The 139,479-nt window shown below is 36.4% G+C and overlaps 1 protein-coding gene across 4 annotated transcripts; it reads right to left on the bottom strand.

Moving 5' to 3' along the window:
* Positions 1–39,438: 39,438 nt before the first annotated feature.
* On the bottom strand, positions 39,439–113,726 carry CHD1 (chromodomain helicase DNA binding protein 1). 4 transcript variants are annotated; one of them, XM_045999454.1, is made up of 37 exons: positions 113,592–113,726; positions 111,332–111,527; positions 86,028–86,229; positions 84,952–85,062; positions 83,350–83,414; positions 81,269–81,418; positions 80,859–81,127; positions 79,094–79,319; positions 78,411–78,511; positions 78,011–78,189; positions 77,019–77,146; positions 76,357–76,573; positions 75,621–75,710; positions 74,414–74,604; positions 73,527–73,715; positions 71,991–72,153; positions 71,001–71,153; positions 68,352–68,423; positions 67,742–67,891; positions 63,869–64,017; positions 63,136–63,232; positions 62,936–63,031; positions 61,382–61,558; positions 58,520–58,680; positions 57,171–57,212; positions 56,249–56,379; positions 55,426–55,564; positions 55,055–55,205; positions 54,003–54,125; positions 52,843–52,971; positions 52,138–52,401; positions 51,644–51,784; positions 46,727–46,905; positions 44,928–45,024; positions 43,938–43,989; positions 42,756–42,966; positions 39,439–40,974 (listed from the first exon to the last, which is right to left on the bottom strand). In XM_045999454.1, the coding sequence occupies exons 2-37, from the start codon at positions 111,382–111,384 to the stop codon at positions 40,629–40,631; spliced, it is 5,394 nt and encodes a 1,797-aa protein (XP_045855410.1). In that variant the 5' UTR covers positions 111,385–111,527; positions 113,592–113,726; the 3' UTR covers positions 39,439–40,628. The 4 variants fall into 4 exon arrangements, 3 of the variants coding, with proteins under 3 accessions (XP_045855410.1, XP_045855411.1, XP_045855412.1); XM_045999455.1 differs by lacking the exon at positions 113,592–113,726 and adding an exon at positions 112,683–113,018; XM_045999456.1 differs by lacking the exon at positions 52,138–52,401.
* Between the last annotated feature and the right edge of the window lie 25,753 nt (positions 113,727–139,479).

The raw sequence follows: 139,479 nt of genomic DNA, 5'->3' as shown, positions 1-139,479 counted from the left end.
GCCTGGCTCTTATGGAGATATTTCAGACACTATCTATTTACTTGCCCCATAATTCCCGTGGACTCACTGGCCCATCTCACCCACGTGGCCCAGACCCCCTCCTAAACAGCTAATCACACTGCCACACCTGACAGGCACCCATAGCCATCACTAGAGCCCTTTTAAAGTGCCTTATCGTCTTACCTTTCCCAGAAGGTGGCCTCAGCCAGCCCCGAACACTTCCTAAACATCCTTGTCACTGGGGTCCAGCCCAGCACATTAAAACACCCACACAAGTTGTAGGCAGAACTCGTAGCAAGCCCCACTGGGGTCCTGTCTTGCTCACCAGTATGCTACAGCAGTCACAGCCAGGCCTGTGGCCCGCTATCCCAAGGGTTAACACCACACCCACCCAAGTGTGTCCACAGCAGTTGCAGCCAGGCCTCTCAGAGGGAGAAGCCAGGGTCCAGCCTCAATTACTAGTGCCAAAACATCACAGACAGCTGCACCAGAGAACAATCCTACACAACAGTGAGTCTGCACCAATCACAGCCCAACCACAACAGGAAGGTGCATTCAGCCCACACAGGGGGTCCTGGGGCAGCTGGCTCAGGCTACAAGAAGGGTTTGTGTTACTGAACCCCAAGTGGGTTAGTGAACCCTTTCATGTTTCTGCACAAGTCCACTCCTTTAAGATAAAGAGACATAACTGATCTACCAAACACATAGAAACAGAAAGTTAGGCAAAGTGAGGGGACAGAGGGATATGTTCCAAATAAAAGAACAAGAAAAAAATTAAAAAAACTAAGAAAAGTTACTGATCACATAAAGAGTTCAAAGTAACGGTCATAAGGATACTCACTGACCTCAACAAAAGAATTAAGGAACACAGTGAGAACAGTGATAGGAACTACAAAAAAGAACCAGTCAGAGTCGAAGAATATGTAAACTACACTAGAGGCGATAAATAGCAGAAGAGATGACACAGAAGGACCAGTCAGTGAACTGAAAGACAGTGTGAGGGAAATCACCCAATCAAAACAGACAAAGAAAAATAGGAGAGAAAAAAAAAGAAGATAGCTTAAGGGAACTCTGGAAGAACATCAAATGTATTAACATTCACAAAACAGGGGTGCCAGAAGAAGAGAGAAAAAGGGTGAGAAAAACTATATGAAGAAATATTGGATGAAAATTTCCATATTCTGGTGAAAGAAACAGACAGCCAGGTGTGCCTGGGTAGGTCAGTCAGTGGAACATGCAACTCTTGATCTTGGGATTCTAAGTTCAAGTCCCACATTGGATGTAGGGATTACTTAATAAAGAAAAAAGAAACAAACATCTGAATCCAGAAAGCAGTAGAACCCCAAATAAGATAAACTCAGGGAGACCCATATTAAAACACATTATAATCAGGGGCGCCTGGGTGGTTCAGTGGATTAAGCCGCTGCCTTCGGCTCAGGTCATGATCTCAGGGTCCTGGGATCGAGCCCCGCATCAGGCTCTCTGCTCCGTGGGGAGCCTGTTTCCTCCTCTCTCTCTGCCTGCCTCTCTGCCTACTTGTGATCTCTCTCTGTCAAATAAATAAATAAAATCTTTAAAAAAAAAACACATTATAATCAAAGAATCAACAGTTAAAGAGAGAATCTTAAAAGCACCAAGAGAAAAACAACTACTTACATACAAAGGAACTTAAAGACTATTGGCTGATTTTTCAGCAGAAAATTCATAGACTAGGAGGAGTGCAATATATAAAAAGTACTGAAAAGAAAAAAATTATCACCAAGAATACTCTACCTGGCAAGATTATGACACAGAATTCAATGAGAGATAAGGAGTTTCCCAGACAAGCAAAAGCTAAAGAAGTTCATCAACACCAGAAATTTTCCTTGCAAGGAACATCTTGTAAGACCTTACAAGAGATGTTCAAGAGACCTCTTAAAATGAACAAAGAAAAGGTTCTAACTAGAAAGAAGAAATTTGTGAAAGAAAAAAATTTCACTGGTAAAGCTAAACATACAGTAAGGGTAATGGATCAACCACCTATATAACTACTATGGAGATTAAAACAATAAAGTAGTAAAATAATCTAGACCTATAATAATTAGCCAAGGGATACACGAAATAGTGAGATGCAAAATAGGACATCAAGGGCGCCTGGGTGGCTCAGTGGGTTAAGCCGCTGCCTTCGGCTCAGGTCATGATCTCGGAGTCCTGGGATCGAGTCCCGCATCGGGCTCTCTGTTCAACAGCGAGCCTGCTTCCCTCTCTCTCTGCCTGCCGCTCTGTCTGCTTGTGAACTCTCTCTGTCAAATAAATAAATAAAAAATCTTAAAAAAATAGTACATCAAAAACTTAAAATGTGGTGAGGGAGAGTAAAAATGTAGTGCTTTTAGAATGCACTTGAACTTAAGCGACCGTCAAAATAGACTGCCCACGTATAGGGCATTATATATGAACCTGATGCTAACCACAAACCAAATACCTATTACAGATAAACAAAAAATAAAGAGAAAAGAATCCAGGATGGCTCAGTCAGTTAAGCCCTCTGCCTTTGGCTCAGGTCATGATCCCAGTGTCCTAGGATTGAGCCCCATGTGGGACTTAGCTCACAGGAGAGTCTGCCTCTCCTTCTCCCTCTGCCTGACACTCTGCCTACTTGTGCACACTCTCTCTCTCAAATAAATAAGGTCTTTAAAAAAGAAAGGGAGAGAGAGAAAGGAATCCAAGCATAACACTAAAGAAACTAACCAAATCACAAGGGAAGGGAAGGACCAAAAAAAACCAAAACAAAACAAAAATAAAAAAACAAGAAAACAATCAACAAAATGGCAATAAGTACATATCTATCAACAATTACTTCAAATTTAAGTGGACCAAATATTCCAATCAAAATACATAGGGTGATTGAATGGATTAAAAACAAATAAACAGACCCACATATGTGTTTCTACAAGAGATTCACTTTAGATCTAAAGACACACACAAACTGAAAGTGAAGGGATAGCAGTTTTCCCATTCAAATATAATAAAAAAACAAAGCTGGGATACTAATACTTACATCAGGTGAAATAAACTTTAAAATAAAGACTAACAAAAGACAGAAAACATATATAATAATCCTACGAGAGGATATACCACTTGTGAATATCCATGCACCCAACACAGGGACAACTAAATGTAAACACTTGATCTTCGCCAAAAGGCTGAGAAGCAATGGGGGGGGGGGCAACTAAATGTATAAAGCAAGTACTGACAGACATAAGAGAAAAACGGACCCCACTTAGTACCCCACTTGTATCAATGGATAGATCATACAGACAGAATGTCAATAAGAAAACATTGATCTTCTATGACATTAGGTCAGACATCTGGCCCAATGTAATATTATATAATATTATATATAGGGGCGCCTGGTTGGCTCAGTGGGTCAAAGCCTCTGTCTTCGGCTCAGGTCACGATCCCAGGGTCCTGGGATCGAGCCCTGCATCAGGCTCTCTGCTCAGCAGGGAGCCTGCTTCCTCCTCTCTCTCTCCCTGCCTCTCTGCCTGCTTGAGATCTCTGTCAAGTAAATAAATAAAATCTTTAAAAAATATATTATATATAAATATTATATGTAATATTTATATAATAAAAATAATACATATTATATACTATAAATAAATAAAATTTATTTATAAATACATTTATTAAGATGAACTTAATAGATATATATAGAACATTCATCCAAAAAACAGAAGAATTTACACTCTTTTAGATGCACAGAGGGCATTCTCTATTACAGAGCAGATGTTAGGCCACAAAACAAGTCTCAATAAATTTAATAAGGATGAAATCTGAGGGGCATCTGGGTGGCTCAGTGGGTTAAAGCCTCTGCCTCAGTTCAAGTCATGATCCCAGGATCTGGGATCAAGCCCTGAATCAGGATCGGGCTCTCTGCTCAGCGGGGAGCCTGCTTGTGATCTCTGTCTGTCAAATAAATAAATAAAATCTTTAAAAAAAAGAAAAAAGAATGAAATCTGATTAAGCATCTTTTCAACCACAATCATATAAAACTAGAAATCTAAGAAAACTAGAAAAACACAAACATGCAGAGGCTAAATAACACGCTATTAACTAAATAACCAATAAGTCAAGAAGAAATCAAAGAGGAAATAAGAAACAACCTTGAGGCAAATGAAAATGGAAACACAACTTTCCAAAATCTATGGAACTTAGCAAAAGTGGTTATAAGAGGCAAGTTTATAGCAATATAAACTCAAGAAATGAGAAAAATCTCAATTTAAAACCTTGCACCTAAAGGAACTAGAAAAAGAACACAGTTTGGTAGAAGGAGTGACAAAATAAAGATCATAGCAAAAATTATGAAATAGAGACTAAAAACAACAGCAGAAAAGATCAATGAGACGAAGATGGTTCTTTGAGCGAATAAACAAAACTGGAAAAACCTACAGCTCGACTCCTCAAAACAAAGAAGAAAGGGCCCAGAAATACAAAAGATCATACAAGAATACTACAAACAAACCTATGCCCAAAATGGGACAGACTGGAAGAAATGGATAAATTACTAAAACACAATATTCCAACACTGAGTCAGAAAAAAATGCAAAATCTAAACAGATTATTAATAATGAATAGAATCAGTAATCAAAACACTCTCAACAAAAGCCAATGACCAGACAGATTCTAAGGTGAAATCTACCAAACATTTAAAGATGAGTTAATACCTCTTCTTCTCCAACTCTTTCAAAAAAAAAAAAAAATAGAAAATGAGGGGCTGCCTGGGTGGCTCAGTTGGTTGAGCGACTGCCTTCGGCTCAGGTCATGATACTGGAGTCTCGGGATCGAGTCCTACATCAGGCTCCCTGCTTGATAAGGAGTCTGCTTCACCCGCTGACCTCTCTCCTCTCATGCACTCTCCCTCTCTCTCTCTCTCTTATTCTTTCTCTCAAATAAACAATAAAATCTTTTTTTAAAAATAGAAAAGGAAGAAAATTTTCCAAACTCATTCTATGAAACCAGCATTACTTTGACACCAAAATCAGAAAAAGATACCAAATAGAAAATTACAACCCAATATCCTTGATGAACACCAGTGTAAATATCCTTAACAAAATATTAGTAAACTGAACTTAATAATACATTACAAGGATCATACACCATGATTAAGTGGTATTTATTCTAGGGATTGCAAGGATGCTTCAATAACCACAAATCAATCAAGTCCCATTAACAAGAAGGATAAAAATTTTGTGGGGGGAGGTATCTGACCCAGGAAGCAAGTCAACAGAACCCCAAAATGAGGTGAAGGAAGATCCCAGGTCCATGCCTGTGCAGCAAGCTAGAGGCACCTCCATCCCAAACCATCTGTAGGCTTGGAAGAGACCCCTTAAAGAAGGTGAAATTGGAACCTAATGTGTTTGTACCTAATGTGTTTGACCATATTAATTGAAGAGTCACACAATTCAGGAGGAGTTTGGGATTAAATAAAGTGAGTATATAAAACCATGTAAATGATAGGGGCGCCTGGGTGGCTCGGTGGGTTAAGCCGCTGCCTTCGGCTCAGGTCATGATCTCGGGGTCCTGGGATCGAGTCCCGCACCGCATCGGGCTCTCTGCTCAGCAGGGAGCCTGCTTCCCTCTCTCTCTCTCTGCCTGCCTCTCTGTCTACTTGTGATCTCTCTCTGTCAAATAAATAAATAAAATCTAAAAAAATAAAATAAAAAATAAAACCATGTAAATGATAAACAAGACCCTTAAAAACTCCAAGGAAGACAAGACGTGTCGACGAGACAGAATAACCATGATGTTCCACATGACAGAACACGGTTCCTATTAAAGGATATCTGTACAGAAAAGACCAGCACAGGAACTCGAGATGGGGCTTAGATGGAGAGGAAATTGAACTAAATCTTCTTCTTTCCAAAGGAAAAGTTCATAATTAATGCCTGAAACTGTAAGATTGAGAAGGAGCCATACACACATTGCAGTGCGGTAAATGTGGCCTACAGCCATAAAATCAGGTCAGAGAATTTAAAAAAAAAAAAAAAAAAGGCCGGTAACCAATGTGAGGGGTGAATGAGTCAGAGAGAGGACTACTCTTTTTCATAATAGATTTGTGGAGGTATTTAGGTCTTTATAGTATGTGTGCTTTTCATTTCAATTGAAATTAAGAAGCATATTTCAAACAGTTGAAATGCAGACTACGAAATCGTATCTATTGTAATATAACAAAAAATTTTAAAAAGGTATGAATTAAAGACATTGATTTGGAGCAAGAAATTTCTTCCTTGAGCCTTAAATAATGAGTTTATCTAGACAGAAATGAAATTTGGGGCTTGCATACTTTTCAGTGTTCATCACATGTTCTTAATTCGATTGATTTCAAAGTCCAGAGGTGAGAAAAGCCGTGTTTTGTTTTAAAGTAGTTAGGACAATGATCTTCCAACTAGCTTACGTTAAGACTTTTCACAGTGCATGTGATTTCCAGATTGTCTTATTTTATATGTAGTATTTTCTCAAATAGTTCTACCTGAACACATCCTCGGGGCTGAAGACGATGCTCGTTTTTCTTGCCCACTCCCTGTACCTGACCACCTTTTGCCCAATTCATAAATGCAATACATGTCCCTCACTCAGCCCTAGTCTTACCATGGGACAATGCCATGATTTGAAAAAACCTCTGGAGCATCAAGCCATGGGACAAGTCAAAATACTGCTTAAGCAACTGAACAACTCTAATGAATGGATAACACTCAACTTTACAAATCAAGTAGCTTTCAATTCTTTCTTACCACCGTATAGGAGTATCTAAACCAGTGGTCAACTACTAGACCATTAAAACTTTTCTGATGATTATCACTCTGACTGTCTGCATATGACAGGGGACGAGTTTAGGGAGTTCTGTTACTGCCTCAACAAAACACCTTCCATTTTTATCTACATATTTATGTGACTGTGTGTCAGAATAGAAAAAATAAAATTGATGCTGAATTCTGTATCATTCTACAATAAATATATCCTCATCTATCTCATCAATATCTACATTTTTAAAATATTTTTTATTAAAGATTTTATTTATCTGACAGACAGAGATCACAAGGAGGCAGAGAGGCAGGCGGGGGGCGGGGAGGAAGCAGGCTCTCTGCTGAGCAGAGAGCCCCATGTGGGGCTGGATCCCAGGACCCTGGGATCATGACCTGAGCCGAAGGCAGAGGCTTTAACCCACTGAGCCACCCAGGTGCCCCCATCAATATCTACATTTTGAGTACAACTTTACTTCTTAGGTTTAATCATAATCAAAACTTATATTTATGTTATCACAATTATGTATTAGTAATAACTAATAATTATGCTTACTTGAAATTTTTCTAGACTCTTCCAATTTATATTTGTTGCAGGAAAAGTTTGAGAAGTCAATCCAGAAAACCCTACAGATATATATGTTGTGATGGGAGTGGAATTTACATAGAAGTAGAAAAAAAATTTCTAATTGCTAAAGAAAGTTTTTCCTTATAATCTTTTTAAGGATTACAAAGGTGCTTTGTTTTTTAATTAGTTAAATACACGGATGAGGGGCCCCTGGGTGGCTCAGTCTATTAAGCATCTGTCTTCGGCTCTGTTCATGATCTCAGGGTGCTGGGATGGAGCCCTGCCTCAGGTTCCCCACTCTGCAGGGCATCTGCTTCTCCATCTCCCTCTCCCCTCACTCGTTCCCCCTCTGTTTCTCTTTCTCTCTCAAGTAAATAAATCTTAAAAATAAATAAATAATTTTTTTTTTTTTTTTGCCTGAGGCCAGGCAGGGCAGGAGTACCATCCATAGAAAGCACAAGTTCCTTGGGTCTGCCCTCCTTTGCTCACTACCACCTAATTTTTAAATGAATGGTGATGGCTAGCAAACTGCCATGTATTTAGATTTCTTTGGCTACATGGAAAATTTTATATACATTTTATTTTAAAAGGTCAGTATATAAAATATACCAGAAATGATCTTTTATTATGTCCATATCTGGAAAATTTTTAGATACCAACTTAAATAAAGATATTTAATTTTAAAGATTTTTTTAAAAAAGATTTTATTTATTTGGTTGTCAGAGACAGCGTGAACACAGGCAGACAGAGTGGCAGGCAGAGGCAGAGGGAGAAGCAGGCTCCCTGCTGAGCAAGGAGCCTCTATGCAGGACTCAATCCCAGGACACTGAGATCATGACCCGAGACGAAGGCAGCCACTTGACCGATTGAGACACCCAGGCATCCCAATTTTAAGGATCTTAAATTTAGTTATCAATTCTCCGAGGGGATTTACAATTTTTGAAATTATTTTTACAGGTCTGAGAGCATAAATTTTGCAGAACACCTGCTAAGGTTCATGGGTAGAGTCACACCGCCCTCTTGTGGTTATGATGATGGAACACATAATTTGGACATAAGGTGTTTTGGAAACACAGGAATTACATTTCCTTCTTGTTGCACTGAAAAAACAGCAGCTTGTAGAGATGGCTACATCTCACATATTCTTACTAGTTTTGTGAAATGTGAGTACACTAAAAGGATTTTGAAAGTTAGGCTATGACAACCCAAATGGATCCCCAAAATCAGCTTACTTGCCTTCACTAATTGTCATTCGGTATCGACTAAGTAACAAGATTTCTCCTTTCCACAGACATCCAGAGCATACATAAGAGTCCAGAGTCACAACACGGACAGTCCATCAGCTGAATGCAACATCAGCCTTTAGTTTCAGGTTGTCGTCAGGGCAAATGTGGAGCTTTACCTTCACTCAAGCCTCTGCTCAGCTCCTTCCCTTCTCGTCCCCTTCCTCCTACCTCTTCCCCAAGAGAACCGATGCCCTGGTGCTGTCAGCAGCTACGATATCCATCATAGAGAAAGTGTGGTATAGCAGGTGGAGCAGGGGATAGTGAAACTTCCAACAACGGTACCTGAGTTTTTATCCCGCCCATCACTACCTGTGATCTTGGTAAAATTCATAGGATTCTCCTGGTCCATTTCTCCAATAGTAAAAGACCAGCCTCACAGATGCCATGCAAAACCGTTTACAACTGTAAAAACACATAGGTAATGTGCTCAATAATAACAATAAACTGTAATTATTGCTCTTTTACACCTGAGGACGATTAGGCGGTCTGCCCATAGGGAGGATCCAGATTATAGTCCCAAGGGGGTCACCGAGGCTGTCTTACTCATTTTTATTTACTCAGTGATAGCAATGTCATCATCACATGTATCTTCCTAAGTGTTTTCTTTCCTACTCTGAGAGAAATATTTCACCCTTGTTTATCTTCATTAAACTTGCTCCCTTCTCCCTTCCTCAGGTGATTGAACCTGGTTTATGATGAGCAAACGGATGCAGCCTCCATGAACACTGACCTGTCAGCGGTCACAGCCTGGCGACAATGCCACACTCACTTCTTTTGCTACGGAGAGGACCAGTTTCTCCCCATGTGCTCTCAGATTCCAGCACTCTCATGTTCATGGAGGCTTGATCAGCGCAATTACCCCTCTCCTCAGCAGCCTGTTGTCTCCCTTTCTAATGAGATATATCCTCAGGTATTTGCTTCTCTTTCCATCAGACAACCTCCACCCCCTAAATAAAAACTGTCTTTGTACTCCACATCACTCTGTAGATAATGATTTCTTTCTCTGTTCCACTTCATCATTAAACATCTTAGAAGAGTTGTTCATAGTCATAGTTTCTATTTCCTTTCCTCACATGATTTCTTCAGTCTACTCCTTATGGAATAATGTCCTTCCCCTTGACTGAAACTTGCCAAGGTCAGAAATTCAATTCTGATACCAATTCCAATACAACTTTCTCTGTTCGTAACAGATTCCTTAGCAGCTTCTGACAGTTGACAATGCAAAATGAGAAGAAAAAAAAAAGTAGGGTATGTGTAAATGGTATCTTAGGGTGACTTGGTAGTAAAGAACAAGAACTCACTCAAAGTAACTCAAATAGACAAAGATTCATTCTTAAAAAAAAAAATCTCTATTATCTCACAAACTTTCAGGACAGGAAATACAGCCAAGCCCTAAAATATAATTTATTAGACCACTCTGGGAATGCAGTCTCTTGTTCCTCCTGCTCTCCCCATGTCTGCTTCATTCTTATGTTCCTTTAAAGATTTCCGATATATAACTTTTTAGGTCAAGAGAACCTAAGTCTCTCACAGTAAATTTCCATGAGAAAAACCTGATTAGTGCAAGTTTGAAGTGTACATCTTTTCTCAATTAGCACCAGCCAGGAAGTGGCAGGGTCACCATGATGGTTAATTTTTACATCAACTGCCGAGGCTATGGTGCCCAGTTGTTTGATCAAATAATACTAAAGATGCTGATGTGAAGGTATTTTTAGATGTGATTAATATTTAAATCAGTAGACTTTGAGTAATGCAGATTAACTCCCTCCTCCAAAATTTGAGTGAGCTTCATTCAGTCAGTTATAAGCCTTGAGAGCAAAGATGGGTTTCTCAAAGAAGAAATTTCTCAAGTCTGCAACCCTAACTTTCCAGCCTTCTGACTTGTCATAAGGATTTTGGACTCACTAGCCCCCATAATCATGTGACTCAAGACCTTAAAATTAATCTCTCCCTCTCTTCCCTCCTTTTCTGTATTCTCCCTTCTCTTTGTATAAATACAGGTAAGGTGACAGGTAGGAAAGGAAGTAGGTATGGATAGAGATAGAGATAGACATTGATTCTGTGGAACACCCTGACTAATACAGTCACATACGGCAAGTTGACCATAGTGGTCTCTGTTATTGGGGATGGCAGAGTGGCCCCAGTTGTATTACACATATGATTACCAGAGAATCTCAAACTTATTTATATTTATAGCCCATTGTGCATGCTCAAGTAGAAATTTGCCTATGTATTAACATCTGTTCATTACTATTTAATATAACATCACCAATTCAAATATTAGTTACCTAATGAATATTTCAATCTCTTTTTAAAGAACTGCCTGTATGTTGACATTTTATAGCTTCAAAGACTAGAATTAAAATAGAGAAGATTCTTTGGAACCCTCTGCATTCTTGGAGGGAGAGAGAGGTGAAGGTTTAAAAAAATACCCTACACATTGGAAGGCAAGATGGCAGAGGAGTGGGAAACTGAAATAACATCAGGTCACAGGAGTTCAGCTAGATAGGTATCAAACCATTCCAAACACCTACAGATTCAACACAAGGTCAAAGAGAAGAAGAGCAGCAATTCCAGGAACAGAAAATCAACCACTTTTGGGAAGGTAGGAGACATGAATCCAAAGCAATGGGAAGATAAACCGTGGTGTGGAGGAGCTGGCTCCCGGCAAGCGGTAGAACAGTGGAGCACAAAGTCAGAACATTTAGAAGTCTGCTCCACTGAGGGATGTCACTCCAGAGGCTAAGCAAGGGTGGAGCCCTCGTGGGGACCATGTGGTCTCAGGACCTGTGAGGTCACAGAAAGACCAGGGGTGGCTGAGCATGACAGAGCTGCCAGGTATCAGAGAGGGGAAGCTGGTTACAGAGACAGAGCTGAGGAGTGAGTTTGCAGCTCAGGGTTACCTTAAACCATGATCCAAGGCATAGTTGGGCCACTGTTCTTTGAGCAGGGACCCTAAAAATGGCAGAACCAGGGAGACTCCCTCCTTTCTCCTCTGGGAGGAGCAGTGAGGGAGTACATGACAGGAATCTGCTGGGTTTGGGGACTCCAAATGGGACCGTGTTCAGTGATGGAAACTCAAGTCACAGGCTGGGTGAGCACAAAGCATGGCCAGAGACCAGGAAGATGGGAGGGATTGAACGCTCTTCTCCGAGGGCGCACTGAAGAGTGGGGCCCTGAGCTCTTGGCTCCTTTGGGTGGGAGATTGGGAGCCGCCATTTTCATTCCTGTCCTCCAGAGCTCTACAGAAAGCACTCAGGGAACAAAAGCTCCCTAGAGAGAACATGAGCAGATTACTTAGGCCGGCCCCTGGCTAGGGCAGTGCAATTCAGCCTCTGGCAAAGACATTTGAGAATCACTACAACAGGCCCCTCCCTCAGAAGATCAGCAAGAACATCCAGCCAAGACCAAGCTCACTGATCAAGAACAACAGAATTCCAGAGGAAGGGAGAGCAAAGCAAAGCATGGAATTCATGGCTTTCTCCCCATGATTCTTTAGTATTGCAAAGTTAAGTTAATTTTTTTTAATTTTATCTTTTATCTTATTCTATTTTTTAACTTTTCCTCTTTCTTCTTTTAATGTTTTAACTCTTTTATCAATATCTTTTCAAAAAATCTTAAATTTTCATTGTTGTAGTCCTATTTTATCCCTTCGTTGCATTTAAGCTTATTTTTTTAAATACATACAGGGTTTTTTTCTTTAAAATTTTTGGATACAATTTCTTCTAATAGATCAAAATATATCCTAAATCTAGACATGGCTTTGTTCTAGTATCCAGTATGATCACTTTCTCTCCTCTTTTTTTCCCCAACAAACTTATCAATGCCTTTTTTAGAATAATTTTTAATTGTCATCTTTATAGCCATATTGCATCCCTTCATATTTACCCTTATTTTTGTATATAATAAGTTTTTCTTTAAAATTTTGGGAAGTAGTTTCTTCTATAAGACCAGAATACACCCAAAATCAAGTGGATGGCTCTGTTTTATTCACCAATCTTATATATATTTTTTATTTTTTTGTTTTTTTCCACCTTTCTTCTCTCCCATGTTGGGTCTCTTCTGATTTGGTTAGCATATATTTTTCTGGTGTCTTTGTCACCCTTTTAGTATTTTGTTCTCTCATTCATCTATTCTTATCTGGATAAAATGACAAGACAGAAAAACTCTCACACACACACACACACACACACACACACACACACACACAAAAGGACAAGCGGCAATACCAATGGCTAGGGACCTAATCAATATGGATATTGGTAGTATGTCAGAAGTAGAATTCAGAATGATGATTATCAAGGTGTTAGTTTGGCTCAAAAAAAGCATGGATGATACTAGAGAATCCCCTTCTGGAGAAATAAAATCTCTTTCTGGAGAAATAAAAGAACTAAAAACTAACCAAGTTGAAATCAAAAAAGCTATTAATTAGGTGTAATAAAAAATGGAGGCTCTTATTGCTAGAATAAATGAGGCAGAAGAGAGAATTGGTGATATAGAAGACCAAATGGTGGAGAATAAAGAAGCTGAGCAAAAGAGAGACAAACAACTACTGGACAATGAGGGGAGAATTTGAGAGATAAGTGATACCATAAGATAAAACAATATTAGAATAATTAAGATCCCAGAAGAAGAGAGGGGCAGACAGTACATGGAGCAAATTATAGTAGAGAATTTCCCTAATATGGCAAAAGGAACAAGCATCAAAATCCAGGAGGCACAGAGAACCCCCCTAAAAATCAATAAAAATAGGTCCACACACCCATCATCTAATAACAAAACTTACAAGTCTCAGTGACAAAGAGAAAATCCTATAGGTAGCTCAGAACTAGAGGTCTGTAACATACAATGGTAGAAACATTATATTGGCAGCAGACCTATCCACAGAGACTGGCAGGCCAGAAAGGACGGCACCATATATTCAGAGCACTAAATGAGAAAAAATATGCAACCAAGAATACTATATCCAGCTAGGCTGTCACTGAAAATAGAAGGAGAAATAAAAAGCTTCCAGGACAAATAAAAATTAAAAGAATTTGCAAGCACTAATGAGCCCTACAAGAAATATTGAAAGGGGTCCTCTAAACAAAGAGAGAGCATAAAAGTAATAGACCAGAAAGGAACAGGGACAATATACAGTAACAGTCACCTTAGAGGCAATACAATGGCACTAAATTCATATCTTTCAATAGTTACCCTGAATGTAAATGGGCTAAAGGCCCCAATCAAAGACACAGGGTATCAGAATGGATAAATAAACAAGATCCATTGATATGCTGTCTACAAGAAACTCACTTTAGACCCAACGACACCTCCAGATTTAAAGTGAAGGGGCAGGAAAAAATTTACCATGCTAATGGACATCAAAAGAAAGTTGGGGGGACAATCCTTATATCAGATAATTAGATTTTAAGCCAAAGACTGTAAGTAAGAGATAAGGAAGGACACTATATCATACTTAAAGGGTCTGTCCAACAAGATCTAATAATTTTAAATATCGATGCCCCTAACCTGGGAGGAGCCAATTATATAAACCAATTAATCAAAAAAATCAAAGAAACACACTAACAATAATACAATAATAGTAGGGGACTTTAACACCCCTCCTCACTGAAATGGACAGATCATCCAAGCAAAAAATCAACAAGGAAATAAAGGATTTAAATGACACACTGGACCAGATGGAAATCACAGATATATTCAGAACATTCCATTCCAAAGGAAGAGAATACACATTCTTCTTTAGTGCACATGGAACACCCTCAAGAATAGATTGCATCCTGGGTCACAAATCAGGTCTCAGCTGGTACCAAAAGACTAGGATCATTTCCTGCATGTATTCAGACCACAATGCTCTGAAGCTAGAACCCAGTCATAAGAGGAAATTTGGTAAGAGCTCAAATACATGGAGGCAAAAGAGGATCCTACTGAATAATGAATGGGTCAACCAGGAAATTCAAGAAGAATTGAAAAAATTCATGGAAACAAATGAAAATGAAAACACAACTGTTTGAAATCTTTGGGACACAGCAAAGGTGGTCCTTAGAGGAAAGTATATAGCAATACAAGTAACAAGAAAGGTCTCAAGTACACAACCCAACTCTATATCTAGAGGATTTAGAGGAAATAATAGCAAAGAAAGCCAAAGCCCAGTAGGAGAAGAGAAATCATAAAGATCAGAGCAGAAATCAATGAAATAGAAACCAAAAGAACAGTAGAACAAATTAAAGAAGCTAGGAGCTGGTTCTTGGAAAGAATTTATAAGATTGATAAACCCCAGGACAGACTTACAAAAAGAAAAGAGAAAGGACCCAAATTAATAAAATCATGAATGAAAGAGGAGAGATCACAACTAACACAAAAGAAATACAAACAATTATAAGAACATATTATGAGCAACACTACACCAACAACTTTGACAATCTGGAAGAAATGGATGCATTCCTAGAGACATATAAACTACCACAACTGAACCAGGAAGAAATAGAAAACCTGAACAGACTCATAACCAGTAAGGAGATTGAAGCAGTCATCAAAAATCTCCCAAGAAACAAGAGCCTAGGACCAGACAGCTTCCCTGCAGAATTCTACCAAACATTTAAAGAAGAATTAATACTTATTCTCCTGAAGTTATCCCAAAAAATAGAAACAGAAGGAAAACTCCCAAACTCATTTTATGTGGCCAGCATTACCTTGATTCCAAAACCAGACAAAGACCCCATCAAAAAGAAGAATTACAACCAATATCCTTGATGAACGCAGATGCAAAAATTCTCACCAAAATACTAGCCAATAGGATCCAACAGTACATTAAAAGGATTATTCACCATGACCAAGTGGGATTTATTCCTGGGCTTCAAGGTTGGTTCAACATCTGCAAATCAATCAATGTGATACATTAATAAAAAAACAAGAACCATATGATACTCTCAACAGATGCTGAAAAAACATTTGACAAAGTACAGCAAACTTTCTTGATCAACACTCTTCACAGTGTAGGCATAGAAGGTACATACCTCAATATCATCAAAGCCATCTATGAAAAACCCACAGTGAATATCATTCTCAATGGGGAAAAACTGAGAGCTTTTCCCCTAAGGTCAGGAACATAGCAGGGATGTCCATTATCACCACTGCTATTCAACATAGTACTAGAAGTCCTAGCTTCGGCAGTCAGATAACAAAAAGAAATAAAAGGCATCCAAATGAGCAAAGAAGAAGTCAAACTATCATTCTTTGCAGATGATATGATACTTTATGTGGAAAATCCAAAAGACTCCACTCCCAAACTGCTAAAACTCATACAGGAATTCAGTAAAGTGCCAGAATATAAAATCAATGCACAGAAATCAGTTGCATTCTTATACACCAACAAGAAGACAGGAGAAATTGAGGAGTTGATCCCATTTACAATTGCACCCAAAACCGTAAGATACCTAGGAATAAACATAACTAAAGAATCAAATAATCTATATTCAGAAAACTATAAAGTACTCATGAAAGAAGTTGAGGAAGACACAAAGAAATGGAAAAACGTTCCATGCTCATGGATTGGAAGAACAAATATTGTGAAAATGTCTGTGCTACCTAAAGCAATCTACACATTTAATGCAATCCCTATCAAAATACCATCCATTTTTTTCAAAGAAATGGAACAAATAATCCTAAAATTTGTATGGAACCAGAAAAGACCTCGAATCACCAGGGGAATATTGAAAAGAAAGCCAAAGTTGGTGGCATCACAATTCCAGACTTCAAGCTCTATGACAAAGCTGTCATCATCAAGACAGTATGGTACTGGCACAACAGACACACAGATCAATGGAACAGAACAGAGAGCCCAGAAATGGCCCTCAACTCTATGGTCAACTAATCTTTGACAAAGCAGGAAAGAATGTCCAATGGAAAAAAGACAATCTTTCCAACAAATGGTGTTGGGAAAATTGGACAGGCACATGCAGAAGAATGAAATTGGACCATTTCCTTATACCACACACGAAAACAGACTCAAGATGGATGAAAGACTCAATGTGAGATAGATATCCATCAAAATCCTTAAGGAGAATGCAGGCAGTAACCTCTTCAACCTTAGCTGCAGCAACATCTTCCTAGGAACATTGCCAAAGGCAAGGGAAGCAAGAGCAAAAATGAACTATTAGGACTGCATCAAGATCAAGCTTTTGGGGTGCCTGGGTGGCTCAGTGGGTTAAAGCCTCTGCCTTCGGCTCAGGTCATGGTCCCAAGGTCCTTGGATCGAGCGCCGCATCAGCCTCTCTGCTCTGCAGGGAACCTGCTTCCTCCTTTCTCTCTGCCTGCCTCTCTGCCTACCTGTGATCTCTGTCTGTCAAATAAGTAAATAAATAAATCTTTAAAAAAAAATCAAAAACTTTTGCACAGCAAAGGAAACAGTCAACAAAACCAAAAGACAACTGACAGAATGGGAGAAGAGATTCACAAATGACGTATCAGGGAAAGGGCTAGTATCCAAAATCTAGAAAGAACTTATCAAACTCAACACCCAAAGAACAAATAATCCAATCAAGAAATGGGCAGAAGACATGAAGAGACATTTCTGCAAAGAAGACATCCATATGGCCAATAGACACATGAAAAATTGCTCAACATCACTCAGCATCAAGAAAATAGAAATCAAAACCACAATGAGATACCATCTCACACGAGTCAGAATGGCTAAAATTAGTAAGTCAAGAAACAACAGATGTTGGTGAGAATGTGGAGAAAGGGGAACCCTCTTACACTGTTGGAAATGCAAGCTGGTGCAACCACTCTTGAAAACAGCATGGAGTTTCCTCAAAATTTGAAAATAGAACTACCCTGACCTGGCCATTGCACTACTGGGTATTTACCCTAAAGATATAAATGTAGTGATCCAATGGGGTACGCGCACACGAATGTTTATAGCAGCAATGTCCACAATAGCCAAACTATGGAAAGAACCTAGATGTCCATCAAGAGATGAAAGGATAGGGTGCCTGGGTGGCTCAACGGGTTAGAGCCTCTGCCTTCGGCTCAGGTCATGATCCCAGGGTCCTGGGATCGAGCCCCACATTGGGCTCTCTGCTTGGCAGGGAGGCTGCTTCCTCCTCTCTCTCTCTGCCCGCCTCTCTGCCTACTTGTGATCTCAGTCTGTCAAATAAATAAATAAAATCTTTTTTAAAAAAAAGAGAGAGATGAATGGATTAAGAAGATGTAATACACACACACACACACACACACACACACACACACACAAGAATACTATGCAGCCACCAAAGAAATGAAATCTTGCCATTTGCAATGACGTGGATAGAACTAGAGGGTATTATACTGAATGAAATAAGTCAATCAGATAAAGACAATTATCATATGATCTTTCTGATATGAAGAATTTGAGAGATGGGGCAGAAGACTGTAAGGGGTAGGGAAGAGGAAAATGAAACAAGATGGGATCGGGAGGAAGACAAACCATAAGAGATTCTTAATCTCACAAAACAAACTGAGGATTGCTCGGGGGAGCGGGGGTCGGTCGGGAGAGGATGGTTGGGTTACAGACATTGGGGAGGGTATGTGCTATGGTGAGTGCTGTGAAATGTGTAAGCCTGATGATTCACAGACCTGTACCCCTGGGGCAAATAATACATTACATGTTTTTAAAAAATAATTTTTTAAAAAAGATTTTAAAAAATCCTATACATAAGAAAAGTTCATTTGAAGGGGGAAAGAGGTGGGAAACTCAAGGACAAAGTGAGAAGGATTCCAACCCCCTTTATGACATCAGGTGGTCACCAGTAAACCTTTACTCTTGCCTCCTCCTTTCTAGAAGAGCAAAAACAACCTTGAATTCCATCCTAAGTATTCATCTAAATGCTAAAATTACTGAAGAAATATAGATGAGGTGTTTTGTTTTGTGCTTTTTTTTCCCAAATCATTTATAATTAGAGTAAAACCATAACTAACTGGAATTCTACTGACCAGAAAATGAATGATGCAGAATCTGAGGTGAGGAGAGAGGATCTGAGGGGTTGATTAAAAAAAAGCAGAGATCAAGGTGCTAGCAGACAACTGGCCTCTGAAAACAACATTTGGGAGAGGTCACCGTTCGGGGACAATGAGGTGAAAACCATCCACAGAAACAATGTACTTCAAGGGGCCAAGGTCTGTGGGATTGCTAAGGGTGAACATGTAAAGAAAACAAGTAGAGCTGGTACATTTTTACATTTACATTTCTAACAGAGAGAGAGATCTGACATGAGGGAGATAAAACATCTGCTACTGTTTACCTGTCCGCGACATTTTTCCTCTCTCATTCTTGCTGTCCAAGTCTTAGCTTAGTTTGCCTCCCTTCACTGGGGAAAGGGGGGGCTACTGCTGGCTCCAGGGTAACTCCCAGTTGAGCCAAACCAATCACTTGTTCTCCTTTCCTTGTGCCACAGACTGGGTTAGGCATATGCACACGCACATACAGGCATACAGTGCTGGCTGATGATTTTTTTTTAAGATTTATTTATTTATTGGACAGACAGAGATCACAAGTAGGCAGAGAGGAAGAGAGGGGGAAGCAGACTCCCCGCTGAGCAGAGCGCCCGATGCGGGGCTCGATCCCAGGACCCTGAGATCATGACCCGAGCCGAAGGCAGAGGCTTAACCCACTGAGCCACCCAGGCGCCCCTTGCTGATGAATTATTAAGGGAAACCCAGTGTGGAGACTTCTGAGAAAGGTACCTGTGCTGATAATAAAAAAAAAAAAACACAGGAAGAGAATCCTTGGTTTTGCTACGTGATGCTTCTCTTAGAACAGCAAAAGCGGCAATGCCGTGATGAAGGACACGGTCTCGAGGAGGCAGAGTAACACAGGAAGTAATCTGGGTTCTTGATTACATCACTCAATTGTTGGTAATTACCCTCGACAAAGTACTTTGGGACTATAGGAGGTCAATTCCCCTCAGTGTTTAGAACAGTTGAGAAAGATTTTCTGTTACTTTACTTGCTGCCTGAAGTGGAAATTAATCCTAAACTACAGTCAGTCTTAAAATCAAGGCAAGTGAGAATCAACAGTGTCAAATGCTCTCAATAATTCAAGAAGAAAAGTCATTGGTCTAGATGCAAACTGAATGGGAAAAAAGAGTAAAAATCTTAAATTTTGTTTAAGGTACATGCGTTAATTTAATGCATGCAGCTGAGAAGGAAATTCTATGCATACTTGTAATACAGTATAATCAGAGAAAAAAAATGCCAGAGTATGGGGATTTGGTACAAGGATTTGAACTTATCGATTGTGGGGGATGCTTAAGGAGTCTCTGAAAGGCAGCTGACCTCGCATGAGATGCTCGAGTTTGACGAGCACATGTCAGACAGAATGGGAAGGGAAGACAGATCTAAAGTGAGGAAGAGAGGAAGAATCCCAAACTCACAAGCAGGAGCTGGAGCCCACAAAACAGACTGAGCAAAATGGGTCCATTTTTATTGGCCCTCACATTAATTGAGGGAGTATCCTGCAGGAAATAGGGCCTTTGATCAACCCACAGGTCAGAAACAGGTGCAGTGCTGGCCAATGCCCATGCTAGGAGCTGAGCCAGCAGATGCATGACAAGCTGCATAATGCACAAATGGTGCCTCTTCATTCTACTCTCCAGATCCCCTCAGAAATCTCCCTTGTGGTCCAGCCTTACTGGCAACATGGAGAAAAGGGAATTCTCAGGAATGTAAGGTAGACTAACCAAGTTGACACATAACAGAATTACCCACATTTGCCAGTCTCATGAAAGAAAGAAAGTCTGTATTACCATGCTATTATTTTTTCCTAATCTCATAGAATGACTTTGGAAAGAACATTTGATATTTACATGTCAGTAGCAGACTATTAGAGTCTTTTCAGACCACCTCTTTTGCAAAGTACTTGTACCTGCACAGGCCCCTTCCTATTTCCGTTAGAAGTTACAAATAAGGGACCATTTATCACCACTGGACTATACCCGCAACTTACTAAGTACACAGACAGTGAGAAGGTAAATTCTGAAAAGAGTTGCTTTTAGAGACACACATTTCTTGCTATGATGTCAAGAGACTTCTACCAAACTGGGATCCTTTACTCCCAATTTTGCTCAGATATATGTCAAAAATACTGTTGTCTCAAACCAGAAAGTTTAACCCCACAATGAGGGTCATCTAGAAACAAAACAAGGTGAAAGAAAATACCTAACACCTGAAAAACTTATTTTGCTAAACATGTTTTCCCATGTTAAGACTAAATGAAAGACTAAGCAGCAAATAAACCATAGGTATGTTCAGAACTATATAATAAAGGGCCAAGTCAAGAAATATGTATTTGCTATTGACTTCACCAGTAATTAACCTGTATCCACTATTTTCTTCTTTATCCTGTATCTATTTTCTTATTATACTAAGTGAAATAAATGAAGTGAATTTTAATTTCTGACTCTTATTCTTTACAAGTCAAAACATCTAAATGTATCCATATATTTAAATCCAAAATATTTAAGAAGTATGGAATAGACCAATTTTAAATAAAAAATATTTTCACTAATTCTGACACTGACATAAATACATACTGTAAACATATCATTATAATGGAGTCATTAAATATTTTATAATGATTTTCATAGACCAAAAAACAAAACCAACCAGAGAAATTTTGCATTAAATGTATCATACTTTTCCCTTGTGACTTTTTAATTCATACAAATTAATTAGAAACCTTAAAGCCCATATAAGTAATATACAAAGAAAAAATACATTTGCCTAAAGACACATACTTTTGAGAATAAAGAGGGTAGCTTTGCCCTCCCATGTAGTAACGCTCTTGTAATGCAGTAATAAAGTGGTCAGACAACTGGATGACTGAAACAAAATAGCACAAAATCCCACTATATATACATAATACCTTGATATAGGTCAAAAGTTACACCAGGAATCAATGGGAATAGGAAAGACTATTATCATACAGTGTAACAGAAACTAGTTCACAATACAGAGAAAAATGAAACTATATCCTTTAAAACCTTGAATGAAGTAGTTTCCAAATTAATTAAAAACTTCAAAGTAGGGGCGCCTGGGTGGCTCAGTGGGTTAAAGCCTCTGCCTTCAGCTCAGGTCATGATCCCAGAGTCCTGGGATCGAGCCCCGCATCGGGCTCTCCGCTCAGCAGGGAGCCTGCTTCCTCCTCTGTCTCTGCCTGCCTCTCTGCCTCCTTGTCTGTCAAATAAGTAAATAAAATCTTAAAAAAAAAAAAACTGTTTAAAAAAAACCTTCAAAGTAAAATCTAAAACCATAAAAAAATGAAAAGATAATTTGAAGAGTATTTTGTGACTAATGTACAGAAAAAGGACATAGCCAAAGTTCAAAAGTACAAACCACAGGCAGGGAAAAGACAGTGGACTTGATTATTGTTAAGAATTTTTGTTCAGGGGTGCCTCAGTGGGTTAAGCATCTTCCATCAGCTCAGGTCATGATCCTGGAGTCCCAGGATCAGATGGAGCCCCATGTCTGGCTCCCTGCTCAGTGGGGAATCTTACTTCCTCCCTCTCCTTTTGGCCCTCCCCGTGGCTCATGTTCTCTTGCTTCCTCACTCACCCTCTAAGTAAAATCTTTAAAACATAATTTGGGTTCAATTAAAGATATCATGTAGAAGTTAATGATAGATAATAAATTGGGAGGAGATATTTACAATATTTTAAACTAGCGAAAGACTTATTTTCCAGCATCCCAAAGGAATGATAATAATCAATAAGAAATCAACAATAAAATGAGAAAGGCAATAGGAAAATGAGCAAACTATATAAACGGGCAATTCACAGAAGAAACTCAAAGGAATATGAAATACAGGAAAAGATGCTCAAACTCGTTAATCCAGATGTGCGAGTAAAAATGAAAAATTTAAAAAGGACATATGAAAAGATGCTCAAGACCCTACATTATTAGGGATATAGTTGTCAATCAAAGTAATAAGAAGATGTCCCTACACACCTATCAGAAAAGCCAAAATCCAAAACACTGACACCACCAAATGCTGGAAAGGACATAAAGTAACGGAGACTCTCATACACTGCTGGTGAGAATGCACAACAGTACAGTCTCTCTGAAAGACAATTTGACAGTTTCTTACAAAACCAAACATACTCTTACCATATGATCTCTCTGATATTTATCCAAATGAATTGAAAACTTAGGTCCATACAAAAACCTGCACATAAACATGCACATGAATATTTATTTGAAAGCTTCACTCGTAATTGCCTAAACTTCGAAGCAATCAAGATGTCCTTCATTCAGTATGTGAAGGATAACTGAACTGTTACATCTAGACAATAGATTATTCTTCAGCACTAGAGCATATCAAGCCATGAAAAGATAGGATTAAACTAAGTTGCACGTTACAGAATGAAAGAAGCCAATCAGAAAATACTACATATTGTATGATTCCAGTCCTATGACAGTCTATAAACAGCAAAACTATGGGGACAGTAAAAGGACCAATGTTGCCAGAATTGAGGGAAAGGAGGAATGAAAAGACAGCATAGAGACTTTTTAGGTCAGTGAAACTGTTGTGTATGACATTATAATGGTGGATACACATCATACATCTGTCATAACCCACAGAATATGAAACTCTAAGATCGGGAACAAGCCAAGGATGTCCACTCTCATCGCTTTCATTCACCACAGTACTGAAAGGCCTAGCAGCAATTAGACAAGAAATAAAAGGCATCTCAATCAGTAGAGAAGTAAAACTCTCACTATTTGCAGATGACATGACACCATATACAGAAAACGCTAAGTAGTCCATCCCAAAGCTATCAGAACCGACAAATGAATTTAGTAAATTTGTAGGATATAAAGCTAATACATAATAATTACTTGCTTTTCTGTACACTAAAAATGAGCTATTGGAAAGAGAAATTAAGAAGCCACAGTCAACTACAGAAAGAATAAATATCTCGGAATAAATTTAATCCAGGAAATGAAAGACCTGTACTCCAAAAACTGTAAGACAGTGATGAAAGAAATTGACAAAGATACAAATAAATGGAAAGATACATCATGTTCATGCATTGAATTAATATTGTTAAAATGTCCACACTACTCAAAGCAATCCACAGAGCCAATGCAATCACTATCAAAATAAGAGTATCTTCCACAGAACTAAAACAATCTTAAAATTTGTATGAAATTTAAAAAGACCATGTATAGTTAAACAATACCGACAAAGATGAAAAAGCTGGAAGTATCACAATCCCAAATTTCAAACTATACAATAAAACTATAGTAATCAGAAGAGTATGGTATGGACATAGACATAGACACACAGATCAATGGAATAGAACAGAGTGTCCAGAAGGAAACCCAGACTTACATGGTCAATTATTCTATGACGAAGGAATTGAGAATACACAGTGAGGGAAAGGCAGTTTCTTCAAAAAATGGTGCTGGGAAAACTGTACAGCTACATACAAAGGAATTTGACTGGATCACTTTCTTGTACATACACAGATATAAACTCAAACTATATTAAAAACCTAAATGTAAGGCCTTAAAACATAGGCAGTAAACTCTTAGACATTGGCCTTAGCAACATTTTTCCAAATCTATCTCCCCAGGCAAAGGAAACAAAGGAAAGAAAAAAAAAAAAAAAAAGGGATTGAGACTATGCCAAACTAAAAAGCTTTTTAACAGTGAGGAAACCATCAACAAAACTAAAGGGCAACCTACTGAATGGGAGAGGGTATTTGCAAGGGGTATATTTTGGTAAGGGATTAATTTCCCAAATATACAATGAATTCATACAACTCAACACCAAGACAACAAATAAGCCATACACATAAAGAAGATAGGTATGTGTATATATCTATACACACACAACAATGGAATATTTCTCAGCCCTGAAAAATGAAATCTTTTTCTTTGTGGCAACATGGATGGACTTAGAGGTTATTATGCTAACTGAAATAACTCAGAGAAAGACCAATATCATATAATTTAACTTATATCTGGAATCTAAAAAATGACACAAATGAAAGAAAGTAATGGACTCATAAATACAGAGAAAAAACCAGTGGTTCCCAGAGGGCAGGGAGGGTGGTAGAGTAATGGGCAAAATAGGTGAAGGGGATTAAAAGGTGCAAACTTCCAGTTATAAAATAAATAAGTCAAAAAAAGTAATAAAAAATAACATATTAAGTCATGGGGATGAAAAATACAGTACAGAGAATAGAGTCAACAAACATAACAACACTGTATGGCGACAGATGGTAACTACACTCAGGGTGGTGAGCCATGAGTGATGCATGTAATTGTCAGATCAATATATTGTGTTCTTGAAGGGAATACAACTATACTTCAATTAAAACAAACATTAAAAAGAGTGTAGTGAGGAAAGAAAAGGAAAGAAGGAAGGGAAGGGAGGGGAGGAAGGAAGGAAAGAAGGCCTGACCCAGGGAAATAAACTGTTGAAAAAAGGGAAAAAGCCATCAGAGGCCTCTTCATTGCCTCCAGCCCAACATGATTGCTCGTCCACTCCGCGCACTGCCCTGGTACCCTTCACATCTTCGTTCCAGCGCTCTTGCTGAACTTCTCTTTTTCTCAGAACCCCTCCCTGTCCTCCTCCTCAGAACTCATTAGAACCTGCCCCTTTAAAATTAGACCCTATGAAGACCCTAATGTTAAATCCTTAATTTCGCATATCCCCTGGACTAAAATTTTCCCAGAGTAAGCAAGGTTCCCTACAAATTTGCTGAGGAGGGGGGCCTGGGGGTGCTCAAATAGTTAAGTGTCAGTGTAGGTCATGATCCCAGGGTCCTGGAATCAAGCCCCAGGGCGTCTCCCTGCTCAGCGGGGAGTCTCTCCCTCCCCCTCTGCCGCTCTGCCTGATTGCGCTTTCTCGCTCTCTCGCTCGCTCTTTCTCTGTCAAATAAATAATTTTTTTTTAATTGCTGAGGAATTTAACATAGTTGTTTGGACTTACCAGCCTGGTTGCTCAGACTTCACCGGCTAGTTCGCATGCTCCTTGGCCAAGGCCAAGCCCAGCCCTGGAGGAAAACAGCGAAGCAGGACGATTCTGAAAAATCTCTAGAGCTGCAAATGTGAGACCAATCCCCGGCCTTCTTACATGGTCAGGTTTGCAATCACTAAGCGACTTCACCTGGCAATTTCTAGGGCTTTCCCGAAACCTACTGACTGGAGTAAGATTCAGGTTTGCACTCAGAAACCCAGTGAGCCTGTGCACAACTCTTACATTTGACTCCAAATTGTTTCTAAGGAAAACTCTAGCCTTCTGCCATTACTGAATCCACTTGGGTCGTCCTCAGCTCTGTGTTCATCAACAGGCTGAACGGAGATCTTTTCTTTCTAGTTAAAACAACCAGGACAAAATGGGAAACCACGTCCACTCTAGCTTAGTACAGTGAGTACATCTGCTCACCCTCAACCTAGGCAGTTCAACTAAAAGGAAATCCACTAAAATCCTTAATTTCAACTCCAACAAATGGAGGCATCTAAACAAAGCCAAACTTCGTCTGGTCTTCGTCTGCAAAACTAGGACACTGGGAGAAAGATTGTTACCCATTTAAGCTCTCCAGAAGCCTTCAGCCCTCCAACCAACCTTTTCCTGATTACAAGACTCTGAGGCACTATAGGAGCATTTCTCCATCTTTTTCCAGGATGGAATTGAATCTCTCTGTTTTCTGATCCTGGGGCTGCACTGTTGGAGTTCAGCCTCACTGTTGTTATCAAATAGTCCCTGCCTCGATGGATTCAAACGGTTCAAATACCAGGGGTTTCTAATAAACTTCAGTGCACTCCTATCCCTAAACCTATTCCCTTTTATTTACACCCTCTGAGAGATGCTGAACCTTTTCTCCTGACTTCTCTCAGTCCTATCCCTTTATTGGGCCAAGATTTCTTAGAGAAGTAACTTGCTAAAATTTCTTTCTCCCAAAAGGGGGAGATACTTCTAGAATTTGATAGCAACCAAACTAAGGCGACCAGATGAATCAAATAACCCTTCAATATCTTTATGTGCTCCATTTGAGACAACACGAGACCCGATAGTAAAGATTTTGACTGTGGTTCCCTACTGAATAGGCTATAGGGCATCAAGCCCATAATAAAAGATTATAAGATTCAGGGCCTCCCTACTTCTGCCCTGGGGATAGGATTTACCATTATCTCCTTACCTTTATTTAAGAAGAAGACATTACAAATAGACGCTAGTGCCCCAAGGATTGACCAAAAGTCCTTCCTACTTCTCCCAATATTTAAAAGCAGTTTTAGACGATAGAGTTACCTGGAGGCTCTGGTTTATGACAATATGCCGAGAACTTGCTCTCTCTGATCCCCTTCTCAGACCTCTTCTCGTGGAAGACAGCAACCACCCGTTAAACTTTTAGCCTTAATGGGACACAAAGTCTTCAAGGAGGAATTGCAGTTTTCTCAAACTAAACTTTGTTATTTCGGGTACCTAATTTCAGAAAAAGGGCTACATTTAGATCCAAATATACACCTTGAACTTACTCAAACCCCAAACCAAGTGCCATTTACAAGGTTTTCTTGGTTAACAGGCTACTGTATTAAAAAACGAAAACGAACAAACAAACAAACAAAAACAAGAACCTGACCCTATCATTTGGGAAGATCAGGATGATTTAGTCTTTAAAACCTTAAAGGAGGGATGCTTAGATGGCTCAGTCGGTTAAGCCTCTGCCTTCAGCTCAGGTCATGATCCCAGGGTCCTGGGAACAAGAACCACATCCCGTTCCCTCCTCAGCAGGAAGTCTGCTTCTCTCTGTCTGCAGCTCCCCCTGCTTGTGCTCTCTCTCCCTCTCTGACAAATAAATAAATCAATAAATCTCTAGAAATAAAACCCTAAAGGAAAGCTTTAAAAATCCCCTGCCTTTGGACATCCTAATGACCGATTTCCTCCTTCCCTCTCTTTCCTGAACTCTCATTCCACGTACCCACTCCTCACATAACTAATCCTAACCTATCACCCTCCTTCCCTCTTCTGTGGATGGTACTCCTCAGGACTGTTTGTCTCGGACAGGTCACCTCCTGCTCCTGCCTGATGACTTAAGAGGAAATTCTTTTGGTTAACACCAACTCTTTTGTACTGACATTTGGACTGTATTTTAAAAGGACCAAAATGGTAAATATGCTGAGTGTGCTGTTCCAACGGCTTTGGAAGTCATCAGATCTTTGGAAGTCACTTCTGCCCTTGGTTACCTCAGCCCAACGGTCTGAACTGTCTTACTCAGGCTTGCATTTCAGCTGACAGCAAAACCGCATATACCTATATGACAATAGTGATGCCTCTAGAACGCCACCAAGTACACTGCTCTCAAAGGAACCAACGACCAAACTTCTGTCATGGTCCACGGAGATGTTCCTTCAAATGATAACCTAGAAAAGTTGACTAGAGATGCCCAGCAATTGGTCCTAGGAAAGGAAAAACAGTATTGGAATTCTAATAATTGTTAGTTTGGTTAAAACAAGAAAACTCTGGCTGAGGCCAAACGGTAATCCAGTCCTGTCAGAGACTCCAAATTTCTCATTACTGATTACTATCCATGCATTGAATCACTGGCATTCTGAAAAAATGATAATCTTTCTGAACAGCAGCAGAGGGGATATACTAATAAGGCTGCAAAGAGTGCCCACTTTGCTTTCGTACCCTTTTTGCTGAAATACAATTCAAGAACACCTGTTCACACTGCTCCCAAGCACTTCAAATTCCCAAATGGAGGTTTGATATTTGGGGCACCTCAGTTCAGAACAAGAAAAGATCTTGGTCTACTAGAAAAGATTATCCCAACCTGAAGAACTCTCTCTGGAACTTCGTTGTGCTGGGGGAACTCCCTTCACTGGGCAGGTTTTTGACAGGTCCGTGCTGTTTGGCTGACCAGTTTTATACTTTCCCTGTGTTTACAGCCCTCAATCCTCCAAGATGAGAACAGAGTAAATAAGACCCAAATAGCAAAATTTGCAGAAACCCTTCAAATATCCTGGCCAAGGCATTGCCATTAATTCCTAATATCTGGTCTATTCCTTTTGATGATATCGTGAACACCTGATTGTTAACGCGTGCTTTAGTAGAACGATCCTTACACAGAGTGCCCGAGGGGATAAAGACCTTAAACATCTCACCTTGCAGCTCAGAGATTTTGTCTGTTGGGAAAGATATCTCCAGAAAGACTTCATAGTGCAACTCTGTTGGAAAGGCCCCTTTCAAGTACTGTTAACCAACCCTTATGCAGCCAAACTCCAAGGAATCGACTCTTGGATACATGTGTTGGATCTAAAACAACAACAACAACAAAAACAAAAACACCAAACCCTGACTGATCCTGCACACCAACTGGTGGCCTGAAAAATCGATTTCCAGGAATTGAAACAACTGAAGGAGAGAACTTTCCCCCAAACGACAGAAGCCTGGTTCTGTTGACCTTCTCCTCACTGTTGCTTCTTACCTTATTTCCTTCATTCCTTTCTTGACCCAGTCTGTTGCAAAAAAGATGAAGCCTCTATTACCTGAGGTTCTGTTACCAGAAACTCCAATCTACTCATAATGTCAGGGATCTCTTGGTTTTATCTGTAAGCAATTTCTGTTTGATCCCAAGACCTATCAGTTTAGGCTGTTAGAGCCAGATGCTCTCCTCCCTGTTTTAACCTTCCTCTAACCATAACCTTGCATGCTCTTTAGCTGGTTGACTTCAAGTCTGGCTCATGGTTTAGGACTGTTATATACATACAAACTGGGTTCATTATTCTGCTATATAATCGTTTTTGAATTTTGCACCTGTTGCCTGTCAAATCTCTACAGAAGTGATAAAACCAGTAGGGTGCTTTTAGCTCAGCACTTAGAGATGTTCTCCAATGCTTCCAACCAACTTTTTAAGGTACAGACTTCAAATGGGAAATGCCTAAGAGTTCTCCCTCATTACCTTCCTTGTTACTCAAATGTGGCCTCACAGGTTTGAAACCTGTGCATTTTTCCCTCTGATGTAGGACAACCAGTAAATGTCCTTCCTGGCACCAAGGGACAAAACCACTAAATATCAAAAATCTAATCTTGAGCAGCAATGCTCTGAGGAAAGATCTTAATCTTTTATTGAAAACAATAAAACAAATAAAAGAAACCTCATGTAAGATGGAATCGGGAAACCCTGAAGCATGAGCTTTCATGTAATGTTAGTCACCATAAAAATCATACCTTGCATTTCCAACAAGAAACTTACTTTACATACCCCAGCCATGGGAAGGAAGAATTTCTCCTTATTTAGCAATAGCCCAGCCAATGGGAACTCTGAAAACAGCCCTCTCAGCTTTCTCCTTCCTTCTGTAAAAGCAAGCACCTCTCCTCTGTTCTCCAGATATGCCTCTGGTCCACCATAATTTGCTTGTCCTGAAATGCAGTTCCTCTGCTATTCCCGAATAAACTCATTTTGCTAGTAAAATAGCTGGCTCTTTTGTTTAAGGTCAACAAATATGAGCGACTTAGAGCAGCTACAACAATTTGGAAAATGCACAAAGTTCAAGCACCTGACTTCAAGAGTTAGAAAGAAATAGTAATCAAGACTATTTTATTTTAGCATAGGTATAGTCAGTAGAATATACAGAAATAGGTGCACACATGTGGTCAACGGATACACACACACACACACACACACACACACATACACATGGAGTCAAATAACTCAGTGAGGAAAATTGCTCTTCTTTGGAAATGATTTCTCTGGCATCATTTTTCCCACACAGTGGGAAAAACGAGCCCCAACTCTTAGCTCTTATCCTAAAGAAAAATTAACTTGAAATGGAACAATGATCTAAATAACTCTTCCCAAAAAAAAGTACAAGAAAATATTTTTGACTGTGGGGTAGACAAAAACTTATATGGATGGGATACAAAAGATATAAAATATTAAGGGAAAAAATTGGAAAATGGAGTTCATTAAAATTTAACTTTTGTTCTTTGAAAATTACTGTTAAGAAAAAAAAGGCAAGTTATAGCTTTGGAAAAAGTAGTTACAATACATATATCTAATAAAAGACTGGTACTTAAAATGTTTACAGAGGATATTGATAATGTGAGAGGCTAACGAGAGCAGCGAACATATGCAAAATCTCTAGCTTCTGCTCCATTTTGTTGTGAACCTAAAACTGCCTTAAAAAAATAACCTATCGGGGCGCCTGGGTGGCTCAGTGGGTTAAGCCGCTGCCTTCAGCTCAGGTCATGATCTCAAGGTCCTGGGATCGAGCCCCGCATCGGGCTCTCTGCTCAGCAGGGGGCCTGCTTCCCTCTCTCTCTCTGCCTGCCTCTCTGCCTACTTGTGATCTCTTTCTGTCAAGTAAATAAATAAAATCTAAAAAAAAAAAAAATAACCTATCAAAAAAAAAAACCAAACCCCATAATCTACTTAAAAATAGCACAGAAAAAATGCTTACAGCTCAGTAAAAAGAAAGCAAATAATCCAACTACAATATGGGCAAAAGATTTGGTAAGTATTTCACTTCAGACATATAAGTACCCAAAGGCACATGAAGAGATCAGTATCAAATTAGTTATCAATAACATGCAAATTAAAACCATGTGACTGCATAACATAACTATTATAATAACTTTAAATAAAACCCACCATAGTTAGTGCTGGCAAAGATGCAAAACAAGCGCGACTTTCATGTATTGTAAAATGATACAGCTATGTTGGACAAGTTTGACAGCTTCTTTAAAAGTTCAATGTTTAGCATATGATTTAGCAATTATTTTCCAAGATGTTTATCCAAGAAATGAAAACATATGCACAAAACAACTTGTAAAGGAATGGTCATAGAAGGTTTATTCATATGAGCTAAAAGCTGGAAATCCATTAAGTGAGCAGTAGATCCATACAATGGAGTATTATACAGCAATAAAAAGGAAATAACTACAGATACATGCAATAACAGGAACTAATCTCAAAAACACTTTGCTGAACAAAAGAAGTCAGACAAAAAGTGTGTGATTTCACTTATTTACTTATTAAACTACATACATACCTAATCTGTAATCATATAAAGACAATCAGAAAGTGGTTTCCTGGGCACAGTTTAAGTATGGAGACTGACTGGGAAGAGTGCAGTAAAAACTTCAGGGGTGTTGGAAATACTCTGTATCATGATATTAATGTATACGTTTCTCAAACCTCACCAAATTGCACACATAGGGTACATGCAATTTACTGAAGGATGTATATTATGCCCAATAAAGTTGACTTAAAAAAAAAATCCATTTTAGAGTGCCTCTTCTTAGGATACAGTTATAAACATTCCTCCTAAATCTAACAAGAAAAAATAGTTAATCTAAAAAATCATAGTTTTACTTGAACCCATTAGAGAGTAAAGACCACCAGACAACAAAGTGAACTGAATTCTAAAAAAAATGACAAGATTCTCCAAGGGAAGCTGATCTAAATGAACCATATATTAGGCAAGACAAGAAGAAAGAGTGCATAAAGCAGTAAGAATAGATCAGTTAGAGGCACCTGGTTGGCTCAGTTTGAACATATGACTCTTGATCTTGGGGTCATGAGTTTGAATCCCATGTTCGGTGTAGAGATTACTGTGCTCGCTTCGGCAGCACATATACTAAAATTGGAACGGTGTAGAGATTACTTAAAAATAAACTTAAGCAAAAAAGAAAGATAAGAGTAAGAAACCAGTTAATATTTAGTGTATTTTTAAAGGATGACTGTGCACGAGGCTGGTTCTGTACTTTGCAAAAGCAGCAGAAAGAGGTGCTGCAGAAATGTTAAATTTTTAAAGAGACACATTGATAATGTCCATCTGTCCAAAATATTAACCAGCAGCTTGAGATAGTTCAATTTCATCACTGAATCCCACTACATTAAAAAAAAATCCCACTACATTACAAGTTGGTTTTTGATGGTTTCTTTGATTAAAAAGTACTATATGAGGAAGTAAAAGTAGAACAGGTAACGAGGGTGGGTCTCCAATCTGATTCCATGATGTAATATGTTGTACAACAGGTTCACATATCCCAAGAATAAGTACTTGTGGTTACTTTAAGAATACAAAAAAAAATCATTTTTTAAAAATACTCAGAAATCTAAGATTAGAAGGGAACTTCCTTGACAAGATAAAGGTCATATACAAAAAAGCTATAACTACTACCATAATCACTGTTGGAAGACCAAATTTATCCCAGATGGAAATAAGGCAATAAGCTGTCCATTCTTACCAACATTATAAAAAAGATCCTAGGAAGTACATTAAGGCAAGGGAAAAAAAGGCATAGAAGATTGCAAAGATACAAATAAAACTTTTTTCACAGAAGATATGATAATCTATGTAGAAAATCTCAAAGAATCTGGAAGAAGCTGTTAGAACGAATTATTGAGTACAGCAAGGTCACAGGAAAAAGGTTAATTCCAAAAATCAATAAATACTTAAAAATTCAAATTAAATAGGCACAAGGGTGGCTCATTCAACTCAGCATTGGACTCCTGGTTTCAGCTCAGGTCATGATCACAGGGTCAGGGGTTGAGTCCCCCCATCAGGCTCTATGCTCGGCTAATAGTCTGCTTGGGATTCCCTTCTTTTTCTTCCCCTCCTTCTGCCCTCTTCATGCTCTCTCTCAAACAAAATCTTTAAAAAAATTATAATTAAAAAAGCATTTATAAAAGGGATAGTTCTAACAATTTATGTAGCAAGATTTGTATAGTGAAAAAATCACAATGAGAGAAATTAAAGGCATAAATAATGGAATACATACTGTGCTCCTAAGTAAAAAAACTGTCAATATTTTCCAAATTGATTATATGCTCAATATAATCTCAATCAAAATCCTAGCAGACTTCAGTAGAACGTTACAATTGGACTCTAAAATGTATGTGGAAAAGCAAAGAAATTTAGAAGACCCTAAAATACTGAGGAAGAACAAAATTTAGAATTCACATCACCTGATTTCATAATTTATTGTTTATTTAAAGATTGTATTTATTACTAAGAGAGAGAACATTGAGAGCACAAGAGGGGGTTGGGGGTGGTTGGCAGAAGGAGAGGAAGAGAGATAATCTCAAGGACACTCTGTGCCTAGCACAGAGCCTGTCATGGGACTCGCTCCCACAACCCCGAAATCATGACCTGAGTGGAAACCAAGAGTGGGTTGCTTAACTGACTGAGCCACCCCGGCGCTCCCATAATTTACTATTTAAAGTGCAGTAATCAAGACAGTGGTAAAAGATAGTCTTTTCAACAAATACTATCCAAAAAACAAAACCAAAAACTGAAAACAACCCCACATACACCTTTTGTTCATACCGCACATTATATACAAAAATAAACTCAAGATGGATCACAGACTTAAATGCAATTCCTAAAAGTATAATCTTTTTAAAAGAAAACATATGAGAAAAATCTTTGTGATCTTGAGTTAGGCAAAGATTTCTAAACACAAAGAAGGAACCACAGAAGAAAAAAGGGAAAAACTGGATTTTATAAAAAAATTTTGAACTCAACATTTCAAAAGATACTGTTAAGAAAATTAAAAGACAAGCCATAGGGGCACCTGGGTGGCTCAGTGGGTTGGGTCTCTGCCTCCGACTCAGGTCATGATCTCGGGTCTTGGGATCGGACCCCACATCAGGCTCTCTGCTCAGCGGGGAGCCTGCTTCCCCCTCTCTCTCTGCCTGCCTCTCTGCCTACTTATGATCTCTCTCTCTGTGTCAAATAAATAAATATAATCTTTAAAAAAAAAAAGACAAGCCATAGACTAGAAAAAAATTTGTAATTTATCTGAAATGTGAATTCTATAAACAATACTATTTATAAAATTGGAAAAAATTTTGAAGACTAGAAATAAGAATGACAAACACATTAAAAGATGTTGAATACCATTAGTCACTAGAGAAATGCAAATTACTTATTACCACTAGATACCTACCAGAATGGCTACATAAAAACAAAAACAACAAAAACAACAAACAAACCTTATAGTACAAAATGCTCACATGGTTAAAGGGTAACAAGAACTTTCATCTATAGCTGGTGGGAACATAAAATGACATATCTGCTTTGGAAAATAGTTTGGTAGTTTTCTTATAAAATAAAACATGTACTTTACCATACAACCTAGAAGTCCTACTCCAAATTACTTCCAAAGTTTAGAATACGTCTACCCAGAGACTTGCACGTGAGTTTATTGCATCTTTAATCATAATGGCCAAACGACTGGAAGTCCAGTTGGTGAATGGATAAACAAACTGTAGGACATTCGATATGAAGAACAGCACTTAATGATAAAAAGTAATGAGCTACTGTCAATGCAAAAACACAGATGAATCTCAAAAACATTATACTAAGTGAAAGCTTGGCTCAAAACCTATATTTTGTATGACTCCTTTAAATAACATTATGGAAAATGTAAAACTGTAGGGACAAATCAGTGGTTGCCAGGGACTAGGTATTGGGAAATTAGTATGGGATAACTTTTTGGAGGTACTGAAAATGTTTTTGTATCTTAAATATGTTGGTGGTTGAACTGTGTAATATGTCAAAGCTTATTATAATGTATACCTAAAGGATGCATTTACCTTATATAAACATGATCTAAATTTTTTTTTTACATGATCTAAATTTTTAATGGGAAAATATCAAAAACCAGCCAGAGAGGGAATTTTTTTGGCTATTTCACCTTAAAGACATTGTAAATGTAGCATTTTTCTCTTGCATTATGGTGTTTTTACAAGTTGTACTCTTTCCTTATGAGTAGAATAGGACAGTCTATCATGCCACCAAAAAATATATTTCCTATCAAAAGACAAAGGAACAGACAAATCAAAATGTTTTATATTTTTCTATTACATACCACATCTCTGAATCAATCTCTTCACAAAGTATCATTATCTTTCTAAGCAGTCATATGTTACAAAAACAAGTTTTTCATTTATATAGAAGCATAGTGTTTTAAGAGGGGAATTAACCTCTGTATTATTCAAGTCAATAAAATAAATATTAAAATCCCTAAATCCTGTTACTTGAGACCTTTAATTTCTAGATGAGACTTGGGTATTTCTCTATGTTTCAGGTGATTTTTATTAGTTGAGTTAAAAAGCAAGAGATAGTAAAAAGACTCTAGTAATAGAAATACTGATAAGGCATATAAATGTTTCTAAATATACCAACAGATGGTAATAATGGAAAGACAAAAGTTTAATAATTCTTGCCACTTATGGGACACAGCATTTCTGGGGAAGAACCAAAATAATGAAAAAAATGCAATCGATACATGAGGCATTGTTTTAGGTACTTGGGTTACCTCAGTGAATATGAAGTCCTTTCCCTAAGGAACATACATGTTCACGAGGAAGCAGCCAGTGACAAATGAAAAAAACAAAGTCATGTAATGATAAGTGCTAGAAGGAAAAGAAAAGGGACTCAAAAATGATTGATAGGGGCAGAGCACCAGTTTAGAGACTTGATGTGACACGTGAGCAGACTTGAATTACTTAAGTGAGGAACAAGTTTTGTACAAATCAGGGAGGAACAAAGGCATTCTTGACTGAGCGACCAATAATGCAAAGTCCCAGAAGTATTCTTTGGGGTTTTCTAAACAATAGGAGTAATGTGAGACAGAAAGAATAGAAATAAATAGCTAGGGGTAAAGTGCCACATATTATAAAGTTATGATTGCCAAACCCATTCATTTATCAAAAATTATGGAAGATTGGCAGTTGTTTTTTTTGTTTTGGTTTGGTTTTTGATGTTACTGGTGGAGAAGGGCTGAGTCTGGTTTTACATATTTTAAGATTAGATATCTATTAGATATCTAAGTGGAGATGTGTTCAGGGGAGTAGTTGAAGCTGAAGATATTCAGCACAGAAATGGAAAGAAAAGGAAAAACAGTAAAGCTGGTGAGACAGAGGATGGAAATAAAAAAACATTATGATAGTAATACCACAGGTTTCCAGAAAGTAGAAAGAACTGGTTGAGGCAAGACCTGATCTAAAAAAAATAAAACCACACCTAAACTCAGCATAGTGAAATAAAAGAACACCAGAGACAAAGCAAGTTTTGAAAGGTAAAAAGAGGACAAAAACAATGTGTCAAGTCAATTTCACAGCTCATCGACAGACTGGAAACCTAACAGTAGTCTAAAATAATAAAACTACAGTTCAGTCCACAGTTCTGGCAGATAATGTAGATCATCAATGCAATCAATATTTTAGCTCATTTAAGAGAAGCATTATGAACTCAGGTTTTATTTGGAAACAATTATACCATTTCAATATTTAGATCAAGACTCAAATGCAGATTGAGACATAGAATTAAAAGCATCTTATTCATTTGGGAGTTTGAACTACCAGTCTTGTTTCAAAATAAAGGTGGGTTAAGTTTGGCGGTTTTTTGTTTTATGTTGATTAAAGGACAAGGTGACTAATGGCCTTTTAGGATAGAAAATATGGCACATGAAGTCCCACTGAAGAATTTGTATAGAGACTTGGAAAAAACCTGGAAATATATTTTAATCTTACTTTACCAAATAATCTTATCTTTGATTCTTTAATGTAGTTAGTATCTCCTATCCTTAGGTCTTTCTTTATAAAGAATCTAAAGATTTCCCATAATAAAATCAATCTATTTGGTTCTTAAAAGAAGAAGAAAAAGTTAGCATAAAGCATCTATCAAATCAATTACTGCCAGGAGAAAATATAATTTCAATTGTTTTGTTTTAAATTTTTAAAACAGAAGTTTTTTTGACATTATTTTGCCTCAGGGTATTTTTGTTGTACTATGCCTAGTTGCCTGTCCTTAAACATGTTCATCACAAAACTTGCATCAAGTGCTACAATATATGTAATAGATTTCTGTATTTTTAAATTGAGTCTTGAACTTTAGTAATGGGGTCTGATAGTTGTTTATATTAATACCCTCAAATATCAATTTAGAAACATTTAAAATATTTTTTGCATTATTTGCTAAGTAATAAACTACTTAAATTTTAACAAGCCACATTTATGAGTTCATACTACAATTTCAAATGAAGCTGGTTAAGTCCAAAAGAATCCCGTATTTAAAAATTAGCTGCTTTTCCCTGCCTACCCCTACTCCCAAATCACTATACTTCTTGCAAAACAATTGCAACTATAAAACTCTTATTATTTAGTCAGAAACAGAGTAATGAAAGATAGGAATTACGCTAATTACGCCAGTGCGTATTCTTTAAACCCCACAGAAATGAAATTGGTGTCAATCAGTGTATCTATACAACCCTTTCATTATTTAACTACAAAAATGGATTACAGAAATTATCAGATACGTAACCTACCATATTTCATGCAACTATAAAGGTTTGTTTTATTAAGCCCCTTACTCTGAAATTAATGAATCATTCACACTTGTTTTCCATAGCTTTCCAATCTAAAATTATTTTCTAACATATCCTGAACAAAGAATATTTTCTTTATAAGCAAAGAGGCCACTGCTTTTAATAAGAATCATTTATTGTATATTATTAAAGTGAAGGTTAACTGGTACAGTACTATGCATAATCTCTCACCCTTGAAAATTTAAACACAAATGAATAAAAATAGCAAAGCAGAATGAGCATGTAAAAGACAAAATTTAAGCATATTTTATAGAGAATGTTCCCTGTTATATCTATGCACTAATGTTCTTCTCCATTGGGTCTTAGTAAATTTATGGCTTATTCCTCTTCTACAGGATTGATGATTTCTTACAAATAATGAACATATTTTCCATCAATTAATGTTACAAACAGTTTTAGATTTTTCATTCAACTCAACTAATTACGTGACTGAAATATTCAACTAGATGTGTCATTAAGAAATTAAAGCCATTCCATTGCCTCAAAATATGTTAATATTGTTCTTCTATGAAATCTGTACAATAGGATATAATGCAAATATCCCAGCTACAAAATGAATTAAAAATGCCAACCCTGATCTGTGTACTGTGTTAATATTACAATTTCATTAAGTATTGTATTTCTTTGTTAAATGATATATTATGGAATAATCATTTATACTAAATATGGAAAAAAGTGGAAAAGCTTAAAAAGTGTACCGGCACTAAACTGTTTTATCACTTTTATATTGAATTATAAATTAATGTTTAAAATTGAGTTATTTTTGCTATGTCATCTGATATGCCAAGAAAAAATAGATTATTATTCTTCAGGGTAACTAAAAGAGGTATCACTACTCCCAAAAAAGGGCGGGGGGGGGGGGGGAGGGAAAGCTTGGAAGCTTTGTTTTGTACACATAAAATCTTAGACCTAAATGGATAAAAGGAAAATGTCTAAAAAATACACCCATCTATGGATAAATTTCTGCAGACTGTTCCCACAGTTAATCAACAGGGACACATTTAAGAATATTATAAGCATATACCAATATACTTATATTTGTCGAAGTTAAGATTCAAATTCGCTACAGCATAGCACACATTCAAGAATGTATGCCAAATTGATTAAAAAATTCCCATTGAATATAACAAAATAAAAATCTGTGAATAAATATAAAGCATTCTAAAATAAAATCTGCAGGAAACCAACAAGAGTCCAACAAAGATTTCTATGATCTCAATTTTACTTCATAGATTGTTCATACAGTCTTCAAAATAGTTTTAGTTGTAGTGCCACACATTGACAATAGTTAACTGCTTACCAAAATACCTTTTTCCTGGTAGCTAAACATTATCACTTAAAAAAAAAAAAAAAAAAAAAAGTTAAGTGCTTGAGGGAGTAAGAATGCAGCAGAAAATTACAGGAGCCCACATATCCTTTTTCTTAAATTTAATTTGTCATATATAAGGTTTTTATATACAATCAGTGTGCATTGTAACAGTTTATATTAAAAGTCAATCAAGTTTATCTAAAATGTTACCTGGCTGCATAGCACATTTGACATTATTGCCCACATGAAAAGGGAAAACAAATGGATTTACAATAACTTTTGGCCATTTTGGATTCTGAAGTGTTCACACACCTACCCTTTTAAACCAAATGCATCTGAAAAAAATGTTTCCAGAGCATGCAGTTTAGATTTTACATATTATCTCACCATTTTGTTACAAACACAATATTTACTAAAAAAGAAAAAAAAAAAGAAATAACATGTATCTAATAAAATAGTCAATATAAAAAGAGGACTAATGGAATTAAGTGGCCCCTTTCCCCATTTTTTACATTCTAAACAATGATTCCATCAGACAAATCATTAAAAAGTGTTATTACACTGATATTTTTAAATGATAAGAAGGCCTGAGTTGGTAGGGAAAGGAACAGTCAAAAAAAGCCTGAGAAGGGAAAAGAAGTAAGGAAAGCTCATTTAATCCATTTACAATAATTTACAGCCATTTGTGTGTATGTGTGTGTGTAAAAAGGCATAATAATAGATCACAAACAGGAAATTCCTGGCTATTTTACAGATATAAGTACAGAATTTAAATATTCAAGCTTGTGATGAAAAGCGGCAAGGTGGTCGCAGTGTACAATGTAAACAAGTAGCTTTGGAAAGTGAACAAAGTCCTTGAGTGTTTTTTCTTTATTAAGAAAAGAACTCTCTTTCATTCCTTCCTGAAACATGATCACAGGTCAGAGTAAAGTTCATATACAAACATAATTTAAATGGAGGTCAGTCTAAAATCACTGACTTAAAAACAGTTTTATCCAGCCTATATGGAAGGGCAGTGTTGAGGTCCCTGTAATAGTAAACATTTTCCATTTCTTTAAAAAAGAAAAAAAAAAAAAGTACTACATTATTTGTAGTACAGTGCAGCATAATCCTTAAATATAAAAATATTTTCTCTTCTGTTGGGATAATAGACCTTGCATCCTGGAAAGAAGTAACAATACTGCTACTGATAGAAGATCTGTTTATATCTTTCAAGTCATGTAAGGCAATTACTGTGTTGGTTTATGATATATGGCTAAAAGAAAAGTCCGGAAAGACAAAGTATCAGTTTTTGTTATGTTTTCCGACTACTCCAGGTATGCTCGGGTGTACTTTTGTGTTCAATTGAGTGTTCGAATGGAGATCTGGAGCCATAAGGAGATCTCTGATCTAATGGTGATCTGGGGCCACTACTGGAAGCTCTGTGGTCCATTTGCCAATCTGAATGATACCTATAATCCCTGGAAGATTTATGGTGTGTATATTCAGAACTTGCCCGATGGTCTGAATGTAACCGATGATCTGAATGAGAACGATGATCAGAATGAGATCTATCCTTTAAACTTCCTTCCAAATTTGACCTGTGATCTCTACTCCTGTGATCATCCAGTTTTCTGTGTTTCTCTCTATCACTGTAATACCTAATAAAAGATACATGAGGGATTAAATTAATAATGTGAATTAAAAATTTCCAAATAAAACAATTAAAAAATAAAACAGAAAAATACTTTAAGGCATCTTCTTAATTGTATATAAGCTCTGTGTTTCATTACAAAAACTTCCTAAATGAGCTTCAGTCATTGGATCTATCTCTGCATGCCTTGCTGGAAAAATGATTCAATTCACAAAACTAAAGTGAATCATACAGAATACCTCAGGCAGCAGCTTATTTTATATGCCCATTTTATTTTTTAGTTTTTTTTAATATTAAATACAATTTTATTTTTAGTTAAAGCATAACTGATACATATTATCACATTAGCTTCACGTGTACAACATAAAGAGATTTGAAATTATACACATTATGGAATGCTCACCATGGTTCAGTGTAGTTACCATCTGTCAGCATACAAAGTTATTACAATACTGACTATTCCCAAGCTGTAGTTTATACCCCGATATAAATTTATATTTACATAAATTCATAAATTTATATAATTATATATTATAATATATAATTATATGAATTTATAAAATTTATGACTGGAAGTTTGTACCTATTAATCCCCTTTACTTAATTCACCTATCCCCCCAATTCCCCCCTCCCTTCTGGCAATCATCGCTTTATTCTCTGTATTTATGAGTCTTGGTTGTTGTTTTTTTTTTTTTTTTAAGATTCCAGACACAAGTGAAATCATATGGTATTTGTCTTTCTCTGTCTGAATTATTTCATTTAGTTCAAATGCCCATTTTTTCAATTGGTTGCTACTATCCTATGCAAAAGTTATACTAATGCATCTTAGTTATCTGGAAGTGGGGATTAAGATAATGATACAGAATACACTTGAAATCAGAGCCTTTTATGAATTTTTAACCAGAAAAAAAAAATAAAGACCTCTAAAATGCAGTCTGTGAACTAATTTGTCAGAAGGGAATTTTCATTAGTTGGGGAAAGGTTGTTGTTATAAACAACATAAATTATGTTCTATAAACCTGTGAAATTATAAAAATTTACTACTACAAATAGATCCTTTTGTTTTGTGTGCCTTTTCTAAGAGCAATTCCAGAATTGATGTATTTATGACAGTGCTTCTGTAACAGAAAAAATTATTGCAGTGAGCCTAACTAAAATGAAAAGAAAATCTAATTTCTCTATTTCTGATCTTTACTTATTCTTCTCAGTTTTTTTCTTTTGCTCTTCATAATTATAATTAAATGATGAAAGTATTCCTTTATCAAATAAAATGTATTTTGTGATATTAGGCTTTTTACTACTTAAAGTCTTCAACAACTTCTGATTTCAAGACTTCCCAGATTGTTGTGATTAAATATAAACTCAGTAAAGTCTTTTCACATCAGTTAATTTTTCCCGTGCTTTTTTTCTTAATGGAATACAAAACGCCCCCCATCAGATTTCAGTCATATTCCACTGAGCTTTTATTTTACTCGACTATTGTATTTTGAAGAATATTTGAGCCAATAATCTCCTAAAATCAACCAATAAAAATGAATCCTATGATTTATTATAGCACTCTGATCTTAAATTTAGAATTTTAGAAAAATTTTATAGAAATTCAGTTCTCAATATTAACAAAAAGTACTACATATCAATTTTTTAATTTGTAAACAAACACCTTTATTTCACTTATGATTTGTAATGATTACCTGAATATTGAACTGACTGATAAAGTTGAGTATTGCAAACTTCAAAAAAAAAAAAGACACGAATAAGCAAAATTTCAAAACTAATTGTCCAGTTTACCTGCTTTCTTGCTTGTAATGATCCCAGTCACGATGATCTTTACCATTACTAAAAGAAGAATAGGGTCTTTTCCTAGAGTCACTCTTTTTATAAGAATCTCCCTGATGTCGGTCTTTATGATGATCATGATACTGAGATAAGTGTCTATCAGATGAATAACTGTCCCTGCTGCTATCATCATGATTTGTATTCTCTTTTAATCTTTCCACATCTGTTAGATAAAAGAGTACAGCTTTGGTTAATGACGTGTAAAAACAAACAAAAAACAGACGAACAAAAAAAAACCATGGTAAACAAAAGTAACTTTGCTGCTAGATTATAAGAACACCTATTCCAACTCCAGGAAAAAAAAAAAAATCAGTTGTTCAACAGACAGTTAAAGACTTTAGAAATGGTTTATAAAGGCAGTATAGTAAGGCCTACAAAAGGGTTACTGATTTTTTTTTTAAGATTTTATTTATATACTTATTTATTTGTTATTTATTTGACAGAGATCACATGTAGGCAGAGAGGCAGGCAGAGAGAGAGAGGAAGAAGCAGGCTTCCTGCTGAGCAGAGAGCCTGATGTGAGGCTCCATCTCAGGACCCTGAGATCATGACCTGAGCGGAAGGCAGAGGCTTTAACCCACTGAGCCACCTAGGCGCCCCGGGTTACTGTATTCTGAAATGAGTAAAAATACAACTGAAAAATTTAAGGCCCATTTTCCTCTCAGACTGTACTTTTGTTGCTCTTGCACCAGTAGACCACATTATTATATTTATTTGTTTTTAGATCTTATTTACTTGAGAGAGAGAGAGAGAGAGAGAGAGAGAAGGAGAGAGCACTCGCAGAGGGAGCAGCAGAGGGAAAAGGAGAAGCAGGCACCTTGCCAAGCAGGGAGCCCAATGTAGGGCTTGATGCCAGGACTCTGGAATCATGACCTGAGCCAAAGGCAGATGCTTAACCAACTGAGCCATCCATGCATGCCGGAAATAACATTTTTAAAAAATACACATTCACTTTAACAATTATTCTATAAGTTCTAGAAAATGACGAGAGGTTGATTTATGGGAAGGTTAATAAGCTAAAAGGATTACTGTTTAAGATAACAAGATTTGATATAAAAATGTGGGTATTACATAAAACCTGAAAGAGGAAAACAATTTTTAAATTTAGTCTCTAAAACAATTAGTAACACTTACCCGGATTTCTAATCACTTGAGCATTCAAGTTGCTGTTCTGGTCATTATTTTGCTAAAATAAATGCAGATATGTAAGAATCTTTAAAGTGGCTTCAAATACCCTTACAAAATTGGAAAAAGAAAAAAAAAATAACCACCCTAAAAAGAAAATCCTGGTGTTGAAAGAAGTCCTCATATATTAGAATGTATAAATGTATCACTTCTAGATACCTTTTTTTAAAACATAGACTATCTGTCCCATGACTTTAAAATCTGACTTTGAAAGAATTTTAGACTTACAGAAAAGCTGCAAAAATAGTACCTAGAGTTCCCATATGCCTTTTACCCAGCTTCTCCTAATGTTAATATCTTATAAAAGAGCACAGCATAATCAAAACTGAGTAATTAACATTGGGACAATACTATGTACTGAACTAGAAACTTAATTCAAATTTTACATTCTTTTTTAAAATCTTTTTTCTGCTCCAAGACCCAATCTGGTAGTCATATGAAAAATGAGTTTTCATGTTATCTTAATTTCCTCCAATCTCAGACAGCTTTTTAGTTGTTTTTTTTTTTTCTTGTCTTCGATGACCTTGACACTTCTGTAGAGTACTAGACAGTTATTCTATAGAACATCTTTCATTTGGGTTTTGATTATTTTTCTCATGATCAAACTAAGGTATGCATATTTGCTAAGACTTCCACAAAAGTGATGTACCTTTCTTAGTGCATGTACTGAGGGTTTATGCTATTAACCCTGATCAAATGTTTAAGGTGGTTTTTAAACACTTTGGAGGAGATACCCTTAGTCTATGCCAGTATCTTGTTTTCATGACCACTTATTTTAGCTTCCTTCAGAAGATCCTACCTGTAACAACTTTTATTGTGCTCTAACACTGATTTTGCATTTCCTTCATTCCTTCTACATTAACTGAATTCCTCTATATGGAAGAATGCCTCAGTTTTAATAACATAAACTAATGGGAAAAATATAATGCATTAATTTACCTGAGATTCCTGCCGTTTTTTAATAGCATGTTTATATAATTTATGTAATTTTCTTGCATCAAACTCCGTAAACTTAGATACAAAAATCCACAGGTTTCTAGAAGAAGAACAGGTAAATCAGTCTGGTGGAAAAAATTAAGCCTTTTCATGGAACCCCTAACCTCTAGACAGAAACACACATACACACATACTTGGCCTTCTATGGAACAAAGCCTAAGAACATTATTTCTAGTATTTTTTAAAAACTTTAGATGGTTAAGACTCCAATCTTTTTAAGTAATCTCTACATACAACACCAAACTCACAACCCTAAGATCAAGAGTTCCATGTTCCGGGGCGCCTGGGTGGCTCAGTGGGTTAAAGCCTCTGCCTTCAGCTCAGGTCATGATCCCAGGATCCTGGGTTCGAGCCCCACATCGGGCTCTCTGCTTGGCAGGGAGCCTGCTTCCTCCTCTCTCTCTGTCTGCCTCTCTGCCTGCTTGTGATCTCTGTCTGTCAAATAAATAAATAAAATCTTAAAAAAAAAAAAAAAAAAAGAGTTCTATGTTCCAAAGACTGAGCCAGGCTGGTGCCACCATATGAATAAGACTCCAAATGAAATTAAACATTAAGTTTTACTTCTCTTCCAAATCCTTTCATTTTATAATCTTTTAGAATGAAAAGCAGTAATCCATCCTCATCTGAAACCAAAAAGTTATAAACTTACAAATCAGGAAGGGACTCATATCATGGTTCCTATTACTATAAAAGAAATAACCTATGTTAGTAGTCTGACTAAAGATACCATCAGATAGTGTGGATTAAGCTTGTTTAAGAAGGGTCCTAAACAATGTGTTAAAGAGGGTGCCTGGGTGGCTCAATGGGTTAAGGCCTCTGCCTTCGGCTCAGGTCATGATCTCAGGGTCCTGGGATTGAGCCCCACATCAGGCTCTTGGCTCAGCGGGGAGCCTGCTGGTATCTTTAGTCAGACTACTAACATAGGTTATTTCATTTTGGAGTATTCCTAACTTGTCTAGTAGCTTGGCTTAACACTGATCTGGATCTGGTAGTCCTTAAGTGATTTGTATAATATTATAGCAGCTCAGATTTACAAATTTTAAGATCAATTGTGTTGCTGCTACTTCTAAAATAAAGGGGAAAGTAAAAGTTTGCATTTTACACTCCTTAAGAAAATTAATTTTTACAAGGCTGTATATTACACCTAGAAGATGAATTGCTAAATTTATATAACAATAAATTTATTTATTTGGTTCTGCAAAATTCTAAAGTCATTACTAAGAAAAATTCGGCGAACTGTAGAAATTTCTAAAAATAAAATGCAGCCTGAATTTTAATAGAAGTTTCCACTACTTTTTTTTTTTTTTTTTTTACGATTTTAATTATTTGAGACAGAGAGAGAACACACATGAACACAGGCAGGTAGAGGGGCACAGGGAAAGGGACAAGCAGACTCCCCACTGAGCACGGAGCCCAATGCAGGGCTCAATCCCAGGATTTTGGGATCATGACCTGAGCTGAAGTCTGATGCTTAACTGACTGTGCCACCCAGCCAACTCTTCACTATTTTGTATTTAAAGGAAGAGGTGCCACCTGTGGTTTATCATGATGTATAATCAAGCAATCATTCACAAATACAAAGCTTTAAATTTAAAGGAAAAATGAAAACAATCATCCTCAGACTACCTCTTTAAACATTATTTTGTTACCTAAACTTCAGAATAAGAAACCGAAATAATAAGACACAAACAGATGGTTACATAATTACAAATTTCATGTTTCCTGAAAAGTACATCACTTACTTTCTCCACTGCTTGATTTGTTCAGGATTTGCATACTCTTTCAGACATTCTGTGATATGGTCTCCAATTTTTATTAAACACTGTCTAGTATGCTCCAATTGTTCTCTTTCTGAAAGGCCTTTTTCAGGCCTATCAAGTTGTTTCAAAGCTGCTTTGACAGGCCTCATCCTTTCTTTACACTTTAAATATGGGAAAATAAGAACATGTGTTAAAAATAAGAATTCAACAAAGATCTATTTCCTTCAATACATTTATATGAGTAAATGTAACACTATTTGGTGCTAAAATAAGCATTAAAGCTTGCATCGCAGCTCTTAAATATCAGGGTTTTTTCTCAGATTTTCTTCAGAAAGTAAGGTTTTCCACTATCATTTAAATTCAATCTTTATGTATGTTAAAAGCTTTGGGTTTACTTACCTTCTATAAAAATGGTTACTTTATACCTTGTAACACATTATTAAGCAGTCTTAAACACAGAATGTTAAAAAATAATGTATCTCAAAACACAACTTAGTATCTTAGATTCACTCTAATATAGAATAAAATGTAAAAAATAAGGATCTTCATAAAATAAAAAATGCTGGCAAAGCTATTAAAATCAATGTAGCTGTAAGTATAAACCGTCTATGCTTCTAAACCTTTGGGACAAAAGAAAGTAGCTAAAGAATTTTGCTCTTATATTTTGCCTGGTCAAGGAACTGGGAATGCTTGATAGGAACCAACCTTTTCCATTGCCTACATATCACTGTCATGCCCATGAAAGGATGATATCTCAAAAACTGTATGATTTAGTTAAAAGTCCAACATGTACAATAAAAGCTATAACCTTAAGCCAAAACTAAAATAAGAGTATTACTAAAAAACCAAACTATACAAATTTTATTTATGCATACAAATGCAAAACAAATGTAAAATGAATAATGATATCCTCAAGTAGCAAAACTGGGTTAGTTCCCAGAATGTTAAGGATGGATCAACTACAGAAAATATATTTAGCTGAACCAACATCATTTAAAGAAGAAATCCTCATATCACTGCTATGGAAGGGCCAGTCTTATTAAGTGTCAATATATGTGTGGAATCATTTCTGAGTATTTTATTCTGTTTTATTGACCTATTTATCCAAATCACTTGGAATTTATCCATCTTCTGTCAGGAATAATTTAAATAATATTAGAATTACATGCTTTTTAGTTAAAACCAGAATTCTGCCAGGCCTGTTGTCTTTTTTTTATTAAGGGAAAATCTTTTCCTTTCTTATTATCAGCATTACTCCTCTCTGTTCTCTACATTTCCTGCTTCTTGCTCGGTTTTGGTAGTTTATATTCTGCTAAAAAATGATTCATTCAACATATGTAATTTGAGCGCATACCATGTTCTAAGCATTATCCCAGACCCAGGAAATAGAGCAATAAATAAAAGAGATCTTGCTTTTGTGGAACCTGTACTCTAGTAGGAGAAAACGGCCAATAAATAAACAAGATGTAGTGTGTTGGATGGTGACAAAGAAAATAAAGCAAGAAAACTAGAGAGATTTCTACTTCAAGTAAGACTTCAGAGAAGAGTGATGTTTGAGCATCTATCTAAAGAAAATGAAAGAGTAAGCCATTTTGAGCAGAGGGAAGAACAAGTACATATGTTCTAAAAATTGAAAGTTCAAAGGAATAGTATAAATGCCAGCATGGCCTGAACCTAGAAGTAGCAAGAGATGAAAGGAATAATAAACCAGATGCAGTATCTTTTAGCCTATTATGAACCTTTCATCCTGAGTGAGGGAAAGCCACTCTTTGAAGGATTTGAAGCAAAAAAATAAGCAGGGGTGACTTTACCCTCTCTGTAACAGTCATTATCACTCTGGCTGCTGTGTATGGAGTATGCGCTGAGGAATGAAAAGGGTATAAGCAAATGATGAGTGGGAGCAGTGAAAAATAGCTAAGAAGCTTTTGAAGTAATTGAAGGCAGAGATGGATATAGCTTGAAGTAGTATGGAAGAGCCAATACGATTTGCTCATTGACTGATAGTGGTAAAGAAAAAAAAGAATTCATTACCAAAATCTATGCTAAGGCCAAGGCCTGAAGTTGGGAATTGGAGCAATGATAACCAATATTTACAAAGCACTTGCTAGGTATCAGAAGCTATGCGTTGTGCAAAGTCACCTCATTTAATTCTGCTAGTAGATCTTTGCAACACTATTTTATTGAAGAAACTGAAGCTTAGCGTGAAATGACATCTGTTAAACCCAGGTCTGACCTCAAAGGTTGTACTCTTTCTTAACTGTTAAATTACACAGGGTATTTAGGAGACAACTCAATAAGACACAAAGAAAATCAAGAGGTGTCAAATTAAGCAAAGATGTGAAGGAAAATGAAGACCAAGGAAAGACTACCGAATTTAATAATCAGAGCTACTTCCAAATAAATTTATATAGCAGTAAAATCCTAATCATGTGAGCTCAGAAAGTCTGGCTGCAGAGTCCATGTTTAAAACTATTCCATTCCGGGGCGCCTGGGTGGCTCAGTGGGTTAAGCCGCTGCCTTCAGCTCGGGTCATGAACTCGGGGTCCTGGGATCGAGTCCCACATCGGGCTCTCTGCTGAGCAGAGAGCCTGCTTCCCTTCCTCTTTCTCTGCCTGCCTCTCTTGTGATTTCTCTCTGTCAAATAAATAAATAAAATCTTAAAAAAAAAAAAACAAAAAAAAAAACTATTCCATTCCTCTCTCCATAATACAAGCGATTTTAAGATCAATCATAGAAGTTGATGGAGAAGAAACTCATGCATTGGGCACGACAGGAAGTTTTCCATTTCAGCAGTTATATGAACCAGCCCAAAGGCTAAGGAGGAAATGTAGGCAAAGAAAGGTGGCAAGAGGTACTATTTCACCTAACTCAGTAATGAATAGGCAGAGTAAGGGCAGCAGTTCAAAATCAGTCTTCACTTCAGGAAAGCAAAAGCACACCACCACCTCCCTATTCCCACCCAATAGAGAGGCTTTTTAAAGAAAATCAACAGAAAATGGAGAGAGGCTAGATTAAGAACCAGGTCACAAACAGAAAGGTTAACCTTAAAAAGATGCTGAGGGATCCCAGCATGTAAGAGATAAAAATCAAAGTCCAGAGATATGTTCAAATAAGTACGATGGAAAACAGGAATAAGAGTAGTTTATTCTGACTGTCTCCAACATTCTCAGGGATTGGAGGGATGTAAACAGCCAAAAGAAAGAAGGAGAAAAGAACTGAGGTAGGAACTACTATCTGAAAGAACATGAAAAATATCTGAAGGTGTATTAGTGCATGCCATGGAATTAGCAGAAACGAATAAAGAAATGGGTTCAATGATCAACATTCTCTAGTTAGGATACAAAGTAGAAGAAAATGGGAAAAGAAGGTAACCTGGGCATCTAAAATGGTGTAGGAGGTAAAACAAGAACATGTTTTTAGAAGTGAAAATTTCCATCTTTCAAGTATAGCTTTTGACAAATACTAGCAATAAAACTGACTTAAGATTATACCAAAACAGCAAAAAGATTCAGATTGTAGGGATCCTAAAGAGGAAATTCTTTTTTTTTTTAAGATTTTATTTATCTTTCTAGAGAGAGAGAGAGAGCACGTGCAAGTGCGTAAGAGGGAGAGGCAGAGGAGGAGGGAGAGGTAGAGAATCTTAAGGAGGCTTCAACACGGGGTTCAATCTCATGACCCTGAGATCATGACCTGAGCCAAATCAAGAGTCAGAAGTTTAATCAATCAAGCCACCCAGGCACCCCAAAGATGAAATATTCCCATATGAATATGGGAATATATTTACATGTATTTGTGTATACTATAACTGTATATAAATAAGATACATTTATATCAGACTATAAATTTCCCCTTTAGGTGCTACCAATAATAATGTATCTCTTATTGAAGGATAATTTGTACCTTTCTCATATCATTCAGTCTTTTTTCTCTAGTAACATTACTACTCCTCCTGATTTTGCTCTGTATCTGGATTTTTTAGTCCTTTAACAATCTGCTGGCATGTCTATATTCAACAACAACATCCACCACAACCACTACCAATTTTTTGAGCAAAGCACTAGCTGAAAACTTTCTATGTATCAACTCTTCTGATCACGATACTTAACTTTCCTAACAGCAGCACTCTGGCTCCAGAGCCAGTACATTCAATTGCTGCACATAACTGCTTTCCCACACTGCAACCTCATTATAAAGTTTTCCTCAAAATTTATATCACAATTGATTTCACAGTTGAGACTATTGTGGGTTCTTGATTATATCCAGTAAAGAACTCATTTGGAAAGAGGCCAAATGACTTTGATGAATATAAAAGCACGCAGCATGTAAACTCAGTATTTCTTAGACAAGTTGTTAAAGTGGCCTATGAAACTGTGCTAGTTCACAAGAGGGAATAGGCAGAAATTTTAGAAAGCTTTCTATCAATTTGACAATGTAATTTTATGTCTACTGAATCTGGTAATACAATGGGGCTTACGTTTTGCATTTTCCCCTTATTTTCACTTTTCTAATGAAATAATTTCACTATTTGTTTTTATTGTACTTTCTAAGAATACTGGTCTGTAAAAGATTGGAAAAAAAGCTAGTCCTATACTATAGATAAGAAGCAGTGTTACAAAGATAAAAGGTACAGGAACAGAGAACTTTACAAATCTAAAGCTGAAGGGAAAAAAGTTTGCTCCAAGCATTCCCTAAATGCCTCTCAAAGTCTTTATTAAAGAGCTTTTCCAAGCTAATTCTAAATTTAAGAAAACTTCCAAAATTTAAATCTCGTCTTTATCAATCTGAACTGTAGTACTACCCAATTCAAATACACTTCTAAATTAAAAGCTCCAGAAGATAAAATTGCCAATGAAAATACTGTATGAATTCTTACTAATAACCAGCAAGTCTACTACTTACAATGCTGAATGTCTTCTGATCTAGCTCTTCAGATTCTTCAGATATGGGAACTGGTTCACCACCTGCGGTGATATGAACTGGAGCATCTGACACTGAAGATTTCTTGGATCTTTCCTTGCTATCAGACTTGGATTCATTCAACTAAAGAAAAAGAGAAAATAAAAACAAAAGTCCAACAAAAACAAAGGTAAAATGATTAACACTTCCGAAAACAATTACTGTCTTACTTTATTCTACAGTGATTTGTTCACATTCCACACTCTACTTTATCTTTCTGGGAAACCAAAAATGGATCCACCTGTAATGTTACCATATAGGTAAAGCTTTAAAAACAAACAAACAAACAAAAAATTTTTCTCCTTTTCTAGATACCCATATGTATTTTTAAAGAACTTGGTTATTCAGGCTAATTTGGGATGATAGGCAATTTATTTTCCTAAAATGTAAATATGCTGATTGTGTCGCTTTCTAAGTTTATATTATGATTTGCATACCTTTTCTTCCTTTATGTCTTTTTCTTTCTGTATAGCTTCTTTTACTTTGTTTTCTCTTTTCTCTTTAAAATCTTTTTCCTTTATATCTTTCTTATCCTCTTTTTCTTTTATCTCCCTTTTAAGTTCTCTTTTATTCTCTTTTTCTTTTGCTTCCCTCTTTTCTTCTGATTCCTTCTTTATAAAAACATCTGGCTCAGGTCTTTCTTCACTGTCTCTTTCTGTTTTAATTTTTTTATTTGGATGTTTCACAGAAGTGATCTCATCCTGAAAAGGGCAAGTATGGCCAATGTATTACTAACCAAATCTTGACAAAGACTAATTTCTTTTCTTTGCATGACTATGGATTGCATGTACGTGGATTCAGAAAGAAAGAACCCAGAATCCCTTTAATAATGATACATGCAATGTTCATCTTCCTATAAAAACTAAAGTACGCCAGTCCCATTCAAAATTCAAAATAAAATGAAAGGAAACAGAACCTCATTTAAACGGCAAATGTTTGAAAAGGAAGGACCTCTGCTCTATACCTCTTAGTGATGGGTAGAATTCTGTTTCATACATGAGACTATGTAATGAACTACAAAAAAGGAACTTTAGTACCTTAAAGTAAAATTTCAGGTCTTAGTTCAAATTTTAAATGTTAAGTATACTAAAGCATGCTATGTGCCTTTCTAATATAAAAATCTTTCTAAAACACATTCTTACCTTTTCATCATCTTCATCGGACTTCTCTGAAGGCAGGGGTGAAGAATCACTCTTTATTTCTTCTTTCACTTTTATAGACTTCATTGCTTTATTCTTCTTAGCTCTTGCTTTTCTTCTCTTTGACCCTCCCTAAAAATAATTATTTTTATTCTAACCAATTCCACAGATTCAGTTAAAAAAAAAATTCTTGAATACTAAATCTAAAAAGCTAAAAGAACGGATATTCCTACCCAATCCTTAGTCTAATCACAATAAGCTCACCAATCTTAGAAAATCAACAAAAGCGATATAACTTAATGAATCCAGTATATATTAGGAATAACAGGAACTAATGACAATTAATTAATCATTTAAAAAAGGATTAGAGAGGGGCGCCTGGGTGGCTCAGTGGGTTAAAGCCTCTGCCTTCGGCTCAGGTCATGATCCCAAGGTCCTAGTGTCGAGCCCCGCATCGGGCTCTCTGCTGAGCAGAGAGCCTGCTTCCCTTCCTCTCTCTCTGGCTGCCTCTCTGCCTACCTGTGATCTCTCTCTGTCAAATAAATAAATAAAATCTTAAAAAAAAAAAAAAAAAGGATTAGAGAAAAGCAGAAGTTGAAAGAAACAGAAGGTTTTTCACCTTCCTAAATTACTATTATCTTAAAACTAAATTTGATCCTACCAGAGATAGCATTACAAATATTTTTATTGGTACATAGGTAGTTACTGACATTCTGGTTTATAATGCAAATGATTAAAGGTTCTTAGTTTCTAATCACCTCTTCTTCAGTGTATTTTTCCTACTATTTTGGACCTCCTGCCCCCAATAAATAAGCTCAGTGTTCTTTATGCTGTACCTTCAGCTCTCCAATACCACCAAATAAAAGAGTAATAGAGGTTTGATCTCTTAAAAAATACACCACTTTAAACAAGTTGCCCCCAGTACCTAACCAAACATTAGGAAAAAAACCTGGATCACACTTCTGAAAAAAGGACATACCAGTTTTAACAGGAATGCAGAGATGACTTAGGGCAAAATGTCATCAGATGCAATTAAAGTTATCAAATTACAGAAAAATACACTTATAAGGTCATATTAGCCTCAGATATCTAGGGCTTTCAGTAAACTAAATTTATCTTAGTGAAAAGTAAACTGCTCTTTAAGCATCTGAATTTTAACTTACTGCACCAGAAAGCCTCTGAGCTTCTTTTTTTGCAAGATCTCTACTAAGTAATTTGATGAGGTAGTCCGCACGTGTCTGCAATTGCTTTGCTTGTGGTTTTTTATCAGGATCATCTGGAAGGATCTGGAAAGAAATTAATTTTTCAGGTTGTTTTTAATAAATAATATGAGAAATTTATTGCCTATATATAAGGCTTACACATTTAAAGAAACACATAATTTACTGCAAGTTATAACTGTTAAAATTTGAATGCATTAAGAATGCAAAATAAATTTTTTTATTTATACCTACACCACAGCAAAGATTTCATTTGCCTGGGAATGAGTTCTAAATAAATACATGAAAAAAAAAAATCCCTCCATTCAAAATAATAATATAAAGTGTGAGGTTAGAAATTTCTTTCAAACGTAGAAGTATATTTAGCATCCAGTGTTATTAAACATTATTTTTAGATTTCTTCCCTCTCTTAGTAACAGTATATTTAACTATAAAGTATATGAAAATTCATCAAATACAATGTATCAGCTATGTATGTGACCCAAAGCATGCACTCTGAAGAAATTTTTACAGTGGGAATTTAAGCTACTCAAGTTTGGCTTCATAGATAGCAAATGATTCAACACCAATATCAAAAGTGACTGTGAAGAAGTAAAATATAAAAAGATATATGATAATAAGGCAATGCTTCCAGTGTTTTCCAGTCTAGGCAAAAAAATGATTTTAGTTGTGGTAGTATCAAATCACTAAAACCCCTAAGCATTAATTTAAAAAAAATTATTTTGCTCTTGAACAATGTGACAAAATGAGAATTTTACTTTAAACCTAGTAATATGAAGCAAAATAAACCTATGCCTTAATAAAATAATTTCAGAGGTAAAGCAAAATCTAAGAGATCATTCAAATTCAACCCCTTCATGAAAACCAAGAAGCCAAGGTCATACAGCTAGTTGGAACCTTGGTTTCCTATCAATTGAGTTTATTTCTAACATAATTTAAAAGCAAAAATCTAATTCAGTATCAGTAGTCAACAGAAACAAGAAATATATAAGTACCTTGTGTGTTAAACTGAGGTCAGGATCCATTTTAATCATTTCCCAGCTTCCATATCCATATTCATAGATACCAATTAACAAATTGGAATCATCTTCTTTGCCCCAGTCTATATCAAAATGAGCTGCCTTTGTGTGGCATGGGATAGTATACCTGTATCAAAGTTAATAACCAGATTCAAGTTTATAACTGCCATATTAAAAATTAATTTTGAAGGACATATTTGAGTTACTGGAACTTCAAAGTACTATGCCTTATTTTTAAAAACATTTCATTCAAACTGCCAATGACATAAGACTTTTATAACATACATACAAATTCGAATTATTGAATAACAACAAATAATTTACAATGGATAAAGTAAACAACTCACTGCTTTCTTTCTTCTGGATCTGAAGGAATGGATTTGTGCAATGGTATTAATTCTTCTTCGTGGGAGATGACGAGCTTGGCATTCACCTGTACACCTGATATTCGGAATGTTGGACCCTTCACTTTTCCAAGTCTACCACCTTAATTTTTTTTAAGACATAAAAAAAATGAAACATACAATTCTACAAAATACAAAGATATGCTATTACTTATATTAATAAGCATTACTAATTAACTGTATAAGTATTACTTATTTGTATTACTGGGGGTGGCACTTGCTGCAAACCTTGAGTTTCACAAGATTTTTCAGTACATACTATAGAGATTACAATAAAGCAGATGTGGATTCACAGAAAGCATTTCATAGAAATTATTTCCATAAATGTTTTATCAGTTGCACAAGATACATCTATTAATACTCTTACCTTCTAAATAAGTGTTCTGCATAATTTTTTTCAGTATACCTTATTACTAAATCTTAGCTAAATATTTTCATTTAATTACAAAATAAGCATAATGAAATAACTATGCCCAAAAGCCATTATCACATAGGCACACTATCTTCTCCCAGCCATCTATACTAAAAATACAGAAACTTCTGATGTTATCAATTAGTTAGAATACATCAGACAGGCAGACAGAATCTACTGCTTTCAAGAATACAATTCTGTTACCCATTTCCTATTACCCAGTATGGTCCTGCTTTGCTTTTCAAAGCATCTTTTAAGAGTGGTGAATAGGTAGGTAAATACCCTCCTAACTCAGTAATGTCGTTACTTGAAACTTCCATTTACCTCTCTTTACACTCTCACTTTAATAATTACCTGTTCGTTCTGTTCCTGAAGAATTATCCTTTAAAGCTTTAATGCAACCATTATGCACCAATTCTCCTAATCGTCGGAGGTCTGTCTCTGACTTATCAACTAATTCAGCATCCCGAGCAATTGCATCTAATCTGTTAATTAAATAATACAATTTTCAGGTAAATATGGAAAATAAAGTGGTAGCATTTAAGTAGTTTCACTCTACCTCAACCACTACATGTCACTCTACATGCCCTAAAAAGTCTAGTTCACATAAATGGCAAAAGATACATAAAAAAGGAGTTAAAAAAATGTTTAAAAATTTGGCAGGGAAACAATTTATTTATGCATTTATTCAAGAATAATAAAGTTAACCAATTCATTATTTAAAAAATGGTATGCTTCCAACTTGAAGATTATGTAATAATTCTATAAAAGCTTTTCATAACTGATCAAATCTTAAATTCTAAAATGGCTAAACATTGTAATAAAGATGACCCTTGAACACAGGCTTGATCTGGACAGGTCCAATTATATGTGGACTTTTTTGGATAAATATAGTAACTTTAAATATCCAAAATAAAACAGAAAATATCTTTAAGAGGGAGTTCTGGAGAGAAAAAATAGAATTGAGCCAATCTGAGTCTTTGCCACTGTATATTCAGACATTGGGCCTTCCACAACAAAGGACAAAGAATATTCAAATCACCAACAATTATTGAGATTAACCATTAACTTAAACACACACACACACACCCCTGTCCTGATAAACTAAATTTTAAACATGAACTATCATTAGAGAAACTTAAGAAAATTTCCTCAGTAAGGGAAACTTTGTAAATGATTTTTAAGCAAATTTAATGAAGTAGTTAAAGCCAATAGTAATATATATAAAGCTGAAAGCTTAACACATGTCCTGTGATTCTAAGAATGAAATATTTACCTTTCCAGAGGGCCACCAAATTTCTTGTAACTCTTGATAAACCTAACAGAAAATAAATGTTTGGTTTAAATGTGCTATCCATTAAAACACAGATGTATAAATATACAGAAATAAGAAAACAGCTGTTAGTGCAAAAATTAATTCAAGGCACTGTTACTACTAAAACAAATGAAGAAACTATGCTAAAGACAAAAATGTTAAAACATTAATATATACCAAGTAAGACAAGACATATTTTAACACCCAGCATGATGTTTAGAAACCAATATAAATAAAACAATAGAAGCTAAATTTTATTTTAGAAATTACTTTATTATTTTCACAAGACAAGTTCAAGGCTACCACAGGAAGTATGTCCAGAATTATCAACCATACTACGCCTCCTTCACATTCCAAGTATTGATAAAAGTTTACTGAATAATAGCTTTATTTCAGATGTATGGTATAATACCAACAATGGAAAATAAAAATTTTACTTAAGAACAAAGCTACCCAAGTAGTTGATGGATGAGGGAAAATATCCAGGAAAAGTAGAAGTTGAAATGTTCTTCAACTAAAGACAGAAAGTCCAGCAAATCAGGTGGTCATAAAAGTACCCTTAATAAAATCTAACAACATATTTAGTTTTCTGGTAGAAAGAATGAGGAAGAACTTTATCGGTCAGGTCTATGATTTAAAAGAAAAGAGTTAAAATGGCTTGAAAGAAATAACAAACTCTCAAAATATAACAGTAAGCAAACCTTTTTACAAATTTCATAAGCAAAAATATTACATAAACAAAAGCAGGCTCATATCCCATTCCCCTTATATAAATGTATATAAAGAAAAACATATTTTGAAAGAAAACTGTAATTTATCCTACATGACTATCTTACCTCAATTCTTAATTGGACATATCAGAAATGGTTTTAACATTGCCACTTTCAAAAATCAAACCTCCTCAGTGTTAAAAAACTAGAAAAATATGGAACTAAAGTAGTCCCACATAAAAATAGTAATGTTGAGAGTCATAAATGCAGGAAAAAATTTTAAAAAATAAATCCAATGTACTAAAATATACACTCATTATTCAAAAGGGTCACTATTCCGAACCACATTAATAAAACCCAAAAAATTTAGCAGTATAAGTAGACTAACAATAAATAATATGCAGAGATTAGATACCAAACTTTATTTTCCATAGCTATAATGAAGACCCAAAAGCAGAACCATCCAATTCCTACACAATTATCATATATTTGCCTCCTCTAAAACCTTCATTTTATTTTTGAAAATTATGGAATTTGTACATTTAAATTTCACCTTCTAATAAAAGCAAGTTGAAGTAAAATAGTCTTATGTCATCTTACCGCCTAATTTCTGCATCACTAAATCCTTTGATATTCTCTCGAGGAATAGTCCGTGGTCTTCCACGTTTCTTTGGCCTTTTCCTTTCTGAGATCGAGTCACTATCAGATCCAGAGTATCTCCTACTTCTACTGCGCCTCCCTTCACTTCCATTAAAACTAATCTGGAATTGGAAAACAAAAATTTACTCAACCTTAGACTAAAGAAGCCTTCTAAATATAAGAGCAAAGAAAACATTACAAAAGAAAATATTAACAAATTAACAAATTTGAGAATTAACAAATTCAAATGTCTGTATATCAAAAAATTTTCTATAAATAAAACTAAAAATCCCAACAAAACAGAGAAAAACATGGCAAGTTAATGACAAAGAGCTATTAACAGCCCCAAACATTTTTAAAAACATTCTTATAAATCAGAAAGAAAATACAAAATTGTCTTTTTTTTTTTTTTTTTAAAGATTGATTAGAGAGGGAGAACGCTCACATGTGAGAAGGGGAGGGACAGAGGAAGAGGGAGAAGGAATCTCCAGCAGACTCCCTGCTGAGCATGAGGCCCAGATGCTGGATCTCACAACCCCTGACATCATGACCTCAGAAGAAACCAAAAGTCAGATGCCACCCAGGTGCCCCCAAAATTGTTCTTTTGTAAAAATGAGAAAAATTATGAATAAGCAATTAATCAAATAGCACAAACATAGAATTAAACAACCTCAATGGTAATTTTTTTAAAATAAGAATTAAAGCAACAGTATTTATAACACCAATTATTTAACAGAAACATCAAAACATATTTTTATAACTCTGGAATTTTTCTAAAGTCACAGTGCATTTTCTGAACCCCTAATATGCTGAAAGCTAACTGAAAGTCAAAGACAGGAGTCAGTTCTTCCTCATTCTAACCTCCTTTCATCCTTTCACAAGAAGTAATATAATGCTATGCTTCCTGTGTACTTTAAAAGGAAATCATCATGGGGTTGGCAGAAATAAACACTAACAAGAAACTACATACATGGTCACTTTCAGACCAAACACACTTTTTTTTTTTTTTTTGGCTCCACTGCCTATTGATAGGCTGCCCCAATCCTAACAACAAATCTCATCTACAAAATCCTGACTCCCATTACACAATCACAAGGCAATCTAATAGTCTAAAATATAAGGAAGTACAGCAGAGTTTGTAAGAAAAGATGAAACTTGAACATTGGTTCACCTGTGAAAAGCATGAGTTATAAGCAGGCAAAAGGAAGTTAGCTAAAATTTGCTAAAGGCTTTGTTTGGGTGACTATGAGAGTACAGGAGCCCTGGAAATGAAAGGCATGGAGAATACAACTTGCACCGCCTCTCAGACATTCCTCTGCAAAACTCCCAACAGGTGCTCATAAGTAAGACTGGGCAGGAGATCAGAAAAAATTTTCTTTCCAGATGATGGCCTGGAGAACAGGAGTAGTTTTCTCCCCACTGAGGGCACCTCACCAAAAGACACAATACAGTTGCAGGAAAAGAAAAAGAAAACAAAACACTCTACCCCTGGGGGAAGGATAGCAGAACAATGACTAAGCAATTCCCTCATTCACCTCAGACTCAAAATGTAAGGAGGCACCAAAAAAGCTCAGTAATCAAGACAAATAATGTTGTAATTGAATATTCTAAAAAACAAAAGTTAATTCAAACAAAAAAAAATCTAGTATTAAAGTTTCTTTCCTTTTGTTGCAGGAACTGATGTAACCTGGCATGACCCTGTTACCATTATTTAAAATCTCTTATTTTCTTCATTTGGGTCATAAAATAAACAGCAATAAACTTAAAAAATCACATCACACAAGGTTTGCTGATGATGACAGAATTAAACTAGAAATCAATAACAAAGATAATGAGTATCTCCCAAATATTTGGAAATTAAACTCTGTAACAACAAAAAGGAACAAAAATAAACCAACAAAAAAATGCCTATGGGTCAAAGAGTACTTCTGTAAGGCAAATTAGAAAATACTCTGAAATGAATGAAAACATAACAGGTATCAAAATTTACAAGATTAAAAAAAACACAGTGCTTACAGGGAAACTTGTAGCATTAAATGCTGATAATATTATAGGGGCGCCTGGGTGGCTCAGTGGGTTAAGCCACTGCCTTCGGCTCAGGTCATGATCTCAGGGTCCTGGGATCGAGTCCCACATCGGGCTCTAGTCCCACATCGGGCTCTCTGCTCAGCACGGAGCCTGCTTCCCTCTCTCTCTTTGCCTGCCTGTCTACTTGTGATCTCTCTGTCAAATAAATAAAATCTTTTAAAAAAATTTTAAAAAATGCTGATAGTATTATAAAAGGAAGGTCTTGATTAAATTCTTAATAATATATCTCAAGACACTAAAAACAGTAGAGCAAATTAAAGCAAAGCCAAAAAGAGTAAAAAAAAGAGCAGAAATAAATTGAAACAGAAAAAATAAATGAAACCAGGGATGACTTTTGGGGGGGACATTATGAATAACTTTATGTCCATAAATTCAACAATCTAGATAAAATGGACAAATTCCTCGAAAGAAACAAACTGCCAAACCCACTCAAGAAAGAAATACTGTGAATATTTATAAAAGAGTTTAGAGTTAAAAATTCTAACAAAGAAAACTCCAAGCCTGACAAATAATGCCAAACATTTAATGAAGAATACCAATTCTATACAGACTCTTCCCAAAAGCAGAGGAGGGGTGAACACTTTCCAACTTATTTTATGAGACAAGAATTATTAAATCAGATGAAATATTACAAAAGAAAATAATGGACCAGTATGCTTTATAAACAAAACCAGATCAGTCCAGGTATGAATACCCTTACAACAACAGACATAATCTTTTAACTTAAAAGATCACCTGTTTTGCACAGTTTCTCATTCTTGGAAGCATATAAATTTCTTCAAGTTCCTTTTGCCTTTCTTCCTCTTCTAATCGTCTTCTTTGATCTTCTGGAATTATTTCTTCCCAATTCTTTGAATTTCTTTCTGGTTCCAACTCAATGTCATCCTCATCCATATTTGAAAAGTTGGCAACCTTAAATTCCAGAATTTTAACAGAATAAGCATTAAAGAAAAACTCATCCTTAAATTATATTTTGCATTTTAGGGGAGAGGAAGTGACATGCCAGAATAAGGCAATAAAACCTAAATATCCTCAGGATAATGAATATGACTATGGATTAAACAAAAAATGACTGCTTAGCTATCTATATTCTTTATTAGTTCTTTATTATTTGCTATTTTTATTAGGTCAAAGTAGAATAAACCAAAATACTTACAGAATGATTCTCTTTTGTCCTGCTGCTCAACAAAATCAGTTGACAGACCAACAATATAATTTATAGTAACATGCTAAATCATGTTTTGCAGAAAATAGCACACCAGTCCATTAAGTACAAAGTGCTATAGAACAAACCAATATTCTTATTTTTATGATCATAAAAAGTAGTACAAAGAGTTACTGAAAAGACACAAAGAACTCTGGGTCCACAGATAACCTTAGGTTATCTTGGGTTCTTGGTTTCTTCAATGTTAAAAAAAAGGGATAGAAAGAGCTCACTAACTTTTGTGAAGATTAAATAATATAAATAATATACTGAAGGAACTATGAAGACTGGTACACAGAAGGGATTCATTAAAGCTAACTGCCAATAGTGGCACATAAAACTTACAAAAACTGGATGAAAAAAACCCAAATAGTGTTCATTCTTTCATGTCTTTATTTATTTTAAAGATTTATTTGAGAGAGAGAATGCAATAAATATTTGTTGAATGAACAAATGACACAAACTGAACTGCTCTTCTTAGAACACTCAAGTTCACAGAAAATGGCTATTGAGGAACCTGCTTCTTTACACTAAACAGCTTACTCTATGAGGTTGGCTGACTTATTCTGCTTTAGGACTCCTTGCAACCTTTTTAGCCCTTACCAGACCAGGGGTATTTATAAGTACTAATACGAGCTCATTGCTTACATGGACTGATTAACTTGAGTTTTCTTAGGTGTGACAACGCTTAACTTAATCTAATGTCAAAAACTGCTCCAACAAACATTAGCTAAAAGTCATAGAAATCTCCATTGAAGACCATGTTCACTCATTTACCCAAATATTTGAGGATGTGCTATTTGCCAAGCACTTTCTTAGAAGCTAATCAGAATAACAGCCCTCCTCATTCCACTAAATGTACCTATTCATAAATGATTTGGTCCTTTTCAAAAACAAGTTGCTACTGGTTTGTCAAAATAAGGGAGAAAAATTTTCACACACACAGCAAATTTTAAGACAAAAATCTTAAGAAATTATGTTGACTGTGATTAAAGAGATTAATAAAACATGAAATGACAAAAAAAAATCACTCCCTCTCAATTTAGATAATTTGAAGGAAAAATTAAAAAAGAAAGAAAATCTACCTTGAACTGGGAAAGCAACTCATCTCCTACAGTTAAAGGGCCTGGTTCGTTTTCATGAGTTTCAGCCCTCTTCAAGATTTCATCTATATCCATTTCCTATAATTAGAAAGAAATCTTTAAGTATACTTTAATATATTTTGAAGTAAATATATCTCATAAGTTTAAAGAAATGGCACATTTTGATAAAAGTTTTTTTTAACCTGGGGCTCTTGTTCTTCTCCTTCAGGTTCCTTAAAAAGTTCCTCAGCGCCAAACTTTAAAATGGCTGATAATTCTTCTTTATTGAAAGGAGTAGAACTAAATAAAGAAAAACAAATAAAAATGCTTAATATTAACAGGTAACAATTTAGTACTTACACTGCACTTTCATTCATTATTGACACAGTCAACTTTTTTTTTTTGGACAAAATCAACTTTATACAAGTTATATGACAGAGTTAGACAGGTGAAGTACTAAGTTCACTTATTTTAAAAGATAAGAACTTGAAACCCGGAAATTAAAGGAATTTCTCCCAAGATTTATAAAACTTGAGTGGCGAAATCAGTACTGAATGTATGCTTTTGATTAAAAATTACTCCAGTGCTTTAAAAAATTGAAGAATTATAATACTAAATATGATACTGCTTATACATCTGCTTGTAGTATGTAACATTTCAGGAAAATGCGTGCAGAATGAGTCTACAAGACTTTTTTTTTTTTTAAAATATTAAAGTAACTACCAGGGCCCCCGGGTGGCTCAGTTGGTTAAGCATCTGCCTTTAGCTCAGGTCATGAACTAAGGGTTCTAGGATACAACCCTATGTCATCAGGCTCTCTGCTCAGCGGGAAATCTGCTTCTCCCTCTGCCCCTCTTCTCCCCTGCCCCGGACTCATGTTCTCTCTAACCAAAAACTCTTAAAAAAAAAAAAAAAAAAATTAAAGTAACTAACTACCTTGAGGGGGCAGAACCTGTATGTAGTACTGTCTTCCCAGTTGTGTCCATTCTCTGAATTACAAGGTGATCTAAAACCATCTTCTTTTTGGCCCTTTCAAGTATATCCTCTTCAACTGATCCCTTTGTAACTAGACGATATATATTCACCTGTAAAGATACGCATGATGAAACATAAAATGTAGTAAAAAGGATTCACTTGCTAACGAACACCCAAATACTCTACATAGAGGGAAGCTCATCCTACATGAAATTTTCACTGGTCAAAATTAAAAAAAAAAAAAAAAATACCAATATATATAAAAGCTAAACTTCTTCAATTTAAAGATTATTTCGAGGCTGTGTCCTTCTTATATTTTGGTTAGAAGATTTTATTTGCTTATTTTTCTTTTTTAAAAGCAATGACAGGGGCGCCTGGGTGGCTCAGTGGGTTAAAGCCTCTGCCTTCGGCTCAGGTCATGATCTCAGGGTCCTGGGATTGAGCCCCACATTGGGCTCTCTGCTCACCGGGAACCTGCCTCCCGCCCCCTTCTCTGCCTGCCTCTACAGCTACTTGTGATCTCTCTCTCTCAAATAACTAAATAAAATCTTTAAAAAATATATTGAAAAATAAAAAATAAATAAAAGCAATGACAGTAAAATTATTTTTTAGCCGAAAAAAAAAAAAAGCGGGAAAAAGTGATAAACATATGACAATTTACATCAGTTATGTTAATTCTGATTAATGTCTCATATTCCATATAATCCAAAATTCTGTGAACCATTTCCCAGGTTAATGATGAAACCCTGCCAAAAGACAAAGCTTTCCAAAACAGACAAAAATTGATGTGTAGATATTTTGCCCTATTTCTCAAGACCAGCAGTTCTATATAAACAATAGTACCATATAGGGATATTCTGAAAATTTATGGGGACATTGTCATAGTTTTTGAAATCATCAGGTGGGTTTACCAGTACTTAAGAGCACAGGGACCTGGGACATTAGACATTCTGCATTAAACTGGACATTCAGGCACAAAGAAAAAGTATCTTGCGTCTTTCAAGTCTTATAAATGACTTTTAAAAGCTTTAAATTATTTTGAGTCTAAATTCGAATTCCATTTTAAGGTAAACAATACGAGTTTCAAAGAAGTTCTAATACATACACTCTTTTTTCAGCATTTTAACTACTGCATAAATCAGTAGATAACAGGATATTTATTTTATTTAGATCTCTGTCAAAAATTAATTCCAAATGTGTACAGTATTGGTGTCACCAATAAAACGCATCTGTATTACTCATCTATACTCATTTTGTAGTTGTTGCATATAAATATTTAATAAGAGATATGAAATACTTTGTGTCAGATTTAGAACCAAATATTAGTAACCACAGGCATGTGGATTATTTCACATATATGTGGAATTTGAAAAAACTAAACAAATGATCATAGGGGAAAAGAGAAGCAAACCAAGAAACTGACTTTTAACAACAGAAAACAAACTGATGGTTACCACACCTTGGGGATGTGGGTGGGGCATTAAACAAGTGATGGGGATTATGGAGGGCCCCTGTTGTAAGGCGTACCAAATGTTGTATGGAAGAGTTCAAGCACTATAATGTACACTTGAAACTAATAATATACTGCATGTTAACTGGAATTTAAATAAAATTTAAAAAAAAACACCCAGAAACAGGAAACAATCTTACTATAATACATCAATAATCAAATAATAAAGAATACAGCTCAATAATCATTAATAAAAATATGTGTCCATATTTATATATTTTAAATGTGTTAAATGATAATTAAATTGTATTTTAAAATATAGCTATGTTTATATCACATTTATTTTTTTAAAGTTTTGTAACATAAATGTAAGAATCTGTGTTACCATCATTTTATGATCTTAATCAGATATTCTTCCCAGAGGTCTACCATGCAACTTTCTACAGTATTTTATCTAACTGGTTCTTCTAAGTATCCTTTATTTTCTATCACCTATTGGAAAACGTGGTGGCCTTTAATTAGTATCTAAGTAGTATAAATGGAATGAGTCCAGCCATGTGTTAAGGATTTCAATACAGGAAGGCTTAGTGCAATTAACCACTATGTCCCATCTCATTCATAAAACAGGCCTAATTTGACTATTCACAAGGTCCAGCTCACTTGTAAGATTACCTTACTTCCTCACCATCTCCTCTCTGACAGTTTGTAATTTATTTTGGCATGCTATTATCCCTACTTCAATTGCACCTCTCTTTATAATGTGGAAGTAAGTGTTATGACCTAATTTTAATATTAATTTCTATTCTCTTACGCACCAATATAACCCTGGATCTTTCCTTTCTTGGTACTTCAAATGGAGAATGAGTCCTGCTCTTATTTTCCTATATATGTAGTTCTATATATTAAAATATGTATTTTTTAAAAAAGTTTTGGGTTGTTGTTTTTTTTTTTTTCCTACCTAAATTGCTATTAGGGCACTCAAATTATTTTCAAATTCATGCATTCAATTCAAGGAAAAGGAGGTGCTAAAAACAGCTGATGTAAAAGTAGTCACTGGGTCTGATGATGTTAAGAACCACTACTGTAAATACAAGCTTTCAGTTAGGGGTATGCAATATTGTTCCAGAGTATAAAAAATTACAGAAAGAAGCATAATGTATTTCTGATCAGAGTTTTATGAGAATTATTTGGGCAAAATATTTTAATTTAAAATTATGGACAAATTTTTCAGTAGAAAACATGAAATCTTAAAAAGGTAGTGTAAATGTGCCCATAAGTCTTTCTGTTGTTTGTTATCTCCTGCTTTGGAGAAGTTTGAGAAGCACTACTCTAGATGGAGGTCAATGAATTAAAATACAAAGACCAAGGCATCAGAATGATGACAGGTGGTTTTTCTCAAGGCCTATTATAACAGTGTCAGAAAGCTGTATAAAAACTGTAAGATCAGAATGGCTTTTTGCAATCTTATAGGTAAATGGATAAATACAGGTTAAGAAAGAGGTAGCAATATACTAAAGAAAATCTCAATAGTTAAAAACATTTTGAAGTTTAGGTTTTGAATGAAACACATTGGTACTCTATAGCTGTAAACAAAACATATGATTAAAAGAGAGTGTGTACTGCTAGGTATTTACCCCAAAGATACAGATGTAGTGAAAAGAAGAGTCATCTGTACCCCAATGTTTATAGCAGCAATGGCCACGGTCGCCAAACTGTGGAAAGAACCAAGATGCCCTTCAACGGACAAATGGATAAGGAAGATGTGGTACATATACACGATGGAGCATTATGCCTCCATCAGAAAGGATGCATACCCAACTTTTGTAGCAACATGGACGGGACTGGAAGAGATTATGCTGAGCGAAATAAGTCAAGCAGAGAGAGTCAAGTATCATATGGTTTCACTTATTTGTGGAGCATAACAAAGAACATGGAGGACATGGGGAGATGGAGAGGAGAAGGGAGTTGTGGGAAACTGGAAGGGGAGAGGAACCATGAGAGACTATGGACTCTGAAAAACAACCGAAGGGTTTTGCAGGGGTGGGGGGGTGGGAGGTTGGGGAACCAGGTGGAGGGTAATAGAGAGGGCGCGTATTGCATGGAGCACTGGGTGTGGTGCAAAAACAGCGTACTGTTACGCTGAAAATAAATTAATTAATTAATTAAAAAAAAAAAAAAAAGAGAGAGTGCGTAATCCTATTTTGGCAGTTATTTCAATTCTACCAGACCTTCTTTTGGTAAATCTGAGTTCCTTAGTATTTTACATGTTAAAGAGCAACATGACTGTGTTCCAATGACTTGACCAGGAAGAGAAACCAAAATCACTTCCAAACATGGATGATCATAAAAAAAGAATACAGAAGTAAAATTAAAGAAAAAAATACCTGTTTCTTCTGCCCAATTCTATGAGCTCTAGCCTGCGCCTGAAGATCATTTTGTGGATTCCAATCAGAATCAAATATAACAACAGTGTCAGCGGAGGCTAAATTAATTCCCAGACCTCCAGCTCTTGTGGAAAGTAAAAAGCAGAAATCCTGTAAGGAATTATAAACAGGCTTAATTTTAAATTCTTCTAAACCGTGACTGTGAATAATTTTAATTAGAGAATTTAATAATTTTTTTTAATTTAGAAGTATTTCACCAATAAAACTAAAAAGTAGTTTTAAAAAATACTAAAACACAAAAACCTCTAGCAAAACCAGTCAATAAGACTTCTAAATACAAATATACATGGGAATATTATACACCAAATTTAAAAAATTCTAAATGAAAGTAGGATAATTTATTCAGAATCAAATTAACTGTCCTATGCTGAAATAGTATTAAAAAGAAAGAGTAAAATTCTTTAGATTTAACACAGAATATTGATTTTTAAAACCTCACAAAGCAAAACTGGGTAACAACAATATGATATTTTTTTTTTAAAAAAAGTACATACAATAAAAAAAATAAAATAGTGATTAAAATAATTCACAATTTTAAAAGCATTCATACCTCTGATCCTTCAGCATTAAAATGATCTAGAGCTTGTTTCCTCAGCTCCCCTTTTATTGATCCATCTAATCTCTAGAAAGAACAGAGTAAAATACTGCAATATAACCAAATTAAATATTTAAAAATGATATTAAAAATCAACAAGATTAAAATCATGGACACTTAGTCAATGAAATTAAGTATGAAAAGGCTGTACTGCTTTTGCTAAGACTGTAACAGAGTATAAGGTACCTAAGAGGCAAGAAGACAATGTCCAGGCCTTTTGTCTCTCAAGTCTGTGCTCTTAACCACTAAAACCATTTCCCCAGATTATAACAGTAAGTAATGGCAATGGCTACCATTTCACCTGAGTCTCAGTGTAAGAAATACATTTTACATATGAATGAGTACACAACTGTGTACCCAAAGCAAGTTACATGAAAACAATGTACCATGATATACCCTCATATATTAAAATCTATTTCATTTTTTCAAAATGTTGGTACAACTCATTAAATTGATACCCAGATCAATTAATTGGTTACAGACCACAGTTTTATAAACACTGATTAAGTCCAGCGTGGTTACTGGACCAATAGCCATCAATGTCACCTGAGAACTTAGAAATGCAAACTTTTGAGCCCCATCCCAGATCTACTGAATCAGAAACTCTGAGAACAGGATCCAGGGACATCTGGGTGGCTCCGCCGGTTAAGTGTCTGCCTATGGCTCAGGTCATGATCTCAGGGTAATGGGATGGAGCCCCACATTGAGCTCTGCACTCAGTAGGAAGTCTGCTTCTCACTCTCCCTCTGCCCCTCCTCCCTGTTCATGTGGGCTCTCTAATAAAAACTTAAAAAAAAATTTTTTTAAAAGAGAGAAAGGAAGGAAGGGAGGGAGGGAGGGAAAGAAAGAGGGAGGTAGATCCACCAAAACCCCCTGATTAAGTATGAAAGTCACTGATTTGGGGCACCATGGGTTCTAGTTAAATAGCCTGCATTTGAGTGTCTCCAGTATTCATGGGTGCCTGGACAAGTGATCTTGACTTTTTACCTTGTTCATTTCTTTCTCAGGGAATGATCATAATAGTAGTATTTCCCTCACAAAATTCAGAGCACTCAGTGAGAGAAAACAGTAAAAACACTTAGCTCAGTATTGGATATATACTGAGTGCTTACTAAACACTTGCTGAAAATGTGTATTTTAAATAGTGCTATTTGTTTCTTTTTCATTAACAATTACAATTAGTAAACTTTTAAAATACGTGGCTATATCATTTATTGAGGTAGAACTAAACCAAAAGAACGGTAAAAATAGTTTTCTCTGGGAATTAATCTGGGAATGAGAAAGCATTAGGGGCACAGAACTGCTGACAACAAGCACTTCTTTACTCTACTGTTTTGTTTGACCATGTACATATACTAGTTTGACTAAAAACAACCAAGAGAGAGCTGAGGTGGGCACGGAGCGGTGATAGGGAGAAATACAGTGGCAGCTGAAGGGCAGTTTCTTTTTGAGGGAATGAAACATTCTAAGATTGTGCTGTTGGCTGCCCAACTCTGTGCGTATATTAAAAATCACTTAATTGTATACTTTAAATGCATGAATTGCATGGGAAGGAAATTACATCTCAATGAATCTGTTAAAAAAAAAAAAACAATGATACTTTTCCCATACTTTTCCCCTAGCCTGAATGACTACATATTTCTCAATCATGTTCATATCAGCAAAAACCTGTCCTTCAAAGCAGACATTACCAGAGTTGTAATGTTATTTCTATCTCCCACATTATGATTTAAATTCTAACAGAGCAGGAATTATGTCTGTTGTTGAGATTCATCCTTATAATTCTGCTTCTGTTTTATTTCCTGCACTAAATATATGTCATTAACTAGTTATAGGATTGTTCACTAGGTTCTAGGCACTGTTCATAAAGGATTAAACAAATTATTAGGATTAAACAAATTATTAGAAAGTACTGAGATTAGCCCCTGTCTCTTAACATTAAACACTCATTCATGTTAGCTTCAATTATACTGAATGGATTTCAAAATAAATAATGAATAAATGGAATATAAGACCATTCGGTCTTTAGTACCTTCCTTAGAGTCATCTATAGTTTTATTCAGCAAGCTATGTATCAGAGTAACTATGAGAACATTATTCTTCAGAATCTGTAACAGTCCGGCCATTTTGATTTGAGCACAGAAGTAGGGAATTAAAATAAAAATTAGAGAAAAGAAAAACTGCTTTGCTGCTAAATGTAAGATTAAAAAGCAAAAAAAGGAATAACGACAAATAGAAATTTTTTTTTCCCCCCCAGGGAGGAAGAGAGAGAGGAGAGAGCAAAGGCAGAAGTAGACGAGGAGAGACAATCTTAAGCAGGCTCCACAGCCAGTGCAGAACCTGACTTGGGGCTCAATCTCATGACCATGAGAGGAACTGAGCCAAAATCAAGATTTAGGAGCTTAACTGACTGAGCCACCAGGCACCTCACAAATAGAAATTATTAAAATAGATACAGTATCTTAGCAGTAGAGTTTATATAAAAATCTATACAGAAGAATTTTCAAAGGTAATTGTGTAGAATACACTCAAGAATCAAATAAAATTTTTTTAAAAAATCAGATAAAATTTAAGTCAACAAAAAAGAAAAAATGAAACGCTTACTTGAAAGGGGAATTGACGATATTTCAAATATTCTGCAAGAATATCTAACATCCGCACCATTTGAGAAAAAATAAGAACTCTATTGCCTCGTTCTCTTAGACGAATTAACAGTTTGTCAAGAAGAATCAATTTTCCGCTACTACGGATTAAGTGCTAGGAAACAATAAATTACAAATGTTACAGCATGTAAAAAAAAATCAAATTAAATAAATACTCCACTTAATACTTCATCTTCTTTAATTATTTAAAATCAAAATGTTGTTTTTATAATGATGGAATATAGTTTATTTCAGTTTTCAAAATTTTCTAGGACCTTTCTAGGATCACTCTGATCTACACCAGCTAGGTTTTTCCTTGTCATTTAGCACCTAGGTTTTTGTCATGTTTTGGAGGTAAGGGGATGGGAGGAGTAGTTTCATTTTACTGGCTAGTCATTACAACTACTTCTCCAAAAATCTCTGAAAAACAATATACTGAAAGAAGCAGCCACTAAGCGACTAAAGGTTTTAAAATAATAACAAAACATACTTAAATTTATACATATCAGTCACTGAGCCTAGGACTTTAAAGCACTACTGGAGCAGGATGGCAGTTGTGCCTTCTGCATACTTCTCATCCGTCTTCCAGAAGTGACAGGAATGGTAAAACCTGAGGTTAAGATGTCTTTCTCAAGACTACCATTTGCCATATCACAAATTCAGCACATTCACTGATGTGAATTTCTGTCAATTAAGAATATATTAAGGGATTTCTGCTGGATAGACCTTGTTAGTCCATACAAATCCATTTTTAGAAAATGATCAAAACAATAAATTGAATAAATTATCATTTTTAAAGGCTTTTTTATAAAGACTAAAAAAAAATTATACCATAACCAAAGACAAATTCTAACTAATATATTAAAGCCTTGTGCCATTTTCAGTTATAACTGCAATAAGCATTTCTAGAATTTTGTTTTACTATAGAGTAACAATCTTTTAAAATCCTTACTTGTAAGGCCTCCTGTTTATTATAGAATTCATTATTATCTGGTGGTTTAATGAGGTAGCAATGGTTACAACATTTCTTTAGCTCCATCATAATGTTCAAAAAGCCTGAGGTACTGCCCTTGGAACCTTTGCTGAGGGCTTTGTAATTCCTAGTTAATATCCATCTGTTTAAAGAAAAAAAATAACACAAAAATGAGGTTCAGCACAACACTACCAGGATGAACTCTAAAATCATGAAAAAAACAATCAAGCACCAAAGCAAAACTGCATTATTATAAAGTTCACAACTGGATATACAACGGACCAAACCCCATTCACAAGACTAACGAACTTCATTCATAAAATTAATGAGAACACAACACATAACTTGTTATCTGTGCAATATACAGTAAAAGCTTAATGTAACATAGTGAGTATAGCGTATTAATTCTTTTTCCCCCGAAGTTACTTCAAAATGGATCAACTATGATCTATATTAACCTTCCTACAAATTGTATTACATTTTAGGCAACCAAAACATAGACATGTAAGAAACTTCATGAGCATACCTGGTTTACCCACACTGCCTTCTCTAAATTACAATTAAACAATATATACGCAACTTGTAGAAAAATTATGGGTGGTTATTTTTATCACTCTAAACTATTTATGTAACTATATAACATTTCCTCTCACCACAATATACTTTGTCTTCTACCATCATTTATTTTCTTCCTTTCTATAAGGTTAGTCTGGGAAAGGACCTGAAACAATTTTATCACTGATATGCCTCAGAATGATATGGGGGGGCAGGGAGTGGGAATAGCTAGAGATAAAATAAGGCTGGCTGTGAGTTGAAAACAAACCTGAGGGTTGGGATTTTTTTTTTTTTTAAATAATGTTTGAAATTTTTGTGTATGCTTAAAATTTTCCACAACACAAACCTAAAATTCATGCAAAAAATCTATTCCTTTTCATGTATGGCACTTACAGATTTTACCATGAAATAAGTTTCTCAGAATCTAAATGCATGTATACAGCAGTGCATTTTATGCAATTAAATGTTTAAATAGCTAGTAGGACAAATATTACCTTTTGATTCTTTGAAGTAGAAGTATAGATCTTACATATTGTATATGATCTTACATATAAATTTATCTAAAGTATGATTCATATTCCTCAACAGGGGGGCCTAAAATTTTAAGTTCTTGTTCTGGCCTCTACCTTTGTCAATTATGTAATCAACATAACTACAAAATAATGCCTTAGTATCACTAACAGTTAAGTATTATTAACACTTAACAGAAGCCTCTATATGGTAACAGAGCACAAAATAGAGAAACACAATTAATCATCATTAGCATTAGGTTACCCATGGTCTTGAACAGGCCATTTAATCTCTTTGCTTCAAGAACCTATAGAATAAACCTATTCTAAAATTCAACAATTGTTATTGCTCTAAAAACATACTGCAGGGTGGGGGGACACCTCAATGAGACAAGGTTACAGGGGGTTATTTAGAATTAAATGTCCAACATGTGGTCTGTTTACAGCTTACTTGTAATACTGTTTCTGTAAAGCACTCATTTCCATTCTTAAAATCTGCTCAACCTTGGCAGGAAGAGATTTTTCCACATCTTTTTTAACTCTGCGTAACAGAAATGGCTCAAGCTCCTTGTGGAGGCTTGCATAACCATATTCTCTGCCTTTTCCATGTTCTTCTTCGAAATCTTCCCAGGAAGAAAACCTTAAAAATGTAAGAAATAGAAGAACCACTGAAAAAAAGTCATTGAATATGAGATTTTTCAGAGCAGTCATATATAAACAAAATACAGACTTTTGAGAAAAGAGATTTGCTAATATTAGTCACGTCTAAGAACCATCCTTTCCAAGAAATCTGTCATGTATCCAAAGGTGAAACAAAGTTGTTTTACAAAATTATGATTCTCTTTGAGTTAAAGATGTTAAATAAAAGTATTTTCAAATACAGGATTTTCACTACAATATTTCTCAAAGAATTTTAAAATTCCGAAAAAAAAAATCTGTCATCTTGAACAAGTTATCTGACCTTTATCTACTCTAGTTTTCCTCATTTAGAAAAAGGGATTGCCAGTACATTATTATTGTTATTATTGCTCCTATTAAATACTAAGAAGGATACTGTTTCAGTTTTCCAAATGAATTTTATTTTGAACAAGAGCAAAATGAACTGTTGTAATTTATTACACATGACTTAAACTTATTTATTTACAAAACTGAAAAAATATTAGAAATATGAACTGTTGCATGTCACTTCCTTTTTTAATTTTCCTTCTTAAAAATCTGTGGTCTAATGTTCTAGGGCAATAAAACTTCTTACAGACCTTATTACCTACATTAATTATTTTCCTGTGAAGTATAACATATAAAACTAATATTAAAACTATATATCCCAACATATCTTACTTTTCTGGCATAATGAAATGTAGCAAAGACCAGAGCTCTTTGAGGGAGTTTTGTAGAGGAGTTCCAGTAATAAGGAGACGATGATTGGACTTAAAGTCTATTAAAGTTTTATACAGAAGAGAGTCATCATTCTTTAATCGATGTGCTTCATCTACACCTATAAACGCCCAATTTAGACCTCCAAGGAATGCCTTAAAATGAACAGAACACAGTTAACATTTTAAGAGAAAAATTAAATTCAAATTACTAAACTGAGGCAAACTGAAATTAAAAGCAAACTTTTTTCAAATAAAAATTATGAATTTCAAGATTTACTGAAATCCTCAAATAAAGTAACTCAAGATGCAAAAAATTCGATGACGAATTCACTCATTGGAAAACAGATAAAGGCAAATGAAAGTTTTTACTAGCTTACACATTCAAAAAGGAAAAAGAAAAACAATAGTATCATTAAAATAGTATCATTTAAAATTTTTCACAAAAGATTTTTAGCTTAAGGCCAGAAGAAGCCTCTCTTAATGTCAATTTAGAGAAAGAAAATAGGATATAAATTTGGATATGTCTTGTTCCAAGTGTAGAAATAATTTGCTGTATGATTTTTATGAGCTGTGGATCTCCAATACATAAATGTGGGTCTCTGACTTAAAACAGGCAGGCCTCATTCTGCTCTTTAATGGTTGCATAAACTAGGAGACAAGCTCATTAACCTCTTTTGAAATGGAATTTTTCTTTACAATAAAATAGAAAGAGCAGTATCTTATAAAATAGATGGGAATTACTTGAGATACGAACTATAAAGAACTAAATAAACAACATCTATAAAGCATTTAGTATAGTGGTTCGCCCAGGGGTAGCTTAATTCTTTCAGGTATTTTCCTTCTCTTTAAAGATCTTATAAATCAACACACTACACCAAACTAGTTTTATATAAGTCAATAGTTGGTAAACTTTTCTTGTAAAGACCCAGATGGGAAATATTTAAGCTTCTTGCAGACAAATGTGTGTTGGTCTCTGTCACATATTCTTTGTTTTTACACCATCTAAAAATGTAAAAACCATTCTTCGTTCAAAAGTTATGAAATATAAGCAAGATTTGACCCAGAGGATGTGGTCTTCTGACCCATGATTTATCTTCTCATCCTATCCACAATATATGGTAAAGCAAAAATGAATATACTCCAAACAGAAAAGCATAGGTAATACACACCTTATCCTTCAATAAAATTTCGTAAGTTGTTAAAAGTATATTAAATTTTAACCGTTTGGTCTGGGGATGCATCCATTCATGAGTTCTTATCTATCAAGAAATTTTGAAGATAATTTTAAGACAAACATTAAGAAAAGTACACTTTATTTGAATACCTAAAAAAAAAATCCCTCCAAAATACTGAAAAAACTATGTTTGTTTACATAATAAAATCATTTTAATTCTTAACACAGTCCAACAAGCTACAATCATCTTACTTATAAATAAAAATATAAACAGCACAGCATTTCAAAGCCTATAAAAGTAAAGCAGACATGTTTTTAATACACACTTCCCACTGAAGGAAGTTCTCATTTAATGAAACATAAGTGATTAATTCATTTTATAACATAGCATTTATGGATGAGATATAATATCCAGGTCTGCTTCACAATATTTAGAAGGAATGTACTCTGTAGAGGTACAGATCAAACAAAACTGGCAAAGCTTTAAAACTGTGAAGCTGGAGATGGACACACAGAGATTTATTATACTCTTCTGTCTGCTTTCATGTATATTTGAAACTTTCTATAAGAAATTAGAAAAAAATATATATTACATAAAGTAACACTCAGCTAAAAATTGTCTTTTGTTACAGTCAATTGTACTGAATACCTTGTGGCAAGTTTTACACTAGAAACCAGGACTATCAAGACAAGTATGTCTCGATTTCTAAATTTGTGAACAAACAACTTACCATATTTCTGCTGTTAATGTCACCTAAATAAACCACAGCATTCATTTGAGAAGCCCATGTCTGAATTTCCCTTTGCCAAGAAGTAAGAGTGGAAAGTGGTACCACTAACAGAAAAGGTCCATATAATTGATGTTCATGGAACAAATAGTTCAGAAATGAGATCGTCTGTATTGTTTTTCCAAGGCCCATTTCATCAGCAAGGATGCAACTATTTCCTCTACAAAATTAAGAACAAAAATTATGTATGCAATAGATTCAAATTTATAAAGAAACATTTTCACATAACTCACGTACAAATTTAAACAGTTAAAATTAATCTGAAAGGTATACAAATATGCCACTTTTATTAGCTATCAATAATAAGTAAAGGCCTCTGCAATAGTATGAGAGAAGTACACAAAGTTTACCATTTTATTCCAAAGAAAGCTTAAAGAATAACAACAATATGAAGTAGTGCAGCACTTAAACAGGTTAAACTCAAACTCCACTGGATTTTCTTCTTAGTATTAATAAGTATTACTTACATACTAAGGAAATTCGAAAGCCTGTATATAAATACCAAACGGTCTTTATCCTTGATATTGGTGTAGATCTTTTCCAAATCCTGTATTTGTAAAATTCGTATGCCCTCAAATTAAACAGACAATTCAAAATATACTTACTTGCACCAAGAGTGAGCAAGCCAATTTAAACCATTCAGTTGATAATCTCTTAATTCTAAACTCTCATGTCCTCCAATATAGGATGGTTGCTTCTTTAGGGCTACAAATCTTGGCCTTTGCTTTAATACCTTTAGTAGAAATAAATGTAATAAGAAGAACTATCAAATGTGAGAATTTTTAAAGATCAAAATCTTAGCTTTTACCACAAATTCTGAAATTTTATCTAAAATTTCAGGCTCAGAAATTCCATGACTCAAAATCTCAAGATTCATTCAAATAAGACTGTATTCTGTTACTGTAACAATAATGTACAGTGAAATATTTTGCCCTCTTTTTTGGACCAAAAAAATGAAAGAAATAAATAAGTTCCTACTGAAATACTTCAGTCTTACACAGTTCACAAGATAGAGCTATCTTAAATTCATTCATTTAACTGCTGGTGCAGCCCTGACCTAGAAATAAACCATAAAACTGGCTTAACTTTCTGATTTCTAAATTACCATTATCAGTTTAATTCAATCTTATAGAAAGAAAACAAATTCTAGTAGTATACAGACCCTCAAAACTATTGTTAATAATGTCTCTAAGTATAAAGATCTTGTATTAGGCAAGGTACCCTTGGTACTACTTCTTTTCTTATGGGTATGTCCCTCTTTTCTTTCCCACCTTCAGAAAAAATATTCACTGCCTTTTAAAGCAAGCATATATATCTATTTTCTAGGGAATTTCCCTTATTTGGTCTCTCCAAGACACTCCTCAGAACTATTGCCACCAATTTATCACCTTCCTGACAGTTTCACTCACCAAGGCTAAACGACAGCACCACATCTAAGACCACATAGCAATCACCACAACACTCTTTCCTTTAAGATCTATCAACCAAGCAGTTCCCTCTCTTAGCGTCTCTGAAATCAGGATCTGACTCTCCATTTGGGCTTGTAATATTTATGATGTGTAAATTAAATTAGTTAAAAATTCCAAACAATACTCACTTTGCAATCTTTAAAAGGAGTGGTTTTTGATTGATTCCTGCTAAAATACTCATCTATGCATGCTTGAAACTTTTTGGAAATTAGAGCTCCATCCTCCCAGCTGCACTCTGAGTATGGAAGGCCCTGCCATTTACAGTAATAATCGGGATAACCAGCTGCTGACTTCTGATTGGAATGAGCTGTGAGATAAATCAGATATTTATTTATTTTCACAATGAATCTTATCCAAGGACTTATCTTTGGTAAAAAAAATACATAAGCAAAAATTGGTCATCTGGTTTACATTACCCTATTACAGTAAGACTAAACTATGGTATTTAATGTGTAAGTAGTAAATTTAAATTTTTTTCAGATCAAGCATGGAAAGATAAAAGTTCAGTGAGAATCATTTATTACTAACCAATTATTCGTTCGACTATTTGATACTGTTTATGTAGATCATCTGTAAGTTCTTGCTGGCAATTATAATATTCCACATCTTCTGGAGAAGCATTTTTCAACCTGAAAGATTATTAATCCACAAACAGACTTCAAAATCTCCCCTAAATAACCATTCCCCCATTCTATCTGTAGCACAAAATCCCCCATTTGCCACTTATCATGTGAGTCAGCTGAATAATGAAGAAACTCTAGTAGAAATAAAGTGAAGCATCATGAATTTTTAATTTTAAAAATGTATAATTTATAATATATGAGACACATTCCACACGATTATCATTAACAAGAAGTTCAGACATGGCTATTCCCAAAAGTTTATCTTCAAATACAATTTAAATCTATAAAGAGTTATTTTAGGTTATTGCATCTTTTTAAAAGATTTTATTTATTTACTTGATAGAGTGAACACAAGCAGGAGGAGTGGGAGAGGGAAAAGCAGGCTCCCTGCTGAGCGAGGAGCCTAATGTGGGGCTGTACCCTGGGACCCTGGGATTATGTCCTGAGCAGAAGGCAGACGCTTAACTGACTGAGCCACCCAGGCATCCTTTGGGTTACTGGACTCTTGACTATGTATTCCTTATTAACAAAAACCTTAGTAATCATCTTTGAACTGTTAAAATTAAGTAAAATATAAAATATATTTACCATCTTTTTGTTTCCTGATCTTTTTTCTTATAGTTATCCAATTTTTTCATTCCTCTAACATTCTGCTGCTTAAGGGTTTCTTCTGTCTCCCAAGTATTGTGAATATGGGACCATCCTTTCCATTTAATCAAATACTGGATCTCGCCTGGTTCCTTGTTTTTTTCAAATCCTGCATTTGGGTCACCATCTGCTTCAACTGCATAGATGGTTGTAGTAGCACCAGTAGCTGAAAAAGAAAACACAATACATTCCATGTAATTCTGTTATAAGATCATTTCCTTCAACTCAAAAATTCAAGAATATGAATAAAGATATATGTTTTTAAGTAAGTAAAGAATCAGTGTAGAGAATGTAAGGATAATTGTATTACACATACATAAAAGAAACTCCAAATTTTAGAATGGGAAGATTATCTAATAAAATTAGAAAAAACAAGGTCAAAAAACAGTGGCACATCTAAAGTCATACAGCAATTTATAATAACCAATGACTGGCTGCCTGATAACAAAATAAAATATGAAAAATCATCTTTAAAAACTCCAAAATCATTATGTTAGAGATATCTGTACCCTCATGTTCAATGAAGCATTATTTACAACAGCCAAGACATGGAAACAACCTAAGTATCCCCTCAACAGATAAAGAAAATGTAGTACACATATATAATGGAATACTATTTAGCCACAAAAAGAAGGAAATTCTGCCATTTGCAACAATGTGGATGAATCTGAGGATATTACACTAAATGAAATAAGTGAGAGTAAGACAAATACCATATGATCTCACTTACATTTGGAATCTAAAACAAACAAAAACCTCATAGGAAAAGAGATCATCAGATCTGTAGTTACATGGGCAGCCAGCAGATGCGTGTGGGGGTTAATAATGTAGATGTATACAAACTTCCAGTTTTAAGATAAGTAAGTATTGGGGATGTAATGTACAGCATAATGACCATAGTTAACACTGTTCTACAGTTTATTTGAAACCTACTCTACGGGTAGATTTTAAAAGTTATCACAAAGAAAAAAATTTTTCTCTTTTTCTTCCTCTTATTCTATCTACATGAGATGATGGATAAATATAAACTAAACTATTTGTGGTAACAATTTTGCAACGTATGCAAGTCATGCTGTCAATCTTAAATTTATACACTGTATATCGTATCTCGATAAAACAAAAAAAAATGCATGTCAAGATAACTAAAAATAACCTACAGATTAGAGATGAAAGAAAAAACATTTAAAAATAACCAAACTATTTGTGAAACTGAAAGTACCTAAATAACAACCATTATTTAGGTATGACAACAAAAAAACTGAAATACATAGTTTATAAGAATTTTTCTAATTATCTGCAATGAACAAAGTCAGGTTAAGTGGATTATGTGGGAAGAAAATATTCAGGCTAAGCAAAGTATATTTTTTTAACAAGTATAACAGATGAAAAGCCACCCTCTTTGCTTTCAAAACTGAAATAACTTCAAGAAATACGTTATTTATTTTAGTAAATATTACTGAAACAACCAAACAATAAATGTTTTTTTAAGAAAATACCTTCTTGGGCACCTGGGTGGCTCAGTGAGTTAAGCCGCTGCCTTCGGCTCAGGTCATGATCTTGGGGTCCTGGGATCGAGTCCCACATCGGGCTCTCTGCTCAGCAGGGAGCCTGCTTCCCTCTCTCTCTCTCTCTCTGCCTGCCTCTCTATCTACTTGTGATCTCTGTCAAATAAATAAAATCTTTAAAAAAAAAAGAAAGAAAATACCTCCTTTTCTCCCAATCCGACAATCCATAAAACGTTCTATTGTTTCAAATTCTTCTTCCTCAGGTTGAGGGACATCCTCTCCACAGACCTCCAATAGATCATCGGAATCTGTTTTCATTTCTTCATCTTCTTTATAGCTAACATTGACAGTTGCCTGACGACGAGAACTTCTTTTATCATTATCATAATCTTCATCATCTTCCTCCTCAGATGAATCAATCTGTCTCTTTTTTTGTCCAAGAATTTTCTTCCCATTTTTTGCCTTAGATCTAGGTAGGGAAGACCAGGGGATAGAGGTGTTTTACAGAAACACCAGCATATTAAAACAAGATGTGAGACACTATATTCAGAAAGAGTACCTTCTGTAACCAACAATTTTCAGGATCAAATTGAAAACATACTATACTTACCTATTTTGAGGTTTTCTGCTTTTAACTTTGTTTTTTGGCTCATAATCAGATTCTGTTTCATCACAACTGCTTTTATCTCTTTCTTCTTCAGATTCTGAATCTGAACCAGACTGAGATGGAGATCCTGACCCAGACATTTGCCAGTCTTCACTGTATATAGAATATATAAAGTATGTTTGTTTATCCTTACATCGTATAGCAAGTTTTATCTCTGATAAAAGTTCAAAAAAAAAAAAAAATCAAACTGAACTACATTTCAGTTAAAATTAAAAAAACTGTTGCTTTTACCCACACCAACATATTAACATGTGAATAGAGTAAAAAAATGCTGGAAAATATTCTTCACATATTTCTCCTGTAACTGTACAGTTTTGTTAATCATTTAGTTACACTTCAATGAATGGCAAATAAGGAAATGTTATTCTGATTATCTCTGTGGATGAAAACATAGTATGCTATTTAAAGAATCACAGGGTTTAATTTTGAAAATCTTGTATAATTATATTTGCCCTCTCTAAAAAAAAGATTCTAATCCCTTTCATTTTAATTTTCTGGAGACTGTGACTTTTAAAAATACACACTCTGAAACTAATTTTTAAAGTAGTACATGTTCATTAAGAAGCCTAAAATACAGTATAGAAAAATGTATATATAAAAAAGTCACTCCATTTTGACCAACAGTCAATGATCAGCTTACCTTTATTGCTATTTTTAGTCTACTCAGTCTATTTAATTCTAATACACATGTAGAGAAAAATTACTGGCTGCACATATTAATATTCTACTATAATATAAACTTCAAATGGAAGACACATATTAAATTCTTATATATACACCATATCCTTTTCTCACAGCTACTGCTTCTACTCCATTCCTCTGTATCTCTTGTGTCAATTATAACTTTGTCAAGAGTTACATAAGCAAGCACATATGCTAAAATCTGGTTTATGATAAAAACATGAGAAGCAATTTCTTTTTTATCTTGAGATCTTTTTAGAGCTTGCACATTAGAAGCACAATACATAGAATATATGAAAGTATCTCCAATTCACGATTTTTTAGAACACAAATTACAGTGATTTTTATATTTAACCAAGCCTACCCATCATCCCAAATTGCTAGATTTTTAAAAAATTATTTGGCTGTACCTCTGCTAAGTTTACAAATTACTAACTCAGTGGAAGAGTTTATAGAGCTGATGAGACACAATAGCTGAAAATGTACTTCATAAACTAAAAGACAGATCTGAGGAAATTAGCCAGAATGTAGCACCGAAATAAAGGGATAAAAAAACATGATACAGTAAGATTAATGAAGATGGATGATCCAGTAGATATATAAAATAGATATAATCCAATATGACTGATATATATTAATAACAGTACCAGAGAGATTTACAGGATAAGAAAATATCCAGAAAACAGGAATCTGTTCACATTAAAGATAATATAAAATGAGTGAATAAAGTGGAATAAATAAATAACAAATCCAGAGTCAGACACACTAAAGTGAAACTACAGAATATTCAAGACAAATAGAAAAATAAGACCTAAGACAATGGAATAATATTTCTGGCAAAATGAAAGAGAAAAAAAATCAGACCATCTAAGTAACTGAACTGAGAATCTGAAGTACTCTTAAACACCTTCTGAGTCAGGATGTTTAGGAAATTATAGTGAGTTTCTAAATGAGTTCTACAGAGAAAGTAAATTTCACATGCAGATGAACAGTAAGATAGCTATTAACATAAATTAACAGAAGTACCCAAATTTCCACCGGTCCCTACACTTCTACATAGTTTTCCCAAGTTATTAAGATTTTCTGATTTTATGACCAAGTAGAACTCTGGAATTTAAAAATACAAAGGAGAGAGAGGTTATAGAAGATAAACAAGTGGCACAAAAACCTCAAGTCCTCAGAGAAAAATGGATATTAAAAATTAATAGTTTAAATTAACCTAATAAGATGCCATGAACCAAGAATTTACATGTCTACTTTTGACAATTTTTCATAAAGATAAGAAACACAACATCAAAAGGTCTTCCTGATATGACAATGATTGGCTGAACAAAATGACATACTCTTTATGCTTTTTCCTTTTGACCTCATTCGATGAGTCATCAGAATCTTCACTGCTGGAGGAATCCTACAAAGAAAAAACAAAGCTAATGTTATTAATGATTAGAATTTGACCATGGTATCAAATTTTTGCTTGTCATACTATTTAACATTCACTTTGCTAATAACGCTATATGTATATATTATATATATAATGTATAATATATATAATGTTATATTATATATATATGTATATATATATTTATATATATAATATATATAGTTATATTATATATATATGTATATATATATTTATATATATATAATATATATATTTATATATGTATATATAAACATATAATATATACATATATGTATATGTATATATATATACACATATGTATACATATATACATATGTATAAACATATATATACATATAATGTTATATGTATATATAGTTATATATTTTATATATAATATATAATGTATACATTATATATATACATTATATATTATATATAAAATATATAACTATATATACATATAAAATAAATATTATATATTATATATAAAATATATAACTATATATACATATATATGTGTATATAACAATATATACATATGACTATATATATATAACCATGTTGTTATATTTGTACCATTAGCACATAAAGTAATAGCATCTTTATTACAAATTTATAACACAGCCATTGAAATTAGGTAAATATCACAATGTCAGCATTTTATATAACACCTTAAAATCTACCACCTCTAGAAACCATTATTTTTGCCTAGTATGGCCTCAAAAAGGAATTGTAATTGTTGGCATATTCAAATTTGGATTTAATATATTAATATTAAATAGTAAAACACATTTTATATCTATAAATATATGTGCATTATATGTGGTAAAAATACATAAACATATATTTAATAAAATATATTAAAATAAAAATATTTTTAAAATTTAATATTTTCCTGCCCCATTAGACAGTTTTTGATAGAGTTCTTTCTGAATGTTTCTGCACAAACACACATGCTGGTGTACTTACGTGTGCGCAGGAACTATACTGTTTATATCCAGCCTATTCTTTTAAAAAGATCTTGTGACTTATTCATATTCTATACAAATGATTTAATAGACATGTTTCTATACAAATGATTCTATACAAATACATTCTATACAAATACATTCTATACAAATGATTTAATAGACATTTCTAGTTTTGCTGTGATAAGTAAATGTACACACATCTGTTACTTGTTTGGATTAATTCCTAAAAGTGGAATTACTGGATAATATCATATGTATATTTCAAGGCTCTTGATGCACGTACTTACAAATATTTCCTCATCCTTTCAAAACACTGTAATAATTGCATAAACACCTACACCTAGCTAAATGATTGGGCACAATATCTACCTTTAAAATAATGGTTTCCTTTTATTTACTTATTTGACAGAGACACAGCGAGAGCGGAAAACAAACAGGGGGAGTGGGAGGAGAACCAGGGTTCCTGCTGAGCAGGGGGCCTGATGCAGGGCTCGATCCCAGGGCCCTGGGATCATGCCCTGAGCCAGCCAGGCATCCCTAAAATAATAGCTTTCATGATGAAAACTCACCTCCTCTGATCCACTATTAGATGAAGCCTGCTGCTGCTGCTGCTGCTGCTGCTGCTTCTTGAGCATTGCAGATCTCTGAACAGCCAGAATACTAGGGCTAGATTTCCAAAACTGTAACAGAAATATCCAGTGAAGGATGAAATTTTGAAAAAAACAAAAAAGGTCAATTTACTGAACAGTAGTACCAGCATTATCACTGCCTCCAAATAATAAGTTAAGACTCTCTTCTGTACTCACATTATGTGTAATACAATGTTATGGCAATTAAAATTCGGAGCTTTAGTTGCATATAAAAAATTTATGGTGTGCTACGTTTCATAAACAAATAATATTAATCAATATATTCCTTGGTGCTCCATATTATTTTCAAAAAACAAAGTGACAATCTGTGACACTTTTGCTACTGGAAAAGTGGCTGCCTGGTTTTTTAATTATTGTGAGGTGAAGATGAAGAGCTTGAGTCAGAATGCAAATCAACTATGTCACTAAGTATATAGTTTCAGTTCAACTGACTTTTATTTTCGTTATTTATTAGACAGCAAGATTTTCTCTGTGGCAGAAGATATGTGTTGATGTACATTCTGGCCCAAAAATCTTATCATGACTGGTACTCTAAGTAATACTACTGTATTCTGAGGAATAGATAGGTTTTAGTAAATCTTGTATTAGCCTTTTTCAAACAGAATGACCCTTAGCCTACTCTACCAAGTTATCTTGAAGGAAGCAAGTTCTCTTAGATTCCCCTATTAGCAATAAAGTATCTCCTTTGAAGATCTTGAAAATACAGATCAAACACACTAAGATTAACAGAAAGATCTCACAAAGCCTTTAATTTTTATCCATGAGACTATGAATATTTACGAAACTCAGTTTCTGCCTTAGAAAGTGTTTATTTTGTACCTGCTTGACCGCTTCTCTTCCAGCCAATCAAATCCACAGATACTTTACGTTTGAGAAAGTAATTTTAATGTTTAAAATTAATGTTTTCTAAAAGCTAGACTAAGAATACTATAAGTCAATGTCATAAATTTGCCCAAAGTAGTACAAGAAATCAATCTTTCAGGATACTTTATTACCTCAGCTCCATCAACTTTCGGTGGTTTTGCTTGGACTTTGTTTTCTCGGGAAGTGTCTGATTCAGACTCTGACTGACTGCCCGATTCGGATCCAGATTCAGAGTCACTGCTACCTGACTGGCTACTGCTTCCATCACTACTGCTTCCAGAACTTGAACCAGATCCTGAGCCCGAAGCTGACCCAGAATCATCATCCGACTGGCTACAATTTGAAAATAAACAGATTTCAAACAAAATTTATTAGGAATTTAATTTGCCTTGAAAGTCAGCAGAAAGCCTCAAATCTTTAAGCCTCGTTTATTTCATATTTCAACATTCCATAGCCAAACAGAAAAAAGAATATTTATCTATAATAAATGACTTATTTTGTAGATTTAGTACAGCTTTGACAAAAACATAAGCCATCAGATCACAATCTTCCTCTAAGATAATGAATAAAATCTATCAAACACAGAATCCTGAGCTAGAAACTTGGGAAAATAAGAAATTGAAGCCATGTAGTCCCTATCCTTAAAAGGCAATTTAGCCATAGGAACTCTAACGAAGAATTGTGTGAAAAAAACAATTAATGTACTGAAAATTTTCACAGTCTTGGTAGAAAAAAAACTAGTTTCTACTTGTTTTTAAATTATACCTGTACTCTACCATTCTGGGGGAAAATAATTTATTAAAATTAAGCTATGAAAAAGGGTGTCTGGGTGGCTCAATCAGTTAAGCATCTTCCTTTAGCTCGGGTCATGATCCCGAGGTCCTGGGGATCGAGCCAACACATCCGGCTCCCTGCTCAGAGAGGAATCTGCTTCTCCCACTCCCTCTGCTTCTCCCCCAACTCATGCTAACTCTCTCTCTCCAATAAGTAAAATCTTGCAAAAAAAATTTTTTAAATTAAAAAATGAAATTCAGCTATGATGGAATATAATTTACTAAAAGGAAAAAATCAGTAACTGCTTCTCTGAGAGTATCACTGAATCTCTCATGGTTCCACAGTAATAAATCTGAAATAGTAAATTCTCACAATCTTTTCTAACCTCTGTGTATCACATGTGAAAGCAATTAACAGTTCACTGAAAAACCACTTTTTTCCCCATTACTAATTTTCAGTCCAAAGTAGTCTAGAAATGGTCAGGACTGAGCAGGTGACTATGTAAATTACTAAACATAGTGTTTACATCTGAATTGTTGAAAACTAGGGCATTAAATTCTTTATATACACGTTTGATTCACATTTTAATGTATTTTCACCTAGCTTTTTTTTTTTTTTTAAAGATTGTATTTATTTATTTGACGGAAAGAGAGACAGCAAAAGAGGGAACACAAGTAGAGGGAGTGGGAGAGGGAGAGGCAGGCTTCCCACTGAGCAGGGAGCTCGATGCCTGGGCTCGATTGCAGGACCCTGGAATCATGACCTGTGCTAAAGGCAGACCCTTAATGACTGAGCCACCCAGGTGCCCCTAATTTTACCTAGCTTTATGACAAACAACAGATAATGTAGTTTATGTATACACAGCTCAACTCAAGCTTCATCATCCTCTGCTGTAATTTTCAGAAATACCACCAGATGGAGGTATTATTCTAAAGAAATAGACTGCAATATTAAAAGTAATTCCTTTATAAAAATTTCTCCTTTTCTAGAGAAAGGAGTTTAGTTTTCACATGGAAACACAGACATAAAAGTTTGAAAGAAGACTTCTGATTCCAAAAGTTAGATATAAATTAAATGCTTAAAATGCAAACATTTGCATATCTGAAAGTCTGAGAATCGAGTAGAATAAAATTTACACAGAAACAGAAAAAATTTGCCTTTTAAAGTCTATGATATCAAGACCACTTAAAAAAAAAGATTTATTCATTTATTTTAAAGAGAGAGAGAAAGAGAGTGTGGATGCAAGTAAGAAGAGGAGCAGAGGAAAAGGGAAAGACAATCTTTAAGCAGACTCCCCACTGAGTGCAGAGCCCTACTGGGGGGCTCAATCTCTTGCTCCTGAGATCATGACCTGAGCCAAAATCAAGAGTCAGAAGTATAACCAAATGAGTCACGCAAGCACCCCACAATCACATTTGCCAAAATTTTTAACCATTGGTCACATGGTTCAGAGATCCAAAATCAGCACAGTGCCTTGTAACAAACCAACCCCACTTACCATATTTTACTTGTGTCCCTTCTGAGAAATTTCAGCACGAATATTAAGATACTTTTCCTGACATACAATTTTGTTTTTCCTTCAACCCGCCTTCATTTACTCAGTAAATTTTACAGAGACAATATCATGTATTAGGCACTGGCAAGACCAAGAGCATACAAAAATCCTTACCATTAAAAAACCTCTTAACTCTGGGGCACCTGGGTGGCTCAGTGGATTAAGCCGCTGCCTTCGGCTCAGGTCATGATCTCAGGGTCCTGGGATTGAGCCCCGCATCGGGCTCTCTGCTCCGCAGGGAGCCTGCTTCCTCCTCTCTCTCTGCCTGCCTCTCTGCCTACTTGTGATCTCTCTGTCAATTAAATAAATTAAAAAAAAAAAATCTAAAAAAAAAAAAACCTCTAACTTTAAAAAACAAACAAAAAAACCCTCTAACTTCATATGGAGAGACAGTCATGTCAAACAGTAAGTGTCGATCTGTGCTATTTTAAAGTAAGTGATCTAGGTGTATAGGGAGCACTACATATACAACCAAGTCTAACAGAGTAATTAGGAAATACTGAGAAAAAAAAGTATGATTGATAGAAAAGGAGAATTGCTTGTAAGCTTCTTGAAGACACCATTCTAAGGGTCTTGAAGACCCTTACACAGGTAAAGGTGCCCAACAGATACTCAAAAAACAGGCGGACAGGAATGACTGAATTTGGGGGGCTATCATAGGCTATATTCTTGATTATGTCTTGATTAGTCATTCCAGATGAGTGGCTAGTCAAAATTCTTTGTTAATAAATCAAAATTCTTGGGGTGCCTGGGTGGCTCAGTGGGTTAATAAAGCCTCTACCATCAGCTCAGGTCATGATCTCAGGGTCCTGGGATCTAGCCCTGCATCTGGCTCTCTGCTCAGGAGGGAGCCTGCTTCCCTTCCTCTCTCTCTGCCTGCCTCTCTGCCTACTTGTCATCTCTGTCAAATAAATAAATAAATAAAGTCTTTAAAAAAAAAAAAATCAATCAAAATTCTAAGTGAAAGGAGGAATCTTTCCTTTCATATTCTTTAGGTTATAGTAGTTCTGGCTGGAGATAAAAGCAAACAGCCTGAATCCAGGTTACTCTAATGGCACAAACCTATTATAGAAGGTATTTTACCTTATGTATTAGAAATATAAAGTGCTTATTTATCTAGTTGTTCTTAGTAGGATTAAGAGTATACAAAGATTAAGTAAGAAATATTTTATACTGCCACAGAACAATCTCCAGAATGTAGTTAAGTAAAACACAAACAAAAAAAAACAAGATATAAAATGTTTATAGTATGCTTCTTTTGTATAGGGAAAAATACACATATTTGCTCATATTTTTAAAATAGCAATAATGGCAGTATATGCCAACCATTAAAGTTAAAAATGGTTATCTACAGGGGCGCCTGGGTGGCTCAGTCGGCTGAGCAACTGCCTTCAGCTCAGATCACGATCCTGGGGTCTTGGGATCAAGCCCCGCATCAGGCTCCCTGCTTGGTGGGAAGCCTGCTTCTCTCTCTCCCTCTGCTGCTTCCCCTGTTTGTGCTCTCCCTCAACCAAAAAATAAAATCTTAAAAAAAAAAAAAAAAAAAAGGGTTATCTACAGAGGGAGGGACAGAGGAAGAATAGCGGGACAAGGTTTGAGATGGGAGTCCTCAGATTCAAAACACGTAAATGTTTTACATAACTTTAAAAAAAAAAAAAGAAAATCCTAAAATTTTAGGAAAAACAGACACCAGCTTAGAAAAAAAAATCTATATTCAGACAAAAAATTTTGAGCTAAAATTGTTGAAAAACCCCTCCCTATTAAAGTAATTGTTTCAGGCCACTCCTGTAAATGCTCTTTCCAGAATAAAAATCTGGGCGTGGCCTAACTTTCTTTTTTGTCTTCAGTGTTTCTATAACAAAATGCAAACACCTATGAGGGCCTTCAGGAATTTGTCTTTGCCAACCCATTTCCAGTTAGTTTCCCACTTAAATCCTTAGTTCTAGCAATGGCAAACTACTTGTAATTCTGAGAGCCAGTTTCTCTTTCCACTTCCTGCTTTTGCTCAAGTACTTCTCTTTTTTTTTTTTCCCTCACTATAGAATTCCTACTTGAGCCTCATCTCAGAGGCATTTCTCTAACATTTTTCCTGATGCCATTATTCTCAATTCAACCCTAAATTAGGTATCCTTCCTCAATACTTCCAAAATGTTATGTACATACCACAATCTTGGCTGTGCATACACTCTGTAATGAACGCTGCAGTACTGTTTTCTTTGGTGTTTTTGGTATCCTATCCTTCATATTCTACTATGTTTCAAGAGTGTTGGGATTTTACTTGTCCTTTGTATACTGAACACCAAATGAAGAGCTCAATATCTTTGATGGGTGGTTGGATGTACATATAAACAAACAGATCAAAGATAATATATGGGTTCAAATGCTTGTATAATTCACAAATATAATTGGTCTACAAGAAATATTGCTGAGCTCCAACTAATGTTTTATTTATTTAGGTAACAACCAATATCAATAATCTATACATAAGTCACATAAGAGTTTACTTAAGCGTTATCCTTATTATATTAAATCCCGCTACCACATTACAATTAAGAGGTGGATTAAAAGAAACACTGTATTCCTCACCTTTCTCAATTTACAAAACAAAACCCACCATTAATTTATAGGCACTATGATAAAATTGTTTTCTGAGGGTAAATTAAATAGGAATACAACACTTAAATAATAAAATAGCAATTCAAATTAAAGTCTCTTTGCAGGCTTGTTTTTATATTCAACTTCAAATACAAACAAGAGAGCAATGTAATGAACTACCATATATCTAAAAACCAGCTTCACAATTACCAATACACCAATCTTGTTTCAAATAATCCAGTTTCCCAAACACATACAATCTCAGGCATTTTAAAATTTTATCCATAAATATTTAGGTAATACAAATAAAAAGTTTAACCAACACTATTTTAAAATATCCACAATACTATTACTGTATCTTTAAAATACCACTTACTGCTGAATTTCAATATGAAATTAAATATTAAATATCTAGTTCAGTTTACCTTAGTCACGATTTTATTTCTTCAACTGACTGAGTAGGAATCCAAGTGAGATTCACAAATTGCACTTGAATCATATTTTCTTACGTCTCTTTCATTTTTTTAAGTTTTTATTTAAATTCCAGTTACTTATCATACAGTGTAATGTTAGTTTCAGGTATACAGTATAGTGATTCAATACTTCCAAATGTCACCTGGTACTCACCACAAGGGCACTCCTAAACCCCATCACCTAGTTAACCAATCCCCCCCCACCCCGGCCAATCCACCCCACTTCTGGTAACCATCAGTTTGTTCTCTGGTTAAAAATCTGTTTCTTGGGGGTGCCTGGGTGGCTCAGTGGGTTAAAGCCTCTGCCCTCAGCTCAGGTCATGATCCCAGGGTCCTGGGATAGAGCCCCACATCGGGCTCTCTGCTCTGCAGGGAGACTGCTTCCTCCTCTCTCTCTGCCTGCCTCTCTGCCTACTTGTGATCTCTGTCAAATAAATAAATAAAATCTTTAAAAAAAAAAAAATCTGTTTCTTGGTTTGCCTTTTTTCCTTTGCTCATTCATTTTCTTAAATTCCACGTATCAGGGGCGCCTGGGTGGCTCAGTGGGTTAAAGCCTCTGCCTTCGGCTTGGGTCATGATCCCAAGGTCCTGGGATCAAGCCCCGCATCAGGCTCTCTGCTCAGCAGGGAGCCTGCTTCCTCCTCTCTCTCTGCCTGCCTTTCCGCCTACTTGTGATTTCTGTCTTTCAAATAAATAAATAAAATCTTTAAAAAAAAAAAAATTCCACATATCAGTGAAATCATACGGTATTTCTTTTTCTCTGACGCTTTAAGTTTCCTTCATTAATTTGACAGTTCCCTCTTCCTCTTTGTTTTCTCTTGCAATTTATTTTGTGGAAGAAATCAGGTAGTTTTTCTTGCTTTTTCAGATTTTGCAAACTGTAACCCTGTGGTATTAACATATTTTTCTGGCCCTTATAGTTCTTGTAAACTCTTAGATCAAGAGACTCGGATTCAAATTCAGCTTTTCTTAGCAAGAATAATTTTTGAGTTGTTATGGACTTCTATCAAAAGAAACTTAAGTTTGATTGTCCTTTTTGAGTGAGGTTAAGTTTTCAGCTGTGGCATTCTCAGCCTTATCTATTCATTACACAGTTTCCTATAAGCTCTGTATCTAACGTTTTTAGCAGCCATTGGTCATGATTGCTTTATCACCTATTTATTTAGAGGCAGTAAAATGGTGATCTATCTTTATTTACCCATTATATAATTTCATTAATAGGTGGAATATTTCTATAATGAGAAACTTCCGTAATTGTTAACCTTAAGGTACAGTTCATACATGAAAGCTATTTTCATTTCTCTTCCTTGTCAGTTTTGAAAGTTAAATTGTTAGCATCCTTTCAAAGTCAACCAATAATTTATCTGTCTCATTAACTCATGGATTTGAATTATCTGATGAATTTTAATCCACTGTATCATTGTTGATGTCCAAATTGTCCCATCTTTAGCCAACAGGAAACCCTTTATTAGTTCTGAAGTTCTTCTGACAAGAACTCAAGTACTTTTTGATAGCTTCCTCACTTTCTGGTCTGACAAGAAGAACCGGGCTCATCTTGCATAATTCAGAATATAATTCTGTTTAGATTAGAACTTAAATTTCAATCTGAGTACTAAGTGAGCCTATAACTAGGGATTGGTCACTGATTTTAATTTTTTTTTTTTTAAGATTTTATGTATTTATTTGACAGAGAGAGAGAGAGATCACAAGTAGGTGGAAAGGCAGGCAGAGAGAGAGAGGAGGAAGCAGGCCCCCCACTGAACAGAGCGCCTTATGTGGGGCTCGATCCCAGGACCCTGGGATCATGACCTGAGCCAAAGGCAGAGGCTTTAACCCACTGAGCCACTCAGGTGCCCCTGATTTTAATTTTGTTTTCAGGGGCTCCTGGGTGGCTCAGTCAGCTAAGCATCTGCCCTCAGCTCAGATCTTGATCCCAGGGTCCTGGGATGCAGACTCCCAAAGGGCTCCTCCCTCAGCAGGGAGCCTGCATCTCCCTCTGCCTGCTGCTCCCCCTGCTGTATGCTCTCTAACAAACAAAATCTTTAAAAAGTTTTGTTTTTAATGGAATGACCTAGAATAAATACTTTAGGAGACAATGCATTAAGAATTTATACTAGCATTTCCAATTTTAATTTGCAGGGTTTTTATTTCTTTAGTTTTATATTTATAGTATCACTTGGGTTGAGTTTTTTGGTTCCAAATAGCATTAACAAAATTACTGTCTATCTTAGAATATATATAATAGTTCCAAAATAATACTGATATTAACAACATGATTACTAAATATCAAAATTTCTTTACAATTCTTTTTGTCTTTCAGGATACACACTCCTAGAATCAAATTATTGTTTTAAAGTCACCTGAAATAGTTTATTTCTATATAGTCATCAATTTGGCTTACCTACAGTCATTTGCTTTTTTTTTTTCTTTCATTTTAGAGACTACTTTTTTATTCATCTCGATTTAATATTGCTTTATTATTTACTTGGGTCCAACTTGAGTTTACAGAAGTTAGTTAAAATCTACTATCCATCCTTGTCTCCTCTATACTATGTCCTCTCTCCCCTAAGGTTCTTTTTTAAATTTTTAAATTTATTTTCCCTTTTTCCAATGTAAGCAAATTATGATTAAGAAATGTATGTTTCTATCCCCTCTTTCATAAGTAATCATTAACATATTAACACTATTAAATAAATGATACATTATATACATATATATTGTATTCTAGAGATCATTCCACAGCAGTAGATATGTTCCCCCTTCCTTTATACAACTGCACATACTCCCTTTCGTAGAATCATCACCATTCCAATTTGACCCTCAATGATGAACATGCTTTGCTTCAATTCCTGTGATATCACACTGATACAAAAAGATGGCCCTTTGCGTATTTCTTTTTGTATTTATGACAGCATATCTTTTGATTTGCTATTTATCAACCAATATAAAACATCCACTTTGAAGTGTTAAATTGTAATCACATAGCACCCAGATCCTGATAGGTAAGTACTATTCTACACTCATATGAACTGAGAAACCTTTCAAAAATGGCAGATTCTAGGGGTGCCTGGGTGGCTCAGTCAGTTAGGTGTCTGCCTTTGGCTTTGGGAATGATCCCAGAGTCCTAGGATGGCTCCACATCAGGTTCCCTGCTTAGTAGAGAGCATGCTTCTCCCTCTTCCTCTGCTCCTCCCCAATGTTCATGCTCTCTTACTCCCTCTGAAATAAATAAAATCTTAAAAAAGAAAAAAAATAGCAGATACTTGGGACAGGAAAATAAAAGATGAATCTAAACTATCTTCCTATGCCAAAAAGCAAAATACTTGGAAAGGAAGGAAAAGAAAAAATGGGGACATGTTAAAAGAATAGGAAAAAAACAAAACAGGACATAGGAACCACCCTGAAGAAGCTTTCATTGGATAAACTGACCTGAGTTCAAAAGAGATCATTAAAAAGTTATTCTCCAGTTTGTTTTAAATGACTCTTAATCTCACAAAACAAACTGGGGGTTGCTGGGGGGAGGTGGGATTGGGAGAGGGGGAGCGGGCTATGGACATTGGGGAGGGGAGGCGAACCATAAGAGACTATGGACTCTGAAAAACAACCTGAGGGTTTTGAAGGGTCAGGGGTGGGAGGTTGGGGGAACAGGTGGTGGGTGATGGGGAGGGCACGTTTTGCATGGAGCACTGGGTGTTGTGCAAAAAGAATGAATACTGTTACGCTGAAAAAATTAATAAAAAGGGAGGAAAAAAAAAAAAAAAAAAAAAAAAAAAAAAAAAAAGTTATTCTCCAGTACATAAAACAGGAATTCTTGAGTCCGTTCTGATGATAAGTAGGTAGGTAGGTAGGTAGGTAGGCAGAAAGACAGGGGAGGGTTCTGATAGGGCTCTGAATGCCAACTGATTAATGTGACCAGGAGAGCAGTGTAGAAAATTAACATTTTGCAATCATTATTAAAAAATAGGTTTAGGCAAGAATCATCAATACAAGCTATATCTAAGGAAAGAATCTGATGAGTAGATATTTGTAGTCCCAAGTTAACTTCTCAGAAATTGCTTTTTAGTATAACAGATAAATTTGAAACTAGTTGAAAAACCAGGTACCACCTTGTCCTGATGATCAAAACTAACATCATCAATAGGGACAGGCAGAAAACATGAGCCTCTAGATATACTTTTGAGAGAGATGTATCATCACTTACACAGTACTCCAGCCAGGGATGCATATAGTAGGCGATGCATAACTTAGATCTAATCATAAGTGAACATAAGACAAGCACAAATTGAGAAATACATTCTGTAAAATAACTAACCTATCATCTTTAAAATGCTAATGTCATGAAAAACAAAGAGAAGTGTTACAGATTAAAGAGACGTGACAGCCAAATGCAATGTGTGATCTTAGACTGGACCTGTACTGAAAAATGATAAGGACGACTGACCATAACGGAATAATGACTAAAGATTAAAGTATTATGGGGTGCCTGGGTGGCTCAGTGGGTTAAAGCCTCTGCCTTCAGCTCAGGTCATGATCTCAGGGTCCTGGGATCAAGCCCCGTATCGGGCTCTCTGCTTGGCAGGGAGCCTGCTTCTCCGATCTCTCTGCCTGCTTCTCTGCCTACTTGTGATTTCTGTCCATCAAATAAATAAATAAAATCTTAAAAAAAAAAAAAGATTAAAGTATTACATCAATGTAAACTTTTCTGAATTTAGTAACTATACATGGTTTCTGTAAAGGGGTACCTTTGTTCTTAGAAAATATATACTGAAGTATCAGTGCCTAAAGGGGCATAATTTTTGCAACATGCTCTTAAAAATTCAGTAAAAATAAATATGTATTACATATGTATCAATTATTCAGATTATGTATGTATAAAGGCAAAAAATTAAAAAGTAATGAATCTGGGCAAAAGATATACAAAGAATTTCTTGGTACTATTTTTGCAACTCTTCTGCAGTCTTCACTAGTACTCCTTCTCTATTCATCCTTCACTTCTCCAATCAAGTTTTTCTAGATCTTCACTGATTACATAATATACCTAGACAGGATGTCTGGCACTTAGTACAATGCTTAATATAAGCCAGTTGTATCATAGAAGCGTTACTACTTAAATCTATCTCTACTCTCTAGAACTCTTTGACAGACTCTAAAAACATGTGAATCGATAAACAGTACTACTACCTCTCTGCTTTTTATTCAAAAACATCATAAGCCTATATCTTTTATAATTTTCTTGTTCTTTCCTCCTGGTTTCTCTGCTTTTATTCTTCTTCTTTGGGTTTTTTTCTTTCTTAAGTTATGTAATTTAAAATTGTTATGGAGAAAAAAATTTTGAAGAATCAGAATATCTAGAACACTAAAACTAGGTCCATTGCCCACATGCTCACAATTGTCTATATCCAAGTAGCACTGGTTCCTTAGAATGATGCCTATAATCATCAAATCTCTATATGATCTTCACTAGTCACCTCCCCCAAATAAGTATCTTATACCCAGACACCTTCATTCATTTACGTTATCTGCCTGGCCCTTATGGCCCTTTCTCACATTTTACTCTAGACAGAATGTAATTGCTCTTCATGGATTTCAAAATATCTTCATAACCATATTCTAATTTATCTTTACAACAATAATAAAAAGTGTCCTTGAAGGTACACATAGAAGTTTTTCTAGATTCTTTCCAGAGGAGGCAAGCCTTCCAGGGTCCCAATTTTAGAGACTTAATTCCCTAATCAAATACTTAATTTCAACTCCAACCTCAGCCTCCTATTCAGAGACCATGTATATTTCCATCTTTTTTACATTTTCCCTGTACTGCCATGTTTGCTCAGAGCTTACTGCTCCTTACTGCTGACTTCAAGGTCCCTTTTGTTCCTGGCACATGAAAGTTTTCTCTGAAGTTCAGCACTGCACTTACTTTTTGCCCATTTTCCCAATTTTATTCAGGATTTTCATGTGTTTGTGGGTAGGATATACTTTACTTTAGGAGAGTCTGTTAGCTCAGCCTCACATATGACAGAATAACAACACCACCTCCTTGTTCTGCGCTTTACTCTCCACTCAAATCAATCCTTTAAAGAAAATACCAAGGCCTATAATGGGTAGATGAGAAGAACATATTCTCAAGTGAATAAACAAAGATTCTTCTATATTACAAGAAAAAAAAGTTCAAGTATTTTTTTGCTTTTTTTTAATCACAGAAATTGGAAATTATGTCTGCAATGGCACATAAAGGAATAAAGAATAAAATGTGAATGATCTTCTAAGAAAATGGTAACAATGAGCAGCTGCTTTCCTTATCATCAGATAAGCAAAAGAAGAAACTGGCCCTGATAAAGGAACAGGAATAGACTGAAAAAGCCAAGAAAGTGGTATAGGACTTGGGGGGGGGGGGGGTGGATAAAGAAAGAGTTATTGGATGGGTGCAGAAGTACCAAGGAGCAATAAAAAGAACCTCTCAAAACAATAGCAGGGAAGGAAGGAAAAAAAAAAAAAAAAAAGGCTGTGTATTCAAACATATATGTCAGACTGCCTGTATCAAAGGCTTACCTCAATGATTTCTCATTTTAATTCCATTAAATAATGTATTCTTTTATTTCCTTCTTTTGTCCCTAGGTAAAGATTTTCTTCCTAGTATATGCCATTTCCCTACTTTATCATTTTCAAAGTTTTTTAAACTGGTCGTAGTATTTAGATGGAGTAGACTCTGAGGAGGTAGGGCAGGAAAGCTATAGGATACACTGAAAAAAGGTAAACTGATTTTCCAAAGAAGTATTAATAGAAAGTTGTATACCTGACACACACAGTAATACATAAACAAAGAAATGTATTAACTATTTTAAGGAATAAATATATTGCACTAAATTCTTACTTCATGCCTTGTTCCCTCCCCTAATTACTGTTTAAGAGTCAAACCCATTCAAAAGGACTTCTTTGGGGGAATTCTGAAAGAATTTTTGAAAGACACTTACAGGGAAAATTCAGAGCTAACCTGATGAGTGCTCTGAAGTTCAACTTTTTTCTTCCTAACTTTCTAGCTCCTTCTTCTCATTGTAATTATATTTATATATGTACACCCATTAGACAAGCCTCAAGTTTCTGTCACATGGGAATAGTAAACATACTTAAGGATTACTGTGAAGATTAAAAGAGATGTAAAGCATACAGTCTGACATATTGTAGGAACTCAACACTGACAACTACTAGGGGGGAAAAAAGTTCTTTTTCCTGAGTTCAAGATCACAATTATTACTCCAAGGGCTACTTTAGCTGTTCTTCAGAATGTCGTACTGTCAATGTAAGATACATAAAATGCCTGTGAGTTAAACCTACAGATATACTAAAATTTTCAATACAAATTGCTTAATAAAAAAAGGAAACACATCATAATTACTACTTGGTGCTATGTGCCAGATCCTGGGTTCTAATTTAATCCTTTCATTTTCATATAATAAACAACTGAGGCTCAGAGAAGAGTAAATGACAAAACTAAATACCAATACTATGATAACAAAAGTGTACAAATGATGAATACATATAAAGAAATGAAAGAAAATTAAGAAAAATGAAAGCCACTGATTTCTTAGCATGACAGGAGTGATTTATTTTGAAATAACATTTCTTTCTATTTGTGCCATATGTTTATATTGTCTACTTGCTCCCCCTCACTCACCCAGTATCCATTTTGTCTAACCTTTAGTAGTACATAATTGTCCTGCAGTTTTCACTGGTATATGCCCAGCTTTCACCTAGATGTGGCCATGTAAACAGGTTCCACCCAACTAAAGGGATATGGCTACAAGTGATATGGGATTTTTACATCACAGCCTTAACAAAGTGACTTGCCTTAAATCCTACTGCTCCCTCCCCATTTTCTTCCTGCTGGCTGAAAATGGCAGTTCATAGAGCAAGAGAAGCCATGTATTAAGATTAGAAATAGCAAAGCTGTCCCACGAACCACAGTACCTTAAAAACCTCAAGAGGTAAAGCTCATTTATCTGAGAATGAAAAAGAAGTAACTATTTTGAGCCCCTGTGTTTTGAGGATCAGTTCTTACTGAAAGAAAATAGTGTAAATTTATGGCATAAAGAACACCTTAACTGGTTCTCTGATACACTATAATAATGTTAATGTAATAAACATTTTTTGAAAGAAGAAGTTCTGTACACAGATAATGTGAACTCATTGGTTCATCTCTTCGACAAACAAATACTGAGTAAGAATTTCTAGTAGAGACAAAAATACCATGGGAAAAAGTAAAACTTGTGAAAATTAAGATATAAAGATGGACTGATTCCTCATTAAAGTACTAGAGATGAGGGAAACGGAATCAGGGGCAAGGCTTGTGGAAGGAGTGATTTAGAGCTCAGTATTGGTAGTATTCCCCCTGCTTTTCACTCTAGAGAATGATTCCTCTCTGAAGCAAGAAAGAAAACTTTTGGCTTTAACATTACTCAAAATTATCGTATTCTTTATGTAATCTTCTCCAGTTTCTCCAGGCACATCACTGTTCCAACCCACATATTCACAATATTTTGCTCATATGTTTTTAGTAACGCCTTCACAATATTATAATTATTTGTATATATGTATCTCTTTTTTAAAAAAGGATTTTATTTATTTATTTGACAGAGAAAAAGAGAGCACAAGGAGCAGGGAGCCAGCCAAGCAGGGCTCAATCCCAAGATGCGGGGATCATGACCTAAGCCACAGGCAGACGCTTAACCAAGTGAGCCATCCATGTGCCTCATGTATCTTTCTTCTAACTATATCCTGAAATTCATTAAGTCAGGGACTTCATTTTAGTTGTTTTTATAGACCATTATTCACTTCAACAGGACTAGAGAAAAAAATATGGAAATTTGTATGTATTGAGAAAATACTTAAAACTAAAAAAAAAAAGTGTTAGTGTCCAAAGGCAATGGCTTTCAATCTTCTTGGACTATGACTTACATAATACATTTCATATCATGATACAGTATACACATGCACGTGCATGCACACATAGGCATAAAAGTTTGATGAACTAGTACTCTAAATAAGGTACACTATATTTTCTATTCTAATTTGCACTATTCTCTTTCAGTAAGAATGGATCCTAATCCTTTAATATACTACGACCTACTATTTAAAATGTATTATCCTAGAGTAGTCATTTAAAAAATGAAGAGTTCAGCTAGATGGTAACTGAGACCATACCACCTTTATTTTAAAATCTGTATCCACCTTATTTTATTATAAGCCATCAAATAAATACCAAAGGCTTGAGAAAACCTGGAATATATCTATCTATTGTATGGTTCTGAAAACCAACTAATGCTGCTGCTATGGCTAAGGAACCCAACGGTTCCTTTTAGCATTCTACATTACCAATCCAACTCAAAATGCTACTATAAACTCAAAGTACAGTATGCTTCTATCACCTTAAAGCCTCCAACTGAATAAATGAGAATAAAACTGCTAGAATTGGATGCTAGAAAGGGTCACATTTAGCATGACTAATTTAAAAAATGACTGGGTTTAGTCATGTTGTATATGAGTTAGACAGCAAACTCAAAATTTCTCTACTAAACATTCAGAGAATCAGATGAGAAATAAAGGCTACTATATATACATTTGCAAATCACTAAATGTTAGTTTCATAAAATAAAATTTATTATAATATTAATAACAATACAAATCTAATTCTGTAATTTTGTTGTTGTTTTTGTTTTTTTTTTTATGGGGAGGAGAGAAAAGGAGAGAAGGAGAGAGAGAGAGAAATGGGGGGAGGGGCAGAAGAAGAGAGAGAATCCTAAGCAGGTTCTGGGCCCAGAGAGGAGCCGGACACTGGGCTCCATGTCACAACCCTGAGATCATGACCTTGAGCTGACATCGAGAGTCAGACGTTTAAAAAGTCTGAGCCACCCAGGTGTTCCTCAATTCTATAATTTGTAATTATAACAAGTAGATGAAACTTAAATGTAACATTTGTTTTCCCCATTAGTATTACCTATCATGCAGAAGTCTAACGTACGTAGAAATCGTAGAAATTATAGAAACTGTATTTCAAGGACACTTGAGTAGCTCAGTCAGTTAAGCGTCTGCCTTCAACCCAGGTCATGATCCCAGGATCCTGGGATGGAGTCCATATCTGGCTCCTTGCTCAGCAGGGAGCCTGCTTCTCCCTCTGTCTGCTCTGCCTGCCGCTCCCCACCTTGTGCTCACTTGCTCTCTCATAGGTAAATAAATTAAAACCTTAAAAAAATTGTATTTCAAAATAATCTTCAAAATAATTGAGCAGGTGGGAGGATTTTGAGATTAATCTAGATTGGCCATGAGATAAAATGTGAAGCTATATGATGTATACACGAGAGCTCATTTTACTACTGTCACTATTTACGCATATGCTTAAAATTACCATCCACAACTTTTAAGTCAACACTAATAACAAAATAAATGTCTTCATTTAAAAGTTCATTTTTAGGGCACCTGGGTGGCTCAGTGGGTTAAGCCTCTGCCTTCGACTCAGGTCATGATCTCAGGGTCCTGGGATCAAGTCCTGCACTGGGCTCTCTGCTGGGCAGGGAGCCTGCTTCCTCCTCTCTCTCTCTCTCTCTGCCTGCCTCTCTGCCTATTTGTGATCTCTCTTGGTCAAATACATAAGTAAAATCTTTAAAAAAAAAAAAAATTAAAAAAAATAAAAGTTCATTTTTAAAGAGATCATCCATTTGAGTAATTCGTTTTAAAAAAGATTTTTGGAATTATGATATGCTTTTTATTATGTCAATGAATACTATAGCAAAACAACTAAGTTCTCAGGACTATATGCATTACTTTCTAACAAAGTTATTTGTAATTTGGTATTTCATCAGTCTGCAGATACACAGGAGTGTGCTGCACATAACAACTACCTCCATTTACTGTAAGCTGTTCAATTAAGAAAAAAAGTGAAATCACCAATGTAGTATAATATGACTGAGATAAGCTATTGAACACTAGTTCAATCCTTTGGTATAAAATATAGGGTAAAACTGGAATAAAGAGATTATTTACATTTTTCATACTCATATACAACTGTAATTCTTTTCTTATAAAATTTCCTTTCAGATCAAACTTCCTCCTTTTATTAATTCAAGATTTACTCAATTAGAAACGGGAATACTGTAGTAGCTGCATCAAATGGCAATAATCATACTATAATCTACTTCAAGCACAAAAAGAATAGTCTCCTTTCAGGATATTCAGACTAACTCTACTCTTGTCCAATGGCCCCATTCCTTCACATAATAGCTCTTCAGCACAGTATTTACTGCCATCTAACATCATTTTCCTGAGTATAAAAATTACTCTGCTTTTTCCCTAAGCCTGTCAAAATGCCTCACCATCATAAAAGCCACATTATCAGAACTTTAAACATGCAGAAAATCTAAGATCACCACAGTTTAACACATCTTTTTAAAAAAACCAAACTTCATTCTAACACTGGGCTTGATAGAGAAACTAACCACTTGTGGGCACATGGTGGCTCAGTTGGTTAAGCAACCGCCTTCGGCTCAAGTCATGACCCAGGAGTTTCAGGATCAAGTCCCCACATCGGGTGTCCTGCTCACTGGCGAGTCTGCTTCTCCCACTGACCTCTACCCTCTCACGCTCTCTCTCTCATGGTCTCTCAAATAAATAAAATCCTTAAAAAATAATAAACTAACCATTTGCCTTATGATCAAACTTCTCTGACTCCCACCTTTGAACTGCTGCACACTATTACCTCTTTGTATTAACTATAACCACTTGATATTGCAAATATTTAAATCTGGTTTCTTTCTTCACTGTAAACTTCACAGGAGAATCTCCAATTTTAACATCTCATGCAATCTACCACAAAGCTGATGCTTAATCATCTAATTTAAGCATACGAAGACAGAGAACTGTACTTCTGAAAGCAGCAATGAGAGATGTGAAATAACTAACATGAATGGTTTTCATTAGAAAAGAGCTTCTCACTATTTTTGTGCCTTATGTCTCATCTCTGAGAGATAGGTACTGTAGACACTGGATGCCAGAAGCCAGTACTGTTTAGCCAGAACTTACCATCTTTGTACTTTATTCTCAATGACAACTTAGATCTCAATCTATCCACACCAAAGAACTCTGAAATGCATTTTAACGTTTAAAGTTACTTTTGACTAAGCAGTCACCTCATATCACAGTGACAGATAAGATACCTTTAACTATAAACAGCAATTTTTTCAGTCTTCATATGTAAGAACTTGATTCTGGTACAATAAATTTCTGGAGTACCTCTTTAAAACCAGTGGTTCTGACAACCCGTTTACATGGGTATTATTCTCTCAACACATGTTACATTTGTTCAGCTATCCTTCTCTTTTTCTCCTTCCTTAGCTTGGGACTAAACCATTCAATAACTGCAGCATAACAATGAATAAACATCAGACTGGAGAACTGCAAAGCCAGCATGTCCAACACATTATTAGGGAACTTACAATTCTTTACTGGGGGACTATGACTCTGTAAAAACATTCCTCTCCATCCCACTTCTGAATATATACTATTTGTTCTTGCTTCTTTCCACACTACATCATTTCTTACCATTAAGATTACAAAAATTAAAGAGTTCCATGAAAACTTCCCATATAGCCCATTACATTACTCTAGTACTTTGCTCAATTCCATTTTCTTTCACCTCATTTGTTTACCTATATGGTTCCAAGAATCTGAACATACTTACCTAATTGTGTGTTAAAACCTAGCTACCGCATTATCACCTCTAAATCATAACAATCTTTCTTCATTAAGATGGCATGATACTGAAGGATCCCAGGTGAATAGCTTTTCCTATTCATATAGCATATGAATTAAATATGCATATACATCTCCTCGGAATCTTGTTAAAATTAAAATTCTGATTCAGCAGATCTGGGTCAAAGAGTGAAGAAACCATTCTGCCCAGTAATGGAGTAGAGGATAAATGATTCTGTGCATTTGTCAAAAACACATGAAACTGCACATCAGAGAATAAATGTAATATATACAACTTTAAAAGATCAACCCATGTGACCGAAGAACACAGAATGGAATGCAAACTGTACCAAATGAATCTAATTTTATTACAAATTTATGACAACCACACTGAAGAGGGTGGGAGGAAGAAACTAACATTAGTAACTTTAGAAAACAGTGTTTTGACTAGAAACTGTAAGGCTAAATATAATATAAACTGTATACTGTACATAAATACTGTATTATAGTTGATAAATTTATTTCTTCTGGGACTGTGGCCTAAAAATTCTAAAATTGCTTTACCTGCATCTGACCTTGAAGTGCATGATGGGATGGTGGATGATAAGAGTCAAGTTTCTCCCTGAAGGAGATTGCAGTTATAAGGGAGCAAGAAAGGAAGGTTAGGATGAATCCTGTAGTACAGAATTAGACATCAATACAAACTCATGTCCACCTTAATATGCATACTGATAGATACCAACACTAGAGATATGTAGATATACATGGTTTAGTATATATACATATACTATCTAGCTTGCCTGCTTTTTCCACTGAGAGGAAGCAGTGATACCTGGGTAGCAACAAGAATACCCAGCACCGGGGCACCTGAGTGGCTCAGTGGGTTAAAGCCTCTGCCTTCAGCTCAGGTCATGATCCCAGGGTCCTGGGATCGAGCCCCACATTGGGCTCTCTGCTCCGCGGGGAGCCTGCTTCCTCCTCTCTCTCTGCCTGTCTCTCTGCCTAGTTGTGATTTCTCTCTGTCAAATAAATAAAATATTAAAAAAAAAAAAAAAAAAAGAAAGAATACCCAGCACCCAAGCCTTGGTTTCTAATACCCTTTTCTCCAATAAGAGGATCCAGGGCTCTGGGGCACCTGGGTGGCTCAGTGGGTTAAAGCCTCTGCCTTCGGCTCAGGTCATAGTCCCAGGGTCCTGGGATCGAGCCCCGCATCAGGTTCTCTGCTCCGCAGAGAGCCTGCTTCTGCCTCTCTCTCTGCCTGCCTCTCTGCCTACTTGTAATCTCTGTCAAATAAAAACAAACAAAAAACATAACTTAAAAAAAAAAAAAAAGGGATCCAGGGCTCTCTGGAGAAACGGCTGATTCTAGGGCAAAAAGATAGAGGAGTATGTAAAAAGGATACAGATGCAAACTTGAAAGATAGCACCCAATGGGCAAGGCTAGAACAATTTCAGCAACAAAATAAACCACTTACTGGATTATAACCCAAAGCATAAAATTCACATATGTAAGTCCAGGCTTCTATAAATGAATGAATAAACAGAGGAGAAAAGACTCCTTTACAGAAGAATTCCACATAATGTATATAGATATTCTGTGCCAGCAGGAGATAGAACTTAATTCCAACCTTTCCTCCAACCATTTGAGAGAGGGCTAGACATAGTCACTTGCTTCCAAAGCATACAGTGTGAGAAGAAAAAAAGCAGCAACTTAAAATGGAGAAACCCAGCAAATATTATGTTGGCTATGTGATAAGGGTTAATATCATGTGGATACTACCCTTCCCATGTAAGTGACTAGAAGAGCACTTCATCTCTGTGATATTCTTTCCAAAAACTGATAACCCCAGTTTATCCTAATAAAAACATCAGATAAATCCCAACTGGGGGATATTCCATAGGATACCTGGCCAGCACTTTAAAACTTGAGGAAATCAAGAAAAGACCGAAACTCTCACAGAGCAGAGGATATTGCGGAGAGTTGACAGCTAAATGCAACATGGTAGCCTGGATTGAATCCTGGAACAGAAGTGGCATTAATGGAAAAACCAATGAAATCCAAGTAAAGTGTGGAATTTAGTTAGTAGTTTTTTTAAAAAGATTTTTAAAAATGGCTATAAATCTGGTTTCCCCTTCTGGAGAGCAGGAATCATAATACTGCATACATCACAGGAGTTGTATGAGGATGAACTATGATAAATTCATGTAATAATCTGTACACTACATGTACCATGCCTGGTTCAGTCAGAGTAAGAATTCAAAAATCACTGCATGCCACATTATCGATTCAAAAGAAAAGAAATATACTCAACCTCTTGCTGGCATGGGCCATGATATCATCCTTAGGGGGTTCCCATGGAAAAAAATAACAACATCAGTAACAAAAGTAAGTGGCTAGGTGATGAATGACTCCAAACAGTTCCCTCTGTGTGTGTGTGTGTGTGTGTGTGTGTAGCCATACACACACATACACACACACACAGGAATTTAACATGAACAAAAAATCACTTGGAAATCTTGCTAAAATGAAGATTGTGATTCGGGGAGACGGGTTGGGGCCCAAGGCTGTACATTTCCAACAAATTCACAGTTGATGCCAATGTTATTGGTCCAAGGACCATAACTGGAACTTTACCTTTTCTATTTATGTATTTTTTTAATTTTCTGTAAAAAAGATAGTTTTTCTATTTATTCTTTACCTCTTCCCTACAAAGAAATAATCTTATTTTTAAAAACAGAAGCATACCAAATGTAACCCATCACCATGATCTTAAATAAGCAACTACCTTAGTAGTGTAAAAAAGGGACAATTACACATTAACATTTGCCTCCACATTATCTCATGCCTATGCAGATAAAAGGAATATCATAATCATGATAAATCTTGATAAAAGGAATATCAAATCATACACAATTCTCTTACCCTTACCAGTTGAAAGTCTCAAAACTTTACAGTAACCTAGATTAACAACAATCCTAGAAAATACTATGAAAATTCTAATTCAGTAAACTGTATTTGGAGAGAGAGTAACCTATTACTAAAGTTTCTGCTTAACAGTTTATTCGATTTTCAAAATGTTAAGAAATGGTACTTAATGTCAGATCATCTAGGATCATGTATAGGATACTTGAGGAAAGAAAAAAACTAATAGGAAAAAATGAAAAAATTACATAGAGCTGAAAAACAGGGATTAATAGAAAATGGTGTAAAAGAGCCATACTTCCCTGCAAATAATGACATCATGGGAAAATGTAAAAAACCAATTTCCTTAACTGAATGATTTCTAGCCATTCTGGTTTTGTGATTCCATGTTTTCCTGCTTTTCTTAAAATATTTCTTAGCACAAACATTGGAAATTTAAGAATGAACTGACTTTTTTAAAACTCTGAGATAACTGCAAAGTAAGCTCAGAAAATAACCATTTAACTGGTATAGCCTTTAAAAATCATTCAAGTTTACTTAGTGAATAAAAACTGATTTTGATGACAACAAATCTTTCTGGTATGAATGTACATAAATGCAACACATCAAAAATGGTGTACCATGGTAGTTTTCAACAAGACACTAACAAATAAATACATAGTAAAGAAACATGGCCTGTGTTCAAATTAACTTTGACTTGGTGTTCTTAAATTTAACAGGTCCTTTTTTTTTAAAAAGATTTTATTTATTTATGACAGAGAGAGAGATCACAAGTAGGCAGATAGGCTGGCAGAGAGAGGGGGAGAAGCAGGCTCCCTGCTGAGCAGAGAGTCTGATGTGGATGCAGAGCTCCATCCCAGGACCCGGAGATCATGACCTGAGCAGAAGGCAGAGGCTTAACCCACTGAGGCCACCCAGGTGCCCCTTAACAGGTCCTTTAAACTCGGGGGCTTCTCAAAGCCTTTTAAAGAAGCTGAATTTCTATAAAAGGAGATTTTCATTTAGAACATTTCCACTGATCATATTTCCTACTCATTGCTTACAAGAAACACTTTAAAAGTTCAGATACAAAGATTTTTGAACTATAAAACATTAACAAAATCATTTTCTATAAGCCAAGGAAATTTGTGTGACAGAGTTCTTCAAAATAAATATAAAATTTACACACATATATATTTAAAACATACATAAATAGTAAATCAAGCATTGTTAATGCTATGAAAAGCTATAATGAAACAAAAGAATTCAAAGAATCTGGTTAATAAAGCTCAACTGCCAGCCACAGATTCACCATAACAATGGTTAAGACCATTGTAGCACATCACTAACAGTCTCCCTCACTCTGTAAAAATTTTTCAAGAGCATCATATGTAGATGCTAATTAAAGTGATTCAAATAAATTATCAAATTTACTTGTACATTTTAGATTATTAAAAATTAATCTGCAGACAAAGAGAGAAACTGTTCTGAGTAGCAAAATGTGACTATATATTTACATATAAATTTTAGATTATTAAAAATTAATCTGCAGGCAAGGAGAGAAATTGTTCTGAGTAGCAAAATGTGACTATGTATTTCTGGTCTTCATCCACAAATTTATTCCAGGATTAAATCATTCAAGAGAACTTTAAAATAAAAGAAGTCTAATCAGGATTTGGAAAACTTGATTTTTTTGTTTGTTTGTTTTTTCTCAAATCTACATAGCCAAGAATCAGTACTTTGAAATCTTCCAAAATCATCTTTAGAAAGCTTAACTTCAGTTATATAATAAACTTTGCACTGAGTTTAAACTGATGTGCAGGTGCATCCTGACCCACATTTCTTTGTAAATAAGTTTCAAAATTGTCAGTTATAGCATAGCTAAAGAGACATTTTCCTGTGTATTCTTCCTCCTTTCAGACAGCTTTCCACATGGAAACAATCAAAAACCATTTTTTAGTAGAAAGCTAATTATGACAACTAAAAATGTCAAATGACTTCTTGCTTAATTTTACTTCATTTCATAATGGAATTTCCACAAAGGAAGAAAGAAAATCTAAAGCAAAAATCCATTTAAAAATTCTACCCAATAAAAATCAAGTTTTACTTTGAAAACTACAATATGTATCAATTTTAAAAGCAGAGCATATTTCTCCTCTCTTCACTCTATAATAATATTCATAGTTACTAGAAGTGTTTGTTTTTTGAGGGCAGGAGGTGGCTGGGGAGAATGGTGGTTGAGGGTTGTTAACAATGACAGTGGAGCAAAGAAAAAGGACGGCATAACAGCGGTAAGGAAGAAAATGAAAGCAGATGAGAAGCAGGTCTCCCTCCTGATAAACACCAAGGCAGTTGCAAGAACAAGATAACTTGACAACCACACTTCTGAGAAGCATGTAAAACCTGTATACTAGAAACAGTAACTCAGAATAATTAGGGAATATGATTTGCAGTTATTTTAAATAAGTATGCGTTGCAAAAGATTCCTTTAAGTAAATTGGATTTCACAGGGTTTAACTTTTTTCACTTATACTACCAAATCTATCTTACTACTCCCCTTTAGATATGGCAGCAAAATACATAAAACATTATTAGAACAAGTAAGGGTTCAGAATGTAACAGCACATGCCCTCTCTGAATACTCAACTAGAGGATTTATTTTCAAGAGTCTTATTTCCTAGTTTGTGAGTTGTTTAGTTCCTGTGTTTCCTCTAGAAATTTCTACCTATTAACCATTTCATTGTTCACTAACAAATAAAAGAATGTGTACAATCACTTACTATAGTCAATTTACCTGTAGAGATCTGAATCAAACATGAGATTCAAAACTCTTCCAATTTAGCCTCTGAACACTGTTGATTCTTCAACTCTTGTTGTCTAAAACCTTATGATACTTTGTAAATTAAGTAGTCAGATGAAACTTCAAAATCATGTAGTTCAATTCTTTTTTAAAGTTGAGATCATTCAGAGAACTAATTAATGCAATGTCAGCTCAGGTTTTGTAATGTTTAGACCAATACCTGTTCAACTAAACAATGCTGCTTTCCATAATTGCTCCTTTCTCTCTATGATGTTCTTGTTACACAAACAGTCTGCCTGTGAAAGCTGATAAACTAAAGTACACTTAGCATGACCAGAAAATACCAAATTTCAAGTCAAATACGAATAACACTGCTTTCTTTTCTATCCAATATTATTTCTGCAACCCTCCCAACTACCAAAACTTTCCTGTTTCTTGTCCATCACATTTCTCTACCACCATAATTAAAGTTCCAGTTGTGTAGTGTTCTATGGTACCTAAAACATGATGCTAATCATAGTAAGCAAATACTGAGTGCTCATTATATCAGAACTATTTTAAGCCCCTTCCACATAACACTTCACTATTCTGAACTTTAAGATAAATAATACTATAATTCATATTCTATAAGTGAAAAAGACAAAACCTCAGAGGTAAAGTAATTTGCCCCAATTTATACAGCTAGTAAAAAGTAGAACTGGGAAAAAGTGATCAGGGGTCTGACTCTGATGTTCACACCTGATCTCTACTGATAAGTGTATATAACTACATGGACTCCATCAATGTGCAGGTAACTCAAAATTTGGAGGCTACAGAAGAATTTAAAGAGTCTTTGTATTTGAAGAGGTTTCTTACACATTAAAATAGCTTAATATGGCTTATTCCCATTAACTATATCTCTTTGCAAAGACATGGTTCAAGTAACTCATTCATACATAATTAAAACTGAAATTTAAAAAGGAACTCAGAGGGAAAAAAGGGCTGCAGCAATATTCTAACAAATGTCCCAATCAGCACTGGCCAAAAGAACTTTTGCAGTGATAGAAATGTTTTCTAATTGTGCTACAGATCATGGTAGCCATTAATCACATGTGGCTTCCAGCATTTGAAATGCGTCCAGTATGACTGAGTAACTGCATTTTGAATATTCTGTAATTTTAAATAGTTCAAATTTAAATAGCCACATGTGGCTAGTAGCTACTACACTGTACAAGAAAGGTATAAATGACAAAACGCCAGAAAAAAGGTGAGTAAAGAACTTCTTATTGCCTTTATTTGGAGAGTGAACCAACAGTCAAAGCTATTTAAGGGTCTCTTTTTACTTGGGCTAGTTTCAATAACTGACCCAAACAATATAAACTTCCAAAGAGATTTAAGTCACCTAAACTTTCCATATTTAAATTCATCTTTGTATATCCCAATAGAAAAAATAAAACCTGTATTATCAACAAAACTTCATGTATCAGAAAATTTTTTTTGCTGTTTGGATAACTCAGAGGAAGAATCTAATCTGGAAACTCTGCCACCTACTAGAAAAACTAAAGAGTCATGCAAGTTTTACATTCTCTACATAATAAATACTTGTAATAAAGTGCTTACCTTGATTCTCCACTACTGTTTCTAACACTTTCTTCATCACTGTGTCCATTCATTGTAAATACCAAGAAGTTTTAAAGTAAAATATAAATCTTCCCAGTTTAAAAGATGAATACAAATATGACCTCCTTAAACATCAAAAATTCACAGATGAATTTTCTCCAACATTCATAGGCTTCCTGGGCCCTTTTTGATTCACCTAAAGAAAATATATTGAGAAAGTAAGAAAATTACCTATAGAGGAAAAGATGAGTAAGTCTATCTAGAACTTACACAAATCTACCCAGGACAATTAGAAATGGTAAGGGAGGAGTAGGGGCCTTTCACTCAAAATACTTAGGCTTCTATTAAATACCTTCCTGACTACTTACCAGAATTTAGTACCACTGTTTATTTTTGACAGAAGAAATTAAAATATATGTGGAGCGATAAAACTTCTAGAGTGACTGCAACTGTGTATCAATACACATACATAAACATTATAAACAGATAACTAAAACAAAGTGGTAGTATGTAACATATACATACCCCAAGAACAGAAAATGAAGTCTTATTAGATACTTGGTCGAACAAATGAAGGGGGAAAAAATTACCTTTAATCAAGCACTAATTCCTGTTACCCAGAACTTCATATACCTGAGTGGGGGAAAGTTTTCAAAATGCTCACATGAGAACAGAATATAAGTGTGTCATAGCATTTCAGGGGAAAACGTATAGGTCAAAACAAATGTGTTCCTTTCACAGGTAAACCAAGAATGGAGAGATAAAATTTAAATAGTAGTTAACCAGTCTGGACTTGCAGCGGTTCCATTTAAAAAAAAAAAAAAAAGGTAATAGAATATACACTAGGATTAATTAAGAAATGGGTTTGGGGTAGAAATCATGAGCCAAGACACAGCATTTCCACCTTTCCCGATTTCAGTCCAACACTGGAGAGTCACCTACAAGCCATCCACGAATAAACAAAGGAGATCTCTGGCAGGGGAGGGAGAGGAAGAAGCGGGGGAAGGAGACGTCAGATCCTTCCCCAGCCAGAAAGTACCGAGACAGGCGCCTGAGAGCAGAGCTGTCCGCCGACCTCAGCAAAGAGAATTTACTCCTACGATTATTTCCACTCCACAAAAAAGAGGGGGGGAAATACGCTGTTGCCAACCCCATTATAGTAAACTCCGCATCTTGATCGGGATTTCATTTCTCCAGAGACTACAGTCTGCAAGAAACGGTCATCCAAAAAGTAACTATTCCACGCAACATTTATTCTTAACGTTAAATACTAATCCCAACTAGTCAAAGAGCTTTATTATTAAACAATTATGTTCTAAAAATCTAGGTACTCTAACAAACTGCCTCTTACCCAAAGTCTCTCTTCAACGAGAAAGTTCACAACTCCTTTCGTTCTTTCCTTTTCACTCCTTTCGCCCCTCAAAATGGCTTTCTCCGTACAGTGAAACTTCCTTTTCCCCCTCATCTTCCTTCTCCGACTAAGTCCTCTTTCTGAGACCCTTCTCACAACCTTAAGTTCTGAAGCTCCAGGCGCAAGCAGCTCTCTCCTGCCTTTCCACGCGTCTTAACAATGACTCTTCCCGAAGACGCTAAACCTCTTTGAATCTTCCTTCTCTGCGCCCGTCTTTTAACAGTTGCTTCGCTCCTGCTAAGTTTTCAAAGCGGTACTCGAAAAGGAGGCTGGAAACCTTTCTCCTCCCTCATCCGTACTTTGCAGCTTCGCTCCAATCAGCCTCCCAACCAGATGCACACCACCCCCCTCCAACCCTGTCCCTCTTCGGGCCTTCATCCCGGTCCCGGGGTCTCTCTTCCCGCCTCAAACTTCCCGCAGACCCGCCCCGCGCCCTCCCGGGCTCGCCCGGGCCGCCGCCCCCTCCCCCTCCCCGCCGCTCCCCACGTGCTGGGAGTCCGGGTTGCGGCGGGACGAAAGCACCCGGCAAGTGCTCGCCGTTCTCCCCTCGCCGCTCTCCCCCTCGCGGCCCGGCCAGCCCCAAGCCAAGGAGGCCCAGGCTCGACTGCCCGGCTGCCCGACCGTCCGGCGCGAGGATGCGCTCTTTGGCGCCGGCCTGCGCTCGCCACTCACACGCCCCCTGTGCTCTGAGCCCGTCAGCCACAGCCGGCCCTCACAGAGCCGCCCCGGCCTTCGCCCGGCGCTCGGCCTCTGGGCCGCCGCCCGGGAACCGCGCCGCCCCCGCCCTCCGCCTGGCCGGCTCCGGTCCTCCCCGCCACATCCTGACCCGCCCGCCGCCCCCTTTCTTACCGGCGGGCGTGCAGGCTACGCGGGGCGGAGGGAGCCGACTCGATCGGCGGCCTCCCCCGCGCCCGGGCCCGCGGTCTCTGCCGCTAGTGAGTCCTCGGGCTGCGGGCGTCTCGGGGTAAGCAGGAGTCCGTGAGAAGGAGGGGGAAGGGGAAGGACGCGGAGGGGAAGGGGAAGCCCCGGGCCGCGGCACCAACGCGCGATCCCCTGCGGAGCGGATCCAACAATCAATTCATTATTGAAGCACCAACGGCGAAGACAGCAAAAGCGAGAAGTAACGAGCCGTCGTCGTCGCCGCGGCCACGCGCGCGCTCCCGCTCCCGCCGCTTATCGGCTCCCGGCAGCCGCCATGACGCCGAGAGAGCGAGCGCAACCGTCTCCGTCGTAGCCGCCTCCGCCGCCACCACCGAGGTCGCCGTCGCCTCCGCCTCCCGCGCGACGTAAGCTCCTCTGCTCACTCCCCTTCCCCACTGGGCGCGAGGCGGGCCGGCGGGCGAACGGGCGCGCGCACGCCGAACACCTCCGGCTGGCGCGCGGGCGGTGGGAGGGGCTACGTTGTGGAGTCGTGGGGTATAGAAGGAAAGCTATTGGTGCTGAGGCGGGCCAAGAGTGAGTGCGCGCACGCGCATGAGTGGGAGCGCGCACGCTGGCCGCGCGGAGGCCGCCGGACTCTGGCCACGACCGTGGGTTACTGATCCTTGCTCGGGCGCCCTCTCGTAGAGGCCGGGAATTGAATTCCGGGAAGTGGGAGCTGCAGGCTCGCTCCGTGCGGGTATGGACGCTACTGTCACTCGGAACGATTACGCAAGGACATCGCGGCTGAGAGACTGAGAAGCTACGGGGGAAGCCGGGGGGTGGGGAAACGCTAAAAACTACGTTGGCTGAGAGACTGAGAAGCTACGGGGGAAGCCGGGGGGTGGGGAAACGCTAAAAACTACGTTGGGACTGGGGTTCCGCGGAAGGGCCAAGTTGGATAAGCCAAGGGAGCAGGGTCTTGCGTGGAACCTGGTTGCCCAGGCCCCAAACCATAACTCCCTCCGACCAGTCTGAGCGCCTGTCCGAAGGGATGGGGAGGGGGCTGTGCGTCACACCAGGCAGCCTGGGAACCCAACTGTTGGGCAACTGTGGTCACCTCCGGCCGCCTCCTACGCTTAGGTGGCCTGTGACACGGGCTCCCTCCGGGGTCTGATACGCCGAACGGGCGGGGCTCTTAAGGAGATGGGGAAAAATAGAGACCGAGTTGTTGACCTCCTGTGACACTTCATTTGTGGGTAGCCTTTGCCTGGTTCAGTATAAAGCTTTTACGACTTTTCCAGGTCTCTTCCTGGAGGGCGGGGTGGAGGGTGCGGTGCGGACTCGCAACAGAAAAGCAACTCCGGGATGTTAGTAACTGTGTCAGTTTAACCTGCTGCAATTTAGTTGACGGTTTCTTTCATAACTGTACTGCGGGCCTCAGTTACAACCCTTTATAAGTGTGGAAGGAAACACCTTCCAAGCATGGTGGTGTCTACCTTCACTCTTCTTGAAAGCATTTTTAAAATCAAAATTCTTTTATACTTTTTTTTCCCAGTCCATTGATCAGTCTTGGCTCACTGGAGGTTAATGATAAAACTCTCTAATCCTATTCGCCAGTGATTGGATTTGGTGCAAAGGCCCAGCTTCCAAGCCAAATGAGTTTGAATGCGGTAGCTGCATTCCCAAAATAATTCTTTTCGTCTGTTGAAAATAGGCATGTTAGTCCGCCAACTGTTGAAACAGTTTTAAAGCCTTCGAAAAGATCTCAAAACATAATTCCAAATATGTGTTCATTGTATGGAAGGGTATTCACCCGTGGGAAGTAGGGAAAGGCAAACAAGTATACATGGTCTACTCGAAAACAAATGTTTATCATGAAGTGATAAAATGTAACACTACCATAATTTGTAAAATGATGTGTGCTCAGCCTCCCCCCTTTTCTTTTTTCCTAGTTATTAAAGAGCTGTAGTGCTGGGTTGTGAAGAATAAGATTATAACAAATATCCATTTCTGAAGTACCTAAAAGTAGGAACTAACTGCTAGTTTTTAATGTTATGCTTTGAAAATGTGGTAAAGGTGCTTTAACCATAGGGTCTTCCTGTGCCTCAGACTAATTTCTTTATTGGATTACTAGAGTGGTAAGTAAAAGGAAAAAGCCCCAGAAAAACAGTAACCATTGTAGATAAAGAATTTTGTAATAAGAAGAATGATTCTGATAATAAAGACTTGAATTGTATCTGTACTACATTGTATCATCTTACAAAAAAGAATTGTATGATTTATATATATATATATACATATATATATTTTCTGAAAGCACATCATAAACCTTTTTCAACTGCAATTTGGATGGGATATACTACACATAAAGTCTATAGACCCTTTTTTGGCAAAATAAGTCTTAATAAATTTGTAACAAAATATTGAACCTTGGAGGTTTATATTTCTGGTAATATCATAATATACTTTATGACTCCACAGAATTTTAGAATTACTGTTGAGAATGTGGGAAAATACAGGGTAAGTGGAAAATGGGAACAATCTTGCCAGTTAAATTTTTTTTTAAATATTTTATTTATTTGACAGAAATCACAACTAGGCAGAGAGGCAGGCAGAGAGAGAGGAGGAAGCAGGCTCCCTGTGGAGCAGAGAGCCCGATATGGGGCTCGATCCCAGGACCCTGGGATCATGACCCGAGCCTAAGGCAGAGGCTTTAACCCACTGAGCCACCCAGGCGCCCCACCAGTTAAATTTTTTTTAAGTTATTTGATGAATAAGGCAAGATATATAATATATATAATAAGGCAAATATTTTGACCATTTGTTACCTGCACAGTTAAATTTTTAGTTTAACTTTGTTTGGACAAACTCTGTCTTTCTCTCTGTCTGTTGGTACTAAAAATAGTAGTTGATAATCTCAGCACATAACTAGCAAAAATCCTTGAAAATTAATGTCAACCAGGAAGTCTTCATTATTTCCCATTTGAGAAATTTCATATTCTTTGGAAAGCATGTTATTTTTATAAAATTTAGGGCAGCACTTTGTGGGTTCTTGATTCTGATTTGCTCTGTTAGGACAAGTTACTGATGAGTACCCATAGGTGAAGATAGATTGAAAACCACTTATCTGGAATTGTGGGTTGTTCAACATAAACACAGTGATAACTCTGCTTTTCTCATGAACGTTTTGGATGCCCAGATAGGATTTTAATTTCATAATTATATTCTTATTGCCTAGAGGATTTGTGTATGAGAAGCTGCTAAAACAATCAGAACAGTATTAAAATAGCCTATAGGGGCACCTTGGTGGCTCAGGTCATGATCCCAGGGTCCTGGGATGGAGCCCCACATCAGGCTCTCTGCTCCACAGGGAGCCTGCTTCCCCCTCTCTCTCTGCCTGCCTCTCTGCCTACTTGTGATCTCTGTCAAATAAACAAATGAAATCTAAAAAAAAAAAAAAAAAAGCCTAGAAACTAAACCTATGTCCTCATACCCCAGATACTTTCTGAACAGAGGAGTGGGTTTCCAAATATACTTAAATTTACCAAATCCTTTATAAATAGGACCCATGAAATTCTCAATCACCTTATATGAAAATCTACATTTTCTATTTTTTTAATCATTAAAATTATATGATAAGATCTGTGGTTCCCAGTGTTGGACAGGGGGCAGGAGTCAGTAACGGAGGAAATTTTTTCCTAACTATACATGCTGGACACAACCATTCCTTTCTTCTTCTGATATGCAGAATTTCTAGGTTCTAGAGAGTGTTTAGAATTTTTTTTTTCTGGATTTTTCAGAAATCCACCAATGGTTTATTCATGTTGCTTATGGCCATTTTATTTGGGCTTTTTTACTGATAAATTCTTGAATCAAGTTAAAGTGGAAAGTTCTTAGAGGTGATACTAAGAGGCAACTATATGTGTATATATATATATATATATATATATATATATATAAAGATTCTACTTCCTCTAATTTCAAAGTTAAGTGTGCCCAGAGAGTAAGAAAAGTAAGTTTACTAACTAGTATCAAATTAGTGCATTGATGCTGTGTTATTCCTCTCCTGCAGATCCTTTAGCTACTGTTTATTTTACCTCTTGTATGTCATCTTCACCCTTTCTTAGTCTCCATTATTTTATTTATATAAGCCCCACTTTCTCTGTTTTTCCCTCTAGCTCACACTGTAGGTTCCTTCAGACTTGAAATTAATGAAATCACTCCCTTGCTTTAAATGCACATTTTTATTATTTTATTTTATTTTTTAAATATGTATTTTTATACTGCAAGTTTGCATACATTATATTTTAATTAGTCTTTTCATAGTCTGACTCCAGCTTTGCCTTCCATCATTCCTAGGAGACACATGACACTCTAGCCACACATTTCTTCAGGTCATTAGAAAGTTAACCTTTAATTGTAAATGGATATAGCCCATCTATCTTATGAAGGAATCTCTTACAGGTTTGATTTGAGTGGAGACTCTCTGTGTCCCCAGTACACTATTATTGACATTTATTTAATAAATTGAGTATCAGACATTCTGCTTGGGTGGGGGATAATTGCAGGGGAATTATAATAGAGAAAAAAAACAGATACTTTGAAGAGTTAGAGTCTAATAGAGAAAGCCATCATACTGCAAAATCATAACTGAGAAAAATGGTATGAAGAATCAATCATGTGAGAATTCATAATGGAGAGTCCTAGTCAGAATAATCTCCAGGGGTGCCTGGGTGGTTAAGTTGGTTGAGTGTCTAACTCTTGGTTTTGGCTCAGGTCATGATCTCACGGATGCTGGGATAGAGTCTTCTGCCAGCCTCTATACTCAGCGCAGAGTCTGCTTGAGATTTCTCTCCCTCCCTCTCCCTCTCACACTCATGTGCTCTCTCATTCTCTGTCTCTCTAAAATAAATCTTAAAAAGTCTCCAAAGGAAGCGACATCATTGGAGAACTGAATAATTAATATGGAGAAGATAAGCAAAAGAGAAAAAAGGAGCTTATCGGGTAAAAGAAATAAGATGGGCAAAAATTCTGGGCCAGAAAAAATAAATAAAATGGAAAAAAAAAAATTCTGGGCCAGAGAGATAGGTCAATTTACAATCCAGTTTGCCAAGGATAGTCATTTTTTACTTTCAGAAGTGCCCTGGTTTGGACTACAAGGAGCACAGTACTGCTGGAGCAGACAGAACTGAGAAAGATGAAGCTGCATAGGAGCCAGGCTCTTCAGGGCCCAAAGCCAGATAAAGAAGTGGGTTTGGGGCATCTTCAGGGCTCAGTTAAGCGTCCAGTCTTGAATTCAGCTCAGGTCATGATTTCAGGGTTGTAAAATGGATGCTGGGCATCAAGCCTGCTTGGGATTCTCTCCCCCTCTGCCCCTCCCCACTCTCCCTCTCTAAAAAAGTAAGTAGTAAAAATTAAGTGTGTTCTTTTCTTGGAACAAAGGGAGGCTTTGACGGATTTTAAACTGTGGTAATGGAGGATTTGCAAATGGGAAAATTTACTCCAGCCTTAAAAAATTGGTGGCATGTCGGGGCGCCTGGGTGGCTCAGTGGTTTAAGCTGCTGCCTTCAGCTCAGGTCATGATCTCGGGGTCCTGGGATCGAGTCCCGCGTCGGGCTCTCTGCTTGGCGGGGAGCCTGCTTCCTCCTCTCTCTCTCTCTCTGCCTGCCTCTCTCCCTACTTGTGATCTCTATCTGTCAAATAAATAAATAAAATCTAAAAAAAAAAAAAAAATTGGTGGCACGTCAAAGAAGAAACAATATTCTTAAAGGTATTAGGCTAAAGATAAAAAATTTGATGGACCAGGGTAGTGTCACAGAAGAGAGTAGTTTTGGAAGGAAATGTCCACAGGGTTTGTCAATGCAATTAGATTCAGGATTAGGAGGAGGAGGGAAGCTACACATAAAATGGAATGGAACAGAACTGAATAATAGCATTCCCTTCATTGGTAATATATTTGGAGTTGGGTAGGTGTGAAAACCATAAATTTGGGACTTACTGAGTTTCTCATACCTTGTAAGAGTCTTTGGTATAGAAGTCTGGAGCTAAGAAGGGAGATTTGGACTGAATAAAAACTGTTAAGTGTGTGGGGAGAAATTAAACTCTTGAGTATATGTGAGATAAACCTGGAAGACAGCCTAGGAGTATGCAGTCAAGAACTTCAATTAATTTTTGACTAGGTGAAGGAAGATGAGCTGGATAAGGAGTTGCAGATGTCAATGGTGTTGTGCAATGGGTAACAAAGACATAAGTACTTCAAGGAAGGAGTGGTGAATAGTGTATAATGCTTTTGAGAATCACCGAAATAAGGTCAGCATATCCATTGGATTTAGTAACATGATGAGCATCTGTTACTTTAGAACTGTTTTGTTGGAATAATAGGGCCAGAAGTTAGATTAGAGTGGAATGTGATCATTGAAGTGGATCATTTAGTTTAAAATCATCGACTTTGACTTGGGAGGGAATATTTGTGGGGGAGGGTTGTGGATTTTTATTTGTTTAGGTGAAAGACTTCAGATGTTTCAAAAACAATGGGAAATGTCCTTTTGAGAGGTTGATTAGAGAAGAGTTAGTGATAATTAGCTGGAAGAATTAACAATCATTCAGAAAAGGAAATACATTAAAAATCTGATTTGGGGGAAAAAGTAATTTTTTTCAATCAGGAACGAAACATTAGATACCACTGTTTATTGTTAGGGCCTCCAGGTGGTCATCTGGTGTGATTTGAGAGTTTGTGCGAGCCTTCTAGTCTCCACATTTATGTATGCCTCATATTCTACTAATTGGAAAAATTGTTCATAGAAATCTATTTTAAAGCATATACTTCTGGGAAGACTAATATGTTAAGTTTTCAACTGCGCCAAAATTTAGAATTAAATATTGGGTAGCTTTACAATAAAAATGTTCAAGCCCTACCTCAAGAGATTGCATTCCATTGTTTTAAGGTAGGGCCTTGGCCTATGCATTCTTTAAAAGCTCACCTTTTTAAAAAGATGATTCTGTGCTATGGCACTGGAAAACTGTGGACATTGTTTTATTAATACTGCACTGACTAAAAATAGTTTAAATGAAGTATAGAGAGTCCCAGGACAATTATTTTTTTTTTAAGATTTTATTTATTTATTTGACAGAGGGAGATCACAAGTAGGCAGAGAGGCAGGCAGAGAGAGAGAGGAGGAAGCAGGCTCCCTGCCGAGCAGAGAGCCCAATGCAGGACTCGATCCCAGGACCCTGAGGTCATGACCTGAGCCAAAGGCAGAGGCTTAACCCACTGAGCCACCCAGGTGCCCAGGACATTTATTTTTTATAATAGTGGTTAGTAATAGGCTAAGGGGAGATTTTGCTCCACAGGTGACATTTGGCAACATCTGGAAGCATTTTTGGTTGTCACAATAGAATGGCAGGTGTTGCCGATATTTAGTGGGTAGAGACCAGGGGTACTGCTAAAGATCCATTAATGCACCATACAGACCCAACAACAGAATTATCTAGCCCCAGATGACAGTAGTGCCATTGTTGAGAAACCCTGCTATAAAAGATGTCAAGCTAAGTAGTTACTTTTTAGTGAAATCTCAATGGGTAGGTTTGTGGTTTGGTAAGGGTGCAAACGAAGGAGGATCTACCCTACCCATCAACTTAACCTAAACTCAGCCTTGCTCATATCAGCAACAAAAGAACCTCAAATAAAACACATGTGCAGAGCAAAGAAATATAACTAGCACAATAGACTGATTATGTTATTTTCCTTGTTTAAAAGAAAATATAGTGTAACTGAAACTCTTTGCTGGTGGAAGTGTAAATTGGATTGAAAAATTAGTGGCAGTATCCCTTATAGCTGAACTTATGTCTACCCTATGTCAGCAGTTTCTGTCCCGATAAATTAAAGTCTCATATATGAAAGTTCATCACAGTTTGATTCATTACAGCCTCAAACTTGAATAAAGTGAAGTATATCCATATAGTGAAATACTACCCATCAATTCAAAAGAATAGATTGCTACACACGATAGCATGGATAGATCTCACAGGTATTGTGTCGAGTGAAATAGACACAGAAGAATTCATATTTTGTAATTCCATTTATATAAAATTTAAAAAACAAAGTTAATTTGTGGTGATAAAAGGATAGTAACTTCTCAGGGCACAGTTATTAGATGGGGCATAAATGATGAAATGATGGAAATGTCCTTCCAGATCTTCATCTGGCTGGTTATATGATTGTATACATATGAAAAAGTTTGAACTGAACATTTCAGTTTTGTTGACTTTACTGTGTATATGCCACATCCCCATTTCTTAAAATTAGGGAAAGAAACTGGGGAACCTAATTTTGAACTACTTGAAGTCTTGTATCTCAAGTGCTTGGTTAAATGCAGGATTAGCTACCTAATAGATTCACATTGTGAACAACTCCAGTGCATTGTTTAGTGAAAATAAATTTTGATTTTGGAGTCAGATCTGGTTTTGAACCATTGCTTCATCCATTATTAGGACATTGGTAACGTCACTTATATTGGTATTTTTTGTGACTATGGAAGAACAGAAGATCAGTGAGTTAAGAGAAGTATAGAAAAAATCCACTGTAGGGGTGCCTGAGTGGCTCATATGGTTAAGCATCTGCCTTCTGCTCCTGGGATCCAGCCCCACGTTGAGCACCACATCAGACTCCTGGTTCAGCTGGAAGTCTGCTGCTCCTTCTGCCTCTTCCCCCTGCTCCTGCTCACACTCGCGCGCGTGCTCTCTCTCTCTCCCTTTTTCTGTAGCTCTCCTTCTCAAATGAATAAATAAAATTCTTTGAAAGAAAAAGAAAAATCCGCTGTCTGTTTTATTTTGATTTTAGCCTTATTTCATGATTCTCCCCACCACTGAGAAAAATGCACAGATGTTCCAGGTGGGCCTCAGCAGCTGTATGTGTATTAGGTAACTTAATGCCTCTGTCCTTAGCTAGGGTGAACAATTATACCCTATCTGGACCAATCAAATTATCTTGAGTAATTAAAACTGGGATCGAGAATGTTTATCAGATAGTTAATCTGTTCTGAGAAAGGAAGTTGGGTCAAGGCTGCCTTATTTGGAAGCAGCACATGGAGAATCCCAGTTGTGTTGCAGAGTAAGAATGATTTCACGTTACTATGTCACTCTGTGTTCTAAGCGTTTTAATTTTGTGAGGTTGGTCCTATTATCCCCACTTTACAGGAAAGGAAGCTCAGAAGTTTGACTAAAGTAAATATGCATTGAAACTAAAATAAAACTCAGGCTGTCTGACTCGAGTCTGTGCTTTCATGAAGTGGTGCTGACCTGTTAGACACAGCTGTAAGAGCTGCCTTGGTTCCTGACAGGTTTCCATTTCTTGATCTCAGTCTCTTGAAAGGGTTGGGTTTTCTTCCTATCTTTGAATTATTTATCGTAATTTATCCTTATAATAAAATGTCATGTCTTTGCTTAAGCTAGCTTAAGTGGGTTTCCGCCAGTTGCAACTGGAAGAATATTTCTCCAGTTCGACTGTGAATGGAACTGAAAATAAACCTCAGATAAACTGAAGCTGGCTGAGTTTTTTTTTAAAAAACTGCATTAGAAAAGAGAGATGTTCTTGGGGCGCCTGGGTGGCTCAGTAGGTTAAGCATCTGCCTTCAGCCCAAGTCATGATCCCAGAGTTTTGGGATCGGGTTCCACATCCCCCTCTGCCTCTCTCTCTCTCTCTGTCATGAATAAATAAAATCTTTTTAAAAAGAAAAAGAAAAAGACATTCTAAACAAAGTTCCCAGATGAAAATTAGTTGTACCAAATTTGGCCATTTGTGCCAAATTTAGCAGATTTGACAATTATTGGAAGCCAATTTGCCTTTGGTCTGAGAATATAGAAACAGACCAAGAAATTAGTCAATGGAGGAGCATCTGGGTGACTCAGTTAAACCTCCCACTCTCTTTTTTCTTTTTTTTTTTTTTAAAGATTTTATTTATTTGACAGAGACACAGGGAAAGAGAAAACACAAGCAGGGGGAGTGGGAGAGGGAAAAGCAGGCTTTCCGCTGAGCATAGAGCCCGATGTGAGGCTCGATCCCAGAACCCTGAGATCATGACCTAAGCCAAAGCCAGATGCTTAACAATTGAGCCACCCAGGTGCCCCAGCATCCCACTCTTGATTTCGGCACAAGTCATGATCTCGGGGTTGTAAGATCAAGCCCTGCTGGGCATGGAATCTGCCTAAGATTCTCTCTCTCCCTCGGCCCCACTCTCCCACCCTCCCCCCACAAAAAAGAAATTAAGGGGTTTATTGAATTGCAACTTTTTTTTTTTTGCCACCTTATTTCTAACACTGAAGTTTACATTTACATTTACACTGAAGTTTTACATTTCCAGGAAGTGAAATTTTGGTAATAGCAATAAGACTCTCAAGAAGGAGCAAATGATACTAAGGTATTCCAATTTCTCAGTTCCCACCAAAGCATTTTTCACTGCTATCCCTTTCACAAAAGTGTGATGATCCTTTATGAGGTCTATCAATAGCTACTAAGATTGGAATGCACTATATGTCTGGGAATATTACTAAATGGCAAACTGCAAGCTGCTGTATGCACTTTTTCTCTTGTTTGCTTTGAGGCTAAAGCAGCCAACAATGAAGATGGACAGAGTCCCAGCTGTTGCTAAGAAACAGAAATCCAGAAGAATTGACAACTTACGGTGAAACCTGACCCACTAAGTTCTTCAGCTTTAACTAAATACGAAACAAATCTCCCTAAAAGAAAATTGGCAGGCAGTTCTCCACGGTAAAGCAGTTGCATGTCATAAACCCCAAAGTAGACTCAGATCACAGACTATCTCAAACTCCCAAGCACCTCTCATTCTCCAGTACAAAACAATCTGCACCAGCCAGAAGTGGGTACCCTTGCCCCAAGTGAAGAACCTTAGTGTCCTTTGTCGGGAGTGGCTCTGGAAGATTGTAAAAGAGAATCCAACAAAATCCAAATTAGGTGCAGCAGATATCCTAATAATTGACTAGGAAGTGGGTCCATTAACTCATGCCTTGTAAGATCTCAAGGCCTATTATTTACCATCCCACTCCTGCTGAATATAATATATAATTTAGTTGAACTTGTTGAATTTATATTTGGTCCACAAAATCCAGCATTAATCCAAGTATTTCTTGGGTGCTTTTTATATGCCTATCCTTGGGGTAGGGCATGGAAAAACATGCTAAGATGGACCAGAGGTTTTTTCACTTGGCGTTACCATTCTATTTGGGGGGGAGGGAAATAAAGATCCTTAAGGAAATACGGTTACAAATTGGGATGGTTTCTGCAGGGGAAAGGTGAGGTAATGTCAGAGAAATTTAAAAAGGAGACAAATGGAAAAACGTTGGGGTGGTCAGAAAAGTCTTCTTCAAGCCGTGGGTGGTAGAATGAGGTTGCACTTATTGTAGGAAGAACCATGGGAAGAGCAAGAAGAAGAACAAATGCAAAGACCCTAGAGTAAGAAGGGGTTTGTTATATGTGAAGAACCAAAGGAGGCAAGTATAGCTGAAGCATAGTGTATGAGAAGTTGAAAGTGGACTCAAAAACATTCAAGGAACCTCCTTTTATCCAGGGCTTTGTGGCCTATGAAAAGCATTGCAGTTTAATTCCAAACATAAGCAGATACTATTGAAAGGTTTTACACTAAAGAGTAGCATAATCTGATTTACTTTCTAAAACACTGTTGTAGCTTCTATGTAGAAAATAATAGTAGCAAAAGTGAAAGCAGCTCTAACTCTCCACTTAAAAAGCTAGTCTAATTTATAATAGCTGTTAGGTTTAGAGGAGTAGCATTGAAATGTAGAGAAGATGGAATTAAGATTAATTTGGGTTTTAAGAATGACAACATTTGAGTTGAGGTCCTCATTTATGATACATTAGTACCTAAATATATCAATAAATTGCTAACAAGAATATTGTTTGGGAATGTGGAGATAAATATCAAAGAGCTAGCCATGTTGAAGATATTTGAGAGTAGAAAGAGCTGAGAGGTAAATGCTGGTTTTGGTTTGTTTTTTTTTTTTTTTTCATAAACTTCAATATAATTTTTAAATAATGTGTGTGTGTGTGTACACAAAATCTTTGCTGTGAAAAGATTAGAGAGCAGTGTGGTAATAGATGAAGTAAGTCAACAAAGTGTTTCTTTTTAGTTAAAAATACTGATGTATGTTGGTAGACGGACATGAATAATAAGCAGAGAATGAAAATTTGGTGATGTGTAGTAGACAAATGGAATAACTGAAGGAGCTTCTTTCCGAGAAGAAGAGAAAATGTAGGTGTCAAGAGTTACAATTGCTCACGATAGGGAAAGTGATACTGTTTCAATTTGAACAGAAAAGAAGGCTGAGAAGGTGAGTATAGATGGAGAGAGGTTTGGATATCTGTTGGAATGAAAATGAAGTAAATCCTCTCGGATGGTTTCTGTATTCACAATCAATTACATATGGAGTAGGATCATCAGCGGAAAATGAGGAGAGTGAAGGAGTCTGAGTTAACTGAAAAAAGTATGACATTTCTACCTCAGAAAATGTGAAGATGAACTTCCTAGGGAAGCATAGTAGGACTGCCAGTTTGGCTTGGGTGTTCGTTTGTGATCTGTGGTCATGAATTTAGAGAGAAATGAGTCCACTATTTGTATTATTTCTTTATTAAGTAGCTTGGGTCTCTGCACAAAGAACCAGATTGAATTCAAGCAGGTTTGAGATTTTGTGAAATGAGTTCAACAGAGAAAGATGGGAGCCAAGGCACTTGATTGTGCTTCAAAAGGAATGGTTATATGATGAAACATGAATTCCATGCTGGGTAAATAGTGGGAGTGAATACAGATAATTAAAAAGTAGTGGGAATGGAGGAGGGTATCAATGAACTAGAGGTCTGTAGACGCTAAAGATTTACTGCCAAGCAAAAGTGAGCTGGATTAGAAGGTGGTGGGTGGACCAAATAAGATGTTCAAAATTGATATTTCACAGGTAGTACAGTCATCAGTGCTTACGTGGTCCAGGGTTGGTCTAAGATATGAATTGAGGGTGTTGATGGTCTTTGGAGATGATGAAGGCTAAAGAATTAAGTCTTTTCTAGTTCCCAGTAAAGATCTTAGAAGTGTCTACTCTATGCTAGCAGACTATAAAATCAGAAACGCTTCTTGGATCAGTAAGAGAAGGGACAACACAGGACAGACCTCTGCCCCCAAGATTGGTGAGACAAGCAAATACACAGAGTCATGGTTTACCTGAGCAGAGACAAGCAGAAAACACTGGGAACAAGACCAGACTAGGAAAATCTGAACCATAATTGATGAATATCTAGAGGCTTTGTGTAAACAACTCTGAATTAAAAATTTGGGGGGACCCAGTCACGAGGGGTCCCCCAAATATTATGAGATTTACCTCTAAGAGCTTGACTAGGTTCCCACAATAAATATCTAATATGAATCCCCTTATGCTTTCTGCAGGGAGAGAGGAAAAGAACCATTCAGAAACATTCCAGACCATTTTGTTCTTCTGAACAAAGCCTGCCCTCAGGAGAAACTAGTTAGCCAGTGCCTAACCTGCTGGGCTCTTTTCAAAGCCTAACTGACCTAAGAGAAGGAAAATATCCAACTCCTATCCACTCTAGTTATCCTGTCCCACCTCAAGGGAATAGAAAAAACAGAAACACTTGTAAGGTTCACAGTCTAGAGACATAGGCACACTAAATGACTGAAATCTAATCACAGCACTATGGAATGCTTGTCCTCCACCAACACCTCACCACCACATCACTAAAGGCCTATTTACAGCAATTCCTTTTATCCAGTACATTATGTCCAACTATCAAGAAAAAAAATTCCAGGTATATCAAGAAGAAACAAAAAACCAACCAACAAACAAAAGAACCAAAACCAAAACAAAACAAAAAAACACCACAATTTGAAGAGACAGAGGACAGAGTAAGCATCAGACCGGACATGGCAGAGTTGTTGGGAATCATTAATCAAAGAGTTTAAAACAACAATGATTGATATATTCTGAATAATAGATAAAGTAGGCATCATGCAAGAACAGGTGGACAATGTAAGCTGAGAGATGGAAATCCTAAGAAAGAAACAGAAATGCTACAGGTTTAAAAACAAAAACAAAAACACTGCTATTGGGTGGGTCAGCTACATATATTTTGAAAGTCACTGAGAATGATCATATATAGTGTTGGAAAGGGGGAATATGAGCGTAAACCAGAAAAAAAGTTGTCAATAAATAGAAGAATGACTAGGAGTGGACAGCTGTACAGGACTTGACCAGTGATCAAGGTCATCACATCAGCTTCAAAGGAGTTTATATTCTTGGAAACAAGAAGGACATGCCCCAGATCCTGACCCTAAAATCCACTATTTAGGGGCAAAGAAAGTCTACAGTTGAAAAGAATATAGTTGAGTCATTATTAATTTAAGACAGCCTAGACTCATTTAATGCTAAGAACGTAGGTCCTAATTTGATAAGGACACATCCTATTCAACAAGCATATGTCACACGTCTAGTTATTGTGCTCGTTGTTTGAGATGTTTGAGATCCAGCAATCAATAAGAAAGCCAAGTCTGTCCTTTTTTTTTTTTTTTTTTGGAATTTATATTCCTGTGTGGGGAGCCAGAAAGTAAACATATGTCTATCTGGTAGTGTTAAGCGCTATGAAGAAAAAAATACATATATTTTTTTAAAGATTTTATTTATTTACTTGACAGAAAGAGATCACAAGTAGGCAGAGAGGCAGGCAGAGAGAGAGGGAGGAAGCAGGCTCCCTGCTGAGCAGAGAGCCCGATGCGGGACTCGATCCCAGGACCCTGAGATCATGACCTGAGCTGAAGGTAGCGGCTTAACCCACTGAACCACCCAGGCGCCCAAAAAAAATACATATTTTGAGAGGGCTAGAGGGTGATGGGGGTGGTATTTTAAACAAGGTTATGGAGAGCTTTTCTGATAAGATCATAGACATGTGAGCCAAAAACTGAATAAAGTGAGACACTTGGAGATATTTGGCAGGGACAGGGGCATTCTGTGTAGAAGGAAGAGCAGGACAAAAGCCCTAAGGCCAGAGGGTACTTATTATGTTTATGACACAGCAAGGAATCTGATTTGAGTTCTGTGTGGGGAGCGCTCACATAGTAATTATTTGTTTGTTTATACTAATTTTTGTATTAACACTGAGGAAGTAAAAGTGCTCATTTAGCTAGATGCTTCTCTATCTCTATTCATATTTTAAATTCTCCATAGATCTTAATTTTTCAACTTGGAAGTGTGAAGTACTTAGATATTTGGCATCACATCATAAGGCATAAATGCTTTATTTTTTTTAAAAATTAAAAATCAATTTGATTTTATGGTTTCTTACTATTAGTTATTATTGTGGTTCACCTATTTTTTTTTCCTGTGATGAATGAAGATCACTTTAATTAGAGGAATGTAAGCAAAAATTACATGAAATGATCATTTTATATATGTCACCAACAAAACTTCCAGAGGAGATAGTAGGTGAGCCTACATGATTCATCTGAAATAAGTAAGAGAATTAAGTACAAGTGCCTTGTCTAAGTTTGATGTTCTGTGGGTCTTAGTGGTTAAATGAACATCTAGTCATTAATAAATAAAGCTGATTGCACAATTTCAAAACAATTCAAGCTTCTTTAAAAAAAAAAAGTAGGATGAAGAATGCAGTCTAGTGGAACTGCTATGAGGAAGAGTGTGGCAGCCAGTAGCCTGTTGATTTCAATAACTTCCATTTGGCTCCATCCCCCACCCTCCTCCTAAATCCACTCTTAACAAAGAATCCAGGGGGTGTCTTTACAAACATAAAGCAAATCCTATTGCTCCACTGTTTCACACCCTTTCAGAGAAATCCAGCCTTCTTTCCATGGTCTTCCAAGGGCCTGGATGACCTGACTTCAGTCTTGCTCTGCAGGCTTACCCCATCATTCTTCCCCCGCTACTCATTCTGTCCTGGTCACTTGGCCTCTTTTCTGTCCGCACGCCTGCCAAATGCTTTTCCCCTCACAGGCTTTTGCTCTGGTTGTTTCTGGGCCTGGAATGCTGCTCTCAGCTCTTCTCATGCAGGCTATTCGTCATCCTTTAGGTCCCAGGTCAGATGTCACTTCCTCAGAGAGGCCTCTGAACAGCATTCTCTAACGAGGCTTTCTTCAGTTACTTTTTCTAGTTCCCTTGTTTATTTTCCTCATAAAAACAGCAATTAGGATTTATATGTACTTCATTTTCCTTGTCTTACTTACTTGCCTATTATTTTCTCCCCTACTAGAAGGTAAGTACCCTGGTCAATTGATAGCGTGAAACATTTGAAAAAGTTTAGGAATATGTTAAAAGTAAATTTTGTAGGATTTTTAAAAGCAATTAAAAATTACAGGTAAGGGGTGCCTGGGTGACTCAGTGGGTTAAGCCTCTGCCTTCAGCTCAGGTCATGATCTCAGGGTCCTGGGATCAAGCCCCACATTGGGCTCTCTGCTCAGCAGGGAGCCTGCTTCCCCCTCCCCCTCTGCCTGCCTCTCTGCCTACTTGTGATTTCTCTCTCTGTGTCAAATAAATAAATAAAATCTTTTAAAAATTACAGGTAAAATATAAACATTCTACAGAAAAGTAATAAAATTATAGTACCCTATTGCTATCTTTTCCATGGTTATCATGAAGTTAAATATGATTTAACTAAATATGGTGATGTAATACCCTTGGAGTGGTAGGGGTGGACGTGGTATGTGAGTGCTGAATGCTTATAGTGGAAGTTGGCATTGCTTGTCCAACATCCATTTTACCTCTTCCCCATTGCATAGTGGCCACGAAGACCACTTTAGGGTCAGCCTGATTAAATTGATTTGTGTAATCCAATTGCCCTTGCCAGTCTAATAATCTGTGGATGGGCGGTTCTGAGCCAGTAAATCCATGGCATTCCCTAGGTTATAGGGAATGGCTCAGGAACGAACATATGACCCAATTCCTAGTAAAGATCTATAAGGGATTTGTCTAGATATTCAGAAAAAGAAATTTTCTTTATTCTAGTGTGAAAAATCAGAGAATGAATCTCTCTCTTCCTTTGGATATCAGCTATGTTAGCATGAGACCAGGAAGTACTACAGTTCATTTGCCTCACAGGAGACGCAGTCTATGGATGGGGACATCATTCCAAGGATAATAGAACTGAGGGAACCACAGAGACATAGAGCTAGTGTCATTGAATGAAGCTGACTCAGGTACACAGTAAACTTTGGACTTTGAATTGTGGAAATCAGCACAATTCTTACTTCTTAAATGAGGTGGGATTGGCATTACTAGGAGTTGAGGCATCCTACCTGACAAAATTCCTACTTTCTCTTAACAACAAGTAAAGAGACATTATCTAAAATATATAAATGAAGAAATAGCTTTCAATATATATTGTTTTAAAAAAAAGATTTTATTTATTTATTTGACAGAGGAGAGAGGACACAAGCAGTGGGAGCATTTGGCAGAGGAAGAAGGAGAAGTAGACTCTCTGCGGAGCAGGGAGCCTGATGTGGGGCTCTATCCTGGCACCTGGGATCATGACCTGAGCCGAAGGCAGACCCTTAACTGACTGAGTCACCCAGGAGCCCCCAAGTTAGAATTTTAAATTGAGTCCATTTTAAAAAATGATTTCTTTAATTACTATTTAATATGGGCAATTTAAAAATCAAAGTATTTCTTGTTCTGAGTGTAGAGAATGGTAATCGAGAAGTGGGGTACATAAAGTGAACTTAGGAAGTCAGAGTCTTAAAGAATAAGAAGTTTGAAGTTTCATCTTTTTTTTTTTTAATTTGTTGGCATGAGTAGGGGGAGGGGAAAAAGGAGAGGGAGAAGCAAACTCTCTGCTGAGCAGGGAGCAGTACTCAAGGCTTGGTCCCAGGACCCCCGAGATCACAGCATAAGCAGACACTTAACCAACTGAACCACCCAGGCGCCCCTAATCTTTTTTTTTTTAAGTTCCCAGTGGGTAATATCTAAAATGTATGTACTATGTTACAGAAGTATTGAGCAACCAAAAAAAAAAAAAACCCAAAAACCTGAACGCTTGTTTGTTAAGATAGATTTCTTAAAACAAAATGAACATTTTATACATATGGTTGTCATAGCCCGTTTCTGAGCAGTAAGAATATCGGCTTTTCTTTTTCTTAGATTGATATTGATAGTATGCTTTCTCTAAATAATATTATGGCCCCATGTTCCACTTGTAAAATCTTTTCCTGTTTCAACATGTAGCAAATTTATTGCTCCCCAATAGATTTTCACAGTGTTCTCATGGTCACTCCGCATAAAATTCTGGATAAATCTTTGATACTTTCCTCCCCTTACTATAAATTCACTTTGCATCTTTTCTCATCCAGATTTCAAATGTCATCTGACATAGATTTCAGTGGAGTGTTTCAGTATCTTCCACAACCAGTTAATTTTTATGCAGGATAAATAGTTGGAGACACATCAAGTAATTTTTTCACTACGGAAAAATGCCCACGTGTAGGGAAAGTAGTGGCTGAAATCCAGCCTGTATCTACTTGCTATGTACTCTGGAATTTGCTGCCAACAAGAAAGGGCACATTTTATAATTCACACAAAGTTGCTATACATATTATTGGTGACCAAGGTTGGAAAGGGAAGTAAAAAGGCAACAGGAGAGGGTGACTGAATATATAATCAATTTCAACGAAGGTTTTTGGAGCATTCTCTGAGTGTAAGCCCTGAGTCAGAGAAAGGAGGAAATCACTGGGCCTATGATGAATAGGGGGATTACAGGTCTGTTGAGTACCCCAGTTTGTTTAATTTTTCCCGTTTTCTCATTTGGGTAGTGTCTCCTTTTGCTCTTAAAAGTGTACCACTATGGATAGTAAATTCTGTAGTCACCCTAAAAAAGGAAGGGAAAATTGATTCTAGACTGAGTGGCACGACAGGAGGATTGGTGGGGGAAGGAACACAAGGTAGAAATATGACAGAAAACATAGTGACTCTGAGCTGGTGAAGGGACACGCCACTTTTATGGACTTTTTATTTTTTTGTTTAACTTTTGTTAAAGATTTTACTTATGTATTTATGTATGTATGGATGTATGTATGTATGAGAGGAAAAGAGAGCAAGCACCCACAGGGGAAGCAGCTGGTAGAAGGAGAGGGAGACTCAGGCTCCCTGCTGAGCAAGGAGTCCAGTGCGAGACTCATGACCTGAGCCAAAGGCAGCCGTTTAACCAACTGAGCCACCCAGGCACTCTTGAGGAGTTTTCATTTGTCTTCAGAGCAGTGAGAACTAATGATGGTTTGGGAGCAGGGAAATGGTAAGATCAGATCTGTTTAGTGTTGGTAAGATCTTAAGTATATTTCCGCTACCACTGCCTTTCCTCCCCACCACCTCCCACCATATCCACATACATGGGACTAGGAAGAAGGAAAGGAGAATCATGTCCTTTCTGAGTATAAACACACTCATAATTGAGCTCCACTTAATCTTCAATCCACTGTAACTCCTTGGAATGAATAACCCACCCTCTCCATTCCCTCTGTAAAACACATTGCTGTCATCGGCATGCTGAACTTCTAAGTGCTTATGTGTGGTAAGCTACTCTAATGCAACATACATTTCTGCTTCTGCAAATTGAATTGCATATTTTAAATGTATTCTTGTAAGCCTGTTAATGCTAGTTGTACTCATTGTTGCAGTTATGTAATTGAAAAAAAAAACATAAACTGATGAACTAAGAAGGCAAACTAGTTTCTTTGAAATTTTTGTGGAATGATTTTGAAAAACTGAAAGTCAACTGGCTAAGAATATTCGGATAAATGAGGTATATATGAAACAGCTGTTAAAAAAAGTGAACTAGCATAAACATCCAGAAGATTCTGTGTTCAGTTTGCTTAACAGTATTGTTCAGCAAACAGTTTGCATTACAGTATTATCATATACTGTATAACTGAAGCCATATTAATATGCTCTAGTAAAGGGACAGGCCATGTCTGGCCTGCAGTCAAAGCTACTACTTGGTTGGGCTTATAGTGGTATATGGTCATTCCCCAGGATTCATGCAGTTTTTGCAGGGGGCAGGCAAATGATAGGGACCTATGATGGGGACCATGTGTTAGGGTTCTCCAGAGAAACAGACTAATAGGATATATATAAAAAGAGATTTATTGTAAGGAATTGGTTCATGCTTTAGAGGCTAAGAAGTCCCAAGAGTTGTACAAATAAGCTGGAGGCCCAGGAGAGCTAATGATACAGTTCTAGTCCTAGTCCAAAGCCCTGAGAACTAGGAGACATGATGGTGTAAGTTCCAGTCTGAGTCTGAATCCAAAGGCAGGAGAAGACTGATGTCCTAAGAAATCAGGCAGAGAGAGAAAATTCTCCCGTTACTTAGCCTTATTTGTTCTATTCAGGCCTTCAGTAGATTGTATGAGTCCCACCCTCAGTGGGGAGGGCAATCTGTTCAGTCCACCTATTCAAATGTAAATTTGAATCCAGAAACACTCTTATGGACACACCCAGAATGTTTAACCAACTATCTGGGCACCTTGGGGCCTAGTGAAGTTGACACATAAAATTAACTCTCACAGAGCACCACCCAGGCATCCTTGTGACCTTTAAAACTGGCACTTATCTCCACCATGCATACCCAAAATATGATATATTGTTTTTTTGTTGTTGGGTCAGAAGTAGACTGGGTATTAGTTTCCAAGACTTCTAAGTCTTCCCCACTGTAACAGCTTTTACTTAAAAGCTAAAACCCAATATGGGGATTAGGGATTGAAGAAATGAGCACTAGTTGTTTCCATAGACCCAGTGTACTTACTGTGAGTCCGAATTTGTCCAAGACTACATTTATTACTTGGCTCTTACGTATTCCTACTCTTAATAGGGAGGTCAAGATAATATTCTTAGTCTCTAGTATTGATGTCAACGCACGTCCCGTGTCTAATTTTCCTTGAAATGTCTGAATACTTCCTTTTCCTCAGTGTTCAGTCACCTGAGAAAATGGCCTACGTCCTTTTGCGGGAGGGACTAGAAGAATCATTACAATATATATTTGCCATAGTTTTGTGGAGTACTTTCTGCTAAAACCTGACTACCTCTGTAGTCAGTAGCTTCTGGGTCTAAAAATTAGCTCCAATCTGGGAACTGGGCAAGGGATCATAACACTTTTTACTATACTGACCATGCTTGGTTTCCTCATTCATTCTTCCTTTCTTTGATTACATATATTAGGCAGTATTCTTGTTGCCTGCCCATCAAATTTTTTCTTTTTTTCTCTGAGGGGCACTTAATTCTAGAAAACATCTCCACAACTCCTTCCAGGTTGAACTCCCTTGGCTATCATGCTGATTTCCTCAGTCAGTAGGATAATTGTGACACGCTGACTTCTGGTATTAAGTTCTGTCTTCTGGATCTACTCTGCATCTGGGCCCCATCATTCCCATTGCTACGAATAAAGCCAAGTTCTACAATAGTATCACCTACAATATGCCCTGGTCTTCAGAGGTAAGCTGTCACTGAACTTCTTCATGAGGGTGATGCCTCTCTTACCAGGACATGCCCATTGGTTTTGGAGAATGGTATACCCTCTGGCCCCTCTCATGGAACATAATCTTCCATTCTGGGCTTCTGGCCTCACATAATATATCTACTTCTCTGATCTTTTAAATCTTATCCTCCACTGTCTGGCGTGACAATTTAAGCATTTCTTCATTTCTCAGCATAGGCCATTACTTTCTCAGACTTTTAGGAACCATCCTAATAGGAGATTTATACCATCCTCTGGGACCCTGTCAGGTTGTGAATTCCCATAACTCAGGAATGCCAACAAGTCAATAGCTTACCCTTATCTACTCTTATGTTCTAGCTCTTTTGATCAAGTGCTCTGAAAACCTGCCCAAATATTCCCTTGTTTCCTGTCAGTATATGCTGACTTGTTCTTGCTGCTTCTTTGGGGTATAGATAAGGCCTAGCATATTCCCATGTGGTGTAGCAGCCATGAAAGAAGGTGGGCTAAGTTTCTTAGAGAGCCCTCTTTTGCTCAGAAGCACTTACTGTAGTGACTTTCTGCCTGGGGGAGTGCTAGCTTTTTTTTTTTTTTTTTCACTTTTTAAAAAGATATTATTTATTTAGGGGCACCTGGGTGGCTCAGTGGGTTAGGGCCTCTGCCTTCGGCTCAGGTCATGGTCCCAGAGTCCTGGGATCGAGCCCCGCATCAGGCTCTCTGCTCAGCAGGGAGCCTGCTTCCCTCTCTCTCTGCTTGCCTCTCTGCCTCTTGTGGTCTCTGTCTGTCAAGTAAATAAAATCTTTAAAAAAAAGATATTATTTATTTATTTGACAGAGAAAGGAGGAAGCACAAGCCTGGGGGAGCAGCAGGCTCCCCCTGAGCAAGGAGCCCTATGAGGGATTTGATCCCAGGACCATGATATCATGACTTGAGCTAACGCAGAGACTCAGCAGCTTAACTGCTTAACCAACTGAGCCATGGAGGAGTCCAGGAGTGCTAGCTTTAAACCAGAAAGGTAGGCAACTTCTGTAGGCTTTGAGTGTTCATGGGAGTCTCTCAGGAACCAGAATCTTTGGTGGCATCCACATAGCTCTCCCATATGCCCCGTGTGTCAGGGTCCCGATTTTTCCAACAAGTTACCTACCCTTGGCTTCAGTTGTTTTTCAAGCTTCTTGACTGATTAAGTTTTTAGTTTGGTGTTAAAGCTTTTTCTGTTTTTCTCAGTCCAGGAGGCAAAGGTGTCTTTGGAAGCCACTAGGGAAGTAGTTTTCACTTGGTTAACTGGTCTCTGGTTTTCATTAACCTTCTGTAGGCCTCAGTGCAACTTAATAATAGCCAGCTAATAATAGCTTGTATCTATTGCTCATACACGAACACACACTTTTGAATTGCCCGCATTTTTGTCCCTGTCATGGCATTCTTCTGCTTCAGGAGAATCTCCCTAGTGACAACTGGTGAATATTTTCTTAACTGGGCCACCACATTGTACCAGAGACTATCCATGCCCCAGATACCACATGTGGTGAGGTTCACGGACAGTGGGACAGTTCAGATCCAGTTTCCCAAACCCCCTCGTACTGATTTCCCAGACTACTCCTTTTTTTTTTTAAAGATTTTATTTATTTATTTGACAGACAGAGATTTCAAGTAGGCAGAGAGGCAGGCAGAGAGAGAGAGGAGGAAGCAGGCTCCCTGCTGAGCAGAGAACCCGATGCGGGGCTCAATCCCAGGACCCTGGGATCATGACCTGAGCTGAAGGCAGAGGCTTTAACCCACTGAGCCACCCAGGCGCCCCAGACTACTCCTTTTATCAAGTGTCTCATTCAGGGTATTCCAAGAAACAGAAGATGGCATGAAGTTAGTTGTATAGGAAGCCTATTGGAAAAAAGATGAAGGGAGAGAAAGCAGGATTGGGAAAGAAAGGTTTCAGATGATGGTACAAATATGACAAAAGCTCAGCCAGCACAATGAGGAGCTCTGGAGCAAATATTCCTGTTGGGGAAATCCTACATTGGGCAAAGATGGCTGGGCCCTCGTACCACCGCCATGCTCAGGCATTGGCTGAGCAGGAGAGTTTGCCTCAGTTGGAATGCTGTATCAAAACCTGAAAATGCTGCAGGTAGAGGCAGTTACCTAAATGGCATTAATTGCAGCTGAATAGTAAGTTCTGTCTTGAAGGGAGATAGAAGCAGTATACCTCCATGGCTATTCTGATCTAGCCGGGAGAGGCTTCAGCAACTAGTAGCTGAAGAACTTGATCAAGGGGATGGGAAGGGAGGCTGAAACATGGAGTGCTGATGAAAGTTGCTGAGGAAGCAGTTAAAACACTACATCTCCCAAGTCTGTATCATTAGGCAAAGGCCAACTGCAAAGTGGAGTTTTACGGGAACACAGTTATGCCCATCTGTTTACATGCTGCCCATGGCTGCTTTCTTGCTACAATTCAAGAGTTAAGCGAATCGAAAATATTTACTACCTGGCACTCTAGGGAAAAGTTTGCTGACTTCTGATCTCTTAAGTTTATTTACATCTATATATTTCTGTGGTAGAAATAATAAAAAACGGTATGCCATGGTGCATCTCTTCCAAAAATCCGCAGTCAGAGAAATCACACTGTTAGCTTGAAATTGGCTGTGGTGGGATAATTTTCACCATAGAAATAAGCAAATGCTGCAATTCAAGGCTTTTTCTTTTTGGAGAGCTGCTTGCTAAACACTGACTAGCAGCATTTATTGCTTCATGGTAAGTGCTGTGGACTGAATTGTGTCTTCCCAAAATACTTGTATTGAAGTCCTAACTCCCCATCCCTCAGAATGTGACTGCATTTGGAGATAAGGTTTTGAAAGCGGTAATGAAGCTAATCCAGTGTGACGGGTGTCTTCATAAAAAGGTAATTTGGGATCAGATACACAAGGAAGACCATGGGAGGACTCAGGGGGAAAAATGACTATGAACAAGCCAAGGATAGAAGCTCCAGAAGAAATCAACCCTGCTGATACGTTGACCTTGGGCTATTTTCTAAGCCACCCAACCTGTGGTCCTTCTTTTTGGGAAAACTAATATAGTAAGTGACTCAAGAAAGTGTCAGAGTTTACAGAGAAACATTTATTGAAATGATTTTCAAATAACATTGATCTCTTGAGTGGCTGCACCCCACTCTTTTCACCCCCAAATTCAGTTGCCAGATCAGCCTTTTGTACCCTTGGAAGACCAGTTCCATTAGGAAATAAATACTATATTACTGGTAGTATTATACTAATATCAGACTATGTATTTGAGTAGACTATTAGACAAGGCATCTTTATGACTCCTTTGGGCATAAGTAGACTTTAAATCCTTATAAGTACTTTTAAAAATCAAGTGTTCTTGGGAAGATGCTAATCTATTTTCAGTTCAGATTAATACTACACAAACAATAGTCAGAAATCTGTTTTTCAATGTAGATTTGCATTTGGTTAATAAATACAATCACTTACCCATGTATATTTCTTTTCTGTAATTTCAATATCTAAATAAGAGGTCAGTAAATGAAAATTGCTTTCCTTTTTTGACTTTCCAATATGCACAATATTAAAATATCAAAAGCTTGTTTAGAATTGTATGGAAAAGTAGTAAAAGTAGAGATGCTAGAATTGAAGTTAGGGAGGTCTGTAGAGTTTCTTAGACTCAGTCACTTCTCTGTCATCCCAGAAGTCCCATTGGTTCCTCCCAAGAATCCTGGACCCCTGAGAATTACAGTGTGGAATGCATTATAGAGAAACAAGCATTATATAAGGATATGAAAGTTTTGCTCTGAATTTGTGACTTTGAGCTGGTCGTTAACCTTCTCTGGTCTTTGATTCCCTGATTCGCACAGTGGAGATAAAAGATATAGATGATCTCTAAGGCACCTTTCAGCTCTAAAATTCTATGATCTCCAGTTCTACCTGGTTATAAACCATTTCACATCTATCCAGGTGATACCAGGGATTTAATCTAAGGTCATGAGCATGCCAGACTGTGCCAAAGGGGAAACAATTCTTAACTGCACTCTGCATTCTCTTTAACTCTGGAGGCATATTTCATTTTTCACATTGGCTAAATTCATCTCTGTTCAGGAACTAAGAATTATTCCAAACTTGCCTGATTTATATGGCATAGATAAGGACTTCATATTGTAATTTGAAAACTCTGTTAGTTCATGAATATCAAATTAACCAAAAACCTGGCACATAGTAGGCATTCAAAAAATAGTTGCTGTCCCTTGTGACTTAGCTAAAAAACACTGAATTACATACTTTAAAGTAGTGTATTTTATGGAATGTGAGTTACGTGTCAATTTAAATAGTTGTTGAGTGAATGAAATGTTGCATTTTGAATGTAGAA

The sequence above is a fragment of the Meles meles genome, chromosome 3 (assembly GCF_922984935.1).
Source record: "Meles meles chromosome 3, mMelMel3.1 paternal haplotype, whole genome shotgun sequence".
Lineage (NCBI taxonomy): Eukaryota > Metazoa > Chordata > Mammalia > Carnivora > Mustelidae > Meles > Meles meles.
The sequence above is the reverse complement of the archived record's forward strand: the minus strand, read 5'-3'. Positions and strand labels throughout refer to the sequence as shown.

What these genes read in the sequence shown, in the direction of transcription:
- CHD1 (XM_045999454.1), bottom strand. Translation starts at nt 111,384, where the DNA reads ATGAATGGACACAGTGATGAAGAAAGTGTTAGAAACAGTAGTGGAGAA. An exon ending in CATTTCATTATGCCAGAAAA is followed by an intron (nt 73,716 to 74,413) that starts GTAAGATATGTT and finishes TACATTTTTAAG; the next exon opens with GTTTTCTTCCTGGGAAGATT. An exon ending in CAAATCAAGCAGTGGAGAAA is followed by an intron (nt 45,025 to 46,726) that starts GTAAGTGATGTA and finishes TTCTTCTTCTAG; the next exon opens with AAACCTGTGGATTTTTGTAT.